The sequence below is a fragment of the Oryx dammah genome, unplaced genomic scaffold, assembly GCF_014754425.2.
Source record: "Oryx dammah isolate SB20612 unplaced genomic scaffold, SCBI_Odam_1.1 HiC_scaffold_28, whole genome shotgun sequence".
Taxonomy (NCBI): Eukaryota; Metazoa; Chordata; class Mammalia; order Artiodactyla; family Bovidae; genus Oryx; species Oryx dammah.
This window is the reverse complement of record NW_024070212.1, coordinates 55,255,613-55,399,791: the sequence shown is the minus strand read 5'-3', so window position 1 is coordinate 55,399,791 and position 144,179 is coordinate 55,255,613. Positions and strand designations below refer to the sequence as shown.

The following is a 144,179-nucleotide window of genomic DNA, read 5'->3' as shown; positions in this document are numbered from 1 at the left end:
TTGGGCTTAAGCCTCCTGCCTCTGGTTTACAGTCTTATTCTTACAGTAGTTTACCATCCATACAGCACCAATGATAAAACATCTAGGTCAATGGTAAAAAGATTCTCCACAGTGAGGGTCATCCAGAGAGGTTTACAGAGTTACGTGGAGAAGAAAAGAGGGAGGAAGGAGATAGAGGTGGAGGAGAAAAGAGGAAATCAAAAGGAGAGAGACAGATCTAGACAGTAATAAGTTCCCTAAGTGTTCTCCACAGCCTGCAACACACACAGAGATTCACAGAGTTGGGTAGAGAAGAGAAGGGGAGGGAGGAGATAGAGGTGACCTGGGGGAGAAAAAGGAGAGTCAAAAGGGGGAGAGAGTAATCAAGACAGTAATCACACTCCTAAGTAAAAATGGGTACTGAAGATTGGATTCTTAAAGGTACAATATTGATAACAAATACCAAAAAGCAAAGATTAAAAATCTAGAGTACAGGTTAGATTCTCAAAACTACAATATTAAAAAAACAAAACAAAATCACAAAAAGTATAAAAAATATATGTGAAGTTTGCTTTTAAAATAGGGTCTTTTCTTGGCAAGGTAATAGTAAGTTATAAAAATGAAAATTAAAGGAATAATTCAGTTCAGTTCAGGCGCTCAGTAGTGTCTGACTCTTTGCGACCCCATGAATCGCAGCACACCAGGCCTCCCTGTCCATCACCAACTCCCAGAGTCCTCCCAAACCTATGTCCATTGAGTCGGTGATGCCATCCAACCATCTTATCCTCTGTCATCCCTTTCTCCTCCTGCCCTCAATCTTTCCCAGCATCAGAGTCTTTTTAAATGAGTCAGCTCTTCGCATCAGGTGGCCAAAGTACTGGAGTTTCAGCGTCAACATCAGTCCTTCCAATGAACACCCAGGACTGATCTCCTTTAGGATGGACTGGTTGGATCTCCTTGCAGTCCAAGGGACTCTCAAGAGTCTTCTCCAACACCACAGTTCAAAAGCATCAATTCTTCTGTGCTCAGCTTTCTTTATAGTCCAACTCCCACATCCATACTAAACCACTGGAAAAACCATAGCCTTGACTAGATGGACCTTTATTGACAAAGTGATGTCTTTGCTTTTTAATATGCTGTCTAAGAAAGGGGCATCTGGTCCCATCACTTCATGGGAAATAGATGGGGAAACGGTGGAAACAGTGTCAGAATTTATTTTTCTGGGCTCCAAAATCACTGCAGATGGTGATTGCAGCCATGAAATTAAAAGAGGCTTTCTCCTTGGAAGAGAAGTTATGACCAACCTAGACAGCATATTAAAACGCACAGATATTACTTGGCCAACAAGGTCTGTCTAGTCAAAGCTATGATTTTTCCAGTAGTCATGTATGGATGTGAGAGTTGGACTGTGAAGAAAGCTGAGCACTGAAGAATTGATGGTTTTGAACTGTGGTGTTGGAGAAGACTCTTGAGAGTCCCTTGGACTGTAACGAGATCCAACCAATCTATCCTAAAGGAAATCAGTCCTGAATATTCATTGGAAGGACTGATGCTGAAGCTGAAACTCCAATACTTTGGCCACCTAATGCAAAGGACTGACTCATTTGAAAAGACCCTGATGCTGGGAAAGGTTGAAGGCAGGAGGAGAAGGGGACGACAGAGAATGAGATGGCTGGATGGCATCACTGACTAGATGGACATGAGTCTTAGTAAACTCCGTGAGTTGGTGATGGACAGGGAGGCCTGGCATGCTGCAGTCCGTGGGGTCACAAAGAGTTGGACATAACTGAGTAACTGGATTGAACTGAATTGAACTGACCAATATTTTAAAATTCTGCTCTGAATCTGAGATTGATTCTTGAGACTGGTGGCTCAAAGAGTAAAGAGTCTGCCTGCAATGCTATTAAAATTAGTCTTTTAATGTCTAGCTTTATTTACAGAAAAACATTGAATACAGAGGCAGGATTCAATTTAATAAAATAAGGAATAAGGTTCAAAAATCAATTATTCTTGTATTTTTCATTTAAAAAGTAAGTAAAATTAGTTTCAGCAAGATACATATAAAAATGAACCTTTATTACTTAAAGTTCTTATGAAGAATTTTCTTGGATTATTATTTTAAAATTATGTCAGAGATAACTTATATGTGATACAAGCTATAAGTGGAAACTGAGGTCAATTTTAGAAGAGATTTTCAAATACAAATTTTGATTTTTCAAAAAAAATGATCTTGAAGTTATTTTTGTTTACTATAAGTGCTACTGGCAAAGCTGCTTTTCATAGGAGTTTTAGGGACTATTTAAACATCCATGAATCAATACATTAATTAACAAGAACTAATGATCCATAATTCATTCAGTGAAGATTTACTTATGTGTATTCAATTTGGATATGTACCTGAACATTAGCATCATTTTTACAAATCACATGCCAGTTTTTTCCTTTTTATGTAAATTTGTAAGGTATGGAGAAAAACATCCCAGGGTATTTTGAAGATCTAAATACAGATAATATATGTAAATTGTCTAGCATAGAACCTAGCAAATAATAGCTAATCAACCCTATAAGCTGTCCTTCCCAGTTTTCTTAACTGTAAAATTATGATATTAATTTATATCTCTCAAAGTAGTCATGGGAAATAAAAATGAAGTATGTATAGCAATGTATAAGCACCTAGCAAAATGCCTGGCACATGGGAGCAGCTCAGTCATTCTTCCATTAGCTCCTGATTTCCTATCATTTCATTTTCACATCAACATATTTGCTAAGTATCTACTTATGTGCAGTGGATCCTGAGCAACGAAGGTAAACAAGACAAATGTGATCCATGCCCTCACAGAATTTATAATCTTGTGCTGGAGGAAAGACAAATTAGTCATTTAATTACAATTAGATGGTAACAAAGCCTTCATAACCAAAAATATGTGTTAGTCCCTCAGTCATGTCTGACTCTGTAATCCCATGGGCTGTGGCCCACCAGGCTCCTCTGTCTGTGAAATTCCCCAGGAAAGAATACTGGAGTGGGTAGCTATTCCCTTCTCCAGGGGATCTTCTCAATCCAGGAACAGAACCCAGGTCTCCCACACTGCAACAGTTTCTTTACCATCTGAACCACCAGGAAAACTCACAACCAGCTTTTAAGTCTGTCAACTCAGCACTAGGCACTGGGAATACAAAGGTTATATGTGCTTGCATTCATTTGCTTTGAGAAATTATTTAGGGAAGCCTGTCTACAGCATGATCACAGGTATGTCAATGAGGTCCTGACTATCCCTCAGTCGCATCTGTCATTTGGGTTCTATTGTTTCTCTGTAGTTTTTATCCTTCTTGACTCAGCAAGTGATTAATATCTGTCAATGACTGTTTTGTTGTCACAACATTCACATTCCTAAAATGTGAGTGGTAAATGGTTGTTTACTATAGTTCAAGTAGAGGGTAGCATCAGCATTGCTGACAACAGAATGTGACCCAGGGAAGAGGAAAGGCTAATAAACTCTTCACCTTGTTACTGTCATAGAAAATCTCTTGCAGGTTCATGCAGGTGTAAAGCAGCTATTTACTTGAAATGATTTTTAGATCACTGTGTTCAAGCTTACCGCCTGTGCAAAGTTTTCCTATGGCTTACCTTGGAGTGCCTCTTCCCTTCCTACATTATCTACTTGCCATCAGTAAATTCATTTCTTCAGGTTCAATTAAATATGACAAATATTTATTGAGTGCCTCTTGTGTGCATATCCTCAGGAATCTAACATTTCAAATATTCCTTGTGTGGGAGCAAAGTTCTTAGCCCTCCAAGAAGTAGGGGAAACCTATTATAGATACTGAAGGAGAGACCATGAGCAGAGGTTCAGCAGTGTCAGTACACTAAACCAAGGAAGGTGCATTAAGCTGACAAGATAAACCTGGCATGGATGGACATGACTGAGTGTTGAGCAGTATCCTTCTTTTGCACTTATTCTAGTTCCTATCCTCAAAACAAGAAGTATTAAAACATCACAAAAGAACCTCTTGAGAACTGTATAAGACACCAACCAAGGAAATGCCTGACCTCCCAGTGATTTAACACTTGGCCATGTTGTTATCGCTCAATTTTCCTTATGGAACACCATGGCCCCCCTCACTTCATTCACTACTCTAATATGTAGCCTAAACATATCACTTAGGAGCATTCCTCCCTTGGCATGGTGTATACCTAACACTGGATATGCCAGTCACAAAGACCTGACCCTGGCCACGCAGATTGGTTCAGAGGGTGAGCACATAGCCTGAACCAATATAATCAGAGCCCCTTGTCTTGCTTGTTTAAGCTGAGGTACGCGACAAGAAGCTCTTTTTTCTCAGGTGGTGATGTTGAAAAGATATGAGTCTGAACTGTCAGCAGCCAAAATTCCTGGCTTGTAGAGAAAGTCCGTCTGAAAGATGGATACTAACATGATAAGAGAAACAAATGCAAGAAACAAAGCGTGATTCCTGCTCATCCTGGTGTCCCCTACACCTAAACTTATTCCAGTTTCTAATACAGTAATAAACTTGGCTTGTTCAAGGAACTGAAATCAAGTGAACGAGGAGACAGTGAAAGCAGATGAGTTGAAGATCTCAACAACAATGAAATTTTGGTGTCTGTTAATATAACTCCATGCTGCTGCTAAGTCGCTTCAGTCGTGTCCAACTCTGCGACTCCGTAGATGGCAGCCCACCAGGTTCCTCCATCCATGGGATTTTCCAGGCAAGAGTACTGGAGTGGGGTGCCATTGCCTTCTCCGAATATAACTCCATAGTTAAATATTAAAATCATCCAGAAGGTTTATAGAAACACTATGGGTTTACACTTATAGTAATGTTGATTTGGCAATTCAAGTCAAACTTCCCTCTTGTAATCAATGTTCCTCTGGAGATTCTAGCAGTGTAATAACACGAGAAAACAAATAAAAGTCATCAAGATTAGAATATAAGTAAAACTCTCCTTGTTTGCAAATGATATGATCATCTATGAGGAAAATCCAACCTCTTCTGCAAAAGCTATAAAACTAATATGTGATTTTATCAAGGTTGCATTATACAACAATTTATTTTAAAAAATCCATTACTTCTGTGTGTGTTCAGTTGCCAAGTCATAGCCAACTCTTTGAGACACCATGGACTGGCACGCCAGGTTTCCCTGTCCCTCCCAGAGTTTACCCAAATTCCTGTCCATTAAGGCAGTGATGCTATCTAACCATCTCATCCTCTGCCACCCCCTTCTCCTTTTGCCTTCAGTCTTTCCCAGCATCAGGGTCTTTTCCAACAAGTTGGCTCTTTGTATCAGGTGGTCAAAGTATTGGACCTTCAGTTTCAGCACCAGTCCTTCCTATGAGTATTCAGGCCTGCTTTCCTTTAGGATTGACTGGCTTGATCTTCTTGCTGTCCAGGAGACTCTCAAGAGTCTTCTCTAGCACCACAGTTCGAAAGCATCAATTCTTCAGCATTCTGCCTTCTTTGTGGTCCAACTCTCACTTTCATACAGGACTACTGTATGAAACTACTATGTAGGACTACTACTGTAAAGACAATAGCCTTGACTATATGGCCCTTTGTTGGCAAAGTGATGTCTTTGCTTTTTAATACACTGTCTAGGTTTGTCATAGTTTTTCTGCCAAGAGCAATCATCTTCTAATTCCATGGCTGCAATCACCATCTGCAGTGATTTTAGAGCCTAAGAAGAAGAAATCTGTCACTACTTGAAGAAATCTGTCACTACTTTCACCTTTTCCCCTTCTATTTGCCATGAAGTAATGGGACCAGATGTCATGATCTTAGTTTTGTTAATACTGAGTTTTAAGCCAGCTTTTTCACTCTCTTCTTTCAGCCTCATCAAGAGTCTCTTCAGTTCCCCTTGGCTTTCTGCCATTAGCGTGGTATCATCTGCATATCTGAGGTTGTTGATATTTCTCCCAGATCTTGATTCTAACTTGTAATTCATCCAGCCTGGCATTTCACATGATGTGCTCTGCATATAAGTTAAATAAACAGGGTGACAATAAACAGCCTTGTCATACCCCTTTCTCAATTTTGAACCAGTCAGTAGTTCCACATAAGGTTCTAACTGATGCTGTTTGACCCACACACAGGTTTCTCAAGAGACAGGTAAGATGGTCTGGTGTTCCCATCTTTTTAAGAGTTTTCCACAGTTTGTTGTGATCCACACTCTCAGAGGCTTTAGCATAGTCAATGAAGCAGAAGTAGATGTTTTTTTCTGGAATGCCCTTGCTTTCTCTATGATCCAGTGAATGCTGGCAATTTGATCTTTGGTTCCTCTGCATTTTCTAAAACCAACTTGAACATCTGGAAGCTCTTGGTTCATGTATTGCTGAAGCCTAGCTTGGAGAATTTTGAGTATAACCTTACTAGCATGGGAGATGAATGCAATTGTCTGAACATTTTTTAGTACTGCCCTTCTTGAGAACTGGGATGAAGATTGACCTTTTCCAATCCTGCGACCACTCTGGGTTTTCCATATTTGCTGACATACTGAATGCAGCAGTTTAATAGCATCATCTTTTAGGATTTTAAATAGCTCTGCTGGAATTCCATCCTCTCCACTAGCTTTATTGGCAGCAGTGCTTCCTAAGGCCCACTTGACTTCACACTCCAGAATGTCTGGCTCTAAGTGAGTGATCATACCATCATGGTAATCTGGGTCATTAAGATCTCTTTTGTACAGTTCTTCTGTGTGTTCTTTCCATCTCTTCTTGATCTCTGCTGCTTCTATTAAGTCTTTACCATTTCTGTCCTTTACTGTGCACATCTTTGCCTGAAATATTCCTTTGATAACTCTAATTTTCTTGAAGAGATCTCGTGTTTCCCTTTCTGTTGGTTTCTTCTATTTCTTTGCATTGTTCATTGAAGAAGGCCTTCTTGTCTCTCCTTGTTTACTTCTATACACTAGCAAAACATCTGAAAAAATTTTAAGTGCCATTTATAATAATACTCTGGAGGAAGAAAATGGTAACCCACTCCAGTATTCTTGACTGGAGAATCCCATGGACAGAGGAACCTCGCCAGCTATAGTCCAAGGGTCACAAAGTATTGGACATGACTGAGTGATTAAGCACATGCACTCTATAGAGATAATATGACAATAATTGTAAAAAAAAAAAAAAACTTGTACACTGAAAACTACAAGATATACTGAGAGAAGTTAGATGACCTAAATAAAATTGAGCAATAAATAATATTTATGTACCAGAAGACTCAATATTGTTAAGATGATAATTTTCTCAAAACTTATCTATAAGTTTAACAAGATCTCACTAGGTTTTTTGGTAGAAAGTGAGAAGAAAATTCTAAAACTTGGAAATTGAAAGAAACTAGAATAAAAAAAAATTTTTCTCTGAAAAGGAAGAACAAAGTTGGGGACTCACATTGTCTGATTTCAAGACTTACTATAAAACAGCAGTAGACTGAAAGCTGTAAGACATTGATGAAATTGAAGAAGACACAAATAAATGGAAAAATATTCCATACTCATGGATTGGAAGAAATAATTTAAATTTTCATACTCAAAGCAACACAACTAAGCCTGTGTGCCACAGCTACAGAGCCTGAGCTCTAGAGCCCATGAGCAGCAACTACCAAAGCTCACATGCCCTAGACCCTGTGCTCCACAACAAGAGAAGCCACCACAATGAGAAGTCTGAGGATGGCAACTAGAGAGTAGTCCGTGCTCCCTGCACAGCAATAAAGACAGCCTAAATAAATAAATTTAAACTAACTAAATAAATAAATATGTGGAATTAAGATATATGAGAAGGATAATATAAATGAGAAAGAACTAAGGTCCTGTTTAATCTGAAAAGAAAAGATCATTTGATTAACTTTGAACTTTGTTAAGACAAATATTCATATTAAAAATTTTAGGGGAAACAGTAAACAAATAGCATATAACTTCCAAACTATCAGAGGAGAAAAATGGCAAGAGAACTACCTCGTGATCATGAGACCAGCCAGTTAGTTCAGCTAGTTAAAGCCCACCACAAGAAAGACTTCTCCTGCAGATTTTATCTCTATACAGAACAATTAGTATTACACAAAGAACATTTTGTTTTATGGTTGGAGACTTTGGACCTTAGCTTTAGGTAAAAGATCTGTTTAGTGTGTGTATTACTGGAGTAGATAACACAAAATGTGTTACTTCCAGCATGAATGTTTCAGTAATATTTCAAAAATAACTCAAGTCATATGACTTCCCAGTGGTGAGTTCTCTTCATAGACCAAGGTCCACACCTGACTTCTTAGCTTTATTGCACAGGATAGACTTGTGGTACTGAACACCCTATTTAATATTCTAAATAATAACGCTTTCTATTTGAATAGTATTTTGTATATACGGGCTTCCCTTGTGGCTCAGCTGGTAAAGAATCTGCCTAAATGCAGGAGACCTGGGTTCGATCCCTGGGTTGGGAAGATCCCCTGGAAAAGGGAAAGGCTACCCAGTCCAATATTCGGGCCTGGAGAATTCCATGGACTGTATAGCCCATGGGGTCACAAAGAGTTGGACACGACTGAGCAATTTTCACTTTCACTTTCTTTTGTATATACAAACAGTACTTACATTCTCATTTAATTACCTTTGGAATTCTTAAAGATAGATATAAATTTATGTTATAAATGAGGAGCTAGAGGTTATACAGTTAGTACAAAGTAAATTAGTAGCATATACAAACCTCAAACTCTGGTCTCCTGGCTGTCTATAGACTACTTCAAAAAACACTCCCAAGTTGCTACTTTACTAAATTTCTTTCTCCAAAAGAAGTTTAATCATAATAAATTACAAAATGTTTAATTTTCAAAATGTTTATTTTGCTATACTATAAATTGTGTTCCTAACCCATTATGCCAATAATGTTTTAGTGTCTATATCTATGTGTGTATGTGAACATATATCAAACTACCAAAATAGAGTTATTTCAGAGAAGTAGCAAATATTGATTCCTCATAGATAACTAAGAAGAGTTAATCTAATACTGTATCCCTCCCTTGGTTTACCTCTTCTTTCAAATTTTTTAAACTATTTCTCACATTACCCATAAGTTTGTTTAGCAAACATAACATCAATAAAAAATTCTTTCCTGGGTATTAAGGGATGAATGATTAAAATGCAAGCCAATTATAGCTTCTAAGAAATAGTTTACTGTTTACTCACAGGGTTTCTTGAGTATTTTAATGAAAAGATACTACTAAAATCAAATATTTGTTAATTGGTATTTAAATTAAGTGATATTGATTTTATTGAAATTTTAGAAATAGTTTTCAAACATCTACTGATTTAGAAAACATCACAAATCAAGTAAATTGATATTCTGTTAAATAGTTCTTTATGAATATTATATTTTGAATGGATATTTACACTTGTGTAATTTTTTAATATCATGCACTGATGATTTGGAAAATACTGATTCACTGAGTTATACAAATCTTCTAAATGTTGACACATTTCATTACACAATAGCAAAAACTCACATCAATGATACCACCTACTACCAACCTTATGAGAAAAGTCTTTATCAAGTTTACAATATTTCCAAATTCTAATTTTTAAAAGCTCAAATTTTATCACTGTCAACAAATAGTTGTCTTCACTTACATGACATTTTTGAGAAAATATTTGCCAAATATCTATGTCTAAATAACCATATTTTGTCAATAATTCTTTCAAGTAAAACATGGCACTTATGACAAATGTGGCTAGTTCAGCTTATACTTTTTGTCCAAGTGGTTTTCCTTATTTGTGCTAAGGTCTTAGCAGTATTATCTTCTGCAACTTTTGCATCATCATCATCAAATGTCAACAAATTTAAATTTAAAAAAACACAAATACTGTAACTTCTTAGTATAATCATCAAAATAGTTATTGGCCTTTTAGATCTTCTGAAAGAGTCTTGGAGACCTTTAGAGGTCTGCAAACCACACTTTGAAGACCATGGCTCAGATAAACCTAGAATTATCCTTGAACTTGAGATAGGGATGGCCTTCATTCAAGTCACATTAAAGTTGAAAACACCTGGAAAAAATTGAAATTCTATCAGCAAGGGGGAGAGGGTAAGTGGACACTGAAGAAACTTACAGAGTATTCTACAGCAATGTAGTAGTTAACACTTGGCTGAGATAGTGTTAAGTTCAAAAATCACAGTCATAAATTTCATAATGATCAGAGTCTCTAAATTGAAATAATATTCAACAATGTAGGAAGAACAAGAGAAAATCAATCAAGATAATTACTAGTGTCCAGGATGCCAAGTAGATTGGAAGCACCTTGAAGAAGATAATGATTATAGCTTAATACACTAGCAGAGTGCCTGATACATGGCAAGTGTCCATTAAGTTTGTTGAATAAATGAACAGATTTGTAAAATAAAATAATGAAGAGAATAGTCATGAACGCAGAGCATGAATGTTAGTAGCAAATAAAATAACATTCCAGAAGTGATGGTGTAAAACAAGCAAAGAAAAAGGAAGGGCCAATAAAAATTTAAGGCAGCATCTACAAGGATACTAAGCTAACAATTCACTGTATTCATCAGTTTAAAGTTTATGTAACAGTTGGTAAAATCTAGTATAATCTCTACAGGAATTAACTGTGACATCTAAGAATGATCGGACAGTAGCATGAGTGGGTGCGGTTCATAACACCTCTGAATCAGTGCAACATACCCATAGGAGAACTCTTAACATTTCCTTCTTCATATATCATACTACAAAGAATAGCATTTGCTTTTAATTCATTTTAGGTAACTCTTTGAAAGGTAGTATATATAAAAAATAATTTGCTATTATCTCAACATTTCTGTGAGGCATCCAGACAAATATCTTTCAGGAGAAGAGGCAACAGGGAAAGAAAAAAGAAATAAGTTTTAATAAAGATCATCAAAAGAAACTTAGAGATTAAGTTTTTGGAATTTTTATGACAATATGATTTTTTACCTCTGTTGACCATTTCAATTTCAAACACAGTTTAAGAATTGCTTATTGAAAGGTTTTCTGTCCTTAAAATAATCAAAAAGTGAATAAATTCTGAAAGACTTACACTTAATTCTAAGTTTTCATGGCAAAAGTCTTTTGAAAATTCTATTATTCAACCTAAAATTGAAAAAAAGATAAAAGTACTATTGATTTATAGCAACTAATCACAGCAGTCCCCATTCTTTTTACTCTTATACTGTCAAGTACTAGTCTGCAATAGACACAAAAAGAAACTGCTTTCAAAATAATTTTCTAGGCTGATACTCACTGATTCATCCTTTGAGAAGTTATGTAGGTTACATATACTTTAAAAACATAGATTCTGAAAGTGGATGACCTGACTTCAAATCTTGAATTTGCAAGTTCTTTAAAGGCAGTGCCTGTGTTTTACTCATTTCTGTATTCTTTAAAGAGCAGGAAGAACACTGATTAGCCACTATGGAAAACAGTGTAGAGATTCCTCAAAAGTTAAAAAAAAAAAAAAAATAGAAACTACCACATGGTCTAACAATTCCAGTCCTGGGTATTTATTCAAAGAAAGGAAAATCATGAAATAGGAAAGATATATGCATCCCTATGTTCATTATTGCATCATTTACAATAGCCAAGATACAGGAGCAATTTAAGAGCCCATGAACAGATGAACAGATAAAGATGTGGTATATATATAATGGGCTATTACTCAGCCATTTAAAAAAAAAGAAATCTTGTCATTTGTGATAGCACAGACAGACCAACAGGGTGTTATGCTAAGTGAAATAAGCCAGACAGAGAAAGACAAATGCTGTATGGTTTCATTTATAAGTAAAACATAAAGAATACAACAAACTAGTAAATACAACAAAAAAGAAACAGACTCACAGATATACAAAACTAGTGGTCACTGGTGGAAACTAGGAAGAAGGGCCAGGCAAGATAATGGTAGGGGACTAACAGTTACAAACTACAAAATGTATAAAATAAGCTACAAGGGTATATTGTACAACACGGAATATAGCCAATATTTTATAAGTATAATATAATCTTTAAAAACTGTGAATCATTTTGTTGTACACCTGAAACTTATATTTTACATCAGCAAGTGAGCAAGTAAGTGAAAGTGGCTTAGTCGTGTCCGACTCTTTGCGACCCCATGGACTATACAGTCCATGGAATTCTCCAGGCCCAAGTACTGGAGTGGGTAGCCTTTCCCTTCTCCAGGGGATCTTCCCAACCCAGGGATCAAACCCAGGTCTCCTGCATCAAACCCAGGTCTCCTGCATTGCGGGCAGATTCGTTACTAGCTGAGCTACAAGGAAAGCCCAAATACTTTACACCAACTACACCTCATTTTTTAAAACTGTTTATTTAATTGGCTGCATCAGGCCTCAGTTGTGGCATGCAGGATCTTTTGTTGCTGCACACAGACTCTCCAGCTGTGGCACAGGCTGCAGAGCACACGAGTTTAGTTGTTCTGTGGCATGTGGGATCTTAGTTACCTGACAAGGGATCTAACTTGTGTCCCTGCATTGAAGGTGGATCTTAACCACTGGACCACCAGGGAAGTTCCTTTACCTCACTTTTTAAAAAGAATCACATGACTGTTAAATGACCAAGGCAAGGGTCAGGTTTAGATTCATCTGACTCTAAAGCCAGCTCACAATGCTATGTATACAACTATTTCAAGCTAACAGAATATTGGCGGATTTGTGTTCAATCCAAAAAAGAAATATAATTGAAGCATATTAACTGTCCAAGTTATACAAGGATGTAAAGCATTCAGTGCTATTTGAAAACTGAAATACCCAAGTAGTCATCACAGAAAGTAGGGGGTAAAACCCACTTCCCTCTTGACACATAGCTGTTTCCAACCACTGTGCTTATATGACTTCTATCATCATCAAATAGATATTTTACAGTCCTGGGTTCTGTTTACAGAAAAGTGCTCTGTGAAAGCATGAGGAACTGAAACACAAAGCACCAGGAAATAACAGATGAAAGTCTTGTTTAGAAACCAAAACAAAAATGAATAAAAGGATTAGAGTAGGAGTGGCAATGAATTAGGATTTTGATAATTCACTGCCACACCTGCTCTAGTTCCTTTATTCATCTTTGCTTTGTTTTTTAAACGTGGCTTTTTCATCTGTTATTTCCTGGTGCTTTGCGTTTCAGTTCCTCAGCTTTTCACAGACCACTTTTCTGTAAACAGATCGTAGGACTGTAAAATATCTAAAACTATTTGATGATGATGACAATGAAGACAATGAATGACCATCATGATGAGGATGATGACTAACTACATAATCTAAAAGAATTCCTCAATTCAATGGGTATTTAACACCTTAGCTGTCTTAGAAGGTGCAATAAATGTCCAGTATAATCCCCGTTACTACTTAACAATTAAAGAATTCTTTAGAATAAGGAAGTTCATCAAGATATTTTGTAATATTTGTATGCAAATTTGGGGCTACAGTCAAATCTCTGACTTATACAGATACATAAATACTCTCCTTACATTTCCAATAGGTTTATTGTAACATGAGCAAAAATGGTGCTCTGTCTGACTGTCATTCTGTTCCTAACTTTGCATCTCCTGCCTGGAATGAAAAGTTCAATGGTAAATTTGATTAACAATGGATATGAAGGCATTGTCATTGCAATTAACCCTAGTGTGCCAGAAGATGAAAAACTCATTCAAAACATAAAGGTAAGAGAAAAGCTTATTATCCACTTATTTTTATTTTGTTAAGTATTTCAACTCATGTTGCCTAGGCAGATACGCACATTCACATAGAGTTATAACTTTCCAAAATTCCTTTGATAATATTCATCATTTATTTAGCGTGTATCTAAACTGTCAAGGTTAATATCTGCTTAGTTTAAGTATTATGTATCATATATTAATAGCTTTAGTCACTCCTTTAATGAATTATTAAAAGGCTAAACTACTAATATTTTCAACTCATTAAGCTAAAAGAAAGATCTTCAAGCTTCTAGAGAATAATTTTGAAACTTTACGAAGTTACTTTCATAATGTTTAAAAAACTAACCTTATTTAAAGCCCTTGAGGTTCATTATCTTATACATTTTTTTCAATTTTTTCAGTCTTCACATTTGTTTAGCTCTGAAAATTTTGAAATTCTTAGGTAACTGATCATAAAGAAAATATTATATTTTTGAAGTTGACTTATTTCCTAATTTTCTTTGGGTTAATCAGTACAATATTCTATATATAGTACTCTTAATATATACTATTTTCTTTGTATCTCAATATCGCTATAAGGGGGTCAACAATGCATGCACGCATGCTCACTCATTTCAGTCGTATCTGACCTTTTGTGACCCCGTGGACTGTAGCCCACCAGGCTCTTCTGTCCACAGGATTCTCCAGGCAAGAACACTGGAGTGGGTTGCCATGACCTCCTCCAGGGGATCTTCTCAACCCAGGGATCAAACCCACGTCCCTTATGTCTCCTGCACTGGCTCACAGGTTATCACCAGCACTACCTGGAAAGCCCACACAATATAGATTATTAATTACCCTCGCTGTATAAATTGAGAGAAGTTAAGTGATTTGCACAGTCATACATTAAGTAGCAAAACTAGAACTTGAAGCCAATGACTTACGTACTCTTAGAAAATTATTGCCTGGTAAAACTTTGCTTTTTATGAACACATTCCATATGAGAAGATAACTCAAAATAAATACAGCAAATGGTTTTTTCAATTAACAACAGCATAAAATCAACCAAACTTTAAACCCCTAACCAGTTTTAAGCACCTCTGTCCAATTCAAGAAGCAACTTGCTAACAGACTCCCAGTCTTAATCACCTTTATATCTCACCTAGCATCCTCATTCCCTGCTCCAACTCATGTTGAATGCAGACCTGGACAGGTAAAAATTAAAGAACTGATTTCTAGATATATAAAAATGAGAGTTTACGGACTAGATAGACATGGTAAAATGTAACCTACTTTTCAGTTAGTCTGCCAAAATATTTGAGGAGATGGGCTTAGATCAGCTTCTTCTTGCTTGTTTGTACGCTTTCACATTCATTTCATTGTGAAACTGCTACTACAAGGTACTTTTAATTTTGTCAGGAAATGGTAACTGAAGCTTCTACTTACCTGTTTCATGCCACCAAACGAAGAGTTTATTTCAGGAATGTAAGCATTTTAATTCCAATGACGTGGAAGTCAAAATCTGAGTACTTAATGCCAAAACAAGAATCATATGACCAGGTAGGGTATTTTATCTAGCTCCTAAATTGTTTATTCTTGCTGTGATTTTTAGAAATTAATGCTCATAATTTTGAGTAATTACTAATGACTACTTTAGTATTTAATTTAGTAATATTAATGTTCTAAATTTAGATGAAAATTTCCTTGTTTCTATTGCTCATGAGATCTGTTTTGGTTTGTTTATTCTGCCTTTTAGGCAGATGTCATAGTTGCTAATCCTTACCTAAAATATGGAGATGATCCCTATACACTTCAATATGGAAGATGTGGAGAAAAAGGACAATATATACATTTTACTCCAAACTTCTTGCTGACTAATAATTTGCCTATCTATGGGTCCCGAGGTAAGGATATCTATTTCATACTTCTGTTTTTATTTCCACTGGAAACAAACATAACACTGTGATTGATGGTATTTTTTAAATTTTTAAAGGAAAAAATAAGTATTAATTAATATTTTTGTTTGGAAAGTAACTAGTTATGTTCAACCTAACTACATTTCTTTTGGTATGTGTGTTTAATAATAAAGTTAGCCATTTACTGATGCTAACTGATTTAACTTCTTTGGTCTAATGAAAGTTGTCAATTTCTAGATTTCCTTGACTCAGATTGATGATGTGGGAAGGGAGACTTAAAATATAAGAAAACTGTATTTATATACAAGTTTCCCTCATTATTCAAAAGAAGTGTTCCTATGAAACTTTTCATAAGTCAGAACGATATACAAGAAACAGTTACCTTAGGACACATCTTGTTAACAGATACACAAAATATGTTGAGATAAATCACAGATGCTCACAGACACATTTCAAATCTCTGAGGCTTGATACCAAGCACAGTTGCTAGGGAAGGAGCTTGGTGGTGCCACTTTTCCTGCTCTGGGTGTGTGCTGTCAGTAAAACAGTTGGCTGCAAAACAAATGCCTAACGCTATCTTTGCTTTTTGCCTTTTTTCATAAAAGCAAAATCCTATTCAAATTTCTTTCTGTTAGTGAAAACAGGTTCTAAGGTGGGTCTTTCATAAAAATGAAGTGGTGCATAATGAATTTTCAAAAACCAGGGATACTTCTGTTGTAAATATAAATTTTAAAGCTGCAATATTCTCTCATAGGCAGAGTATTTGTCCATGAGTGGGCCCACCTCCGATGGGGAATATTTGATGAGTATAACAGGGACCAGCCATTCTATATCTCCAAAAGGAACACTATTGAAGCAACAAGGTATCATTCTATTGAATAAATATGTTTTCAAATGTTTTCACTTATGAATTTTTAATTTTCTATAATAGGCAAACAAAGACTATCTCTGTGGTCGAGTGCTCACACAGTTAATTGCAATATTCAACCTGCCCCATTATATATCTAACAATTTCTGAGTATTACATTTTGGAAGCACGATCAATCAAAATTTGGGAATAATTTCAATATTCATGGGGTTGTATTAAAAATATGTTGTCAGAGGAAAGAAGAAGAAAAAAGTTGTAATCTAAACTTTAAGATATCTGAGAATTAGAGCTCAAGTTCCTACCCAATCTTTTATTCCATGTGGTTCAAAGCTTTTTAAGGTGAATCTGTTTCACTGAAATCAATTAAACTGTTAGAGTCTCATGTTAAGTATATTTTATTTTTCATTTAATCTTGAGCTTAAAGAAAAGAAGTATTTTTCATAAAAATAAGTGAAAATTTTGATTTTTTAAAGAATAGGTAGAATGAGACAGGTCTTATTTATGAATAGATGAGATATTTAAATTAAAACTATCAAATACATGGAGTAGTTAATGAGTATTAAAGAACAACAGAAATCAGTGTAATTATAACTGCTTTAGAATAAAAAAACATATAGAGAAAAGAGGTGTGGTAGAAAAATGCCTTTTCATTGTTCGCTTTGTCTACTAAGCTGCTAGAATCTTTCAGAGACTTGGGTTTCAACCCAGGAAACACTCTCTCCTCTTCTCATGCAGCAATCCCTCCCAGCACCACCTCCCGTATTCAGATAATGCTTGTCAATCCTTCAAGTCTCAGTTTAAATGCTTCCCCCTAAGTGTCTTTCCTCTCCCTCCATTTGGGGTTAGATATCCTTGAGGCTGTTCCCAAAGCAACATGCACGGGCTGCTCTCACCTGCGCGCGCGTGCGTGCGTGCGTGTGTGTGCGCGCACGTGTGTCTATGTGCGCTCAGGCACTCATTTGAGTCTCTTTGTGACCCCATGGACTGCAGTCCACCAGGCTCCTCGGTCCATGGAATTTTCTAGGCAAGAATACTGGAGTGGGTTGCCATTTAATTCTTGAGGGTGCTTCTCTCACAGTGGGCAATAATTTTCTGTGTCATTTTATTTTCTCCACTAGACTTTAAGATCCTTGAGGACTGATTTTTTTTTAATCTCCTAGCCTTGTTCATGGCATAAAGTAAAAACTAAACAAAGAATCTATCAAACAACTACTTTTTAAAAGTTAATGAAAACAAATCAGTTTCCTTATCAGTCATAAAGATATATACAAAAACAAGTATCGAAAATAACACTGAGTTCCCACTGTGAGCCAGGCACTTTGTCGGAGTGAGTGTAAGTTTAATTTTCACACTTACTCTAAAGCTAACCTTCTGGGAAAATATGACTAATCATTTCTTTTAATCTTTGAAATACAAAAAAATTTATTTAAATGGATTAATGGAATGAAGTTTAATATTAACACAGAATGGAATAAATCCTTCAGATAAATAAGAACTCTTTAGAATCTTTTACCCATACCCTACTCCACCTCAATCTCTGCCAGGTATTTGATAATTCTCTTACTTATAAAGACCAAAAGGTGTGAACACACAAGCATTTCTATACAGGGTTTATTTTCATTTCTTATTTCAGTCTAGCTCAATAAAATGTAAAATGTAAACACAAAAACCACACATGGTTTGTTATGTATGATATATACATCTATGTATATATGTATATATCTATATAGCACTATGGGCTTCTCTGGTAGCTCAGCTGGTAAAGTATCTGCCTGCGATGCATGAGACTCTGGTTCAATTCCTGGATCAGAAAGACCCCCTGGAGAAGGGGGTCTTCTGATAGGCTACCCACTCCAGTATTCCTGGGTTTACCTGGTGGCTCAGATGGTAAAGAATCCACCTGCAATGAGGGAGACTGGGATCAGTTCCTGGGTCGGGAAGACCCCTTGGGGGAGGGCATGGCAACCCAGTCCAGTAGTCTTGCCTGGTGAATCTCATGGACAGAAGAGCCTGGTGGGCTACAGGCAACAGGGCGCAAAGAGTCAGACACGACTGAACGACTAAGCACAGCACAGCACATACAGCAATATCAGTTCAGATCAGTTGTGTCCGACTCTTCGCAACCCCATGGACTGCAGCACGCCAGGCTTCCCTGTCCATCAAGTCAGTGATGCCATCCAACCATCTCATCCTCTGTCGCCCCCTTCTCCTCCCACCTTCAATCTTGCCCAGCATCTGGGTCTTTTCAAATGAGTCAGTTCTTCACATCAGGTAGCCAAAGTATAGGAGTTTCAGCTTCAGCATCAGTCCTTCCAATGAATATTCAGGATTAATTTCCTTTAGTATTGACTGGTTTGATCTCCTTGAAGTCCAAGGGACTCTCAGGAGTCTTCTCCAAAACCACAGTTCAAAAAGCATCAACTCTTCAGCGCTCAGCTTTCTTTGTAGTCCAATTCTCATATCCATACATGACTACTGGAAAAACCATAGTTTTGATTAGATGGACCTTTGTCAGCAAAGTAATATCTCTGCTTTTTAATATGCTCTCTAGGTTGGTCATAGCTTTTCTTCCAAGGAATAAGTGTCTTTTAATTTCATGGCTGCAGTCACCATCTGCAGTGATTCTGGAGCCCAAAGAAATAAAGTCTCTCACTATTTCCATTGTTTCTCCATCTACTTGCCCATGAAGTGATGGGACTGGATGCCATGATCTTCGTTTTCTGAATGTTGAGCTTTAAGCCAACTTTTTCACTCTCTTCTTTCACTTTCATCAAGAGGCTCTTTATATGTATATACATACACACACACACGTGTGCAAGTATATATGTATATGTGTACCATGAGTAGGAAATCTAAGAGGGTTTTAAACATAATGTTGACTCTCCCCTCCCCACTGGGAAGCCACTCCTCTGTATCTTTTAACTCAATTAATGTTCACAACATGCCTATGAGGAATTATCATCTTTAGCTCAAAGTTACAAGGAGCTAATAGATATGTTGATCACTTTAATGAACAGTGAATATTAATACATATGAATTAACATCATTGTTCTTGTTGAAGCTGATGGTGAATAGGGGTAGGACACTATGCCTACTTTTGTCAAAATGGAATTTGGTACATGGTCCACAGCAATTATCACTGAGGGAATGATTTTAGGATGTTAATATCTATTCATAGTTTCTCTAGCCTTCATATATAAATGTAGTCTAATTCTTTCACCATAGATGTTCAACTCATATTACTGGTACTAATGTGGTTTTCAAGAAATGCCAGGGAGGCAGCTGTATAACAAGGCCATGCAGACGTGACTCACAGACAGGTCTGTACGAAGCAAAATGTACATTCATCCCAGAAAAATCCCAGACTGCAAAGGAGTCCATCATGTTTATGCAAAGTCTCCATTCTGTAAGTACCTTTTTCTAGTCTCACAAAGGAAGCCTTTGGAAAAAATTAATTAAAGAAAATTAATTTTCTACTGTGAAGTTATATATACCAATAGAAGTAGGGAAAATTACTAAGACAGTTAACTAACAGTCATTTTATCCAGTCCTGGGTCACCAGTCCTGTCAGAATATATCTGGAAATTATCCCATACTCAGCCCATGGGGTCACAAAGAATCGGACACGACTGAGTGACTTCACTTTCACTTTATTACTAAACTGTATTTTTTTCTTCAGAGGTAAAACTGTACCCTCCTCATTGGTATCACAGAATTTCTTATAGCATCCCTTCCCTCCTTTGACTTCTGTAGTGTCTAGAACTACAACCTTACTTTAATTATTTCTTCTAAGTGTTATTCATACTACTTTTTCAAAGCAAATCATTCTGTAGCTTCGGAAAGTACTGACAGTCTCTGCTTTCCATTACCTTCACACTAAAGCACACTATGCTTGGCAAAATTATATTGTAAAAACATAAATGGCTCTGTCTCTACAGAACAACAAAAAACTGCTTAATCTGAAATTTAATTCTCTAGTTTTTTAAATGGGAATTAAAAAATACTTTACAGTATTACCGTTGTTAGTTTTATAAGAGCTAATATAAATAAAGTATGACCACAGTGCTTAGCACAAGGTGAGTACAAAATAAACTTAAAATTTTTAATTTTTTAAAATTATAAAATATTTGGATAATAGGAAATTGCCTCTTTCCCTGGATAAATTCAGCTTAATTAATGTAAGCATATTATAGTTACTCAATGAAAGTTTCCAAACATTAAAAATAGACTTTGAAATATGAAATATTTCAAAGTTTTTAAAAACATCAAATCAAAATAAAGAATACTATCTCTAGATAGTAAACTAACAATTAATAGAAGCAAATTTTCATATACCAAATTACTAGTAACACAGAATTTATGGGTAGAGGTTTGTAAAAGCCTATTATTTCCAATAAGCTCTAAAATTGCTTTGAAGTCTAGGGCATTAATAATGAAAGACTTGAGTAAAAATATAGACTTGATAATTTCTTCTAAAACTCCTAAATGAATCCAGTGAGATTTTTAAGTAAAAATTGTTTTCCAGCCTAATAAAGCTCCCTCCTGGGAATATTTGAAGCATGAGTCTAGAAATTCTCACTTTAACCTGCTGCAAGTAGATCCACAAAGGTAGCCAAAGAATTCAGCATCCAAATAGATATTAGATCATGTGACACAAGGTAATTGGAACATATACTGTCTGTACCAAACTATAAATTCTGGAAGCATTTGCCTATTAAGAGATAACTGATGCTGCCTATCAGAAAATAAATAATAGTGAAGAAGGAAAATCATGTAGCTGAAATATGGAGGGCAACTTATATAAGATATGGCTCAGAGATAAATACTGTACTTTAACTATAATATCTTGTGCATAACACTACCTTCTAATTATTATAACATAGACTAAATACGTACCTTCTAATTATTATCACATACACCAAATACATTGTATGACTGTACCCCAAGGCATAAGCTCAGACCCAGGAGAAATAAATATGCTCTGAAATAATGAATATTCAAGTCCATAATTTTCTTCCTTTAAACTTAATTACTCCCACTTCATGTCCAGCACTGTATTAGGAGCAGAAAAAATATACAAATAATTAAAAAGAATTGTTTTTGAGGAACTCATTTTAGTGAGGCTGGTAGATATAAGAAAAATAAATAAGAATACAAAGTAGGAAGAAATAGAAACCAAGTATTGTGGGAGTATAGAAAATGTCTCCAACCAGAGGTCAGAAAATGGATTCTAAAAGAAATGAGCTTTGAGTTGGGATATGGGGAAAAAAATTAGAATGAACTTGCTAAAGCAGGAAGAGGAAGTGTATTCTAGGAAAAGAAACAGGTTTACAAAAACAAAGATGGAAAAATACACGGATGCCACACATGACTGTACAAGTTGAGCACTGCCCAAACAATTTTCAACTTATTGTTGTTGTTCAGTCACTAAGATGTGCCCAACTCTTTGCAACCCCATGAACTGCAGCACACCAGGCTTCCCTGTCCTTCACCACATCCCAGGTTTTGCTCAAACTCATGTTCATTGACTCAGTGATGCCATCCAACCTTCTCATCTGCTGTTGCCCCCTTCTACTCTTGCCTTCAATCTTTCCCAACATCAGAGTCTTTTTCAGTGAGTCAGTCCTTCATATCAGGTGGCCAAATTACTGGAGCTTCAGCATCAGCATCAGTCCTTCCAATGAATATTCAGGGTTGGTTTCCTTTAGGATTGACCATTTTTATCTCCTTGCTGTCCAAGTGACTCTCAAGAGTGTTCAACACCACAGTTCAAAAGCATCAATTCTTTGGCACTCAGCCTTCTTTATGGTCCAACTCTCACATCCAGACATGACTACTGGATAGAAATAAAAAGAACTTGAGAAAGGGGCACCTTTTTATAATTTGCACAAATTTCCTGTTTCCTTTTTCCATTTGGATTAGCAAGAACCTTATAAAAGTTTCTGGCATACTCTAAAGAACAGGAGAAAGTTCAGTGTTCTATAAGCAAAATATACACGATAAGGAAGAATCATGGAATGAGACTGAAACACAAAATTGGAACCTACAAACCTAAGGTGTTTTGATTGTTATGTTTTCAACCTCAGGCTTGTAATGTAACCAGCTAATTCCTTCAGGACAATTCTACTGGCTGTGAAAAACAAAAGGGAGTGAGATAGTGGAGGTAGGCAGACCAGTTGGAAGGACATGAAAACAGGCAGACAAGAGACCTTAAGGTCATGAATAAAGGCAGTGACAGTAGTAAAAGGAGTCATGTTTCACATGCATTTCATAACATCAAGATGATTATAAATTACTGCTTTGACTGAAAACTATACTTTTCTTCCATCCAATATATCCCCTTCTGAGAAATATAGGTCAGAAACATAAGAGAAGGAAAAGAAACTCTTACAACTTGAATAAAAGTTATGCAGGTTTAATAATTTAGTTCTAAACCTGAACTTATAGCCAGAGATTTATATAAGGAGGGCATTTAAAAAAAAACAAAATGACACTTACAAAGCTGAGGCTTTACTGTAAGATGAATTCTCTCCTAATGCTATACTAGTTTATCCAGTGTTTCTCCAACTTGCTAAATTTTCAGAACTTGGAGGCTTTTAATAGGTTCTATAGTAATGGAACATCAGTTGGCAGAATTACTGGACATGACTCACCAGTTCAGTTCAGTTCAGTGGCTCAGTTGTGTCCGACTCTTTGCGACCCAATGCACTGCAGCATGCCAGGCTTCCATGTCCATCACCAACTCCCGGAGCTTACTCAAACTCATGTCCATCGAGTCAGTGATGCCATCCAACCATCTCATCCTCTGTCATCCCCTTCTCCTCCCGCCTTCAATCTTTCCCAGCAACAGGGTCTTTTCAAATGGGTCAGTTCTTTGTATCAGGCAGCCAAAGTATTGAAGTTTCTGCTTCACCGTAAGTCCTTCCAATGAATATTCAGGACTGATTTCCTTTAGGATGGATAGGTTGGATCTCCTTGCAGTCCAAGAGACTCTGAAGAGTCTTCTGCAACACCACAGTTCAAAAGCATCAATTCTTCAGTGCTCAGCTTTCTGATAGTCCAACTATCACATCCATACATAACTACTGGAAAAACCATAGCTTTGACTAGACAGACTTTTGTCAGCAAAGTAATGTCTCTGCTTTTTAAGATGCTGTCTAGGTTGGTCCAAGGAGTTAGCATCTTTTAATTTCATGGCTGCAATCACCATCTGCAGTGATTTTGGAGCCCCCAAAAATAAAGTCAGCCATTGTTTCCACTGTTTCCCCATCTATTTGCCATGAAGTGATGGGACCAGATGCCATGATCTTAGTTTTTTCAATGTTGAGTTTTAAGCCAGCTTTTTCACTCTCCTTTTTCATTTTCATCAAGAGGCTCTTTAGTTCTTCCTCACTTTCTGCCATAAGGGTGGTGTCATCTGCATATCTCAGGTTATTGATATTTCTCCCGGCAATCTTGATTCCAGCTTGTGCTTCTTCCAGTCCAGCGTTTCTCATATAAGTTAAATAAGCAGGGTGACAATATACAGCTTTGACATACTCCTTTCCCAAATTTGAACCAGTCCATTGCCAGGAGCCAGTGTGAGGAATCCCACCTGTGACAAGGTCATGCGGCAGAGGTCTGATGGGTAAGGCGAGTCAGACCTCAGGGTTTCCCCCTGGTGTTTCCTGAGCATGTACCCCCAAAAAAGTAAAAATCTGCCTGCCTTTGTACTCTGCTTTTCCACTCTTCTGACACACTCTGGAAAAAGTTAATTCAGGGCTTCAGTCTCCTGCAAAAGAATGTCTTGGCTTAAAACCCCCTCTGATAGCTCTCTAACTTGCCTAACAGGCTCCCCTGGACTCTTAAAGCTTGTGAATTGCTTACAGCCCCCCAACCATGAGAGGCACAAAGCTTAAAAGCATCTTAAAGATACAGAGCTTTTTCTAGAGAGTTAAAAATTATATTGGTAGAGGGTTTTCACTATTGACTCAATGAATGCTGCCAGGCCTCCATATTCTTTATCTTTTAGGCACCTGGGAGGATATTAATCAATGTAATCAGGATATGGAAAAAGATATATAATAGTTTTGATGTTAGCAACACTAGACTTTTGAGTTAATTACTTTTCTTTTGTTATAAATCACTATACTCCTTTTACTTGTTATAAATTGCTGTATCTTTGCTATGTAAGAATGTAACTTTATTTAGTGCTTTCTGAGAGTAGCACCAGACTTTGAGAAGAACACCACAAATAAGTCTTCTAGTTGACAAACCCGTATCAGAAAAAAACGGCTGTAAAATATTAATTGGCCCTCTGGCCGGAAGATGATGTAAATCACCTAAGACTTGTGTATACAATTAGGTATGCAGGGAAAAAGCCTGGTTTTGATAAGAGTCTGGGCTGCTAACGCTGCAAAATTTTGTATTACCCATTGATCTCTATGTACAATCAAAAAGGTATAAAAGGCCTTTCTAGACAATAGAGGCCAGGCAAGTCACCGGAAGGACTGGTTTCCCCCATGTCTCCTCTTTACTCTAATTTCAGGCTGAATTCCCATCTGGGGCGTGGAGGCTCGCCATGTCTACTTACTTGTCCCGGCTTCTAAGATCCATGAGAGAGGGAGCCTAAGGCAGGGCACTCTCCGATATTTAAACGGACGCTGGTGGCCTAAAGTAGATGGTGCAAGTTCCTTGTCTGGAACTTTATTGGCTTTCCACGTAAACCAAGTTATTCAGCCTCTTTTCTCCACTAAATTTTCCTACAACACTATTTCTTCGTAATCTAATCTTATATTAATAAATAAATAAATTTTCCTCGCCTACACCATCCACGCTTCGAATTTCCCTGGATCCACCGGGGCTGGACCCCGGCAGTCCATTGTTCCATGTCCGGTTCTGACTATTGCTTCTTGACCTACATACGAATTTCTCAGGAAGCAGGTCAGGTGGTCTGGTATTCCCATCTCTTTCAGAATTTTCCACAGTTTAATGTGATCCACACAGTCAAAGGCTTTGACATAGTCAATAGAGCAGAAATAGATGGTTTTCTGGAACTCTCTTGCTTTTTCGATGATCCAGCAGATGTTGGCAATTTGATCTCTGGTTCCTCTGCCTTTTCTAAAATCAGCTTGAACATCTGGAAGTTCACAGTTCACATATTGCTGAAAACTGGCTTGGAGAATTTTGAGCATTCCTTTACTAGCATGTGAGATGAGTGCAACTGTGCGGCAGTTTGAGCATTCTTGGGCATTGTCTTTCTTTGGGATTGGAATGAAAACTGACCTTTTCCAGTCCTGTGGCCACTGTTGAGTTTTCCAAATTTGCTGGCATATTGCATGCAGCACTTTCACAGCATCATCTTTTAGGATTTGAAATAGCTCAACTACAATTCTATCACCCACTAGCTTTGTTCATAGTGATGCTTCCTAAGGAGGCATCACATTTCTTTTCTTCCCACATTGTCATTACTTTTTCAGGAGTATTATTTTAATTATGTCTGAGTTCACAGAGCCAATAACATTCAGAATAACAATGTAACGTTGTTACTTATTTGTTTTCAAGTTTCCCAATAAATTATAAAGAGATAGCAAATACTTAGGCAATTAAGGCTGTTTTCTTTAGCCTACTTTTAGGGGTCAGCTAGAAGTTACTACAAATCCTACCCCTTTTTCCATTAAATTTATTTCAAAGCTTGAATTCCCCAAGACTCTAGAAGGGAAAGTAAGAAGTTAAGCAGTTAAGATGATGTCAGCCACCATCATCCCCCAAGGACTTCCCTGGTAAGTCAGATGGTGAAGAATCTGCCTGCAGTGCAGAAGACCTGGGTTCAATCTCTGAGTCAGAAAGATTCCCTGGAGAAGGGAATGGCTACCCACTCCAGTATTCTTGCCTGGAGAATTCCATGGACAGAGGACTCTAGCAGGCTACAGTCCATGGGGTCACAAAGAGTCAGACACCCACACCTAAAAAAATTACCAAATAATTTTCCAGTGCATATGATTTTACTTTGCTTTTTCTCCACTAAAGTATGCAAAACAGATGTGAGAATGTTAGATTATGAAATAATTGTTAATTATCAGGAGATAAAATCTGTGAAGGATGTATAACACAGCCAGCTGTATATTTGGAAAGGGAGGTAATGCATCAGTTACTGTATAATTGTCTTTCAATTGATTTTTTTCCAGGTGACTGAATTTTGTACAGAAAAAACACACAATATGGAAGCTCCAAACCTACAAAACAAAATGTGCAATGGCAAAAGCACATGGGATGTAATCATGAACTCTACTGACTTTCAGAATACGTCTCCCATGACAGAAATGAATCCACCGACTCGTCCTACATTTTCATTGCTCAAGTCCAAACAGCGAGTAGTTTGTTTGGTACTTGATAAATCTGGAAGCATGTCTTCAGTAAGATTTTTATTTTTAGCTCTTTTAAATTAGATATTTAAGCTAATAGAAGTATAATTTAATCTTAGGTTTAATTTTACTAAGCTAACTAAAATTTATTATTCTAATAAATTTAATCAATGACTTTGTATGGACAAGCACTAGAATATACTAAAATAAAAGTAATTGTTATATTAAGGTTATTGGATTATGGATGACATTTATTCTTTTAACTTTTAGTTCTAACAAACAAGAAATAATATAACTGAACAAAAAGAAAAAATGAAAATCACTTATGATTCCACCACTGAGCATAATTCTTTTTTTCTGTTTATGCATTTGTATTTCCTCCTCAAAAATGTGATTATCTTACATAATATTTCATAATATGATTTTTTACTTCCTATACCTTAAACACTCCCCAGGGGAAAAAATGATTCCATGAAACATATTTTAATGATTGTATCATATGCACAAACGATAATTTAGTCAGATAACCCCCGATTAATGGACATTTTGATGATTTTCAACTTCTCAAAAATTACACTGCAACATTTTTGTGTGCATTTTAAATTATTTACTTATTGTTAAAGAAGATAGTATACATTTTCAGGGCTTTCTCAAGTATGACATGATTGACTTTTTAAGTTTTTCTTTAATATTTCTTTTTAATATAATGAAGTTAAATGCTAAAATACAGTAATCAATTATTACCATTCTCTCTGGCCATGAACTTTCTTTTCACCAGTCTGTCAAGATTGGAGGAAACTCGGGGATTGTTCAGACATGCCACAATAATTGATTCAGTGATTACTGGAATTATTTAATCCCTTTAGTTTAAATTATAATAATTTCTTAGGGATATTAAAACAAATAGGGGCTTCGCTGGTGGCTCAGAGGTTAAAGCATCTGCCCACAACGCGGGAGACCCAGGTTCGATCCCTGGGTCGAGAAGATCCCCTGCAGAAGGAAATGGTAATCCACTCCAGTATTCTTGCCTGGAGAAGCCCATGGAGGGAACAGCCTGGTAGGCTACAGTCCACGGGGGTCGCAAAGAGTCAGACACGACTGAGCGACTTCACTTTCACTTTCTTTTCTTACAGGAAGATCGTCTCTTTCGAATGAATCAAGCAGCAGAATTATTCTTGATTCAAATTATTGAAAAGGGATCCTTGGTTGGGATGGTTACATTTGACAGTGTTGCTAAAATCCAAAATCATCTAACAAAAATAACTGATGATAATGTTTACAAAAATATCACTGCAAATCTGCCTCAAGCAGCTGATGGTGGAACTTCAATTTGTAGGGGGCTCAAAGCAGGATTTCAGGTAAAATAAAAATACTTTTATAAGTATCATTTGCATTTATTATTACTTTTAATATTGTCCAGCTCTCTAACGAGGGTTGTGAGCATTTAAATAATTTTTTTCAATAATAAAACATGTTTATCTGTTTTCACAATCAATAGCTAGACAAAAAATAAAAGATAATTACAAATGCAGGCTGTAATTAACCTAACAATGTAAAATAATTACATACAGTTTGGGGGGTCAAGCAGAGTGATGTGGTAAGTGGAAGTACCTACATGCACATGCTTTTATCTGCCCAGCCAGTCTATATCTTTTAGTTGGTGCATTTAATCTATTTACATTTAAGGTAATTATGGATATGTATGGGCTTCCCTGGTGGCTCAGAGGTTAAAGTGTCTGCCTGGAATGCAGGAGACCCGGGTTCGATCCCTGGGTGGGGAAGATCCCCTGGAGAAGGAAATGGCAACCCACTCCAATACTCTTGCCTGAGAATCCCATGGAGGGAGAAGCCTGGTAGGCTACAGTCCATGGGGTCACAAAGAGTCGGACACGACCGAGCGACTTCACTATGGTCCTAAAGAAGAGAAGTGAAAAGCAAAGGAGAAAAGGAAAGATATAAGCATCTGAATGCAGAGTTCCAAAGAACAGCAAGAAGAGATAAGAAAGCCTTCTTCAGCGATCAATGCAAAGAAATAGAGGAAAACAACAGAATGGGAAAGACTAGAGATCTCTTCAAGAAAATTAGAGATACCAAGGGAACATTTCATGCAAAGATGGGCTCGATAAAGGACAGAAATGGTATGGACCTAACAGAAGCAGAAGATATTAAGAAGAGGTGGCAAGAATACACAGAAGAACTGTACAAAAAAGATCTTCATGTCCTGGATAATCACGATGGTGTGATCACTCATCTAGAGCCAGACATCCTGGAATGTGAATCAAGTGGGCCTTAGAAAGCATCACTATGAACAAAGCTAGTGGAGGTGATGGAATTCCAGTAGAGCCATTTCAAATCCTGAAAGATGATGCTGTGAAAGTGCTGCACGCAATATGCCAGCAAATTTGGAAAACTCAGCAGTGGCCACAGGACTGGAAAAGGTCAGTTTTCATTCCAATCCCAAAGAAAGGCAATGCCGAAGAATGGTCAAACTACCGCACAATTGCACTCATCTCACATGCTAGTAAAGTAATGCTCAAAATTCTCCAAGCCAGGCTTCAGCAATACATGAACCATGAACTTCCTGATGTTCAAACTGGTTTTAGAAAAGGCAGAGGAACCAGAGATCAAATTGCCAACATCCACTGGATCATGGAAAAAGCAAGCGAGGTCCAGAAAAACATCTATTTCTGCTTTATTGACTATGCCAAAGTCTTTGACTGTGTGGATCACAATAAATTGTGGAAATTTCTGAAAGAGATGGGAATACCAGACCACCTGACCTGCCTCTTGAGAAATCTGTATGCAGGTCAGGAAGCAACAGTTAGACCTGGACATGGAACAACAGACTGGTTCCAAATAGGAAAAGGAGGACATCAAGGCTGTATATTGTCACCCTGTTTATTTAACTTATAGACAGAGTACATCATGAGAAACGCTGGACTGGAAGAAACACAAGCTGGAATCAAGATTGCTGGGAGAAACATCAATAACCTCAGATATGCAGAAGACACCACCCTTTTGGCAGAAAGTGAAGAGGAACTAAAAAGCCTCTTGATGAAAGTGAAAGAGGAGAGTGAAAAAGTTGGCTTAAAGCTCAACATTCAGAAAACGAAGATCATGGCATCCGGTCCCATCACTTCATGGGAAATAAATGGGGAAACAGTAAAAACAGTGTCAGACTTTATTTTGGGGGGCTCCAAAATCACTGCAGATGATGACTGCAGCCATGAAATTAAAAGATGCTTACTCCTTGGAAGAAAAGTTATGACCAACCTAGATAGCGTATTTAAAAGCAGAGATGTTACATTGCCGACTAAGGACCGTCTAGTCAAGGCTATGGTTTTTCCAGTAGTCATGTATGGATGTGAGAGTTGGACTGTGAAGAAGGCTGAGCACCGAAGAATTGATGCTTTTGAACTGTGGTGTTGGAGAAGACTCTTGAGAGTCCCTTGGACTGCAAGGAGATCCATCTGGTCCATCCTAAAGGAGATCAGTCCTGGGTGTTCATTGGAAGGACTGATGTTGAAGCTGAAACTCCAATATTCTGGCCACCTGATGTGAAGAGCTGACTCATTGGAAAAGATCCTAATGCTGGGAAAGATTGAGGGCAGGAGGAGAAGGGGACAACGGGGGATGAGATGGTTGGATGGCATCACCGACTCAGTGGACATGGGTTTGGGTGAACTCCGGGAGTTGGTGATGGACAGCGAGGCCTGGCGTGCTGCAATTCATGGGGTCGCAGAGAGTCGGACACGACTGAGCGACTGAACTGAACTGAACTGATGGTCCTATTACCATTTTCTTAATTGTTTTGGGTTTATTTTTTGTAGGTCTTTTCCTTATCTTGTTTCCTGCCTACAAGTTCCTTTAGCATTCGTTGTAAAGCTGGTTTGGTGGCACTAAATATTCTCAACTTTTGCTTATCTGGAAAGCTTTTGATTCTCCATCAAATCTGAATGAGAGTCTTGTTATGTAGGATATTCTTCGATGTAGATTCTTCCCTTTCATCACTTTAAATATATCATGTCATTCCCTTCTGGTTTATAGAGTTACTGTTGAGAAATCAGCTGATAACCTGATGGGAGTTCTCTTATGTTACTGGTCATTTTTACTTGTTGTTTTAAATATTCTACTTTGTCTTTAATTTTTGTCAGTTTGATTACTATGTGTCTCAGTGTGTTCCTCCTTGGGTTTATCCTGCCTGGGACTCTCTGTGCTTTCTGGACTTGGTTGACTATTTCCATTCCCATGTTAGGGAAGTTTCAGTTATTATCTCTTCAAATATTTTCTCAGGTCCTTCCTCTCTCTCTTCTACTTCTGGGACCCCAAAATGTGAATGTTGGTGTGTTTAATGCTGTCCCAGGGGTCTCTTAGGCTATCTTCATTTTTTTTTTCATTCTTTTTTCATTATTCTGTTCTATGGGAGTGATTTCCACCATTCTGTCCTCCAGGTCATTTATCCATTCTTCTGCCTCAGTTATTCTATTACTGACTCCTTCTAATGTATTATTCATCTCTGTTTGTTCTTTAGTTCTTATAGGTTTTTGGTAAACATTTTTTGCATCTGCACCATTTTTCCCGAGATCCTGGATCATCTTCACTATCATTATTCTGAATTATTTTTCTGGAAATTTGCCTATCTCCACAACATTTAGTGTTTTTCTGGGTTTTTTTCTTGTCCCCTCCTCTGGAATATAACCTTCTGCTTTGTCATCCTCATTAACTTTCTGTAATGTGGCTTTTGTTCTAGCTGTGGGATTGTGGTTCTTCTTGCTTCTTCTGTCTTGCTTTCTGATGGAGGAGGCTAAGAGGCTTGTGTAAGCTTCCTGATGGGAGGGACTGGCAGTAGGGAAAACTAGGTCTTGCACTGGTGGGGAGGACCTTGCTCAATAAATTTCAACCCAATTATCTGCTGATGGGTAGGGTTGTGCTCCCTCTCTGTTAGTTGTTTGGCCTGAGGTGACCCAGACTTGGGGTCTACAGGCTCTAGGGTTAATGGTGACCTCCAAGCGGGCTTATGCCAAGGGGGGATGTTGGGTATCTTTTTTTGGTGCATTCCAGCATCTTCCTGTTGATGGCTGTTCAACAACTAGTTGAGATTTTGGTGTTCTCACAGGAGGAGATGAGCACACATCCTTCTGCTCTGCCATCTTGAACTCTCATTTAAATAATTTTTAAAGACATTCTATCACCTATTGTTCATACTCCTGAGGTACTGCATTGCACTGAGGAGTGGTTAAAGGGAAGAAAAATTCTGTGCAAACATAATCATCATGATTTTATTGAGAAAGTCCTCATTTCTTTATCACTCCATAGTCCAAATTTCTATGAGGATAAAATAATACTGTTAAAGGGATTTTAGGAGAGGGAGATTACTAATATTTTTATATTATGGATAAAGAAAACCCCAGTTCATCCAATTAAATTGACATTTAAAATCACAAAAATAGAGGTAGTTGCTTAAGTATAGTATGAAACTCAAAACACATAGGTAGAAGTTTATTGAAATAAAAATTGTGAAATGAAAAGTTGTGAGCAACTTTTGAGCACTATATTAAACTGCCTCCAGTACTCATCTGAATCTCTTCCAACCTAAGATAGCCTCTGTTTAAGCCTATTTATATTCCTTCAGTCAAAAAAAAAAAAACAGAAAACTGTTTCCCTTCCCTGATCCTCTCACTGCCTCAGCTAAAAAATGGAGATTATTACTCTCATCTGGGCCACTAGTTAATGCAAACTCCTAGCTTTCCTCATGATGTTTATTTTCCGTAAAGCATACAGGTTTAAGAAAATACACAAGTTCCAGACCCAGACAAACCTGGGACTGTGATTCTGTTATTCCCTAGCTAAATGACCTTGGGTGAGTTACTCAACTCAAAAAAATCTCAGTTTCCTCAATTAATGGAATATGAGAAGTAATACTTGTTGTTTTTGTTCAGTCGCTAAGTTGTATCCAGTTCTTTGTGACCACATGGACTGCAGCACACCAGGCTCCTCTGTCCTCTATTATCTCCCAAAGTTTGCTCAAATTCATGTCCATGAGTCAGTGATGCTATCTAACCATCTCATCCTCTGCCACCCCCTTCTCCTTTTGCCTTCAATTTTTCCCAGCATCAAAGTCTTTTCCAATGAGTTGGCTCTTCACACTAGGTGGCCAAAGTACTGGAGCTTCAGCTTCAGCATCAGTCCTTACAATGAATATTCAGAGTTGATTCCCTTAAGAATTGACTAATTTTATCTCCTTGCAGTCCAAGGGACACTCAGGAGTCTTCTCCAGCACCACAATTCAGAAACATCAATTCTTCAGCATTTAGCTTTTTTTGTGGTCCAGCTCTCACAACTGTACATGACTACTGGAAAAACTATAACTTTGATTAGACTGACTTTTGTCAGCAAAGTGATGTCTTTGCTTTTAAATATGCTGTTTAGGTTTTCCATAGCTTTCAAGAAGCAAGCATCTTTTTATTAATTAATTCATTTATTTAAATGGGAGGATAATTACTTTACAATATTGTGGTGGGTTTTGCCTACGTCGATATGAATCAGCCACAGGTGCACATGTTCCCCCCATCCTGAACTCTCCTCCCACCTCCCTCCCCATCCCATCCCTCTGGGTTGTCCCAGAGCACTGGCTTTGAGTGCCCTGCTTCATGAATTGAACTTCCACTGGTCATTTGTTTTACATATGGCAATATACATGTTTCAATGGTATTCTCTCAAAACATCCCACCCTTGTCTTCTCCCACATAGTCCAAAAGTTTGTTCTTTACATCTGTGTCTCTTTTGCTAAGGAGCAAGCATTTTTTTTTTTTAATTTCAAGGCTGCAGTCACTGTCTGCAGTGGTTTTGGAGCCCAAGAAAATAAAATCTGTCACTGTTTCCACTTTTTCCCCTTCTATTTGCCATGAAGTGATGGGGTCAGATGCCACGACCTTAGTTTTTCGAATGCTGAGTTTTGAGCCAGTTTTTTCACTCTCTTCTTCCACCCTCATCAAGAGGCTCTTTAGTTCCTCTTCATTTTCTGCCATTTGAGTGGTATCATCTGCTTATCAGAAGTTGTTGATATTTCTCCCAGCAATCTTGATTCCAGCTTGTGATTAATTCAGCCCGGCATTTAGCATAATGTACTCTGTATATAAGTTAAATAAGCAGCCTTGTCACACTCCTTTCCCAATTTGAAACCAGTCAGTTGTTCCATGTAAGGTTCTAACTGTTGCTTCTTGACCTACATACAGGTTTCTGAGGAGGCAGGTAAGGTGGTCTAGTATTCCCATCTCTTTCAGAATTTTCCACAGTTGTTGTGATCCACACAGTCAATCATTGACTATGCTTTAGCAGATTTTTAAAAAATTTTTTGTTTTTTTCATGATCCACTGGATGTTGGCAATTTGACTTCTGATTCCTCTGCCTTTTCTAAATTCAGTTTGTACATCTGAAAGTTCTCAGTTCACATACTACTGAGGCCAGCTTGAAGGATTTTGGCATAACTTTACTAGTATGTGAAATGAGCACAATTACTCAGTAGTTTAAACATACTTCGGCATTGCCTTTCTTTGGGATTGGAATGAAAACTGACCTTTTCCAGTCCTGTGGCTACGGCTGAGTTTTCCAAATTTGCTGAAGTATTGAGTGCAACATTTTAACAGCATCATCTTTTAGGATTTGAAATAGTTCAGTTGTACTTCTATCACCTCCACTAGCTTTGTTCATAGTAATGCTTCCTAAGCCCACTTGACTTCACACTCCAGGATGTCCATCTCTAGGTGAGTTACCACACTATCAGGGTTATCAATGCCATTAATATCCTTTTTGTATAGTTCCTCTGTGTATTCTAGCCACCTCTTCTTAATCTCTTATGCTTTGGTTAGGGCCTTAGCACTCTGTTCTCTACTGTACCCATCCTTGCATGAAATGTTCCCTTGATATCTCCATTTTCTGGAAGATATCTCTAGTCTTTTCCATTCTATTGTTTTCCTCTATTTCTTTACATTGTTAATTTAAGAAGGCCTTCTTGGCTCTCCTTGCTATTCTCTGGAACTCTGCATTCAGTTGTGTGTATCTTTTCCTTTCTCCTTTGCTTTTCACTTCTCTTCTTTCCTCAGCTCTTTGTAAAGCCTCTTCAGACAACTACTTTGCCTTCTTGCACTTCTTTTCCTTTGAAGGAAAAAAAGCAATAGTACTTATCTCATTTAATTGAGAAATATGTCAGATAAATAAGTGCTCCCCTAATGTTCATAGCAGCATCATTTACAATAGCCTAGATAGAGCAGCAAACCAAGTGTCCATCAAGAGAGGAATGAATAAAGATTTAGTGTGTATGTATGTTTATACATATATACAGTGGACTATTACTCAGCAATAAAAAAAAATGAGATTCTGCCATTTGCAACAATGTGGATGGACCTAGAGGGTACGATGCTTAATAAAATAAGTCAGGCAGAGAAAGACAAAAATTCTATTATCAGTTATATGCAGAACCTAAAAAATTATACAAACATTATGTATATAGCAAAACAGGCTCACAGATATAGAGAACAATCTAGTGGTAACCAATGGGGAGAGAATAGGGGAAGGTGCAAGATAAGGGTGTGGTATTAAGAAATATAAATTACTACATATAAAATAAATACACAACAGGATATGTTGTACAGCACAGAGAAATATAGCCATTATTTTGTAATGACTTTACAGTATAATTCATAGAATAGCAAATTACTATGTTGTACACTTGAAACTAACATTGTAAATCAACTATAATTCAATAAAAATGATAAGCAAGTGTTCAAGGAAGGATTGCTATTAAAAATGATAATTCTTATATATGTTTATTCAATTCTAAAATATGACTGCATTATATCTTGGGAATGTGTTATAATGTTTGCACATATTATTTCATAAGTTTTTCTTAATGTTTTAATATGTGTCATGACATTTTGACCACAGACTATTGCTGAAGAGATTATATCAAATTACAGTCAAACAAATAAAAATCTCTTAATTACTTATGTAATGAAATCATACAAGCTTTTACTTAGAGAATCATAACAATAATATCTGAAATTTATTGAGCATATACTACATTAGTGCCTATGTTAAATGCTTTTCATTCATAATCTTACTTTATTGCTACCATTAATTTTTAATCAAGCACTATTATTATGCCTATTTTGCACATAAAGAAACTGAGGTACAGAGTAATTAAATATCTTTCTCAAGGTCATATAATCAGTAATTGGCAAAACCATGATCAAAACCTGGTCTTTCTTACTCCAAAGTTCAAAAAAGTAATCATTACACCGAACTTCTTATAGAACTTTATTATAAATATTAATTATACTCATATATAATATATTTTATATATACACATACTACAGGGACTAAACACTAGCTATTCAATTCATCAAATGGAAGAGCTAGAATTTACTCTCAATTTCTCTGAGTAAATTGTGTTAGCCACTACTCTTGGTAAAAAATCAGGAAAATACCACGCTCCCAAAATTACAGTATTTGATAAATTCATGAGCTCCTTCTTCATGACAGGTCAATGTTTTTTCCAGGAAATCCTAAGATTCTTTAATTATCAACCAAAATGCGTAAAAAGACACAAGTCACATCATGTAACTTTGAACACCTCCCTTCAGTCATGGCTTTACAAATGTTGTCTAGTCTGCAAATTACCAAAACTGCCTGGGTCATCGGGCTCCACCCCAAGTATCTTCTGAGATAATAATAATAGTTAGCATTCACTGAATATTTATTGTGTTAGTGTTCTAAGCGTTATATTCTTTCTGTCTTGGATAGCTTGAGTATATGTGACAGCACTGTTAACATTCTGCCTTTGGAAACCTATAAGACCATTGTACATTACACTCATTTCCAAGCTAGCTCAACCTGGAATGACAACATGAAGTTTCCTTTTGCCTACTCTGATGTATAGGCCTAAAGAGTTTTCCAAGATTAAAGAAAAGGTTTATTCTTAGTTTATATGTATTTAGATAAGATATTCTCTAATTATTAACAATAGTCTGGTTTTTCAACATTAGGCAATTATTCAGAGTAACCAGAGCACTTCTGGTTCTGAAATCATACTACTAACTGATGGGGAAGATAATGAAATACACTTATGCATTGAGGAGGTAAAACAAAGTGGTGTGATCATTCACACCATTGCTCTGGGACCTTCTGCTGCCAAAGAACTGGAGACACTGTCAGATATTACAGGTAAACCTTTGGAATAGAGTTTGAATAGAAAATACCTTTTCAGTTTCTCTCATTCCAGGGACTCTTTCCCCTTAAACTATAAACTGCTCAAAATTTTCCTGTCCTAAAAGATTCATCTTTGTCCTTTCTTTTTATTCATCCTTCAAATTAATATCTTTCCTCACCCCATTTCACTTCTCTCTGTTTCTACCTATACTAGCTTCTTCTAACATTAGTCCATATGTGTTGTCTTCATTCATTTCTCATCACATTTACCACCAAGATGAACCTTTGCTCTCATGGTTACTGGACTTACTCAACTGGAGTTCCAAAATTCTTACTCAGTATCTTACCTGATCAATATTACAGTAGAGATTCAGCTAGCACTATTTTATTGAGGAATAAATGTAAAATCTAGAGAATACAAATTATTTGCCCAAGGCAATATAGTAAGACAGGGCTTCCCTGGTAGCTCAGCTGGTAAAGTGAATGAAGTTGCTCAGTCGTGTCCAACTCTTTGCGACGCCATGGACACCAGGCTCCTCTGTCCATGGGATTTTCTAGGCAAGAGTACTGTAGTGGGTTGCCATTTCCTTCTCCAGGGAATCTTCCAGACCTAGGAATCGAACCCATGTCTTCCGCACTGTAGACAAACGCTTTACCGTCTGAGCCATAAGGAAGTCTTATTCTTTACCAGCTGGTAAAGAATCCACAATCTGCCTGCAATGCAGGAGACTTGGGTTTGATTCCTGGGTCAGGAAGATCCCTTGGAGAAGGGATAGGCTACCCACTCCACTATTCTTGGGCTTCCCTGGTGATTCAGATGGTTAAGAATCCACTTACAATGCAGGAGACCCAATTCAATCCCTGGGTTGGGAAGATCCAGGGAGGAGGAGCTGGCAACCCACTCTAGTACTCTTGCCTGGAGAATCCCCAGGGACAGACAGTCTGGTAAGCTATAGTCCGTGGGTCTCAAAGAGTTGTACACAACTAGAGAGTCGGACACAACTAGCAACTAAGCACAACACAGCATAGTTAGAGAACTGAATACCAGATCTTGTTCTCTGCAATCCACTCTTTTCCAGCTCCTGACACCGAAGTCATCTCCCTCTTCATTAACTCTTGCATCATTTAGTATCTGCACTTAATCAATTTTAGGGCTTCCCTGGTGGCTCAGAGGTTAAAGTGTCTGCCTGCAATGCGGGAGACCTGGGTTTGATCCCTGGGTCAGGAAGATCCTGTGGAGAAGGAAATGGCAACCCACTCCTGTATTCTTGCCTGGAGAATCCCATGGACGGAGGAGCCTGGTGGGCTACAGTCCACAGGGTCACAGAGTTGGACACAACTGAGCAACTTCACTTTCACTTTACTTTCACTTTCTTTAATCAATTTTACTTTATTCTACACTGTCATTCTCTAATTGTTTTGGTATATCTTAATATAACTAGAAAATAAGCAGCTAGTTTTAAATTGTCTTTAATTTATATTATTAATAATATGTCATATTATTATTTGGTGATTAGATAAGCTTTACTAATGTGGCAAGCACTTAAATCTAATGATTGATTTTAAAATAATATTATTTGGCCAGTTTTTTTCTTTATTCTAAGATATTTTGAGCAAGGTTTAGTTATTGCAGGATTACATCTAGGATACTGATATACTAAAAGTTCCTAAGGTATGGAAAATTCATCTTTTGTAAGTTTAAAAAGAAATTTTTAAATGTATTTGATAGTATATTGATAAGAGTATAATATCAAATATGATTTTCCCACTTAAAATTAGAATCATATGGAATATGACTCAGCCATAAAAGAGAACTGCTGCTGCTGCTGCTAAGTCGCTTCAGTCGTGTCCGACTCTGTGCGACCCCATAGACGGCAGCCCACCAGGCTCCCCCGTCCCTGGGATTCTCCAGGCAAGAACACTGGAGTGAGTTGCCATTTCCTTCTCCAGTGCGTGAAAGTGAAAAGTGAAAGTGAAGTCGCTCAGTCGTGTCCGACCTTTAGCGACCCCATGGACTGCAGCCTTCCAGGCTCCTCTGTCCATGGGATTTTCCAGGCAAGAGTACTGGAGTGGGGTGCCATTGCCTTCTCCATAAAAGAGAACTAAATACTGCCATTTGCAGCAACACGGATGGACCTAGAGATTGTCAAACTGAGTGAAGTAAGTCAGAGAAAGATAAATCTATGATATCACTTATATGTGGAATCTTTAAAAAAAAATGGTACAAATGAACTTATTTACAAAACAGAAACAGAGTCACGGACGCAGAAAACAAATTTATAGTTACCAGGGGCAAAAGGAGCTGGGAGAGATAAACTGGGAGATTAGGATTGACATTTAAACACTACTGTATATAAAATAGATAATAAAGACCTACTGTATAGCATAGAGAACTATACTCAATATTCTGTAATGTCCTATATGGAAAAAGAATCTAAAAAAAGAATGGATAAATGTATTTGTATAACTGATTCACTTTGCTACATACCTGAAACTAACATTTTGTTAATCAAATATATTTCAGTAAAATTTTTTCAAATAAACTAAAATTAGTATTATAAAAGAAATAAAATTCCATTTTAGGAGGACATCGGTTTTATGCCAATAAAGACATAAATGGCCTTACTAATGCGTTCAGTAGAATTTCATCTAGAAGTGGCAGTATCACTCAGCAGACTGTTCAGGTCAGTATCTTAAAAAATTCTTTGCCTTTTCACACTTATAACAAATTTTTATTACCCTAAATAGTAACTTCTTTCTCTAATAAATAACCCATCTGTCTGAAAACATTTCAGGTTCCAGAAGAAAAACATCCTACTGAATTTGCTTTTTGTAATACTTATAGCCACTTTTTTCTTGTGATTCTTCTATGTTTAATCAATATAAACATTCAACATAACTTTTGGTTATGTTAATTAAAATCTTAATAGTATATTTAGAATTTCTCTGAACTGACTAAACTTTGAAACCTTATTAACTGTAATAACAAATCAGTCTCATGTGTTTGTTGTTTATATTTACATTAACAGTTGGAAAGCAAAGCCTTGGAAATTACAGGAAAGAAATGGGTAAATGGTACAGTGCCTGTGGATAGTACAATTGGAAATGACACTTTCTTTGTTGTCACATGGACAATAAAAAAGCCAGAAATTCTTCTCCAGGATCCAAAAGGAAAGAAATATAAAACCTCAGATTTCAAAGAAGATAAGCTAAATACTCGTTCTGCTCGTCTGCGAATACCTGGTATTGCAGAGGTAAGAATATTTTTTATTTTCTCCATGCTTTATCAACCAATTTTAAGGAAAAAAATGAAGACAACATCTCATATAGGAGTAGGAAGATATTACAAAAGCTCTAAAATAGATGTTTTTTTTTTAATTTTTAGACAGGTATTTGGACTTACAGCCTTCTAAATAATCATGCCAGTTCTCAAATACTAACAGTGACAGTGACTACTCGAGCAAGAAGTCCTACTACACCCCCAGTAACTGCAACAGCTCACATGAGTCAAAATACAGCCCATTACCCTAGCCCAGTGATTGTTTATGCACAAGTCAGTCAAGGGTTTTTGCCTGTACTGGGAATCAGTGTAATAGCCATTATAGAAACCGAAGATGGACATCAAGTAACATTGGAGCTCTGGGACAATGGTGCAGGTAATAAGAATCTGTATCAACTTTCACTAAACTTAAAATTCCACTACAGTCACATGTCTTAGAAGTCAGGATTTCCTATATATTCAAAGAAACATACTTTAAGTGAATTAAATTTAATTGTAATGCTTTAAAAAATTTTTAACCTTTCACTTAGTTATCTTGTCTAGGCATGAACATAAGCATATTTATCTTCTTTAAATTTTATGAATAATTTTACTTTTCCCATATAACAGAGTACAATTTTTCTCTATTTTCATTAGTATCAGTGTTTTACATTTGCTTTCTCCAGTTTAGTTACATTTTCCTTATTTTGATAGGATTCTCTTATGAAAAAATAATAACTAATATTAATTGAAAGTTTTGCTATGAATTAGACTTTTTCAAAGTCAAAGGTTGGCAAGTGGCCAAACCAGACTTTGAACCCAAGTGGCCTGATTACTGGATTCATGTACTTAAAAAATTGTGCTATACTATCCCCCAAAATAGCTTCCATCACTAGGGCTCATAAACAGTTGATGTCATTTTTACTTTGTGGTATATCTAATATTATACTTCAATATCAAGGTGCTGATACTGTCAAGAATGATGGCATCTATTCAAGATATTTTACAGATTACCATGGAAATGGTAGATACAGTTTAAAAGTACTTGCCCAGGCAAGAAACAACACGGCTAGGCTAAGTTTAAGACAACCACACAACAAAGCCCTGTATGTACCAGGCTATATTGAAAATGGTAAGTGGCATTAAAATAGAAATATGTCATTTATCTAGGTAAATTATATGTGACAAGCATTCAAATTGAAAGGTACCATGGAGGTGGCACCAGTGGTAAAGAGCCTGCCTGCCAGTGCAGGAGAGGTAAGGGACATGAGTTCGATCCCTGGGTTGGAAAGATCTCCCAGAGGAGGAAATGGCAACCCACTCCAGTACTCTTGCCTGCAGAATCACCCTGGACAGAGAAGCCTGGCTGGCTACAGTCCATGAGGTTGCAAAGAGTTGGGCATGACTGAAGCAACTTAGCATGGAAAACCTAAGTATAGAGTTATATAATCAACTTTATGTTTCAAAACCATATTTATGATGAGGGACCTAGTTTACATCTCCCTCAGTTCATTTCAATTACACTGAAAAAAAATTTTACTGTGGCAAGCTTTTGCTATATACTAGAGCTACAGAGATAAATAAGGGGCCATCCTTGTCCTCAAAGAATTTAGAGTCAAGAATAAAGATGGGTTAAACAATAGTACTAATATTTCATAATGTCTCCTTATCAATTTTAAAATAACACCAATAAAACAAGCTTTTTTTCACTAAAAGTTATTACTTTTTTAATAGCTGCTACTATCACTCAATATTAACCTCTCTATAGCTGCAAATGAGATTACAAGAATAGATATAGCAATATGAAAAGTTACAAGATTGCTTTTTTGGTAGGTAAAATTATACTGAACCCACCCAGACCTGAAGTCAAAGATGACCTGGCAAAAGCTGACATAGAAGACTTTAGCAGACTAACCTCTGGAGGGTCATTTACTGTATCAGGAGCTCCTCCTCCTGGTAATCACCCTTCTGTGCTCCCACCCAATAAAATTATAGACCTTGAAGCAAAATTTAAAGAAGATCATATTCAACTCTCATGGACAGCCCCTGGCAATGTCCTAGATAAAGGAAAAGGTAAGTGTGATATTATATTTTAAAATATTATTTACTAAAAGAAATCCCACAGGCTTTCATTTCCTCAAAATTCTCTAATGTCCTATTTGTAAATAACATGTATAGATTGTCTACTATTGGTTACCTGTTTTCATATGTGAAAACTTAAGCCCCAAGAGATAATGGATTGGCCCAAATTACTTCTGTATTTAATAAATTAGAAGTCTAACTCACTCTCATCAGACTCTGTTATACCAAACTGCCTCTCACAACATGAACTATCTTAGAAATTCTTTGAGAAGACTGATTTCCTAACAGAGAAAATTTTTTCTATGTATTTCTGTACTTACACAATTTCATTCATTCATTGACCTTTTACTGAATTTCAAACACTATTAGGTTCTTAAGAAATAAACCCTACTCTCAACAGTTAAGTAGAGAAGATAGTTCCTGGAAATAAAAGATAATTTTATAGAATATAATGAGATACACCATCGGATGGCCACTTCTATTAATAGTTGAAGGTTAAGATCTCAAGGTATATTAAAGAACTTTTCAGGGAAGACTATTCCTGACCTAAGTCTTGAAGAATGAAAGAAGTTAACGAATTTAAGTGAAGATGTCCCAGAAAGAGGATCATGAGCAGAGATTTAGCTATGGAGTTTGAATTAAATTTCAAGGCCAAAATATCTCATTCATTCAAAGTTCCTCATAAACTGCCCTCATTCCAAAAAGCTTAAATCACTTTTAGCTTTGCTTTAAATTTAACTAAATTAAATACTGAATGACTATCATATTCCAGAATTGTGCTAGACTAGAAGATTCTCATGGGGTAGAGCCAGTCTTGTTATTTTTCCTTTAAGGTGGTAAAATGAAAGTAATATGCATATCAATAGACACAATTAATTCAGAGCTTGCCATTGCTTAAAAGTGACTTTCAATGCTCCTTCACTTGGATTATAATACACCCTTCACTATATGCTCTCAAAAGAAATGATGCTTCTTAATTTTCATTTCCCATATACTTATATTTCTTTTAGTTATTATTACACAATGAAAAAAAATCATTCTGAAGCCAAAGGAAACATAAAATACCTACAAAGAGCTCTTTGTACTTCAGTACTGAGACTCTTACCATGACAGCTTCTGAAATACATTATGACCCTTAAAACTATGGTGAAAATATATACATACTTTCACTGAAAAAGCCATAAATGAAATTATCTGACTATATGTTTAGTTCTAACTTGAATTCAGTTAAGATTAAGCCTTTAGATTAAGACTGGATTCATAATAAATGTCCCTTATGCTGCTTGCTGCTACTGCTGCTGCTACTGCTAAGTCGCTTCAGTAGTCTCCGACTCTGTGCGACCCCAAAGACAGCAGCTTACCAAGCTCCTCTGTCCCTGGGATTCTCCAGGCAAGAACACTGGAGTGGGTTGAACACTGGAGTGGGTTGCCATTTGCTTACAGGAACTAAAAGAAGGAAGAAAGTATTTCATACACACATTGAAAAAGAAAGAACTTCAGTGTGTTTAACCTCAAACGCCTATAATAGGTGGGATCTGATCTCCCTCTTGTTAACTAACAGGAAGATATCGTAGTTCTATCAAATCCCTTAGGCATTACAAAAGGAGGAAGTAGCAGTATCTCAAAAAATAAATGAATAGCCTATATAATTTTGAATGGAAAACTTAAATTTACTGGGACCCAATTTCTATATCTGTCATATATGCAAATCAGACTAGACAACCTAGAATTACTAAAACAAGTAGATATAATTCTAATATTTTATGATCCTCTAATTTTGTCATTTGGGGCATCAACTGGATAAACGTTTTTTGGTCAAAAATTAATATTTCTATTAAAGTACAATTGATCTACAACACTATTTTAGTTCTGAATACATAACACAGTGATTTGATGTATCTATACAGTACAAAATGATCACCACTTTAACTCTAGTTACCATCCATCACCATACAAAGTTACCATAGTATTACTGACTACATTCTCCATCTTGTACATTTCATCACCATGACTCATTTATTTTGTAACTGGAAGTTTGTACCTCTTAATCTCCCTTACAGACTTCACTCACTCCCCCACCATTTGGCAAAATAATTGTTTGTCCTCTGTATTGATGAGTCTATTTCTATTTTGTTATACTGTTCATTTGTTTTGTTTTTTAGATTCCACATATAAATGAAATCACATGGTATCTGTCTTTTCTGTCTGACTTAATTCACTTAGCATAATACCCTCTAGGTCCATCCATGTTGTCACGTAATACAAGCTCTCATTCTTTTTATGGCTGATTAATATTCCATTGTGTGTATGTATATACAAGGCTTCTGTAGTAGCTCAGCTGGTAGAGAATTCACCTGCAATGCAGGAGACCCCAGTTCAATTCCTTGATTGGGAAGATCCCCTGGAGAAGGCATAGGCCACCCACTCCAGTATGTTATTTATATATATATATATACATATATATATCCATTCACCTATCAATGGACACTTAGGCTGCTCCGTATCTTGCCTATTGCAAATAATGCTACAATGAACATATAAGTGCATATATCTTTTTGAATTAATGTTTTTGTTTTCTTGAGAAAAATACCCAGAAGCAGAATTGCTGGATCATATGATCATTCTACTTTTAATGTTTTTAGTAACTTCTGTACTGTTTTCCATAGTGGTGCAGCAATTAACATTCCCACCAACAGTGCAAAAGGGTTCCCTTTTCTCTAAATTTTGGCCAACGCTTATTTTTTGTTGTTTTTTTAATAATACATATTCTGACAGGTGCAAGGTAGTTTTGATTTGCATTCCTGATGATTGGTAATGTTGAGCATTTTTCATGTGTCTTTGGGGGCCCAGAAGTAATTCACATTGAAAAGATAAACTGAACCTACATAAAACTGGAAAGCTCCTTCCCATGCAGTAAGAGTTCATGGAAGAGAGTCATCAAGTGATGAAACACATGATCAAGACTTCAAGGAGAAACTGGACCTCCCGTTGGGCCTTGAAGAATAAGTACAATTTGCATAGATAGGGAGAGGGAGGCACATTCCAGGGATTCATGTCAGGGAGAAAAAGAACCAAATAATATGCTCAAAGTCAAGAAAACACAATTTCACAATGAAATATTTGAATTAAAGTAAGGGATGGATGGATAGTTAGATAGACCCACCAAAATTAAATGCAGAGAGGATGTGAAGAGTAGCGGAATAGATCAGATAGATAAGATGTATTTATTAAAAGACTCAGATGTTAATGCACAGGTCCTGAATTTTAAAAAAAATCCTAAATTTAAGTTATTCACCACATACTTAAAACATCTTCAACATTTCATGAAATAAAGTCTTCACTTCAAAAGAAGACATTCGATGTTTTATTGTTCACAACATTTCATAATGTTAAAATATATTTCTTTATCTATGGCTCTGATGGATTTCTAAAAGCATTTTGAAATGAAATATTTGTATTATCTTTCTTTCCTTTCTTGATTAAGTAACAATAATAATAACTAATATTTCAAACACTTATGAAGTCCCAGGCATTGTGCTAAACACTTTTCATACATTCTCACATATAATTTTCATCACTAGCACTCCATATATATTTGCTAGATGAAATGAATGATTGATTCTCTTTTGATAGTTAAGAAAACTAAGAAATATTAAATAAATTTTTCTTTCTTATAGCTAGAAAGTAGTAGAACTAAGGTACTAGTCAAAGTCTGCCTGGCTCTTAAACATGTTTAATTAGTACACATTCCAGACTCTTTGCCTCCGTTTGCTCTTTGTCCATATCCCTGGTTCCTACTCTATTTATCTGCTCTCTTACTCATCCATCTTATAACTCCTTCTCTCAGCTTAACGGAAAATAGCACAGACATAAGGTCTTTACTATTCTTAAACATTATTGTGTTCTTTATTCTAAATCAAAAGTAGACTCAGTTCTTCATATTTCTATTTCTTAAAAAATTTAGTACATTTTTAGTACTATGCAATTTTAAATTAAATTCCTTGTGATTAGATAACTAGATAAAAAACTGTTCACATATTTGCTCTTAAAATAAAGAAGATGGAATAACCAGACAAAAAACCCAGTGTACATTTCTGATGGACCCTTAAATGTAAAACAGTGTGGTAGCAATAACGCATGTAGTGATTCTAACGTACATGAAATATCTATGTGTTTTCCAGCCAACAGATACATTATAAGAATAAGTAAGAGTTTCCTGGATCTCCAAGAAGATTTTGACAATGCGATTTCAGTGAATACTTCTAGTTTAAAACCTAAGGAGGCTGGCTCAGTAGAAAATTTTGAATTTAAACCAAAACCTTTTAGAATAGAAAATGGCACCAACTTCTATATTGCAGTCCAAGCCATCAATGAAGCCAATCTCGCCTCAGAGGTTTCTAACATTGCACAAGCAATCAAGTTTATTCCTATGCCAGAAGACAGTGTCCCTGCTCTCGGTACCAAGATTTCTGCAATCAGTTTGGCAATTTTTGGATTAGCTATGATCTTATCTATATTTTAAACTAGGGACTGCATCAGAACTGAGATTCAATGTTATACATAGTTGGCAAACATTTATTTAGGATTTAATTTGCTATATACATTGTCTATTATAAAGCTCTTTGAAATATATGTGAATGTATGAAAGTTGTAAATTTCCTAAATACTTGAGTTTATTAGTTCTAATTAGTTTTACTTTAAAGCAAAATGAATATACCATTTCCTATCTTAGAAAAACCCATTTATTAACTAACCATAAAATAAAATGCATATTTTTACTTGCTCTTTTTTTTCTTTTTTTGGCCATGCCATACATCTTGCAGGATCTCACTTCCCCAAATAGGAACTGAACCCAGGTAACACCAGAGAGAGTGCCAAATCCTAACTTCTAGGCTACTAGGGAACACCTTACTTATTGGCTTTTTAAGAAACACTTTCAAAGTGTGCTATAAATTCCCTTGGTATATTAACAAAATCAAAGTTTTTCTAAGCCACTTGAAAAATATTTATGAATCCACAATAGAAATAATTTTATGATAGAATTATTTAGGTTTCATTTTTATTATGAAAGAATACTTCATATTAACAAAAACTATAATAAAAAAAAACTATAAGATAATTTTTCAATGAGCTATGATCCAAAGCAGTAAGGAGGTAAAATTTGTTTCTTATCATTGATTAAAAGTGGTTTATCAAAGCTTTGATCCTAGACATGAAACGACCATTAGACAAGAATAATTTACTTTTGTATGTATTGTGGAACATCACTAAAGACCCATTCATATTCTGAGACCATTATTAAATCCTAAGGATATCACCAAGATGTTCTGTCAAGGCAGGGATTTGTTTTGACTGCTGTATCCTCAGAATCTAGAATAGTATTTGACACATAATATACATTTAATAAATATTTGTGAAACAAATTAATGAAAGCCTGACTGGTACCATCTTGTTAATTTCCCCACAACATTTCAGGAAATTAACTGTATCCTGTCAATAGAATTTATAAACTACTTAATAAGATGTAAATTAAACTATTATTATAGTTTATTATAGTGCTAGTTTATTATTATAGTTTTAGTAAATAGTAAATTAAACTATTTATTATAGTTTATTATAGCACTAGTATGATATTTTTCCTGAGGGAAAAAGAGACAAAGAGAATAACAGTTTTATTAAAGGAAAATCCTTTGTTTATAGACAAGAATATTTCAAAAACTTTGAATATCTGAAAGGAGGAAGCTACTTGATACACTGGAAAAGTCAGGAAAAAATTACACTGACAAACCAAATCCACATTAATATGTAAAAAAAATAACATATATGACCAAGTTGAATTAATCCTAAGAATCCAAAGATGGTTTAATATTAGAAAATCTATGTAATTTATCACATTGATAGATTTAAAAGGAAAACTATATTATTTCAACACACATATAAAAGCATAATTCAACTACCATTCTTTTTTTTAATTAATTTAATTTGAGGCTAATTACTTTACAATATTGTAGTTTTTGCCATACATTGACATGAATCAACCATAGGTGTATATTTGTTCCCCATCCTGAAGCCCCCTCCCACCTCCTTCCCCATTCCATCCCTCAGGGTCATCCCAGTGCACCAGCCCTGAGCACCCTGTCTCATGCATCAAACTTGGACTAGCAATCCATTTCACATCTGATAATATACATTCAGCCACCATTCTTCATTAAAATTAAAACTTTTGAAAACTTTATTAACCTGATTCTATGAATGGTAATGTCCAACCTGATCATTAAAAAATTTTTTTATAAGGGGCCATTAAATCTCCAGGCTTCACAGGTGGCACAGTGGTAAAAAATCCACCTACCAATGCAGGAGACACCATAGACGCAGGTGTGGTCCTCATTCAGGAAGATCCCCTGCAGCAGGAAACGGCAACCTGATCTAGTATTCTTGCCTGGAAAATTCCAGGGACAGACGATACAGGGCATGGGGCTGCAAAGAGTCAGACAGAAATGAGTGACTGAGCACATGTACACACACGTTGAATCTTCAAATACGGATGAGAAATTAGACACAAAAGAGGGAGAACTCTAAACTCTAAGGAAAACACATCACTGGAGAGTCTATAAATTATAAAAAAATTTTCGTTGATTGTGAAGATCTAAATGGTCAAATAAGAATTTATTCTATCTACTTGGCCACTGTACTGAGAAATTATTTACAGACCTTTAACAGTCACTGAGGAAAGCAAGATTCCTATGATGATGCAGCTGAAAAAAAAAAAACAGAAGACGCAATTGTGAAGAAAGATATAAAATGTAATTACTTTCAGGTGACACAGAAAATTCAATATAGAATTAACAAATAATTAAAACTAATAAGAGATTCTGTTAAGTTACCAGACACAAGATCAATTACAAAAATCAAGAGCAGCAGTCTACTACCATCCTCCCAAGAAAAAAGCTGAATAACTAAATCAACAATTGCTCTTAGGTCCATCAAAGAATTAATCACTATCTGCTATTCCATTAATTGAAAAGACACATATACACAATGGAATATTATTCAGCTATAAAAGGACTGGATTTGACTCAGTTTTAATAAGGTGAATAAACCTAGAGCCTATGATACAAAATGAAGTCAGAAAGACAAATATTGCATGTATATGGAATCCAGAAAGACGGTACTGATGAAACTATCTGCAGGGTAGCAATACAGACACAGACATAGAGAACAGACTTGTGGAGGCAGTGGAGGAAGAGGGTAGAACAAATTGAGACAGTAGCATTGAAACATACACATTCAGTTCAGTTCAGTTCAGTTGCTCAGTCATGTCTGACTCTTTGTGACCCCATGAATCGCAGCACGCCAGGCCTCCCTGTCCATCACCAACTCCCGGAGTTCACTCAGACTCACGTCCATCAAGCCAGTGATGCCATCCAGCCATCTCATCCTCTGTTGTCCCCTTCTCCTCCTGCCCCCAATCCCTCCCAGCATCACAGTCTTTTCCAGTGAATCAACTCTTCGCATGAGGTGGTCAAAGTACTGGAGTTTCAGCTTTAGTATCATTCCTTCCAAAGAAATCCCAGGGCTGATCTCCTTCAGAAAGGACTGGTTGGATCTCCTTGCAGTCCAAGGGACTCTCAAGAGTCTTCTCCAACACCACAGTTCAAAAGCATCAATTCTTCGGTGCTCAGCCTTCTTCACAGTCCAAATCTCACATCCATACATGACCACTGGAAAAACCACAGCCTTGACTAGACGGACCTTAGTCGGCAAAGTAATGTCTCTGCTTTTGAATGTGCTATCTAGGTTGGTCAAAACTTTTCTTCCAAGGAGTAAGCGTCTTTTAATTTCACGGCTACAGTCACCATCTGCAGTGATTTTGGAGCCCCCAAAAATGAAGTCTGACACTGTTTCCACTGTTTCCCCATCTATTTCCCATGAAGTGATGGGGTCAGATGCCATGATCTTTGTTTTCTGAATGCTGAGCTTTAAGCCAACTTTTTTGCTCTCCTGTTTCACTTTCATCAAGAGGCTTTTTAGTTCCTCTTCACTTTCTGCCATAAGGGTGGTGTCATCTGCATATCTGAGGTTATTGATATTTCTCCCGGCAATCTTGATTCCAGCTTGTGCTTCTTCCAGCCCAGCGTTTCTCATGATGTACTCTGCATAGAAGTTAAATACGCAGGGTGACAATATATGGCCTTGACGCACTCCTTTTCCTATTTGGAACCAGTCTGTTGTTCCATGTCCAGGTCTAACTGTTGCTTCCTGACCTGCATACAGATTTCTCAAGAGGCAGGTCAGGTGGTCTGGTATTCCCATCTCTTTCAGAATTTTCCACAGTTTATTGTGACCCACATAGTCAAAGGCTTTGGCATAGTCAATAAAGCAGAAATAGATGTTTTTCTGGAACTCTCTTGCTTTTTACATGATCCAGTGGATGTTGGCAATTTGATCTCTGGTTCCTCTGCCTTTTCTAAAACCAGCTTGAACATCAGGGAGTTCACGGTTCACGTATTGCTGAAGCCTGGCTTGGAGAATTTTGAGCATTACTTTACTAGCATGTGAGATGAATACAACTGTTCGGTAGTTTGAGCATTCCTTGGCATTGCCTTTCTTTGGAATTGGAATGAAAACTGACTTTTTCCAGTCCTGTGGCCACTGCTGAGTGGTCCACATTTGCTGGCATATTGCATGCAGCACTTTCACAGCATCATCTTTCAGGATTTGAAATAGCTCTACTGGAATTCCATCACCTCCACTAGCTTTGTTCATAGTGATGCTTTCTAAGGCCCTCTTGACTTCACATTCCAGGATGTCTGGCTCTAGATGAGTGATCACACCATCATGATTATCTTGGTCGTGAAGATCTTTTTTGTAAAGTTCTGTGTATTCTTGCCACCTCTTCTTATTATCTTCTGTTTCTGTTAGGTCCATACCATTTCTGTCCTTTATCGAGCCCATCTTTGCATGAAATGTTCCCTTAGTATCTCTAATTTTCTTGAAGAGATCTCTAGTCTTTCCCATTCTGTTGTTTTCCTCTATTTCTTTGCATTGATCGCTGAAGAAGGCTTTCTTATCTCTTCTTGCTATTTTTTGGAACTCTGCATTCAGATGCTTATATCTTTCCTTTTCTCCTTTGCTTTTCGCCTCTCTTCTTTTCACAGCTATTTGTAAGGCCTCCCCAGACAGCCATTTTGCTTTTTGGCATTTCTTTTCCATGGGGATGGTACTGATCCCTGTCTCCTGTACAATGTCACAAACCTCATTCCATAGTTCATCAGGCACTCTATCTATCAGATCTAGGCCCTTAAATCTATTTCTCACTTCCACTGTATAATCATAAGGGATTTGATTTAGGTCATACCTGAATGGTCTAGCGGTTTTCCCTACTCTCTTCAATTTAAGTCTGAATTTGGCAATAAGGAGTTCATGATCTGAGCCAGTCAGCTCCCAGTCTTGTTTTTGCTGACTGTATAGAGCTTCTCCATCTTTGGCTGCAAAAAATGTAATCAATCTGATTTCAGTGTTGACCATCTGGTGATGTCCATGTGTAGAGTCTTCTCTCGTGTTGTTGGAAGACGGTGTTTGCTATGACCAGTGCATTTTCTTGGCAAAACTCTATTAGTCTTTGCCCTGCTTCATTCCGCATTCCAAGGCTAAATTTGCCTGTTACTCCAGGTATTTCTTGACTTCCTACTTTTGCATTCCAGTCCCCTATAATAAAAAGGACATCTTTTTTGGGTGTTAGTTCTACAAGGTCTTGTAGGTCTTCATAGAACCGTTCAACTTCAGCTTCTTCAGCATTACTGGTTGGGGCATAGACTTGGATTACTGTGATATTGAATGGTTTGCCTTGGAAACGAACAGAGATCATTCTGTCGTTTTTGAGACTGCATCTAAGTACTGCATTTTGGACTCTTTTGCTGACCATGATGGCTACTCCATTTCTTCTGAGGGATTCCTGCCCACAGTAGTAGATATAATGATCATCTGAGTTAAATTCACCCATTCCAGTCCATTTTAGTTCGCTCATTCCTAGAATTTCGACGTTCACTCTTGCCATCTCTTGTTTGACCACTTCCAATTTGCCTTGATTCATGGATCTGACATTCCAGGTTCCTATGCAATATTGCTCTTTACAGCATCGGACTTTGTTTCTCTCACCAGTCACATCCACAGCTGGGTATTGTTTTTGCTTTGGCTCCATCCCTTCTTTCTTTCTGGAGTTATTTCTCCACTGATCTCCAGTAGCATATTAGGCACCTACTGACCTGGGGAGTTCCTCATTCAGTATCCTATTATTTTGCCTTTTTATACTGTTCATGGGGTTCTCAAGGCAAGAATACTGAAGTGGTTTGCCATTCCCTTCTCCAGTGGACCACATGTGTAAAATTAGATATCCAGTGGAAATTTGCTGTATAACACAGGGAGCTCAAATCTTGTGCTCTGAGAACCCAGAGGAGTGGGATGGGGTGGGAGGTGGGAGAGAGATTCAAGAGTGAAGGGATACACATAAACCTATGACTGATTTATGTTGATACACGGCAGAAACCAATACAATATTGTAAAGCAATTATCTTTCAATTAAAAATAAATAAATTTTTAAAACTGGAAAGACAGACAAATACAGAGAATCATAGTTAAAACAGAAACCCAGGAGTTGAACCTTGACACTTCCCTGGTGGCTCAGACAGTAAAGAGTCTGCCTGCAATGTGGGAGATCCAGGTTTGATCCCTGGGTCAGGAAGATCCCCTGAAGAAGGAAATGGCAACACACTCCAGTACTCTTGCCTGGGAAATCCCATGGATGGAGGAGCCTGGCAGACTACAGTCCATGGGATCGCAAAGAGTCGGATACAACTGAGTGACTTCACTTTCTTTTTTTCACTGAAGCCAGTACCAGTAAAAATACAAACTATAAATGATGATCTGACAGAGGCCCAGTGTGGCTAAGTTTAAGAGTTAAAAACTCTAAGGGGCCTTTGAGGAACCTCTACACTTTGCTGAATTTTTGCTCCAGGAGCCCCACCATGTTCTCAAACTGAGAATTGGATAAAAATTCCTTCAGACTTTTTACAAGGAGAGAAGGAAACGGAATCATTTTGAAATTGCCCAGAGCATTTCTGTTTTCCTGAACAAAAAGCTGTCCTCAAGGGAAACAATGTTACCTAACTATCCAGCTTAGGTTTTACAGGATCGTAAGCAATTTTCAAGGAGAAGGAAATGGCACCCCACTCCAGTACTCTTGCCTGGAGAATCCCATGGACAGAGGAGCCTGGTAGGCTGCAGTCCATGGAGTCGTTAAGAGTCAGACACGACTGAGCGACTTCACTTTCACTTTTTACTTTCATGCATTGGAGAAGGAAATGGCAACCCATTCCAGTGTTTTTGCCTGGAGAATCCCAGGGATGGAGGAGCCTGGTGGGCTGCCGTCTATGGGGTTGCACAGAGTCGGACATGACTGAAGCGACAGCGGCAGCAGCAAGCAACTTTCAGGAAGAGAAATATTTAACACCAATCTCCCATATACCACCATGCAGGGAGAAGAAAATACCCAAATCCAACCCCAACTAGCCTTCCACATGGAGGAAGAGAAGTACCAAACTCCAGAGCCATTTCGTTGTTTCTGTTTTATCAAAGGAAGAAAATCTATAAAACATGTGTGAAGGTCACAGCTCAGAGAATAAGCACACTACAAGAATGAAACCTAATTATAAGACTATAAGGTGTTTTCCCTTCCCTACACCTTACCATCACATTAATAAGGCTGCAGTATAATAACAGAAGGTTAGAGATAAAAGAACTGGAAATCTCAAAACCAATAAAGAAAGAGTTACTGCTGCTGCTGCTGCTAAGTCGCTTCAGTCGTGTCTGACTCTGTGCGACCCCATAGACGGCAGCCCACCAGGCTCCCTTGTCCCCGGGATTCTCCAGGCAAGAACACTGGAGTGGGTTGCCATTTCCTTCTCCAATGCATGAAAGCGAAAAGTGAAAATGAAGTCGCTCAGTCATGTCTGACTCCCAGTGACCCCATGGACTGCGGCCCACCAGGCTCCTCCGTCCATGGGACTTCCCAAGCAACAGTGCTGGAGTGGGATGCCATCTACTCACAAACATAACAGCTATGGAAAGTCACTAATTAAAAACTAGGTAAAGAGCTGCTGGAAGGCCAAAACATTCAAGAAGAGAAAACTAGGCACTAGAGGAAATTTTTGTCTCTGACACCTAAAGCTACACCCTTAGTAAGCACACCCTTCTAGTCAGATAGCACAAAACCTTTAGATGAAAGGCCTATTTACCTCAGTTCCTTCCACCCAACACATAATCTGTGACTTTCAACCAAAAATTACAAGCCATGATAAACGCAAAAAGCACAGTCTAAAATCAACAAAAATCAACAAACAAACAAAACATTAGACCCAGATTTAAATATAGTAGAAACTTTAGAATCATCAGATCAATAATTTAAAGTAACTATGATTAATATCCTAGGGCTCTAATACAAAAAGTATACAACACACAAGAAAGATGTAAGCAGAGACATGTAAACCCTAAAAAAGAATCAAAATTAAATGCTAAAATCAAAAACCCCATAACAGAAATAAAGAATGCCTTTGATGGACTCATCAGTAGACTGGACATGGCCAATAAAAGAATCAGTAAGTTTGAAGATGTGTCAATAGAAAGTACCCAAATTGAAAAGCAAAGAGGACAAATGGAATAGAATATCCAATAACTATGCAACAAATATAAAAAGTGCAACATATGTTCAATGGGAGGAACAAGAGAAAGAGAAAAGAAGAAAAGAAATGATGAATAATGGCTGACAATTTTAATAATTTTGACAATCCAAAATTAATGACAAATATCAACCACAGATTAAGGAAACTCAGTGAACACCAAGAGTGACAAATTCCAAAAAATCTACACCTAGGCATATCATTATGCCTCATTAGATTCACCAGAAAAGACCCTGATGCTGGGAAAGATTGAAGGCAGGAGAAGGCAGCAAGAGAGAATGAGATAGTTGGATGGCATCACCAACTGAATGGACATGAGTTTGAGCTCCAGGAGATGGTGAAGGACAGGGAAGCCTGGCATGCTGCAGTCCATGGGGTCACAAAGAGTCAGACATGACTGAGAGACTGAACAACAACAGGCATATCATATTCAAACTGAAGAAAATAAAGACAAAAAAATCTTGAAACAAGCTGGAAATAAACAACATCTTACCTATAAAGTAATAGGATAAGAATTGTCTTCAGAAGCCCTGCAAGCAATAAGAGAGTAGAGTGATACATTTAAAAGTGTTGAAAGACAAACCACCAACCCAGAATTCCCTGTCCAGCAAAATTATCTTTCAAAAACAAAGGATATTGTTTTGTATATATGTGTTAGAGATGTTCTAATGTTCTTCTTGTACAAGTAGCTGTCCAAAAATAAACTCAAAATGGGTTAAAGATCTAAATGTAAAATTGGATAGTATAAAACTCCTAGATGAAAGCATAGGCAGAACACTCGTAGACATAAATTGAAGCAATATTTTTTGGATCCATCTCCTAAAGCAAAAGAAAACAAAAGCAAAAATAGACAAATGGGACCTAATTAAATTCAAAAGCTTTTGCACAGCAAAGGAAACCATGGACAAAACAACAAAAACGACAACAACAAAAATATACTGAATGGAAGAAGATATTTGCAAATGATATGACTGATAAGGGGTTAATATTCAACAGATTTAAAGAGCTCACACAAGTCAATACAAAAAAAACAAACAATTCAATTAAAAAATAGGCAGAAGAACTGAATAGACATTTTTCCAAGGAGAAAATGCAGATGGCCAATAAACACATGGAAAGACACTCAACATTGCTAATCATCACAAAAATGCAAATCAAAACCACAATAAGACATCACCCCAAACTCATCAGCATGACTATGATCAAAAACAAAACAAAACAAAACAAAAAAACAAATAAATGCTGACAAGGATGTGGAGAAAGGAGAACACTCACACACTGTTGGTGGGAAAATAAATTGGAGCAGACACTGTGGAAAGAAACGTGGAGGTTTCCCATAAAACTAAAAATAGAGCCATCGTATGACACAGCAATTCTACTCCTGGGTATATATTAAAAAAAAAACAAAAACACTTATTTTAAAAGATATATGCATCCCGATGTTCACATCAGTGTTATTTACACTTGCCAAAGTATGAAAGCAACCTAAGTGTTCATCAACGGGTGAATGAAGAAAAAGGTGGTGCATACATACATACATTCCATGGAATAATACAAAGCCATAAAAGAGAATGAAATTTTGCCATTTGCAGCAGCATGGATGGGCTTAGAGGGTATTATGTTAACATGAAATAAGTCAGACAAACAAAAACAAATACTGTATGATATTCATATGTGGAATCTTAAAAATACAACAAACTACTGAATAAAACAAAAAAGAAGCAAACTCACAGACACAGAGAACAAATCAGTGGTTATTAGTGGGAGCGGGAAGGGGGTGAGGCAATATAGGAGTAGAGAGCTGAAAAGGGATTATTAAGACATTAAATAAAATCATATATGTAAAACTTTTGAAAATTGTAACGCATTACAGAATTTAAAGGCTCTTTCATTCCAAACAAAAAAATAAAAGTGAATAAGTACTTTCTCAAATGAAAACAGAAGGAATTAGTCTCCAACAGACCTGTCTTACAATAAATGTTAAGTGAAATTTTGTGGTAGTCATCTTTAAGCTGAAGCAGGAAATGGCAACCCACTCCAGTACTCTTGCCTGGAGAATCCCATGGACGGAGGAGCCTGGTAGGCTGCAGTACATGGGGTCTTGAAGAGTCAGACACGACTGAACGACTTCACTTTCACTTTTCACTTTCATGCACTGGAGAAGGAAATGGCAACTCACTGAGTGTTCTTGCCTGGAGAATCCCAGGGATGGAGGAACCTGGTGGGCTGCCGTCTATGGGGTTGCACACAGTCAGACACGACTGAAGTGACTTAGCAGCAGCAACAGCAGCATCTTTTAAGACTGATCTTCAATAATTCTTGTCTCCCTCTCTTAAGTCCACAAATCTTCAAATCAAAAGAAACTGTACTCAAAATACTGTACTTAAGAAATATACCCAAGAAGCCTCATAACCTCTGGACCTAATTTAGATGAGATTCTGTACTTCAAGTTGATTCTGTAGTGGGATGAGGTTAGGAGAGTCTTGTGAGAAGGGTGAGTCTATTTTGCATGCTGTTGTTCTATCGCTAAATCCTCTCTGACTCTTTGCGACCCCATGGACTGCAGTATGCCAGGCTCCTCTGTCCTCTGCTGTTTCCCAGAGTTTGCTCAAATTCATGTCCATTGATTCAGTGATGCTGTCTAACCATCTCATCCTCTGCCACCTCCTTCTCCTTTTGCCTTTCATCTTTCCCAGCATCTAGGTCTTTTCCAATGAGTCGGCTCCTCGCATTAGGGGCCGAAGTATTGGAGCTTCAGTTTCAGCATCAGTCCTTCCAATGAATATCCAGGGTTGATTTCCTTTAGGATTGACTGGTTTGATCTCCTTGCAGTCCAAGGGACTCTCAAGCATCTTTTCCAACATCATAACTCAAATGCATCAATTCTTCAGTGCTCGGCCTTCTTTATGGTCCAACTCACAACTGCACATGACTACTAGAAAAACCATAGCTTTGACTGGACTGACCTTTGTCAGCAAAGTGATATCTCTGCTCTTTAATACGCTGTCTAGGTTTATCACAGCTTTCCTTCCAAGGAGTATGCATCTTTTAATTTCATGACTGTAGTCACAATCCACAGTGATTTTGGAGCCCAAGAAAATAAAGTCTGTCATTGTTTCCAATTATTCCCCCTTCTATTTGCCATGAAGTGATGGGACCAGATGCCATGATCTTAGTTTTTTGGATGTTGAGTTTCAAGCCAGATTTTTTTACTGTCCTCTTTTACCATCATCAAGAGGCTCTTTAGTTCCTCTTCACTTTCTGATATTAGAGGGGTATCATTTGCATATCTGAGGTTGTTATTTCTCCTGGCAATCTTGATTCCAGCTTGTGCTTCATCCAGCTCAGTGTTTCTCATGATGTACTCTACATATAAGTTAAATAAGCAGGGTGACAACATACAGCCTTGTCATACTCATTTTCCAATTTGGAACCAGTCATTTGTTTCATGTTCGGTTCTAATTGTTGCTTTTTGACTCACATACAGGCTTCACAGGACACAAGTAAAGTGGTCTGGTATTCCTATCTCTTTAAGAATTTTCCACAGTTCATTGTGACCCACACACTCAAAGGCTTTGGGGTAATCATTGAAGCAGAAGTAGATGTTTTCCTGGAATTCCCTTGCTTTCTCTATGATCCAACAAATGCTGGCAATTCAACTTCTGGTCCTCTACCTCTTAGAAAATCAGCTTGTATATCTGGACTTTCTCAGTTCACATACTGCTGAGGCCAAGCTTGCAGGATTTTGAGCATAACCTTGCTAGCATGTGAAATGAGTGTAACTGTATGGTTGTTTGAACATTCTTTGGCATTGCCCCTCTTTGGGACTGGAATGAAAACTGATCTTCTCCAGTCCTGTAGACACTGCTAAGTTTTTGAAATTTGCTGACATGTGTGGGGATATTAATAACTGGCAGCCAGAGGGTGGACTGAGGTACACAGCCTCCAGTATGACCTTCCTGATGTAGTCCCCTCCCACACCGAGGAGAGCTGTCTTGTGCAATCAATAGGATATTGTAGGAATGTTGTTATTTGACTTCTGAGACTAGGATACAAATAACATTGCAACTTCTACCTTGCTATCTCCTGGATTACTTGCTCTAGCATACATCAGCATCCATGTTGTAACCATACTCAAGAAAGTCTATCACAAGCCTGATGTGACAAGAAGCTGATGCTGCCAACTTGTAAGCATCAACTTAACAGCTATGTGAGTGAACCTACTTGGAGAGGAATCTCCCAGCCCCAAACGTTTAGATGACTGTGGCCCCTGTTGACATCTTGGTTGCAATCTTATGACAGACCTCAAGCCAGAATCATTCAACTAAGCTGCTTTTGCATTCCTGATCCACAGAGCTAAGGGATTTATTTATTTAAAACTATTTATTGTTGTTTTATCCACTAAGTTATGGAGTAATTCATTTTATGGGAATACATAACTAAATGAGATTTCAATAAAAATTCTAGATTTAACAAGCACATCATCCAAATTAGATGAAACAAAAGTTCATGAAAAACTAATGTAATTTTGAAAAAGTAAAATGGAAGAATTTCTGTCCTAGATATTAAAACAATTCACAAAGTTATAGTAATAAATGTAGCATTGAAATTGCACAGAAACAAATAAACAGGGACTTTCCTGGTGGTCCAGGGGTTAAGAATTCTCCTGTCCACACAGGGGACACAGGTTTGATTCCTTATCTGGAAAAATTCCACATTCTGCAGGGCAACTAAGCCCATTTTCCACAACTACTGAACCTGTGCTCCAGAGCCCGTGTGCCACAGTTACTGAAGCCCGCGTGCTATAGAGCCCGTGGAATCCAACAAGGAAAGCCGCCACAGTGAGAAGCCCACACCTGCAACTAGAGTAGCCCCCGCTCACTGCAGCTGAGAACGCCTGCATGCAGTGCTGAAGATCCAGAGCAGCCAAAAACAAATAAATATTTTTAAATTAAAAAAATACATAATATAACAAAATGGAAAGTTCAGAACTGGAAATTGAGATCTGATAAAGGTAGTGCCATAAATCAATAGAGAAAAAATTGAGTACATTCCAGATAGTGTTAGGAAAAATAGCTCAATACACTCAGAAGAATAAAGAAAAAATTCCCTGATTTATGCCATACATATGGAGCATGCAGTATGCACAGAGGAATCAAATCTGGAATAAAGTCTCAAATGTAAAAGGCAAATTTTTAAAGCTAATAGAAGAAAATAAAAGGCAATATCTGAATAATTTATAAAGTTAAAAAGACATTTTAAGCAAGACCTAAAAGCACCAAACTGTTTTTTTAATGGGATTATATACATAAAAACAGAGAACTTCTGCTCACAAAAGATGTCATAAGCAAAACTGACAGCTGACAGATCAAAAAAGACATTTTCAATGTTTAAAACATGCTAAGGAATTAATATATGATATTTATAAGCTGCAAATGATAAGAAAAAAAACAGGAAACCTCAACAGAAAAACAGGCAATGTATATAAGCAGGCAATGGCAAAACCAATACAATATTGTAAAGTAAAAAATAATAATAATAATAAAATTAAATTAAAAGGAAGCCCAGTGGCAAATAAGTATATAAATTTGAGAAACATACTAGAATCAGAGAAATGCCAGTTGGAACACTGATATACACCTTAATAATCATCAAATTAATAAAAATCAGACAACAGCAATTGTAGGTAAGAAACTAGAGAAACAAGATTTCTCATTTTCTACTAGCAGGAGTATAACTGAAGCAGTATTATGGGGGGAAAATCAGATGGAATTTAATAAATTCAATACATAAATTATCTCATGTCCCAACAATCACATACCCTGTATAACCATTAAAGAAACCAGCATACAAACCAAAAAGCAACCTAAGATATTTATCATAGTGCTATTTTATAGTTGCAGAAAGTTGAGAAAGTTACTTTAAGTGCTTATCTCTGAGGGAATGGATAAGTAAATGCAAATGGTTTACTGGGAAATCTATATATTACCAATATACTATATTACACTTAAAAACAATACAGAAGATGTATATATACAGCAACAAAATAGATCTTATACAGTGTTGAGTGAAAAAAAGTTGAAACAAAGCAATAGCTACCTATTATATAAACCATATCATTTATATAAATTAATACATAGATACACATATAAAATAATACTTTATTATACCAAGACATATAACAAATATATTAAGTAAAAAGAGGGGCAGGAGAAATGGAACAGAGTTGTAGATAATAAAAATAAAAATAAATAAAATGATACAGTAAGGGACTCATAGATAAATGATAAAGTATCATCAACTGAGAAGAATTATTAATTAAACTGTATATCTGTTTCAAATGAAATGAACAAACTAGTCATAATAAAAAGCTAAAATAATAAAGTAAAACTAATAATAATAAAAAATAAACACGTATCAAGTCAATTCATCATATTAACAAATTAAAGGAGAAAAATACTAAGTATCTCAATAAATGCCGAAAACATATTTGATATATTCAACTATCAATACTTATTCATAATTTTTAAAAGCAAAAATTTGGAGAACTAGGATGTAAAAGAAACTTTAACAAGTATCTAGGCAATTCTATACCAAGCATCATAATTTATAGAAAACATTGGAAGCATTCAGGTTAAAGTCAGGAATGCAACAAGATACCTGCTAGCATCACTCCTAGTCCATATTATACTGGAGGCCCTAACCAACACAAAAAGACAAGATAATGAATAAGTGTATTTTTTAAAGTGACAAAAGTGTCATTATTTGAAAATAATATTTTCATAGGAAGATACAACCAAAACTATAGGAACATGAGCATTCAAAGTATAAAATTCAATAATTACACTTTGCCAACAAAGACCCATCTAGTCAAAGCTATGGTTTTTCCAGTAGTCATGTATGGATGTGAGAGTTGGACCATAAAGAAGGCTGAGCACTGAAGAACTGATGCTTTAGAACAGCGGTGTTGGAGAAGACTCTTGAGAGTCCCGTGGACAGCAAGGAGATCAAACCAGTCAATCCTAAAGGAAATTAATCCTGAACATTCATTGGAAGGACTGATGATGAAGCTGAAGCTCCAATACTTTGGCCACCTGATGCGAAGAGCCAACTCATTTGAAAAGACCCTGACGCTGGGAAAGATTGAAGGCAGGAGGAGAAGGGGATGACAGAGGATGTGATGGTTGGATGGCATCACCAATTCAATGGACTTGAGTTCAAGCATACTCCAGGAGATGGTGAAGGATAGGGAAGCCTGGCGTGCTGCATTCCACATAGTCACAAAGAGTCAGATATGACATTAGAAACTTAACAACAACAAATTACTAATAATTATTAAAAAGCTGAATAAATGAAGAAATACATCACGATCATATATTAAAATACTCAATGCTAAGATTTCAATTATTTGAATTTTAATTACAAAAAAATTAAGATAGTAAAAAAAACAATTTAAAGACACTGAAGGTTTATGACAAATTAAGAGGCAAGCAGGTATTTTCAGATTCAATTAAAAAGGGGAAAAAAAAGAAAGAAAAAAATCAACGCTTCAACAATTGCATCAGAATGGGCAAAGGATATGAACTGTCAATATATGGAGAAGAAAAATTAAAAGGCCAGTCACCTTAGGAAAAGAATCTCAATCTCAAAGTCAACAAAAGAAATGTAGATTTTAAAAATAAAAAGATACTATTTCCACCCAATAATGTCCATCAAGTTTTCATGGAAAAAAAATGCAGACATTTATAGATAGATCTCTTAAAGAAACTAACATTTGCGTTCTAGAATACACAAAGACATTCACAACAGCATAATTTTTAAGAGTGAAAGTGGAAGCAATCTAACTGTCCCCCTGTAGCAGACTGCTGCTGCTGCTAAGTCGCCTCAGTCGCGTCTGACTCTGTGCGACCCCACAGATGGCAGCCCACCGGGCTCCCCCGTCCCTGGGATTCTCCAGGCAAGAACACTGGAGTGGGTTGCCATTTCCTTCTCCAGTGCATGAAAGTGAAAAGTCAAAGTGAAGTCGCTCAGTCGTGTCCAACTCTCAGCAACCCCATGGACTGTAGCCCACTAGGCTCCTCCGTCCATGGGATTTTCCAGGCAAGACACAAAATATGATGTATTTGTGAGACAGGCCTATCTCATGACAGGGAAAATAAAGTTCTTGGTTCACATACTGTTGAAGCCTAGCTTGGAGGATTTTGAGCATTACCTTGCTGGCATTTGAAATGAGCACAATTGTATGGTAGTTTGAACATTCATTTATTTAGTTGTCATACAGACAAAATCCTGAATTCTAAGCGGCAACAAATGTTAAGTGAAAGTGAAGTCGCTCATTCGTGTCTGACTCTTTGCAACCTCATGGACTGTAGCCTACCAGGCTCCACCATCCATGGAATTTTCCAGGCAAGAGTACTGGAGTGGGTTGCCATTTCCTTCTCCAGGGGATCTTCCCGACCCAGGATTTGAACCCGGGTCTCCCACATTGCAGGCAGACGCTTTACTATCTGAGCCACCAGGGAAGCTTAAGTCCCCCATTGTTAAAATATCTTTGTTTTTTATAAGTATTTATTTTTACAAATAATTATGATATGTTATTCTATGTCTTTTGGAGTTCTTAAGAATGTTACTCAACCTCTTTAAACTCCATTTTTTAAAAGGGGTTAGTAATACTATTTATTCTGTAAGATTTTGTAATCAATTAAGATTACTTTGCCAACAAAGGTCCTTCTAGTCAAGGCGATGGTTTTTCCAGTAGTCATCTATGGATGTGAGAGTTGGACTGTAAAGAAAGCTGAACGCCGATGAATTGATGCTTTTGAACTGTGCTGTTGGAGAATACTCTTGAGAGTCCCTTCGACTGCAAGGAGATACAACCAGTCCATCCTAAAGGAGATCAGTCCTGGGTATTCATTGGAAGGACTGATGCTGAAGCTGAAACTCCAATACTTTGGCCACCTGATGCGAAGAGCTGACTCATTTGAAAAGACCCTGATGCTGGGAAAGATTGAGGGCAAGAGAAGAAGGGGATGACAGAGGATAAGATGGTTGGATGGCATCACCGACTCAATGGACATGAGTTTGGGTAAACTCCAGGAGTTGGTGATGGACAGAGAGGCCTGGCGTGCTGCAATTCATGGGGTCACAAAGAGTCGGACACGACTAAGCAATTGAACTGAACTGAACTGGCATGTAGTTGGTGCTAAAAAATATCAGGAGTTGTTATTACCTTATTATTATATTTCATAAGTATTTTATTATTGGTAGAGTTCTTTGGTAAAGAATCCAAAATCTCTTTAACCCTCTACAACACAAGAGAATTATATCCTCAGTACTTAATATACAAGCATGGAGCATCCACAATCTCAAATTCAAAAGTATTCACAAAATATTATCCTTCATTAAATTTAAAATATGGGAATCTAACAGCTCATTTGAACACTGGAATCATGCTCAATACTTGATGCTCCTAGCAATTAATATTCTAGGTTAGGCTGACATCTAGTGGACATCTGTGCACTCATGCATGCTAAGTCACTTAAATTATGTCTGACTTTGCAACCCTATGGACTGCAGCCTGCCAGGCTCCTCTGTCCATGGGATTCTCTAGGCAAGAATATTGGAGTGAGTTGTCATGCACTCCTCCAAGGGATCTTCCCAACCCAAGGATTGAACTTGTGTCTCCTGTACCGCAGGTGAATTCTTGACCACTGAGTCACCGGGAAAGCCCTGTGGACATAAAAGATTTAAAACACAAAGTTTTTAAAAAATCTAACAGCATTCCATTAAACAAATCTAACGTGAGTGAGTCACTCAGCTGTGTCAACTCTTTGCGACACCATGATTATAGCCTGCCAAGCTCCTCTGTTCATGGAATTTTCCAGGCAAGAATACTGGAGTGGATTGTCATTTCCTTCTCCTGGGGATCTTCCTGACAATGTAAATGTTTAAAATGAAAAAGGAAAATCAACTTAGATACTGTCTGTCAAGAAATGATCTAAATGCTTCCCCAAATGTCTCACTCATTCATTTGTTCAAAATGAGTGTTTATTACCTGCAATTAATATGTGCTAAACACTTATTATAAAGAATTTTTTATACCAATAGCTTATTTTATTCTACTTTTTAAAAACTTTTTATTTTGTATTGGTGGATAGCCAATTAACAATGTTGTTAACAATATTGTTAAGATAATAGATGTGAAACAACATTTTAGGTTTCTAGCTTCAATTCTATGGTTTTTCCAGTAGTCATGTATGGATGTGAGTTGGACTATAAAGAAAAGCTTTGCACCATAGAATTGATGCTTTTGAACTGTGCTGTTGGAGAAGACTCTTGAGAGTCCCTTGGACTGCAAGGCGACCAAACCAGTCAATCCTAAAAGAAAGCAGTCCTGAACATTCATTGGAAGGGCTGATGATGAAGCTGAAGCTCCAATACTTTGGCCACCTGATGCGAAGAACTGACTCATTAGAAAAAACCCTGATGTTGGAAAGATTGAAGGCAGGAGGGGAAAGGGACAACAGAGGATGAGATAGTTGGATGGCCTCACCGTCTGATTTTGAGCACGCTCTGGGAGTTTGTGATGGACAGGGAAGCCTGGCATGCTGCAGTCCATGGCGTCCCAAAGAGTTGGACACAACCGAGCAACTGAACTGAACTGAGCTTCAATTCTATTGATCTGACTGACTAGATAAACCAGGAAAAATCATGCAGTATCTGCAGGACGGGTTACAGATTTTGTTCTTTATTCTAAGAATACTGAGAAACCACTAAAGGCTTGCAATCAAGTGAGTAACTTTTTAAAAATTATTTATTTTTTTTTTTAATTTTTGGCTGTCCTGGGTCTTTGCTGCTGCACATTGGTTTTCTCCAGCTTCAGCAAGCGGGGGGCTACTGTGGTGCACGGGCTTCTCATTGCAGCGGCTTCCCTTGTTGCACAGTGCAGACTCTAGGCACATGGCCTTCAGAAGCTGCAGCACACAGGCTCAGTAGCTGCGGGACGTGGGCTCTAGGGTATGCAGTCTTCAGGAGCTGCGGCACATGGGCCCAGTTGCTCTGCAGCATATGGAATCTTCCCAAACGAGGGGTTGAACCTGTGTCCCCTGCACTGGCACGTGAATTCTTAATCACCATACCACCGAGGAGGTCCAAGTGAGTAACATCATTAGAATCTGAATTTTATGATATTTATGAGACAACTGGGAAGTTGCCAACTGAGCAGGCATTTGCCAATATTAAGGAATTATTATTAATTGTCTTTTAGACATGATAATGGTATTGTGGTTACATTTAACAAAAAAAAAAGAGTTCTTATCTTTTTGAAGAACTACATGCTTAAAAACTACTGGAAGAAATGAAAATAAAACTGAAAGTCATCTGTGTATATATAGATGTATATCAGTGGAAGCAATCACTATGGCATTAAGTGAGAATAGAAGAATAAAGATGATGTCTTGAGGAACTTCATCTCTATTAAAGATAAAGAGATGAGGATGAGTAAGGAAACCAAAGAGTATCTACTTGAGAAGGAAAATCAGAGGAGTGTTATATCATGGAAACCAAATGAAGAGGGAAGTTTCAAGAAGGCAACAATGTACATAAAGGACTTTGTGTCCAACTCTGTGTGACCCTATGCACCATAGCCCACCAGGCTCCTCCGTTCACAGGATTCTCAAGGCAAGAATACTGGAGTCGGTTGCCATTTCTTTCTCCAGGGGATCAAACCTACATCTCTTAAGTCTCCTACATTGGCAGGCAGCTTCTTTACCACTAGCGCCACCTGAGGAGCCCTAACAACACCTGGCATATGGTAAATGTTCAAGAAATACTACATTTATTATAATGATGAATAAGAAGGAAGTAGTGTGAAATAATAATTGTAAAAGGTCAAGACAGAAATCACTGGTGACCTTGAGAAAAATTTTTGTGGAATGGAAGGAGAGGAGCTACATTAGAGTAGTTTCAGAGGTAAATAGGAGGTACAGACTTTGAGACACTACTTGGAGATAATTCTTTGAAGATGTTTGACTGAAGAAGGTAATTCAGTTCAGTTCAGTTGCTCAATCGTGTCCGACTCTTTGGGACCCCATGGACTGCAGCATGCCAGGCTTTCCTGTCCATCACCAACTCCCAGAGCTTGCTCAAATTCAGTCAGTGATGCCATCCAAGTATCTCATCCACTGTTGTCCCCTTCCCCTCCTGCCTTCAATCTTTCCAGCATCAGGGTCTTTTCTAATGAGTCAGTTCTTTGCGTCCGGTGGCCAACATATTGGAGCGTTAGCTTCATCATCAGTCATTCCAATGAATATTTAGGACCAATTTCTTTTACAATTGACTGGTTTGATTTCCTTGCAGTCCAAGGGACTCTCAAGAGTCTTCTTCAACATCACAGTTCAAAAGCATCAAGAGAAATAGGATTGTGAGAGTTGAAAAGAGGCAGTATTTGCTTTTGAAGCAATTAGGTGGAATGGGAGTTTAAAAAAGGAGAGATTTAAGCATGTTTAAATATTGGAAAGGAACTTGCAGAAAAGGAGAAAATGAAAATACAGGACAGACAGGGGTAAATATATGGGCTCTAAAAAGATGGGAGAGGTAAGATCCAGAATATATAGGGAAAAGACTGAACTTGGCAGAGGAACATCTCTCACTGTAACAGGAGGGGAGAAATGACAGGAATAGATGTAAGCAGGCTGGAAAAGATGTTTTCATTCTCCTTTCTCTTAAACAATTCTCTGAAGCATATTCAAGGGGCTTTAAGTATCCAGCTCTGTGGAATTTCCTGTTCTCATTTTCTCATGCAATATTTTATATTGTAGATCATTCATTTCTTAAAACTCCATCCTCTCTTTTAAAACATATTTCAAGTAAGCCAAAAAATGTCTAAAAAATGTAATAAATGCCCATATACACTAGCTTAACAAATACAAATGAAACTCCAATTCCATTCTCTTCCCTTCTCTCACAGGAAAACACTAGTTTGAATTAGGTATTTTCATTCCCATGCTGGCTTTTATAATTTTATCACTTACATGTACTGCATATGATACATGTATAATATATGTGATATGTCTTTAAACAATGTACAGTTAATGTGGATATTTTAGTCTTTCAGTGACAAACCTTGAGAAGCAAATTTTCTCAATCTTTGTCTGAAAGGTTACATTATTTGGAACTATTGATAGTTTAGTTACATATTAAATTCTAACTTTATTGGTTTTTCCTTAGCTCCTTGAAGACACTGTTTAATTAACTTCTGGCTTCCACACTGTTCTTGAGAAATCTGTTGTTGTTCTACTGCTGATTCAATAATTATTTGCAAGTAATTTATCTTTTATATCAGATTCCTTTCTAGATTTTATCTTTGTTTTTGCAGTATTCCAATTTATCACAGTGTGCCTAGAGTACACTTCTTTTTATTTTGCTTAAGACTTGTGATTATTAGCTTTGAGACATTATTTCATCAATTCTTTGAAAGTTTTGAAATTATCAACCATTATCTCATCAAATTTGTCTCTCACTTTCTTATCTCGCTTGCTGGAAATCTTACTGAATAACATACTGAACTCTCATCCTAACTTAATTTTCCTTTTATTATTTTTTTTAGTTATTTTTGACCGCACTGGGTCTTCATTGCTGCATCAGGCTTTCTCTAGTTGTGATGAGTCGGGGCTGCTCTCTAGCTATGGTGTGCTGGCTTTTCATTGCAGTGGCTTCTCTTGTGGCAGACGACAGACTCTAGGGCACACGGGTTTCAGGAGCTGCGATGCGCAGGCTAAGTTGTGCTATACAAGCTTAGTTGCTCCCCAGCACATGGGATCCTCCCAGACCAGAGATTGAATCGCATCTCCTGCATTGCAAGGCGGACTCTCAACCACTGGACCACAAAGGAAGTCCTTCTCATTTTTCTTAATTCATACTTTCCATTCCCTACTTCTTCATACTTTCCTTCTGTATAATTTTCTCAAAGATATCTTCATTTACTAGAGCTTCCCATCTGCCTGCAATGCAGGAGCCACATTCGATCCGTGGGTTGGGAAGATGCTCTGGAAAAGAAAATGGCAACCCACTCCAGTATTCTTACCTGAAAAATCCCATGGAACGTGATGAACGTGATGGGCTACAGTCCATGGTGTCACGAAAGAATCAGACATCACTTAGTGCCTAAAAAACAACAATCTTCATTTACTAATATATCTTCATAAGCTATTAATCAGTCCATAAGATTTTTAATGACTGCATTTTGAATTTCCAAATGTTCTATTATTTTTAAAAAATCTGTCCTTATTTCCACAGTGTCTTATTCTTTTCAAGTTTTAACCGTCCTTTCCTTCTTACTATATATCCCTTAGTGGAAATCTTATCTATCACATCTATGCAAATACTCCAACAAATGTACCTTTAAACTAGTGTGCTTACCCAAGCTTCAATTACATATTTCCAGCTGCCTTCTAAGCATTATTAGATATCTCCTGTCTCGTGCTGTGAGGTTTACCTGACTACTCCATGTGTAGTAGAGTAATAATGTATCCTTTCTGTGACTTTCTATAACACTCACCTGTTCCATCAATTAATAGTTGGCATCACACAGCCTCACAGTGTAAATTTCCTTTGCATGTGAACAAAACTAGACTATATGCCCTCAGAGGACAAGGATCACATTCCCTGCCTCTGAACAAGACTTCTGGATATCCTTAATTCTAGCACAACCACTTAAATGCATTCAAAACTAGACTTTCTTAGATTTGACTTTCCATAGGGAGGCCTGGCATGCTGCAGTTCATGGAGTCGCAAAGAGTCAGACATGACTTAGTGACTGAATACCAACAATATCTTATATGTGCCTGTCCTTTGATAGAAGGTGAAAGTGAAAGTGAAGTCACTCAATTATCTCTGACTCCATGGACTGTAGCCTGCCAGGCTCCTTCCTTCCAGGATTTTCCAGGCAAGAATACTGGAGTGGGTTGCTGTTTCCTTCTGCAGAGGATCTTCCCGACCCAGGGATCAAACCTAGGTCTCCTGCACATTAGGCAGACTCTACAGTCTGAGCCACCAGGGAAGCCCTGTCCTTTGATAGAAAGCACAGTTTTGTATTGGCTGGTGTCCTCTACTGAATTTACCAAGGGATTGCTTATAATAGGTGTTCGTTAATTGATCTGATTGGTAAGCAACAGGTTAGTTGCCATTTAGTCACTAAGTCATGTCTGACTCTTGCAACCCCATCGACTATAGCCTGCCAGGTTCCTCTGTCCATGGAATTCTCCAGGTAAGAATACTGGAGTGGGTTGCCATTTCCTTCTCCAGGGGATCTTCCCAACCCAGGAATTGAACCCGGGTCTCCTGCATTGCAGGCAGATTCTTTTTGACCGAGCTGAGGGAAGTGTAGGAAAGGAAGCAACAGATAAGTAGATCATTTTGAAATTTTCCTTGAGAGTTTAAGAGTTAAAACTTACACCTTTGTTCTTGGTGATATTGTCTCCTTATTCCCATATCTCAAAGCATCAGTGAATAACTGATATGTACCTTTCAGTATACAAAGCTTATTGCAAGAATGAGACATATTAACCTAAATTACCACATGGGCCAACCTGTTATTTCACTCTTTCTTTTAGTCTTTATCTCAAGTCACGAAATATTATCATTAACTAAAGTATAAAATAAAACTATAATCAAGCTTTTATTTTATAGTGGAATGAGTAGTTTTCCCAGTGAAAACATAGGCCTAAAGACCAATATATTTCTAGAAACTCTTTGAAAGACAGTAACATTGCTATTAGCCTAGGACTTTCACTCAGGAACAACAACTGTGGTGAATTAAATTATTCCAAGATCCTAAGCATGATAGGAAAGAAATGTTATTTTGAACCGAGGGAGTTTTGACTTTTTGGCTAACTTCCATGGCAAGTTATGTGGATTGTGTCAAAAGATACTTTGTTGTTTTTTCACTTGAAATATAATGCAGATTTACTCATCATATTAATCCTTAAATATGAAATACTAGATAAAATTAATTAGGTAGCTTACTCTCACATATTAAATATTTGAGAAGAAATGAGTCATTTTTTTTCTTTTTTTCCTCCCTTTTATACAATGTATACACTTCTGTTGTAAAACACTAAGGCAGTTTAAGTAAATACAATATAGTTTAATGTTAAAGTTCCTCTTTATCTTCCCAGTCCCTTCCTCTGTCTCTGTCTCTGTGTACCAGTCTGTACCAATATAGGTGCATAAATTTTTATGTATATGCATATTACCTTATAATAAATAAATGGAATCATGGTAAGTATAATATATGACTTGCTTTTTTCTCTTGAGACGTTTTTCCATTTTAGTACATATTTATCATCATTCTTTTAGCAAGTGCATAATATTCCAAATTATGAATGTATTATAAGTCGTAAAACTATTTTTCCTTCAGTTCAGTTCAATTCAGTTACTCAGTCGTGTCTGACTCTTTGCAATCCCATGAGCCACAGCCTGCCAGGCCTCCCTGTCCATCAGCAACTCCCGGAGTTCACCCAAACCCATATCCATTGAGTTGGTGATGCCATCCAACTATCTCATCTTCTGTCATCCCCTTCTTCTCCTGCCCTCAATCTTTCCCAGCATCAGGGTCTTTTCAAATGAATCAGCTGTTCGCATCAGGTGGCCAAAGTACTGGAGTTTCAGCTTTAGCATCAGTCGTTCCAATAAACACCCAGAACTGATCTCCTATAGGATGGACTGGTTGGACCTCTTTGCAGTCCAAGGGACTCTCAAGAGTCTTCTCCAACACCACAGTTCAAAAGCATCAATTCTTCTGTGCTCAGCTTTCTTTATAGTCCAACTCTCACATCCATACATGACTACTGGAAAAACCATAGCCTTGACTAGATGGACCTTTGTTGGCAAAGTAATGTCTCTGACTTTTAATATGCTATCTAGGTTTGTCATAACTTTCCTTTCAAGGAGTAAGCGTCTTTTAATTTCACGGCTGCAATCACCATCTGCAGTGATTTTGGAGCCCCCCAAAATAAAGTCAGCTACTCTTTCCACCGTTCCCATCTATTTGCCATGAAGTGATGGGACCAGATGCCATGATCTTAGTTTTCTGACTGTTGAGCTTTAAGCCAAATTTTTCACTCTCCTCTTTCACTTTCATCAAGAGGCTCTTTAGTTCTTCTTCACTTTCTGCCATAAGGGTCGTGTCATCTGCATATTTTCCCTTACTGATTAATATTTAAATTGTTTCCAACATTTTAGTATTAAAAATAGTATTACAAAAAAAATCTTTGTATACCTATCTCTGTACAAACATGTCTTTGGATAGATCCCTACAGGTAGAATTGCTGAGTCAAAGAGTTTACATATTTTAAATTTTGATAAACATGCAAATAATCATTTCAATGTCTTCATCAATGTATACTTCCTTCAACAGTATGTAAGAGGGCTTGTTTTTCTACATACTACAGTGACACTGAACTGTCCATTAGTGCTGACTTTCCATTTAACCCTCTACTGAAAAGTAGAAATAATAAAAGCAGTATAAATTTGAGGGAGACAAAGGAAAAGAAAAAAGAGTTCTCATTGTCTCCTCATTTACATAATTAAGGTAATAGACAATGTCTAAGATTGAAACAGGTGGTCAAAGGAGGGGGGAAAAAAACTCATACAAAATGACCCCAGTGACTCCAAGAGGGGTCTTTTAGTATCTAATACCTGTTGTGGAAAAAAAATAATGAAGTTTAGCTATTCATTTTTCATTACAGTTTTTTGTTTCCATTAAATTCAAGTAAATTTAATTTATTACCTTTTATAACTCTTTCTCTTTTTTTATCTTTCCTTCAGGGTCTCTCTCAACTCATTCTTCATCTATATTTATATAGAAAGAGATTTTCTCCAAATGTTGACACTGGCTATTTCTGGGTAGTTATTTTGGGTTGGTGGTTGCTTTCTTCTCTCCATTTGAATATCTTAATAAGTATGCATCACATTTATTAAATCAATAAAATTGCTACTCTAAAATCAAAAAATTAAAATATAAACAAAATGTTATATATGTGTCTGCATACACACATACACACATGCTGAAAATCCAAGCAGTAAAGAAAGACACAAAATGAAAAGTGAAAACCATCAACCCTTCCCACTCCTTACTATACTGTACCTTTTCCCCAAAGATAACCACTGTGAAAAGTTTCTTAAAATTCTTATTATTTAAAAACTGTGCATATACAATGTACTTATATATACATAACAAACACATTCTTTTTTTTTATACAGACTCACACACTGCTCCACACCTTGTTCTTTTTAGTATTATATCTTAGAAATCTCTCCGTATCAGCACTTTGAGATATATGTGTTCACTGCTGGTCCTTGCAGCCATATTCACATAGTGTTGACAACACTCCATGAATAAAGAATTCTGGCAGACCAATGGAAGCTTCCAACCGCTGACACTGAAAATGATGAGAGAAGGAAAGAGCAACCTACAGTTCCTCTTCCTTTCAGTCCTTCCTTATTCATCATTAACCCATTGGTAGAATGCATATAAATCGAGAAATGAATTTTTTAAATTGAGTTAGATTTGTGCAGCATTTCCATGATTTCAGTAAGAATGAAATAGAAATGGACACACTTAGAAGTACAAATTGTGTAATTTCAATGATTATATGCACGTTAAATGTTCTTATATTTGCATTTTAAAACTGCCATTGTACAATATGAGGATACAAGATAAAATTCATGCTAACAATCTAAAATTTTATTTATTCTTTGCTTAGAATGACATTAAGTAACAAATTAAAAACACTATGAAAGTTGAGAAATCACAGAAAGAAAAACTTAATTTTACTTTAGTACCTTGGGCACTTTTCTCCTATTTCTTGAACAAGGGTTATGTTGCTGGCCCTGTTTAATAGTCTAAAAACAGAGAAAGTTGCAGTGTAGCAGAAAGAAAATGGGAAACTTTTAGTTCTTGCCCCACAGAAGCATGGCAGATATTGACAGTTGCTTGTCCTATAAATATTCTTTTTTCTTGGTTAACAGTACCCCCATCTTGTTCAGCATGACAATGTGCCTTGTATTTTTTTAAATGGGTATCTTTCAACAGCACACACTGCATTTACCAAATTCTACTGCTTTTACAAGGAATCGAATGATCCATGTCTAGTCAAAGAGATATAAATAAAGTTTACTAGATGGGGCTTATGAAAAAGAAGTTTTCTTGATTTAAAAATAGAGAGACAGAGAGAGAAAGTAGACTCCATTGGCAAGTACCTTTTGACTTCACCTTTCTTCTTTTTTCAGCCATTAGTATGATGCCTAGATATATAGGAACCATCCTGAGACATGGGGCGGAAAGCCACATGCTAAGAATAGCAAAATAGAAACACAAAAAGCTGCCAATCTCTGAATTTCTTATTAGGTGAAAAAATATATTCCTATTTTTTATATCCAGGTTTCTGTAACTTGAGCTGAACAGTCAACCCTTAACTAATACAGGCAGACTAGATAACATGAAAGTTCTCCGTCCATGGGATTTTCCAGGTAAGAGTACTGGAGTGGGTTGCCATTTCCTTCTCCAGGGGATCTTCCTAACCCAGGGATCGAACCCAGGTTTCCCACATTGCAGGCAGATGCTTTACCCTCTGAGTCACCAGGGAACCCCAGAAGGGAGTGTTTAGACAGTCTGTGACCCTAATACTGCCCAGGAGATGCCCCTTGATTGCAGGCTCTGGAGGACAGGGGAGTCTGTGTTCCTGGCCTGATGGGACTATAACAATTAGAGAGACAGTTGTAGGAAGGCTACCACCCCAGTGTACTGTTCAGACAGCAGATACTCCCAGTCTGTGAAAGAAGACTATTTGCTAGTCCAGAATCTTTATCCTGAGGGGCAGGCTTCTGGCTTGACACATATCTAGTGACCTAAGAAAGTGTTCTCATGGATTACAAACTGCTGGGTAGAATCTTCGCATAATCCCTCTTGCCTTACTCCAAATAACCACTATCTCCCAGAATGGACTATCTACTTTTGTCAGGCACCCCAATTTTTGCAGCTTCTACACAGGACATCTCTACGTGGCCTGGCTCTGGTGGCCAGTGAGGCATATGCTTGCAAGTCCCACAAGTACTGTAATCAACAAAAAAAGAGTTCTGAAACAGATACCACCGCCCAGAGCACAGGAAGAGACAACAGACACAGGCGCCTAATCTCTCTGTGAAAGAGGCCTACTAGTGAAGCATCACAATGAAGCCTTGGAAGCAGGCTTCCTCTAGGCCTTAGAAGCAGGCTTCCTCTAGTTAAACACGCATGACTGCAATCCCCTCCACAGACCTCAAAGGGCAAATGCTATCTTTGCACTCTCCCTCTGCTGTATGCCAGACTGCTAGCACCTCCTGAAGGGGAACTCTCACACATATCTGCTCCCCTAGTTTTTATGTCTAGTATCGTAGTTTTTAAGGTTGCTGTCCAGGTGACATCCCTTGACTCCTTGCCTCTTGCGGTCAGCAGGCTTGTATTCCTAGGTCCCATAGGACTGTGACAATCAGAGACACCGTTCCTGATAGGCTACCACCCTCAAGGCACTACACAGACAACAGGCTGAAAGACATCCCCAGTCTTTGTGAAAGAGTTCTATTTTCTTATCATAGAGCTTTGGCCATGGAGATGGGCAAGCCTCAGGTCTGGCACACACCTCGGGGCCTATGGAGCTACTCTCAGAGAACACAGGCCAGAGGATGTCATCTTTATGTCCTGCCTCCGACTCACTGTGTCTCACCAGTATCTCTTTAAAAAGAGCTTATGCACTTGTCTAGGGCCCTGATTTTTATGGCTGCCATTCAGGGGAAACCTCCAGATTGCCTAGTTCTAGTGACCAGTGGGGCTTATGCTCGTGGTCCCACAGGATTGGATATATTTGCATACTTTAAAAGCTGCTGTCTATGAGAGTCTGGCTTCCAATCAGCCTGAATCTACATGCTGACCACAATCCTCCCCTTTGGGACATTGATAAGTACTGGCATACCCTCTTCTACTGAGAACTATTAAAAATAGGCTCCTTGGATAATTACAAAGGTTTGAGAGAAAACCAAGACCTACAGCAGAGTTGAATGACCAAGTTCATCTCCTACAAGAAGCCACTATTTCTAGAATGGGAGAGGTGGTTGTTCCAGCTAATGCATAGAAGCCAATAAAGAGATTTAATAAAGAAACAGAGGAATGTGTCCCACACCACACAACAAAACAAAACCTCAGAAGAAAATTGTAATGAAACAGAGATAAGTAACTTACCTGATAAAGCATTCAAACGATGGTCATAAAGATGCTCACCAAATTTTAGAGAAGAATGGATGAACACAGTGAGAACTTCAAAAAAAGATTAGAAAGTTGACAGCAGAATTGACAGCACCGAAGAATACAATAACTGAACTGAAAAATAAACTGGAATAGTTAAGCAGAAGACTAGATGAAGCAGAAGGAAAGATAAACTTGTGTCAACATGAACACAAGTCACTCAGTCAGAAGAATTCACCCCATCAGACCATGAAAAAGAAAAAAGAATGAACAAAAAAGGTGAAGAAAACGTAAGAGACTTACGGGACAATATCAAGCAGATTAACACTCACACTATAAGGGTCCCAAAGGAAGGAGAGAGAGAAAAGGGCAGAAAAATTATTTGAAGAAATAATGACTAAAAACTTCCCTAACCTGGAGAAGGAACCAGATATCCAGACCTAGGAAACTCAGAGAGTTCCAAATATGATGAACCCAAAGAGACCCACACCAAGGGACATTATTATTGAAACGTCAAAAGTTAAAAGACAAGGAGAGAATCTTAAAAGCAGAAAGAAAAAAATAAGTTGTTATACACAAGGGAACCCCCATAAGACTTTGAGCTGATTTTTCAGTACTAAATTTGCAGGCCAAAGGAAGTGGCACAGTATATTCAAAGCATGAAAAGAAAAAAACTAACAACCGAGAATACTCTATTCAGAAAATGTATTATTCAGAATTAAAGGAGAGATAAAGAATTTTTCAGACAAGTAAAAGCTAAAGAAGTTCTTCATCAATAAATCAAATTCACATGAAATGTTAAAGGGACATTCTTAAGCTGGGGAAAAAAGGGTACTAACTAGTAACATGAAAACATGAAAGAATAAATCTCAGTAGAAGAATAAATACATAGTAAAGGTACTGTATTAACAACGTATAAAGCCATTATAAAGGTTTAAAGACAGAAGTAGTAAAAATAACTATAACTAAAATAATTAGTTATGGGAGACACAAGATAAAAAGATGGCAATTTCACATTAAAAACATAAAATGGGGAGAGAGAAGGGTAAAAATGCAGAACATTAGAATGCAATCAAGTTTAAATTACTTAAGAAAGATTAAAAAAAAAAGAAAGATGGCTATTGATATAAGTTGTTATATGTAAGCCTCCTGATAACTGCAAAACAAAATCATATAATAGATATACAAAAGAGATGGAGAACTAAATATTACTAAAGAAACTCATCAAACCACAAAAGAAGAGAGCAAGAGAAGAATAAAGGCACAGAGAGGAACTACAAAATAGCTAGAAAACAATTAACTAAATGCAATAAGAACATCCCTATCAATTTCCTTAAATGTAAATTACTTAATTCTCCAATCAAAAGACATAGAGTGGATAAATGGGTTAAAAAAAAATAAAGATCCATCTTATGCTGCTTGCAAGAGACTCACTTCAGATGTTAGGACACACAGACTGAAAGTGAAAACATGAAAAAGATACTCCATGAAAATGAAAACCAAATCAAACCTTCAGTAGTATACTCATAACAAACAAAACAGACTTTAAAACAAAGACTATAGTAAGAGGCAAGGTAGGACATTACATAATGGTAAAGAAATCAATCCAAAAAGAAGATATAATATTTGTAAATATTTATGCATTCAACATAGGAGCACCTAAATGTAAATTAATAGCCCTAAAGGGCTTCCCTGATAGCTCAGTTGGTAAAGAATCTGCCTGCAATGCAGGAGACCTCGTTCGATTCCTGGGTCGGGAAGATCCACTAGAGAAGGGATAGGGCTACCCACCCCAGTATTCTTAGGCTTCCCTTTTGGCTCAGCTGGTAAAGAATCCGCCTGCAATGCAGGAGACCTGGGTTGGATCCCTGGGTTGGGAAGATCCTTTGGAAAAGGAAAAGGCTACCCACTCCAGTATTCTGGCCTGAAGAATTCCATGGACTATATAGTCCATGGAGTCACAAAGAGCTGGACACAACTGAGTGACTTTCACTTGAAAAGGAGAAACAGACAGCAATACAATGGTAGAGAACTTTAATATAATACTCCATTTACATCATTGGACAGATCATCCACACAGAAAAAAATAAAATAAAAAATCAGCCCTTCAGTTCAGTTCAGTCCTCAGTTGTGTCCGACTCTTTGCAACCCCATGAATTGCAGCACACCAGGCCTCCCTGTCCATCACCAACTTCCGGAGTTCACCCAAACTCATGTCCATCGAGTCGGTGATGCCATCCAGCCATCTCATCCTCTGTCATCCCCTTCTCCTCCTGCCCCCAATCCCTCCCAGCATCAGAGTCTTTTCCAACGAGTCAACTCTTCACATCAGGTGCCCAAAGTATTGGAGTTTCAGCTTCAGCATCAGTCCTTCCAAAGAACACCCAGGGCTGATCTCCTTTGGAATGGACTGGTTGGATCTCCTTGCAGTCCAAGGGACTCTCAAGAGTCTTCTCCAGCACCACAGTTCAAAAGCATCAATTCTTCGGCGCTCAGCTTTCTTCACAGTCCAACTCTCACATCCATACATGACCACAGGGAAAACCATAGCCTTGACTAGACAGACTTTTTTGGCAAAGTAATGTGTCTGCTTTTGAATATGCTATCTAGGTTGGTCATAACTTTCCTTCCAAGGAGTAAGCGTCTTTTAATTTCATGGCTGCAGTCACCATCTGCAGTGATTTTGGAGCCCCCAAAATAAAGTCTGACACTGTTTCCACTGTTTCCCATCTATTTGCCATGAAGTGATGGGACCGGATGTCATGATCTTCGTTTTCTAAATGTTGAGCTTTAAGCCAACTTTTTTGCTCTCCTCTTTTACTTTCATCAAGAGGCTTTTTAGTTCCTCTTCACTTTCTGCCATAAGGGTGGTATCATCTGCATATCTGAGGTTATTGATATTTCTCCCAGCAATCTTGATTCCAGCTTGTGTTTCTTCCAGCCCAGCATTTCTCATGATGTACTCTGCATATAAATTAAATGAGCAGGGTGACAATATACAGCCTTGACATACTCCTTTTCCTATTTGGAACCAGTCTGTTGTTCCATGTCCAGTTCTAACTGTTGCTTCCTGACCTGCATACAGATTTCTCAAGAGGCAGGTCAGGTGGTCTGGTATTCCCATCTCTTTCAGAATTTTCCACAGTTTATTGTGATCCACACAGTCAAAGGCTTTGGCATAGTCAATAAAGCAGAAATAGACGTTTTTCTGGAACTCTCTTGCTTTTTCCATGATCCAGCGGATGTTGGCAATTTGATCTCTGGTTGCTCTGCCTTTTCTAAAACCAGCTTGAACATCCGGAAGTTCACGGTTCACGTATTGCTGAAGCCTGACTTGGAGAATTTTGAGCATTATTTTACTAGCGTGTGAGATGAGTGCAATTGTACAGTAGTTTCAGTATTCTTCGGGATTGCCTTTCTTTGGGATTGGAATGAAAACTGACCTTTTCCAGTCCTGTGGCCACTGCTGAGTTGTCCACATTTGCTGGCATATTGAGTGCAGCACTTTCACAGCATCGTCTTCCAGGATTTGAAATAGCTCAACTCAAATTCCATCACCTCCACTAGCTTTGTTCGTAGTGATGCTTCCTAAGGCCCACTTGACTTCACATTCCAGGATGTCTGGCTCTAGATGAGTGATCACACCATCATGATTATCTGGGTCATGAAGATCTTTTTTGTACAGTTCTTCTGTGTACACCTCTTCTTAATATCTTCTTTGCCACCTCTTCTTAATATCTTCTGCTTCTGTTAGGTCCACACAATTTCTGTCCTTTATCAAGCCCATCTTTGCATGAAATGTTCCCTTGGTATCTCCAATTTTCTTGAAAAGATCTCTAGTCTTTCCCATTCTGTTGTTTTCCTCTATTTCTTTGCATTGATCGCTGAAGAAGGCTTTCTTATCTCTTCTTGCTATTCTTTGGAACTCTGCATTCAGATGCTTGTATCTTTCCTTTTCTCCTTTGCTTTTCACTTCTCTTCTTTTCACAGCTATTTGTAAGGTCTCCTTAGACAGCCATTTTGCTTTTTTGCATTTCTTTTCCGTGGGGATGGTCTTGATCCCTGTCTCCTGTACAATGTCACGAATCTCCATCCATAGTTCATCAGGCACTCTATCTATCAGATCTAGTCCCTTAAATCTATTTCTCACTTCCACTGTATAGTCATAAGGAATTTGATTTGGGTCATACCTGAATGGTCTAGTGGTGAAAGACACTACCTAATGCAATTTATCCAAGGATGCAAGTATAGTTCAACATCCACAAATCAATCAATGTGATACACCACATTAACAAAATAAAATTAAAATATGATCATCTCATTAGATGCACAGAAAGCATTTGACAATATCCAATACCCATTTATGACTTAAAATACAAACTGGGTTAAAGAGAATATACCTTAACACAACAAAGGTCATATATAAGAAGCCCATAGCTAACTTCATACTCAATAATGAACAGCTGGAAGCATTTCCTCTAAGATCAGGGAAAAAAATAAGAATGCCCACTCTTTCCACTTTATTCAACATAGTATTAGAGGTTCTGGCCAGAGAAATTTGGCAACAAATAGAAATAAAAGTTATGCAAGTTAGAAAGGAGGAAGGAAATTATCACTATTTGCACATCACATGATATAATATGATGTGATATGAGACATAAAAAAGCCTAAAGACTCCACCAAAAAAACTGTTAGAACTAAAAAAAAAAGTAAAATCAGAAAAGTTGCAGAGTACAAAATCACTATACAATAATCTGTTAAGTTTTTATGCAGTAATAACAAACTAGCAGAAAGAGAAATGAAGAAAGCATTGAAAAATAATAAAATTCCTAGGAACAAATTTAATCAGGGAGGTGGAAGATATGTATAGTTAAAAATACAAGACATTAGTGAAATAAACTGAAGGTACAAATAAGTAAAAAGATATATCATGCTCAAGAATTGGATGAATCAATATTATTAAAATATCCATACTACCCAAAACAAGCTACAGATTTAACATAATCCCTATCAAAATTCCAATCACTAGAGAAGTTCCTTCAGCATTTGTTAAATAGCTGCTTTGGTGGTGCTGAATTCTCTTAATCTTTGCATATCTGTAAAACTTTTGATTTCCTGAAAAATCTGAATGAGATCCTTGCTAGGACGAGTAATCTTGGTTTTTGGTTTTTCACTTTCTTCACTTTAAGTCTATCCTGCCATTCCCTTCCAGCCTGCAGAGTTTCTGCCGAAAGATCAGCTGTTAACCTTAGGGGGGTTCCCTTGTACGTTATTTATTGTTTTCCCCTTGCTGCTTTTAGTAATTTTTCTTTGTGTTTAATTTTTATTAGTTTGACTACTATGTCTCATGGTGTATTCTTTAATGTATGGTATTGGCAGACACATAAATCAGTAAAACAGAACACAGCACCCAGAAATAAATAGATATATATGTCAAATAATTCATGACAAAGGAAGCAAAAATATACTTATTATTTACTTTTAATAAATGGTGTTTAGAAAACTGGACAGCAACATGCAAAAGAACGAAATTGGACCATTATCTTAAACTACATACAAAACTTTACTCAAATGGATTAAAGACTTGAACCTAAGACCTGAAATCATAAAACTCCTGCAAGAAAATATACATGGTAAGTTCCTTGACATAGGTCTTAGAGATTTTTTTGAATCTGTAGCCAAAAGCAAAAGCAACTAAAGCAAAAATAAACAAATGGGACTACACAAAATAATCTTTGCACAGCAAAGGAAATCACCAAAGAAATGCGAATCAACCTACTGGACAAATATTTGCAAATGATATATCTGATAAGGAGGAAATATTTGCAAGTGATATATCTGGTAAGTAGTTAATATCTAAAATATATAAAGAATTCAAACTATGAATAGAAAAAAAAAACAAATAATCCAATTTTTTAAATGAGCTGAAGATATGAATAGACATTTTTTCCCTGAAAAGATGCTCAACATCACTAAACAGCAAGGAAATTCAAATCAAAATCACCGTGAAATATTACCTCATACCTTCAAAATGGCTATTACTAAAAAAGACAACAAATAGCAGGTATTGGTGAGAATGTGGAGAAAAGGAAACCCTCATGCACTGTTAGTGGGAATGTAAACTGATACAGCACTATGGAAAACAGTAAGGAGATTCTTCAAAACAAATTAAAAATAGAATTACCATATGACCTAACAATTTCAGCTCTCAGTATTTATCCAAAGACAACAAAAACTCTAACTCAAAAAGATATCTGCACCCCATGTTCATTAGAGCACTATTTACCATAGCCAAGATACAGAAACAACCTAAGTGTCCATCAGTGGATGAATGGAATAAAGAAAACATGGTGTGTGTGTGTGATGGAATATTATATGGTCATAAAAAGAATGAAAGTGAAGTCGCTCAGTCGTGTCCGACTCTTTGAAACCCCATGGACTGTAGCCCACCAGGCTCCTCCATCCATGAGATTCTCCAGGCAAGAGTACTGGAGTGGGTTGCCATTTCCTTCTTCAGGGGATCTTCCCAACCCAGGGATTGAACCTGGGTCTCCCATGTTGTAAGCAGATGCTTTACCTACTCAGCCACCGGGGAAGTCATAGGGTCATAGCAAACACCCTCTTCCAACAACACAAGAGAAGACTCTACACATGGACATCACCAGATGGTCAACACCGAAATCAGATTGATTATATTCTTTGCAGCCAAAAATGGAGAAGCTCTATACAGTCAACAAAAACAAGACCAGGAGCTGACAGTGGCTCAAATCATGAACTCCTTATTACCAAATTCAGACTCAAACTGAAGAAAGTAGGGAAAACTGCTAGACCATTCAGGTATGACCCAAATCAAATCCCTTATGATTATACAGTGGAAGTGAGAAATAGATTTAAGGGCCTAGATCTGATAGATAGAGTGCCTGATGAACTATGGAATGAGGTTCGTGACATTGTACAGGAGACAGGGATCAAGACCATCCCCACGGGAAAGAAATGCAAAAAAGCAAAATGGCTGTCCGGGGAAGCCTTACAAATAGCTGTGAAAAGAAGAGAGGCGAAAAGCAAAGGAGAAAAGGAAAGATATAAGCATCTGAATGCAGAGTTCCAAAGAATAGCAAGAAGAGATAAGAAAGCCTTCTTCAGCGATCAATGCAAAGAAATAGAGGAAAACAACAGAATGGGAAAGACTAGAGATCTCTTCAAGAAAATTAGAGATACCAAGGGAACATTTCATGCAAAGATGGGCTCGATAAAGGACAGAAATGGTATGGACCTAACAGAAGCAGAAGATATTAAGAAGAGGTGGCAAAGAAGATATTAAGAAGAGGTGTACACAGAAGAACTGTACAAAAAAGATCTTCATGACCCAGATAATCATGATGGTGTGATCACTCATCTAGAGCCAGACATCTTGGAATGTGAAGTCAAGAGGGCCTTAGAAAGCATCACTACGAACAAAGCTAGTGGAGGTGATGGCATTACAGTTGAGCTGTTTCAAATCCTGAAAGATGATGCTGTGAAAGTGCTGCACTCAATATGCCAGCAAATGTAGACAACTCAGCAGTGGCCACAGGACTGGAAAAGGTCAGTTTTCATTCCAATTCCAAAGAAAGGCAATGCAAAGAATGCTCAAACTACCGCACAATTGCACTCATCTCACACGCTAGTAAAGTAATGCTCAAAATTCTCCAAGCCAGCTTCAGCAATACGTGAACCGTGAACTCCCTGATGTTCAAGCTGGTTTTAGAAAAGGGAGAGGAACCAGAGATCAAATTGCCAACATCCACTGGATCATGGAAAAAGCAAGAGAGTTCCAGAAAAACATCCATTTCTGCTTTATTGACTATGCCAAAGCCTTTGACTGTGTGGATCACAATAAACTGTGGAAAATTCTGAAAGAGATGGGAATACCAGACCATCTAACCTGCCTCTTGAGAAATCTGTATGCAGGTCAGGAAGTAACAGTTAGAACTGGACATGGAACAACAGACTGGTTCCAAATAGGAAAAGGAGTATGTCAAGGCTGTATATTGTCACCCTGCTCATTTAACTTATATGCAGAGTACATCATGAGAAACGCTGGGCTGGAAGAAACACAAGCTGGAATCAAGATTGCTGGGAGAAATATCAATAACCTCAGATACAGATGATACCACCCTTATGGCAGAAAGTGAAGAGGAACTAAACAGCCTCTTGATGAAAGTAAAAGAGGAGAGCGAAAAACTTGGCTTAAAGCTCAACATTCAGAAAACGAAGATCATGGCATCCGGTCCCATCACTTCATGGCAAATAGATGGGGAAACAGTGTCAGACTTTATTTTGGGGGGCTCCAAAATCACTGCAGATGGTGACTGCAGCCATGAAATTAAAAGACGCTTACTCCTTGGAAGAAAAGTTATGACCAACCTAGATAGCATATTCAAAAGCAGAGACATTGCTTTGCAGACTAAGGTCCGTCTAGTCAAGGCTATGGTTTTCCCAGTAGTCATGTATGGATGTGAGAGTTGGACTGTGAAGAAGGCTGAGTGCCGAAGAATTGATGCTTTTGAACTGTGGTGTTGGAGAAGACTCTTGAGAGTCCCTTGGACTGCAAGGAGATCCAACCAGTCCATTCTGAAGGAGATCAACCCTGGGATTTCTTTGGAAGGAATGATGCTAAAGCGGAAACTCCAGTACTTTGGCCACCTCATGAGAAGAGTTGACTCATTGGAAAAGACTCTGATGCTGGGAGGGATTGGGGGCAGGAGGAGAAGGGGACGACCGAGGATGAGATGGCTGGATGGCATCACTGACTCGATGGACATGAGTCTGAGGGAACTCCGGGAGATGGTGATGGACAGGGAGGCCTGGTGTGCTGCGATTCATGGGGTCACAAAGAGTCGGACACGACTGAGTGACTGAACTGAACAGGAATGAAATCTTACCATTTGTGACAACATGGATAGAATTGAGGATATTATGCTAAAGGAAGTGAGACAGAGAAAGACAAATGTTAGCATATGATCTCACTTATGTGTGGAATCTAAACATAAACAAACAAACAAACTACCTCACAGATACTGAGAACTTATTGGTGGTTATCAGAGAGGGAAGGAAGCGAGAAGAAATAGGAGATGGGAGTCAGAATATATAAGCTTTCTGTTATAAATTAAACACAACCTGGGAATGTAATTACAGCTTGCTGACTACAGTTACTTAATGATACTATATTCAATATTTGAAAGTTGCTAAGACAATAGATCTTTAAAGCTCTCATCCCAAGAAAAAAAATATATTTTTAACTACATAAGGTGACGATATTAAGTAGAATAATTATGGTGACCATTTCACAATGTACACAAATAGTAACTCTTTACATTGTACACTTGAAATTAATATTTGCTGCTGTTGTTTAGTGTGCTTGTGCTTGTGCTCAGGCATGACCAACTCTTTGCGGCCCCATGGACTATAGCCCTCTATCCTCTGCCCATGGAATTTTCTAGTCAAGAATACTAGAGTAGGGTGCATTTCCTACTCCAGAGGATCTCCCTGACACAGAGATCTAACACTAGTCCCGTGAGTCTCCTGCATTGGCAGATGGATTCTTTACCACTAGCACCACCTGGGAAGTCCAAAATAATGTTAAATGTCACTTATACCTGAATTTTAAAAGAGAGGATAAAGACAAGAAATAGTTCAGAGGGAAAATACTGCCAGCACTCAATCAATCAGATGTGGGAAATAAGAGGAAATAAATGGGTTCAGATTTCTACCTTAGGTAACTCAGTGCATATAATTCAACTAAAGTTATAGGAAACTCAAGAAGAAAAGTAACTTTAAAAAAAGTAAACTGCAACAGGCTCAGTACTGGAAAAACTGAATCTGTAGTTGGAAATTTAGATTGGGGAGAGGAGGACTTCAAAATAACAGAGTACAGAGCGAGTATGGCAATAGATACCTAATCAGTCTTGTTACTTGTCTTAGCCTCCTCTCCAACCCTCTATCTACACTGCCTGAAACCTGGTATTTCTAAGTTGAAAGTCCGATCATCTCTCCCCACCCTCATGCCTCAATCACCAGATGAACTCAATCAAAAGCCAGTTTAAGAAGTCTTATCACCTCTCCTATCCTGATCAGTTAATACTACCCACTTCCTCTACACTTTCTCCCTTTGCTCAATCTTAAACAAGTTTTTATAGTTTTCCTTCATACACTGTTTTTATTTATAAGTCTTGTTCCCCCACTAGATTCTGAGTTCCATGAAAGCTCCAATCAAGTGTTATCATCTTTTAAGCCAAATTTCAACAATCTTACTGATAAATTCAACAAGTAGAGGTATAGATTCTGGCATTTCTTGTTTGCTTATGCTTGTATCAACACTTTTAATGATGATGTATTTGAGGAAACTTTTTAGGCTACTTGTCCACTACTGTGAAGTTTTATTTAAATAGATAATCTGCAAAGACATGGAACCAGTCACATTTATTATGTGACCATATTAGTAAACAAACTACTAATTACAACTCCTTCAAGTTGTGGAATTCCCACTCTTCCCATAAGATATTTCATTTACAGTTTGTGACATGTGTCTATCTGATAAATGCAAGGTGGGAACACCAGTGTCAACCCATATTTTTTTCAAAGTAATGAAACAAAATTTTCTGTTTATTAGATTAAAATATATGCAAACCAAACTTCTAATGTATATTTTTGCACACCAGTGGATCATCTTGCATAACCCATGAAGTTTGGATATCATTGGTCTAAACATAAGGTAATGAACTATCTGCCAGCCACTACAAAAAAAAATTAAAATACATATCATACTACCTAAAATGTCATTTTTATAAATTTTTTTTCATTTTTAAGCTGAAAATTTTGAGGAGAATTTCAGATATTCAGTACTTTGTATTAACTTTCAAAGATTGCTTTCTTAATACCTTGAACTATTGGAGTAAGAAGTTACTATGCTGCTGCTGCTGCTGCTGCTAAGCCGCTTCAGTCGTGTCCGACTCTGTGCGACCCCATAGACGGCAGCCCACCAGGCTCCCCCGTCCCTGGGATTCTCCAGGCAAGAACACTGGAGTGGGTTGCCATTTCCTTCTCCAATGCGTGAAAGTGAAAAGTGAAAGGGAAGTCGAGCCGTCGTGTCCGACTCTTAGGGACCCCATGGACTGCAGCCTACCAGGCTCCTCCGCCCATGGGATTTTCCAGGCAAGAGTACTGGAGTGGGATGCCTACTATGGGGGATAGAAAAAGAAAGTGTTAAAAGGTGATCTAAAACCCTTACAGAAAAACCAAGCCTCCAAATTAAAATTCAGGTTACTAGGTACAGCTGGAAGAGAACATTTAAAAGCACTCTGGACTCCCCTTGGCATTCCAACATACTTATAACTACTTATTCAATTTCTGTCTCATGGGATTAGTTATAAGCTCCCATGAGAGCAAGGGCTACCTGCCTTGTTGCCTGCTGTATTCCTAGTCATACGAACAATGCCATGTGCACACAGTAGACATTCAAAAAATATTTACTAAATGAATGAATGAAATGGTACATCTGAAGTTTCCATTAACAAACTAATCCATGAGAACAATAACCAAAAAATAAGTGCTAAACCTTGAGCTTTCAGGTATTCATTCTTACAGCAAATCCATCAGAAGTGTCAGCAAAACAGAATGAGAAAGTCCAGGAGATAGCAGAGAAACCATGAAACAATAAGGTCCTGGAAAGGGGTGTGTTTGTTATTGGGAAGGGGCTGGGTACAGTCACTTTGGAAGTTTGAGAAAAGGCTGTTTGATTTATCAGGAAGATAACTGGCAACTTCAGGAATTCTGTTAAGAAATAGTTACAGAAGTGGAAACCAACTACATGGAATTAGGTAGGAAATTCTAAGATGGTAAGGAAATAGAAACAACACACTAGTCTTATAAATTCACCAGTGAAACTAGAGAAACAGTATTATAGAGGGCTCAACAGGAACAAATGATTTTTTTTTTCAAGTCAGCATATCTACAAGTTTGAGGAAGAGAATTCAGAGTCTTTTCCTCTCAGGGTGAAGGCGGGCAGTGTTGAGATCACTTTGTAGAAATAGAGAATATGACAAAACATACTTACTGGGAAGACAGACATCTGTAAAGAGATACAGTGTTTTCCATGTAGAAGTCTAAATTGGACAATAAATAGCAAAATTCCTGATTATATACTTCCTTTCCCATATTTCTGGCAAGGTAAGTTGAGAAGAAAGAGAGATGGAGTAGATTCATTCTTTTGTAGTTACCTTAGTAAGAAGTGTCTGTTTCTGTTATCACCACAAAGAATACAACTATTTGTATGTTATCTACTCTTCCTTGTAATACTTGGGAACGAATCTGTGCCTTTAACACAGCCACTACTGCTCTGACTGCTGTTTCACTAAAACACTAAGCATGAATGTGAACTCACTTCATTGCCTGCTGGGCCTGCAATTTTCCAGCTCTAATGTAACAAGAACACCGCGACACACAGAAAAACAGCCTTTTCTTCGAAATATTGACGTCTCTGCCTCCGTTCTTGCACCTGTTTCAATCAGTTCAAGCATAGGCTGTATCCTTAAAGCTGCTTTAGAAGACACTTGGAATTGCAGGGTTTTGAACAGATTTCACATCATATTCCCATTAGTTATTAAAATTCACATCATATTCTCATTAGTTATTAACATTCTCCTCACTAAATCGTTAAGCAGTATTCTATCTCACTCACCGGTCTTTATACTTCTTTGCGTCCTCCATCCCGCACTTGGTGTCTTGGGCGCCGTATTCTGCACCAAGTAGGCACCCAGTGTTGATTTTGTAGTCCAGCGTGTCCACGGTCACTCAGTCACAAAGCTCTTGTGGAAGCACACAGAAACAGAACTGGCCCCGGGGATGGGAGTTGTCCCTGAAAGTTGTCGAGTAACCGAACTGAGAGCTTTCTGAGGGCAGGGACAATCTTGTTCAGCACGGTGTCTGCAGCACAGGATTCAGTTCTGGTACAAGATGGATAGTCGACAATGCTGAATAAATGAAAAACGGGTTCGGTGGGAACATTTAACTTCAACTCTATTCTGCACACGTTAGCCGCGTGCCATCCAGGCGTCAGGGAACCAGTACGGCGCGGGTGCTTCAAGATGACAGGGAACTGTTGGTTCTAATTTCACATACTGTAATTCTATGCTACAATTTCCATATTTTCACTTAAAACAAAACGGGGATCTCGGGTTCTCTCTGCTCGCGGTTCCCAGGGGCTTAAGTAGAAACACCGAGCGCCACAGCGCCCGGAGGCGCGCCCCTAGCAACGAACGCGACCCTACCCCCCAGCGGAACTGGCGGCGCTCCGGGCGCGTTCAGCCGCGGCGCTCCTGAAGGGGTCGCTGTTCCCGCGATAACCTCTACAAAGGCCCCGCCCCGCGGCCCGCTCTCGCTTCCTCTGTTGAGGACCCGGCCCTGAAGGCCCGGACGCCGCTGTGTCTTGCGAGCCCACCGCGAAGCCCGCCGACGTTAGCGGCATCTCTCCAGGCGGCACAGGCCCTGGGTCTCGGCCGCTACCGCCTGGACGCGCGGCCGGCTTCGAGGCGGTTGTTCTCTCCCCTCGCCCCACCCTCTCTCTCCCCCTTCACGGAAACGACAGCTGCGGCGGCGGGGCTGGCGCCGCCTCCCTCCACCTACCACGTCTGCCCCCGCCACTCTCGCCCGGCGCCCCAGCCCGGCCGCGGCGCCTCCATCTCCCCGCTAGGTCAGCCGGCTGCTCCGCCCGGCTGACGCCCAGGATGAACATCATGGACTTCAACGTGAAGAAGCTGGCGGCCGACGCGGGCACCTTTCTCAGTCGTGCAGTGCAGGTACCGCGGCGGGAAGAAGGGGTGGCGACGCCCGGGAGGGACAGGGAGGGGTCGCCCGAGACAGCCGCGCCCTCTGCACCCGGCTTCGCCGACCGCCCGACTGGCCTGCCGAGGCCGGAGGCCCGGGCGATGGGCGCGGCCTTGTGCCCCTCTGGCCTGGCGGCCGTTTTCCAACCCCTTCTTGCCCAACCGCCGCTGCCGGGGAAGCGAGGCGGAGTGGGGACAGGGCCCGGAGCTTCTTCCCTTCTCTGGAGGCCACCTTGAGTTCGGCCTCGGGCCGAGGCACGGCACCGCCGGCCTTTCTGACCCCACGGCGCCGCTGCTCGTGTGCCCTCCCTCCCCGGGCGGGCGGAGGCTCTGCGAGTCCGCGGGGTGGTGGAGACCATCCTTGCACCACCCCCACCTTTTCATTTCGTCTCCCTCTCTCCTCGCCAAGTCCAAGAAGGAAGTTTCCTTTTCCTGCCCATCAACCCAGGGAGCTGCCAACGCAGTTCCCTGCCGTCCTCTCAGTCTGAGAGGAAGGTTCCCGGTCTTGGCTGTCCGTGGCAGAAATGGAGATCGCCAGTTGGCGTCCAGACTTTGCCAGAGCCACAGAGCTTGGGGGCTTTCCCACTCACTTTCGAAATGGGAAGCTCTGACCGTAGGGCAGTGAGCGAGAAGATTCATGTTGTGCTTATAGTCACAGGGACATTTTTCAAGTAACACTTTAAAGGGGAAAGTTGACTGTCTCATCGTATTCAAAAATAAAGGAAGTGTCGGTACTAGGGAACTTGGACAGTTTTCTAGTCATCACCCACATTATGCCAACTAAGTTAAATCTACGAACAGATGTAAATTTCACCACAACACGGGGTATAAACAGTCTGGTGTTTTAAGTTAATGACAGTCACGGTAGCAACAAGATTCTCTTTTGTAAAGAAAAAAATAGTTTTCTTACGTAACATGCCAAGTTGAAATGTAAATCATGTGTATTGCATTATTACTTTCTTTGTCCCCTTTACTCCAGTTTTATTGACATAGTTGATCTTACATTGCAACGTTTTTAGCAAAAAATGGTAGAACTAGAGCAAGGTAATGGCTGCCTATATTGTGAGCTATTGGTGTTGTTTTAGTGCTGATTCCCTGTGATTCTAGGTGCTGAATGCAGATTTGGCACTACCTAATGCCACTCTTTTCAATACAGCTAGAGGGACTTCCCTGGCAGTCCAGTAGCTAAGACTACATGCTTCCATTGCAGGGGGCACAGGTTAGATTCGGGGTCAGGGAACTAAGATCCCATACGCCCCAGCAGTCACACATACATACATACATATTTCTAGATATGTTTTCAGGTACATAATCCGAACTTCTTAAATAGGACATATATATTACAAATGATTTAAATAATTGATAGACTTGATTTTAAAAATCTGGCAAAGCTCTCAAGATGTACTTTCCAAATAACGAGTTTCCGTTACTTGTTTCAAATTTTCTAGGAAGAAGTTTTAAAATTCTGATCTGTTAGTTATCAAATAATTTTCAGTCTTAAATGCTTACGTGCTTACTGCATGCCTGTGTGTCACTACTATTTTGGACACTAGTGTTTCATAATCAACATAATGTCTGTGCTCCTGGAGCTTACTGTCTTAACAGGAAAAAACAAACTAGTAAATACATCAGGCGGTGATGTAGAAAAAGGCCAACAGGTATAGGTTAAGGGTAGGGGTAGTGGTTGTTGCCGTGATGGTAAGGACAAGCCTTTCTATTTCTAATAGGTTCAGATGCAAAAAGACCTCAAGAAAGTGACAGATCCCAATTTTTTTTGGAGTAAAAACATTTCAGGCAGAGGTAGCAAGTGTAGAATCTGAGGTTGCAGGGACATTAGGGAGACTAGTTAAGGAGCTGTGGCCATAGGACAGGCAAAAGGTGATAGAACTTAAATAAGAATGATAGCAGGGGAGGTTCAAAACCTAACCAGTATTGCATATTATATTGACTCTGAAGTATGAGAGAAAGATAGTCAAGGATGACTCTGAGGTTTTGGCTTGAGCCATTTACTAAGGGAAAAATTTCAGGAGGAGCAGGCTCCTTTGATACGTCTTTTTAAGTCTGTGTCTGTTAGAGGTATATTTTTAAATATTTGTAAACTATCATGTCTGAGAATTGCTTTAAAATGTTTCAGAAGAAGGAAGGGTGGGTAGTTGAAACAACAATGGCAAACGGTTCATACTGGATTATCATAAGATGTTATTATACTATTATACTTCCATGTTTGACGTTTTCTGCAGTTTTTTAAAATATGTAGGAAATAAAGATGGTTCCAAATTGTAATGTGCAATTTGGAGTGCTGTGTGTAGTTTTCAACAAAACATGCTTTCTCATTTTGGTATTTAGTCAATAACTGAGTTCCTACTCTAAATTGAGTTGACATCAGTGTAGTGTCAAAGTGCCAGATTTAATGCTAAGAATAGTGTGAGAGCTAGGCCAGCTACTCAGTATAAGCAATGAGAGCAGTCGGGATGGAATTTAACTTTGATATTTCTAAATAATTCTGTTTAAATCAAATTACACCTTAAGGAATAGGCCATTCTCTGGTTAGACAACTGCCATATTCTTTCATTTTACGTACAAATTCTAACTTAAAAATTAAACATGTTCCCTATTTTAAAACATAAAATCAGACTATTTAAGTATATAAATGAGTCCCATCATTCAACTCTCACTCTTTTAAAATATGTTTATATACATCAGTACTTTAAAAAAGTAAGGTAAATGTATAAATGAATAGGGGTATATCATTCCCTAACAGTCCATTTGGGTGTTTTTGTTGTTCATAATGCCTTCAGTAGAATACAAAAGGATCAGGTAATTTATCTGTGATAAATTGGTAAAGTGTCTTGAAAGCCATTAAAATCCTATCTTTTCAGTCCAGATTCCTTAACTGAGAATTAAATACTTCCTTCCAGCCTTGCCTTTTCTCTTCTCATGTAAAACACTGTATTTCCATCAAATTATTTTTTAATTTCAAAAATATCTTGTACTTTTTTAACTCTAGATTTTTGTTCATACAGTTAAATTCATCTTGAATGCCCTCCACTCCCTTTCTGTAACCTTTCCTTCCCTCAGAATACAACTTCAAGTCCATCTCAGACCACAAGAACTTGATGTGAATACCTGTGGCAATTCTTATGTCATTCTTAAATTTTGTATGATCGTGTGGCATTTTTCTTCTAATGAATTATTATGTAGGGTCTCTAAGATGTCTAAAAGTTTGTTACTCTGTGGCTTTCATGTCATTAATAAGATCCTATGACCTGAGGAATCAACTCTCCTTCTTATTCCCCTCTCACAGTATTCAGCATGATTTTTTTTGTTTTAATTTTTATGTCATTTTAGCCAAGCAAATAGTACCTATATGCAAAGTTTACTCTTTGAATCATTTAACATGTTAAATAATTGTTTTCATTAGTATTTTTCTAACATTACATATGCTGAGCTTGGGGTTGATTTAATGATAATCTAAAATATTAAATTCATTAATTGAACCTATATTTATTGAGTACAGCAGTCCACCAGGCTCCCCCGTCCCTGGGATTCTCCAGGCAAGAACACTGGAGTGGGTTGCCATTTCCTTCTCCAGTGCATGAACGTGAAAAACGAAAGTGAAGATGCTCAGGCGTGTCCGGCTCTTAGCAACCCCATGGACTGCAGCCTACCAGGCTCCTCCATCCATGGGATTTTCCAGGCAAGAGTACTGGAGTAAGGTGCCATTGCCTTCCCCAGAGTACCTTCTTAGTACTTGATATTGAAGAATACAAAGATGAATGACACCCCCCTGTTACTGCCCTCAAGGACTTCATAATCTACTCTCAATTTGTCATAGTTATTCTTTGTAGTAAATTTCCATTTTGTAAATTATTGTTCTTCATTTGATAAATCTTTCAAATGGATACATTTTTAATTCAGAATTGATACTGAAGCAAAAAATTTTGCTCACCATTCTTAAATGATATATATTCTTTATATCTGTATAATATTTTCATACTAAATTACTAAAGGAAGAGAGTTCATTTTCTAACTTTTTTTTTAACTGCTAAAGTTACACTATAAAATTCATAAACACCAACTGTTTTCTGATGAGGAAAAAGCCTCTAAACTTTAGTTGTAACTCTAACCTTTATCTTCCATCTAATTTAGCAAGCACAATAGTGTATCTAAGCTGGAGATATGAAGATAAATTCTGATGCTGGTCTCCACCAACTCCTTTCAAATCCTATGTGGAAGGAATTCCACCCTCTCTCATTCCATTTCTTTTTTTAAATTAATTCTGAAATTCCATTTCTTTTTATTTATTTATTTATTTATTTTAATTGGAGGCTAATTACTTTACAATATTGTAGTGGTTTTTGCCATACATTGACATGAATCAGCCATGGGTGTACATGTGTTCCCCATCCTGAACCCCCCTCCCACCTCCCTCCCCATCCCATCCTTCTAGATCATCCCAGTACACTGGCCCTGAGCACCCCATCTCATGCATAGAACCTGGACTGGCGATCTGTTTCACATATGATAATATACATGTTTCAATGCTATTCTCTCAAATCATCCCACCCTTGCCTTCTCCCACAGAGTCCAAAAGTCTGTTCTTTACATCTGTGTCTCTTTTGCTGTCTTGCATATATGGTCATCATTACCATCTTTCTGAATTCCATATATATGCATTACATTTCATTTATAGAATTTAAATTACAGTAACTTTACCATGTCTCTGAAATTCTAATAAATACACTGCATTCAAAGGCCATACATTTTCTCATTCTGTAAAAACTGCGTGTTTAGTGTTACCCAAAACTGTGTTCACATTCTTTGGTGCTATTTTCACTAATTTAGTAAACAACTAGATAGAAGATGGTTTGTTAACCTGATATTAAAATAATTATGTATGAGCTTAAAACAGTAGTTCTCAGTCTCAGCTACACTTAAAATTACCTGAGGAATCTTTAAAGGCTGCTCCTCAGTCCAGTTAAATTAGAATCCTTGGGACTCGATTTGACATCAGTGTTTTTGAGAGCTCTCTTGATTCCAAAGAGCAGCCAAAATTAAGAACCAATTGAGAAGTATCTAGTGTAAAGTTCACCACTACGTTCGAGTTTGTATTATACATTTGCCTCCAAGAACTTTAGATTTCTTTTAAACAATTACTTTACCCAGAGAATTGATGGTTAGTGTTTATGTTAGTAGATGTCTTTGATCACACAGCGTTTTTATTTGTCCTTTTTTCTCTAAATCGGAGCATAGAATCCAGACTCCTTATTTCATACTATAGGCTATTTGTCTGTGCTAGTAAAGGAAGGATTACAGTACCTGGCATAATGTGGCTGACTCAAAGACAATCCTTTTCTTAAAGCAGTGTTTAGAGAAAATATATAAAAAGAAGGTTGAACTTTCTCGAGTCATTTTACTGTGTTACTAATTAAATATTATGAAAGAATACTACATCATATTACATTTTAGAAAACATGATGTTTGAATTTCTATGATTTTTTTGCTTTCTGACTTTCACTGTAGCTTGTTTTTCACAGAAGTTTTTGATTATTAAATGGTACTGCTATACACTCATTGAAATATTAATACGTGCTTAAAATCAAATGTGGTTTGCAATGAACAACTATCATCACTGACTGCAAAGTCAGTAATGATTTTGGACTTAGGGATTTTGAAAACTGAAATTTTTAGGGTAAAATTTAAAATGTTTGATAATTAGGAAAGGGATCTTTCTTTAAAAAAAAAATGTCTTGTCCTTCTGATAACGATACCATCATAATTTGAATGCTGAAGCTCTAATAATTCAGCCACCTGATGAGAAGAGCCGACTCATTGGAAAAGACCCTGATGCTGGGAAAGATTGAAGGCAAGAGAGGGCAACGGGGTGAGATGGTTAAATAGCATCACTAATTCAATGGACATGAATCTGACCAAACTCTGGGAGATAGTGAAGGATAGGGAAGCCCAGCGTGCTATAGCATGGGGTTGCAGAGAGTCCAACACGACTTAGCAACTGAACAACAGCAACAACAAAATCATAAAATTCTTCAGGGCAAGAACCATGTTATATGCTAAATATATATTTCACATACAGTAGAAGAAAAAAATATGTATCCTCCATAAATATCTTGGATTAATAATTCTCCTTAATTTAGTTGCTGTAACTCATCATTTTCTATAGTTAATGTATTCTTTAAAATGTTTTAGAGGAAATTTTATGTACTAAATATTGTACTGTTTTGTTATTGTAATGTCATACCTTGTGATTAACAATGGAAAAAAAAATCCTTAAGTCCCCACAATGATAAAAATTAAGGGAAATATGTCTTTTACAGTTGTGTTTAAATAATATTTAAATTTTTGTAATTTCAACTTAAATATGTGATGGCATTAGCAATGCTCTTATGTCCCTTTTCCTCCCCCTTATTTTATTTATTTTAGCTAGAGTTAAACTAATCCTTAATTTGATTATGATTGAATATTATATAGGAAGGAGAGGTAAGCTATAGGATACAGCTCACCAGAGTGCTGTGAACAAAGAAACAAACAAGGAAGCACAGAATATGTTTAGGTAATTTTACTGAGAAGGTAGCTCATAGTATAATAAGACTATGATTCAAACAGATATGAGATTAAATCCCAGCTCTGACAGTTTAGGGCAAAATTATAAACCATTCTCAATTTCTTCACTTAATTTATGATTCTTCCCTATGTAACAAGATTTTTTTTTTTTTTTTTTTGAGTACTTGATTCAAAATGCAGAGCAACTGTTTTTCACTCTCAGAAAAAAGCAAGTAAACATCAGAATTTATTACTGGTAGTTAAATACAAGGTCCTTCCCATAGAACTACTGTTTTCTAAACAGGCTTCCTATAATCAAACTGTCTCACTCATACTTAAGGGTTCCATAAATTCACTCAGTCACTGGATCAAGAAACAATAGGACCACCTGTGTTGGTCCTCTGTCTACCATCTTTTTATCTTAGTATCCTTATTGTCAAATTATGTATGTACTTGCTAGTTGTCTTTCTTCTCTGTTAATACTTAAGTTTCTTTAGAGACAAAGCTTGTCTGTTTTCTAGCTGTTGAAACCCATGTGCTTAGAATAATGCCTAGCATATACCTGGGTGTTTAATAAATATTTGTTGAAAGAATGAAAGGAATGAACAAATACAATATTAGATATACCTACTTACTAAGGAGCTAAGTGGAGAATTTTTTTCTACTGATAGATCATCGTTTATAAATGATGTTCACTTGGGCGTATTCCTTTCCCTCCTATTGGTTGCTTCATCTGTGAAATAATCTATTTAACCATGGGAGGTAGATTTCTAATATGTAAAATTTTAATGTATACCTTTGGCAGGTCTGTTGCTTGGAATCTTCCGGGATCTATAAAAAACACCAGCATCTCTCTTAAGAATTAGATTGCGTCGTTACCTAGCTGACCTTGGGGTCAGGGTTTTGATTTTTTCCCAGTGCCTCTCCTATCCTCTGTTACAGTGCCCTGCAACTGTACGAGCCTAGGCAATTGCTTTGGAATTACGGTCTGCCCTGCTATTCTCAGTTCCACCCAGGGGTTGGCTACAGGCCAGTCTTTAAAAGACCTAAAGTTTTACAAAAGCTATTGCAGCTATTTCTAGGCCGTGAATAAGACCTTTAGTGAGGGTGTAACAGAAGTCTAAGAATAACATTCTGAAGGACCTTTGAGCTAAAAAGGCTGACTGATAATCAGTTGAAATCAGTATTAGACCAAGAAGGATGCTGAAAGAAACAGATAATAAAATTCAGAAAAATGGAACTACAGAAGATATTTTAAGAAGTGAGAGGCGGGAAAAGTGAACATTAAATTTTATTGTACAGAAATGTGTGCTGTGTGCTTAGTCGCTCAGTCATGTCCAGCTCTGCAACCCCATAGACTGCAGCCCACCAGGCTTCTCTGTCCATGGGGATTCTCCAGGCAAGAATACTGGAGTGGGTTGCCATGCCCTCCTCCAGGGGACCTTCCCAACCCAGGGATCCAGCCCAGACCTCCCGCCTTGCAGGCACAGTCTTTACTGTCTGAGCCACCAGAGAAGAGTCACGACTAATGAGTATAGAGTTAGTGATAGTGATATACCTGTGTTTTGATGGAAAACCACAGATTCTAGAGAAAAACTATTCATGATAAACAGCCTGAGTCATTGCTTCTAGTATTTAATTAAACGTGTCCAGAAGAATCCATAAAATCTACACAGAAATACTTTTTACCTCTTTGTTATTGTATGGGCAGTGCTGCCTTTGCTCAGAAACAAATATACTCAAGATAATAAAAATTGATATGTTGAGTCTATTTAACTATATTTTATGATCTTTAAAAAGATGCCTCTGTAGTATGAATTGGGCTTCCCTGATAGCTCAGTTGGTAAAGAATCCACCTGCAATGTAGGATGTTCCAAGCGTTAGTCCATAAATCAATCGCTGGAACATATCTTAAGGAAACAAGTTAAATGATAGTTTCCCAGAACATCCCATAGAAGCCTGTCTAACTAGATGTGGTTAAAATGCCAATGATACAAAGCCACATTAAACATAATAGCCCCTTTTAAATTCAAAATAATAATTACCAGGCACTGAAAAACGTGATGTACATATATAGCCTTACTTAAATTCTTAAAGCACTTTAAGATATGTATTGTGTCTCTTTTACAATGAAACATACCTGAGGAAAAAAATTTTCAAAAGCTTGCTTAGGTAACATAGTTAGCAGTATAGTCAGGATTTGAATTCAGATCCAGCTAGCTCAAAAATGTTTACTCATTACGACTGGTTATTCTACCTTTATATGTAAGAAATATTTATATACTTTATTTATATACGAAATAATATGGCAAATTTTCTATCACACCATACATTTTAGCAGAACTGAGGATATGTATTAACTATGAGATATGATTATCCTAAGTGCCTTAGGGTATCCTAAGAGGTATGGATATATTACCAGAGGGGCAAAAAACAGACTTCATATGCAACAGTTTAAGAACATTTGTATGTCCAGTATTGTTTGGATTTGAGTTTTCTTTTTAATTACTGATATAGTTTCCTAAAATGTATTTGGGGTATATTTAATTTTTTTTATTATACAATCAATAACAGTTCACAGAAGAAAAGCTTGGCCAGGCAGAGAAGACAGAATTGGATGCTCACTTAGAGAACCTCCTTAGCAAAGCTGAATGTACCAAAATATGGACAGAAAAAATAATGAAACAAACTGAAGTGTTATTGCAGCCAAATCCAAGTAAGAAACTTACCTTTTGTCTACATTATTGACTAATCCTATTAAAAGATACTGTTAATGGGTTTTTTAATGTGTTTTTTAAAAAAGTTTTAAGGGCTATTGGAAAACATTTTCCGGTTATGACTTTGAGGTCTATGTTATTTTGTATGTGTGTTTTTGGTGAAGAGGGTGATAAACACTTGTATCCTCTAAGAAATTGACAGATTATGTTTTTAAGGCCTTTGGAGAATCCTCTTGAAATTTCAGGCAGCAGCTTTGAATTTTAAGAGTTATGAAAGCCTGTGAAGATAATCTTCCTTCCTCATCCAGGGGAGAACTGCCCCTATATAATTAAGAAGAAAATGCCCCTATATAATTAAGGGAAAATTACATAGAAACTTAAGCAGTTACCAACTATTTATGTTTAAGTTTTACGTTTTAACACGAATTACTCCATTTGATTTTCAGACAACTCCTAAGACTTCTCAGATCACCTAACTCAATAACCTGGCAAATAAAATGCACAATGATTGTTTTAATTGAAAGTCACAAGGTAGCATTTTGTTCAGTGTAGCATAACTAATTAAAAGTAGAACTTGAACTAGAACCAGGTGTATTGACAGGGAGCTTTACAGATCAAAACTAAAGGACGAAATCAACAACAACAGTTCCTGCCTTCCTTTTCCCTTTCCCCAGTGTTATCGTGACCATGTTGTGAAATGCCATAAACTTTCTTTCAGATACTACCTCCAAGCTTTAAACTTTGTTGCTGTTATATAAAACTCAAGCACTATATTGCTCAGACTCTTTGCGACCCCATGGACTGCCCACTAGGCTCCTCTATCCATGGAATTTCCCTGCAAGTATACTAGAGTGGATTGCCATCTCCCTCCTGGGGCATCTTCCAGACCCAGGGAATGAACCCACATCTCCTGCATTGCGGGTGGATTCTGTAATGCTGAGCCACTGGGGAAGCCCAAGCACTTTACTAAATACTAACAATACTGTGCCATTTTAATTAAATTGGTGGTGACTTTAATCGTTTTACTCTTTGAGGCCTATTGTCTTTAGACACTGTGTGTTGTATCTTCCTCACTTAAGGCTACTTTAATAATATACCATGGCACCTAAAAAAAAACAAAAAAGCAGTAGACATTTTTCCTCTTGTTTTTCGCTCTAGCCATAGTTCCTCCAATATATAGTCTCTCCTACAGTATGTTTTTGTGGTTGGCAAATAATGTCACCAACAATGTTGGAAAGGATGTCCGTAGAAAGAATTACCGTAGCTCACATAATTTATTTCAGGGTTTAGTAACAGTTGTTTTTGTGTTTTATTTTGTGCTGTCATTATAAAGTTACACAGATTTTAAGTGGTTAGACCGAATCTTTTTTCTGTAAGCCCTGTTTTTTTTTAGTGTATGATTTTCCAGAACCTAGGATTGTTCAGAAGTGTACATTGCATTATAGTGGAATTGCCTGTTTCTTGTTAAGATTTTATTAGGACTTTTTGATACCCTAAATGAAATATTTATTTAAAATACATCAATTTTTTTTAAAACTGAATGAAATCAACATGGGATTCAGCTTTAAATTTTTGACCAAGTGGGTAAACAAGTGGCAAAGATATGAATCACTCTCACAGTCAGAAAATGAAATTCTGAGATTTAGTTAACATTTTCTAAGGGGTTTTGTTTTCAACTGACTCATTTTGGTTTTAACTAATTTAAAGGTTTTTAAACTCTTACTTAAAAACTCTTCTGATGCTGCACCAGAGTCTACCACAAATCCAAGTATTGTTCCAACAGCATATTTTATGTACTAAAATGAATTCTGAAGTGTTTCTGTTACTGGTTCAACTTATTTTTGAAATTTTCAGTACACTGTGTGAAACTTGTGGAGGAATTATGTGAGGTGCTTAGAAGGAACCTATTTAACTTCTTTGGGGATCATAATTTTAATTTTTTTTAAAATTTTATTTTTACTTTATTTTACTTTACAATACTGTATTGGTTTTGCCATACATTGACATGAATCCATCACGGGTGTATATGAGCTCCCAATCCTGAATTTATATTTAACCATTTTTTCTGGAAACTTTCGCTTTTTTCTTATTTTTCTCTGAAACATCTCACTGTTGGTAGCAATGTAAATGTGAATTTCTTAAATATGATAACCACCTGTTTACTCAGATTTTAATGATTTTTTTTCCTTTTCATTTATGCTAACTCCTGTTACTGCTCTTAATCTTTTGTGTTTTAAACTTATTTTTAATGATAAAATCTTTTGAATGAATACATCTCAGATATTTATATACTTTAAACATAATTAAATAAAATTAAGCCAAAAAATCGTATTGCTGATCTCTGTAGACTAGTCCAAGTGTGGGCTATTCTACTCCTTAAACTCCCAATATTTAACCTCTAAGAGGGAGATTGAGCATATAAGCAAACTAAAGCACAGTAACGGTGGCAGAAGTATACAACTCTTCAATTTCTCTAGGTACCTTATATCCATATTTTTATAGCTGGAAATCCCTGATTTTAAAATTGTAAACACATATTCAAAAATTAAAAGTTAGACACTATATGAATGGGTCTAAGGCAGCTTCACTAGATATTAAGTGAATACCAACCCTTTCTGAAACTTAAAATCCCATAAAATATTTATAATAGCCTTGAAAAATGAAAGTGTTAGTCACTCAGTCATGTTTGACTCTGCAACCCCGTGGATTATAGCCCGCCAAGCTCCTCTGTCCATGGGATTGTCCAGGCAAGAATACTGGAGTGAGTTGCCATTTCCTTCTCCAGGGGATCTTCCTGACCTAAGAATTGAACCCAGGTTTACTGCATTGTAAGCAGATTCTTTACTGTCTGAGCTACCAAGGAAACGTACTTCATTTTAAAATGTTTTTGTGCCAAAATATTTTATCATATTTTTAAAATGTAAGTTTCTTAGAGTTATATAATACTCTAACATGCAAATGAAAAATTATATATTAAGATAGGTACTTGAAAGCATACTAATTTCTTGTTTATTTTACAAAGTGATAAATGGCTAGTAGGGGAACAACAGTCTTTCAAATAGCTTTTTGAAATCGTTGGTAATTTAAACTTTTTTTCTAGATGCCAGGATAGAAGAATTTGTTTATGAGAAACTGGATAGAAAAGCGCCAAGTCGTATAAACAACCCAGAACTTTTGGGACAATATATGATAGATGCAGGGACTGAGTTTGGGCCTGGAACAGCATATGGTAAGTGAAAGGCAAATGTTTGCTAAGAGATATCTTTTCTTTTAGATCTTTACTTACTTAGAGACATCATTAACATTTACCTAGTATTAGTAGAATCAGTTTTAACTTCAAATATTTTGTGTTAGAATTTTAGATGAAGTGATAAACATAACCACCAAATATATACAGTATGACTTAATATATTTAAGCATATATTCTGAGAATTCACATTATCTTTTTAGGTCTGAATAGGTATTCCCATTGAATCTTACAACTCCTTTATTATACTTCTTGTGATATATTGCAGTTTCTGTTTGTCTCTCCTCGAGTTGATTTTTCTTTTTAAAGCTTTCCTGAGGACTTATTTCTATAATGTGCATAGCACAAACTAAGTGTTTGAACTAGTGTTTTTATTACACAAGTAATGTCAATACCACAAAAATGTTGACAGTGCTTATCTCTGAATGCTTGTTAAGACTTCTGTGAGAAATTGGTCTTTGTTTGGATGGTGAAATGATAGGTAAATTAAGTGATTTTCTACATACATAGTTCTGATTTATGCATGCATGTGTGCCAAGTCACTTCAGTCATGTCTGACTCTGTGCGACCCTATAGACTGTAGCCCACTAGACTCCTCTGTCCATAGAATTTTCCAGATGAGAATACCCCAGTGGGCCGCCAAACTGCCCTCCAGGGCGTCCTCCTGACTCAGGAATCAAACCTGTCTCTTACGCCTCCTGCACTGGCAGGCAGGTTCTTCACCGCTAGCACCTCCTGAGAAAGCCACCTGATTTATAATAGCACGTAAATTCCGAGACTAAATGAACTTAGTTTTAGCAGTCCTTATGTCAGAAGGACCTGAGTACTGAGTAATGAATGCTGGTAATCCAGTAACCAGCTTGCAGATGTACAACTTTGAAACTTTTTACACTATGTTCTTCAAAATACAGTTCTTTCAGAAGTCTGAAAATGCTTTAGATTTCTATAGTTTTACTTCTAAATTTTAACTGTAAATTTCAGGAAAACTTTATATATATATATAGATAGATAGATAGATAGATAGATAGATAGATAGATAGATAGATAGATCAAATTTGTTAATTGCCTTCTTATGCCAAACTCAGTTAGGTGCAGGGGTCATAAAGGTACATGAAGGACCCAGCTGTTTCCTTCACCAAGCTGAAGGTCTAGTAGAGCAAAAACATTCAAAAGCCTTCTAAATTTTTTTTCCTTTTTAACCTGCTTAACCTGTTTTTACCTCTAATAATTCCATTGAATGTACCCTGATTATTGGAATTGGACTTTTTGAATCTATTTATTAGTAATTAATAATAGCTAGCAATTGAATACTCTAGGAATTGGGCTAAGCACTGTATAAATATTATTTTAGTAAATCCTCACTTAAATCCTACTTGTAAATTCTATTATCTCTGTGAGAGGTTACATAATTCATCTATGATCACACAGAGCTAGTAATTCAAATGTAGATCTGTATCCAGAAATTGAGCTCTTAACTATATGTTATATTATTACCTTCCTTACAAATTAGATCTAATGTCATCCAAACATAAAGGAATTAAGATCCACAGAACTAAAGCTTATTAGAGGTAGATTAGTCCTACTTCCAGTTAGAAGCTACCTCCAGTTCTAACCTTCCAGTTAGAATCTTGGGGTTCTCTTTTTCTCTATTTTCCACTGAATTTGTCCTATTTAAATACTAGGCGGTGTGTGCTGCTGAAAAGATTTTTTTTTTAATTTAAGATACAAATGTATACTATTATTTATAGACACTTGAAATAAGTACATAAATATAGGAACAGAAGAATTTTTACCTGGTCTACTTATTAACATATTTTAAGAATTATACTTTTATAAGCATATCTGTACTGTTTGAGCTGTGACCATAGATATTTTTAAGTGTATCTGTCCTCTTTTGTCCCATTGGTAGAGTTAGTACAATTAACTGTGATATGATAAAAAATTTATCTTTGTCATTTTCACTTACATATTTATAATCTTAAATTTACTTTGAAAATAAAACTACCTTTTATGTGTGTGTGTGTTCAGTCGCTCAGTCATGTCTGACTCTTTGTGACCCCATGAACTGTAACCCACCAGACTCCTGTCCATGGAATTTTCCAGGCAGGAATCATGGAGCAGGTTGCCATTTCCTCCTCCGGTGGACCTTCCTGAGCCACAGTCTGAACATGCATCTCTTACCTCTCCTGTACTGGCAGGTGGATGCTTTCCCACTGCATCACCTGGGACGTCCAGAACTATCTTACCTACAGTTGCTTTTATTTGATTTTTACTTAAGTAAACAAGTAACAACTACCTTTAAGGCAGATCAAATAGCTGATGTATCTTAACATGATTTTCTGACATTACCACACAGTATTTAAAAAAAAACAAAACAAAACTTTTTTTCCATTGCAGGTAACGCCCTTATTAAATGTGGAGAAACACAAAAACGAATTGGAACAGCAGACAGAGAGCTGATTCAAACTTCAGCCTTAAATTTTCTCACTCCATTAAGAAACTTTATAGAAGGCGATTACAAAACAATTGCTGTGAGTTGGAAGATGTTCATTTTTTTAGTAAAACAATTTTGGTATATACTTACAGGTAAAAACTTGCAGTTTTTAGTGAGCAATTGCACTCTTAATGACTTTGTAGATAATAGCAGATTAGAAGAATTAAATAATCAGAAGAACTAAGTAATCTAGCAAGATGTATAGTCCAACAGAATACAAAACTAACCAAAATAGAGGATTATTAATGATACAGACTCCACTTCTTTGTCCCTTAGTGTTATTGAGATGTCTTTACATCCATTCTTGTTCATTACCAGCACTGAAATCTATATAGAAGTTCCTGGAATGATTATTAAAATGTGGCACAAATTATTGTCATAGTATAGCCATACATTTAAACTGGGAGCCAGAATCATAATGACTAGAAGCTATATTTCTGGCTATTAGACTTCCTGTCTTTTTGTATCCCTAGAAATCTATTATCTTCTTTTAACGCAGGTGTGTTTTATTTCTGACATATTAAAAAAAAAAATCACTTCCCAAACCTAATCTATTAGTCTAATATTTTTTTAGTTTAAGTTGTGTTTTAAATGATGGAGAGTAGTGTCCTAGGTGGATATTTTTTTCCTAAGATTTTTATTGTAAATACTACTTCAAACTTAATTTTCATATTTCTTATTATAGAAACTCAGTATGTTTACAGTGAATCTGTATATATAAAGTGTTTGGCCTGAGACAAAGGAAAAATCACAGAGATGAAATATGATTTGAAAGATATTATATTGTCAACAGGATGAAATTTGATATGTGGAATCTAAGAATTAACAAAGCAAACAGTAAATTCTTATAAACTAGTATATTATGAAGAAGCTTGACATTCCCCTGAGGAATTCTGAGATACCAGACTAACGTTTGTTCATGACTCATTCTAAATAAATGTGAAATTCTGTTTTCGGAGTAGCAGAGTTGCTTTTGGTGCTACAGCACAGAGTTGCAAGGAGCCTTGCCCTAGGGCCTCTATCTTCTTCATCTTAGGCACTTCCTAGATTATCTGTAACAGGCTGAAACAGTTTCTCAAGCTGAGCACTACTAACATTTTAGTTCGAATAATTCTTTGTTGTAAGAACTGTACTACATTGTAAGATATGTAGCTGCATCTCTGGCTTCTACCCAGTGGATGCCAGTAACATCCGTCCCCAAATTATGACAACCAAGAAGACATTGCAAACATTCCTCAACAAAGAGCAAAATCACAGAATATTAAAACTAATATTCCTTTGTTTCTACCATCACCTGCCATCTTTCCCAGATATCTAGAATGTCTCTGTCGTTTTTCGATTGCAGATGGTGAGAAAATGGAGTCTGACACCTAAAAGGTCACTTAATGGCCAATTTTGTAATCATAGATCTTTGTTCATCAGATGATTGTTTAATGGGAGAATAGTACTTTAAATGTGTGTGCTCTTGGTGGATTTCTAACATCATTAGGCTTTATTTTCTTTCCTATATTTATAGAAAGAGAGGAAACTATTACAAAATAAGCGACTGGATTTGGATGCTGCAAAAACAAGACTAAAAAAAGCAAAAGCTGCCGAAACTAGAGCATCAGTAAGTACTGTTTTGTTTTGTTTTTAATAACTTTTAAGTCTTGTAAAAGATTTCACTTATATATTATGCAAGCTATAGTCTATCATTAAGACTAGAATAGGACTTTAGGATATTATTTTTCTATTTTTTAAACTTTTCAAGACTTAATACATTAAATCAGTGACAATAATCATATCAAGAGATGTCAGTATTCTTACTTTAGCAATCCACTTGTTGCTAAAAAAAAAAAAAAAAATTATAAGAGCTCCTAAAAAGCTGTGTCATATTTTGCAAATAACCTCAGTGGTAATGGAAAATAAGTCTTTTGGAGATAGATTTATTATATTTGAAAGAGAAAAATAGATAGTAATTAAGATGAGAATGTGTCAAGTTTGAGAATGCTTATGTGTACCTTAAAAATTAGATATGACTGCCTTTCTACATGTGATTCAAACTGACTGAAGGAATTGTCACCAAGAATAGTTCCAAAAACATTCAGACAATGGCAGCATGGACTCCCAGGTGGCTGTTTTGAAGGAGAGGACTCCCATTTAGATAAATAAGTTCTGGTATATTTTTCATAAAATCAACTTCAGAGTGGTCTTTTGGGACTGAATGGATATATGTTAAATAAAGTAGTTCAGTGATTTTATATATATATGTGAAGATATATAAGTAGATATATATGTAAAACTTTCTTTGAAGATTTTATTTATAAAGTCTCTAATTTAATATTGTTTATGTCTCTTCCAAAGTTTGGAGAGATTAATCAGACTTAAATTAGAGCACCTTTAGGATAGTACAGTATAAACAAGTTTGAATTTATTAGATGAAGCTAACAGGCTCATTCTTAACGAGCAAAGGGATATGTTTGGTTAAGAGATGTGACATTCCCAGCGCCTTCTGTTCCCAACTCACTACCACTACTGTCATCAAGAGTCACTGCCTTAGGAGCATATTACCAAGGTGCTGGTGGAAGTCTGTTGTGGCCCTCTTGTTTTGGAAAAGACTTGGTTTAGAGCGAAATTTGAAACTAGTGACTTGGTGTTGGAGAGTGATGTCTTACGAGATTTACCCGAGCAGTTTGTATGAGCAGAATAAATTATTCTCTTCTAGACAGTTGCCCTTTAAAGATTCTTAATTAGCTACTGCTGGAGAACTATCTTTGACAAGACATTAATTTCAAAATCACTGGCTAGTTCACCTCAGAATTTACATGACCTCATCATAAAGAATAGCCTAACTTCACTGAACAAGCTTTTTGCAGAATCAGAACTTTAAATACCAGAGATGGCAAGAGACTCTAAAATAGGATATTAATCTCTAAAGTTGCTGATAATAAACTTAGTAAAATATGAATTGGTTTTTAAGATACTAATTTCATAATCAGAAAAAATGTTAAATAAGGATTATTTGGAATTAAATGTTTGAACAGAATATCTTTATTTGAAATACCTTTATGTGCTTAGTGATAATGGAATAACTATTGTCAAATGTCAGCACAAAACTTTCTTTAACAAGCACCACTACAAGATAACAGTAGTCTACTTTTTACTTGGAAAAGTTCCAGAAAGTTCATTGTTTCAACAGTACACAAGGTCCTATGATTATTCTAAATTATTTTATCACTGTTATTAAACTGTATATTTCCTTTTGATATATCCAGAAAAGATGTTGATAATATCTCTCTGCATTGTATTCCTGAGAACAAAATTTTTTCAGAGAATTTACATTTAAAAATAAGATTATACAAATGACTTTTTCAACAATTTCATTTGTACACAGCTTTTCTAGAATTTATATAATGCATGAAACAAAATTTAACTGTAGCTAAATATTTAAAATATTAGTCTAGACAAAAATTCCCATTTCCTGATTTTAGTTGTATCCTTTCCCTCTAGATAACTAACTTGCTTTTCTTCAAACTTTATTAGCAGTAAGTCTGAAATACTTTGGAAAGGAAAAGTCCTCTTAGTTTGTTATCACATAAAGCCTTAAGGCATACCTGTATTTTGTGATTTTTTTTTTCCTTTCCCTGTATTTCTCTTCCCTTTACTTGAAGAATAGAGAAAAAATGAAACCACTAGGAGTTTGTTTTGCTTTCCTTATTCTTTTCCTTTGACACATTTCATGCTTCCTAGTTGATGGCTGGGGAGATTACTCTAACCTCAGACTTTCTTTGATTTTACTTCCTTGTATAAATTTGCTCAGATTGTTTTGTGACCAGTTTCTCTGTAAGTAAGGTTTGAGACCTGTGCATATCAGCACTTTTAAAAAAATTTGTTTCCTAGTTTCTTGTGACCTGTTTTTAAATTCTAGATTTACTTAATGCTAATTTTGTGCAAGTTGCTTTGCTGAGAAGGAGTTAGTATATAAATAGTGCAAAATCTCTACTACCCTCAGTTTATAATCTAGCATAGTAGATTGAATTTTTTGGTCATTTAGCCTTATCAGTAAATATTTATGCCTGTATTCAATATTGTGACCTTACTAACCTGTTTTATTAGTTAATATGTTGAAGAATGGTAAAGTAATATCAAAGACATTTCTCAAAAATACACCAATGAGCAGAAAAGAAAAAACCTCCCTGAATATTTTACAGTGAACAAAAGTACAGCTTTGAAAATAGTATAAAGAGGAGCAAAAACAAATAACTTCTGCATCTAAGTGATAAGGCACTGACATTATTAATCTAATCTTAGTCTGTATAAGCTTTTAAAAAAATCATTTTAGAGTGTTGTTAGTGGAAAGAAAAAAATCATCTGGTTTCAAAGCTCTCTGATACTGAGAGGTTTAGACATCTGTCTGCTACTTTCGGGTATCCAAACATGATGGAAAATACATTATCACTAACATAATATAGCAAATATGTCCCTCTGTCCATATAACCATTTCCACAGCAGTCCAGTTCACTTCATTCGCTTAGTCGTGTCCAGCTCTTTGTGACCCCATGGACTGCAGCACACCAGGCTTTCCTGTCCATCACCAACTCCTGGAGCTTGTTCAAACTCATGACCATCAAGTCGGTGATGCCATCCAACCACCTCATCCTTTGTCGTCACCTTCTCCTCCCGCCTTCAATCTTTCCCAGCATCAGGGTCTTTTCAAATGAGTCAGTTCTTCACATCAGGTGACCAAAGTAGTGGAGCTTCAGCTTCAGCATCAGTCCTTCCCATGAACATTCAGGGCTAATTTCCTTTAGGATTGACTGGTTTGATCTCCTTGAAGTCTAAGAACTCTAAAGAATCTTCTCCAACACCACAATTGAAAAGCATCAATTCCACAATTTCTACAGCAGTCTGTGCCTTTACTCTAAAAACCAAGTGAATTTATAGAACCATCATATAATCTTAACTTTAATGTACACATATTAGAATTTAAAGTTTATTAAAAATACAAGGATTGACTTGCCTTTCATATTTCTTCAGGGTATGCCAAGACCTGGCTGAGGCTGATTGAAGGAGAATGTGGTTGAAGGCATCATACACTAATAAAATAGGAATGATCTTTGAATAGGGAAATTGTGGGTAGGCAGAAGGACTTTAATAGGTGAAAATTCAATAAAACTTTAGGTGATTGTGGCGGCTTTTAAAGTAATTCATCTTCCCTAAATAATTCCAATTTAAACTCAAGCATCAACCATGTTTTTTTATCTTTGAAAACTTGAATCTTTTGAAAAAATTGAATAGGTATCATAATATGAAAGTATGTGTTCTAATTGCCAAATCCAGCTACACCAAATTCATATTTTAGAGTCTGAATTTATACATAAATATATAGTACCTTTTATTACACAATAAAAGATGTTAATTTTATGTTAATTGACATAGATATTAAAAGATACTAATTGACAAAGAAAACAAAATTTACTTAGTTGGATTTTTTTTTTAAGTAGAAGACCATTTTATCAGCTTTTAATACTTGTTTGTATGTTGTGCAGAAGTAACTTGTTTCACTTTGTTCATTGGTATAATGTGTTCTTTGTCTCTTACCTATGCACTTAAGCAACTAAACTCAGCACGCCTTGAAGGAGATAACGTTATGGTAAATTTCTCTTACATGCTCAACCTCCTGCATGTAAAATGGCTGAAGGTTTGTTGGCCTACTGTGTTTTCTACATCTTGAATAAAGTGCCTTCTCTTGCTATTATCTACATGTAAAAGTCTAAAGTAGTTGAAGCGATGCATTTATGAGTCTAACAAAAATTACAGAGAATGCTAGCTGAAATAATACTGGAACTTGAAGAACAGAAATTATGCATTCTAGTTGACAAATTTAGCTACACAAAACTCAGATTCTGGAGTCTGAATTTATACATAAATATATTGCCTTTTATACACAATAAAAGATGTTAATTTTTTATGTTGACTGACTTAGATATTCAAAGATATTAATTGACAAAATTAACAAAATTTACTTAACTTAGAGAAAAGTATAAGGTATACAAATTTACTTTGCTTCACAGTACCTTCAATGTTTACTTTAATTTTCCCTCAAACTCAACATAGAATTAATTTCTTCTTTGTAATTCCAGGCCAAAACAACCACTAGTAGTTGAGGTATTTCTGTAGTGTTGAGGACTGTGCAGGCAGGCTCAGTCACTTCCATCGTGTCTAGCTCTCTGTGACACCACAGACTGTAGCCTGCTGTCCTTGGGATTCTCCAGGCAGGAGCACTGGAGGGGTGGGTTGCCACTTCCTCCTCCAGGGGATCTTTCTGACCCAGGGAACAAACACGTGTCCTGCAGCTCCTGCGTTGCAGGAAGATTTGTAACCGCTGAGCCATGTGTCAGTTCACTTAGGAGAGTTGCTGAACAGTGATAGCTTTGAATTAGTAATGAGAATTATTCTATAGTATCCTGTATATTTTATTGAGCTTGATTTGAGGAAATTTTGGGGATGTTAAGCATATTTAATTTTTTAGCAAGATAGAAATTAGTAAAATCTAAACATTGTCCCAAAACTCATAAATGTTAGCCAGTAAAGATTTATAGGTACAGTGTTTGTCATAATACTCCTGGGTGTATTACTGCCATAGAAGTAGATGTAATCCACTGTTAAGTAGTAAATAATTGGCAGTTTTTATTTGTTAAATCAGTTGACTACTTTTATTTCATTAGCACTGTACTAAAAGGAGGGGGGGAAATATGTAATAGAAAAGATTATTATACAGAATATGTAAAATGCATTTGTTTTTTAAACTACTGCAGTTATTGAAGCCCCAGCTAAATTAGGGCTTTCCTTAGATAGCAAGAGAATGCATTCATTTATTTCCATTGTCCTATTTATATGTAGGTAAATGAGAAGTATGAGACTGTTTCACTCAAAGTCATTTTAAACATTTTAAATCATGCTAAACAGTTATCAAGACTGTTTCATTTATTAGGCATTTGTTTTACTACTTGTGTCATCTACTTATATGTTTAACTCTGGTAACTTTAAGTTCATCATATCCCAAGTTTATTTTGTCTCCCCTCATGGCTCTATCAACATTTTGTGTCCATTTATCCTTGCTTTATTTTAACTTCCTAAAATTGCAGAATTTTGAACCTAAATGAGAAATTAGAAATCATATACTCTAAATGTCTCATTTTACTGATGAGAATACTAGAACTGAGAGGCATTAAATATTCCCAGTTTTGGAAACCTGTTATTAATTTAGAATTAGTATAAGACTCAAACACCAATACTATTAATACATACGAAGGCATACTTTCACAGTATACTAAGCTTTATTGATTTAACTATTACTGTTTAATCTGTTAATGTGACTCTGGAAAAAATATGCCATGTGAATTAAAATATTCACATTTTTCTATACTAAGCTGTAGAAAATGTTAAATTCCAACTTTCTTTCATGCTCTATATTTTTCTCTAATTTTTAATGCTGGCTAGATTTGGGCAGAGGAAGTGACAAAAGTAAGTAAATTATTAAACTACAAAATTATGAAATAAGAGTTTAAATGTCATTCTTTCAGTAAATCTATATTGGGCAACAACTATGGGGCCAATCACAGTCTTTGTTAGTATGTCTTATAAAATCTGAAAATTATTATGGAAAGCTCAGATCTATTTGGCTAGTAGTAGTTCCACAGAGTAGTATAACAGTGCTTCAGAGATGTTGTTTGTACACACTCTGATAAATATCAGGTATCTGTTATATTAAGTGTAATCCTTACAGTGCCTTGCCAGAAGACAGTTCTTAAATACTTGGTTTATTCATATGATAATTTTGTGAATTATAGTTTACACTATGTCTGTATCTTCAGAGAAGTGAATATATCATGTCACACAAATGAATTTTCAAGGTAACTGAAGCTTGTTTTCTTCAGCTCCAAAGATAATTTTTCTGTCATTCTAGTTGAAAATATTCATAAAAAATTAAATACAGGATAACATATATTTAACTGCTTACAGTTAGGCTTATTATGAACATGCTGTATGTACTGTGCAACAATTGGATTCTTTGTTTTTGAAGTATGTTGTTTCCTCCCTCATTGTCAGACTGTCACTTTTAGACACTGTCCATATTACCATTATTGCCCGTCTCTCTACTTCTACCATTTCTAGTCTTCTCTTGGTTAGGAAAGCAAATAAGCTAGTTTAAGGAATAAAATTATGACTCGTGCAGATTTATTTCAAGTGCTATTTGAGGTCTTCAGAAGCATTTTTCATTTCTCATGTTTAGAATGAGGACAGTCCTGGGGATAGAGCCCAGGTGTTAATTGGGCCCCTGGCTGTTAAATAGTTTTATAAACTTAAACTTATTTTCTTACTTTATAGGATTGCTGACTATGCAGTCTTGTTTCAGGCATAGGTTATGGAGCATGACTTGGAAATCCAATGTGAAATTCTTGACTAACACCCATGCCCTCACTCCCTTTCATGGAATCCATTCGTCAGCTTAGTTATGGTTACACCCTGGCCTCTCATCTCTTCCTGAACCTCTAGCATGAAAAGAGGACAGAATAACATGGAAGAGAAAGTAGTTTGGTCAAGAAAGGGTCTCTTCCACTTTGGTTAGCATACAGGTACATCAAAAAATTTTTGCGGATTTGATCTTGCAGTCTACAAATTTGGGAAATGGTTGATATATAGTATCAAGAAACTGATGAAAAAAATATTTACATTATTTTGCTTGTATATGTTTAAAAAGTTTAAAATAACATCAAAATGAATTTCCAAAAATATTATTATTCTCACTTCTATCATTTTTATAATTTAAAAATATGTAATTTTAAAACTTAATGTTCCTGGAATATATTAAGGTTTAAGCCCCTAGAAAAAGTAGATAACACTGACCAAGATATCATAGCAAATGCCTTAGAAGCTTGACCAGAATTTCTGGCTTAAAATAATTAACCCAGTCCTGATATAACTAACCAACACATTCTTGCCCTATTTCCAATTTATATCCTAAAAGAACTCTCCTTGCTTCTCTCACCCAAGCTATGCTTTAGATCAGAAAGTCCAGTAACAGTAATTCTAAGCAGTAGAAGATCTTTTCCCTAGAACTCTATCCTACTTATAAAATTAAGTTGGAGAATGAGATCCTCTGGAGGACAGAATAAAAACTCTCAACTCATTGTCTCTCTCTAAACCCTTTTTTGGTCTCTTTGTAATATGGATTACTTTCTTCCTAAGTAAATTATTTGTGCTGAACCTAATTTCAGTTACCTCAACCTCTCTAATTTAATTAATTATTATAATCAATTACATTTGTCAGAAGTAGAGATGGTTTGGGACGTTGGACTGTGTGCAGCTACCCCAAACATGTACTGCAACTTGTTCAAGAAACACGATTTGTTTCCTTCCTGTCATTTACCTTTTCTAAAATATAAAAGTGTAGATTGTACAGAAGAATGACTTCCTAGCCTTAATAATATGGTGCTTTATTCACAAATAATTAAATTTTGTTAAAACATAGGAGACTGATTCTTTGTCCTTACTAAGATCATTTTATATTTTTTATTCAGTGTTTTTAGCTTTAAAACATTATTTCCATTTCAGACTCAAGCTTCCTAGTCACTTTTAATCTGCTACCTAGCTTACTTACTTACACCTTGTATAGAAACATTACCATTTAGTAGACTTTCCTGCCATTTCCACTAAAGGCTGTCAGATTGTACTTTCATAGTCAAACCTATGTGGAATAAGCCTCATTTATTTCTGAAGTGCATTTATTTTTTGTTTGCTTTGGTTCTATCTGTCAAAACCTCTCGACCAAGTAGAAAAGTAAATGTGCAAATGTAACACTGAAGTAATTGGTTTTCCTTAACACTTCTTTTAGGAAGAACATTGACTTTTTTATTCTCCTGTGACATTTTTCTGCTACATACTGGAAGCTTATTACTTTAGCCCTGTTATCAAAGTACCATGTAGTCTTGGTCAAGTAAATTTAATTTTATCTCAACTCACTGAATAATTCAAGCTTATCTCCATAAGTCTCCTCTAGTGGTCAAGTCTTAGTCCTCTCCGCCATGTCTTTTAGCAATGGGGTAAGAATGATGGCAGCAACTGATACCTCTTTTACAGCTACTTCCTTGTTGACTGCTTCACTGGGTTAACTGTTGTCACCAAAGAGAGTAAAGGAGAGGGTGTGAAAGGGAAAGAGTTTGCACCTTGTTTTTATCCTTACTACAGTCTTGGAAAATACTGTAATTATTTGGTTGGGGGAGTAAGCAATTTATCCTGGAGAGGTAGTAGAAAATATTATAATGATATTATCACCAGTGCTAATTCCCCATGGGGAATAAGCTAACTATTTTGAATGATCTATAAGATTTTTTTTTTCCTCTTCACTCTCACTACCAACCAACTCTGACTAAAGATTTGTGAGGATTTTTTTTTACCAGTACGTACTATTTTTAGATTTTATTTTTTTAAGTGACTTGTTTTGTCCCAGCACTAAACCTATATTGGATAGTTAAAGCTGGTAATGGTGTGCTGTTGTACACATCTCTTTCTAGCTCTGAGGTCACTGACTTCATCTTGGTAGCTTGATATCAGCTGTGGTGGAAGTATTGATACCATTGAAACTCAGCACATTAGAGAATCTGCCCTCCCTTCCCCTCGCTTCCCCCACCCCCGCCTCCCCAGTAAAGAGCCAGTTACTAGCACACCATTGATGAAAGGTCACTCATAACTTGCAAAAAAATCCTAGCATATCTTATAGATAGTATTTCTGCTTAAAACATATTTTATGCAAAGTTTGGAAAGAAAGCCGTAAAAGACATTTATGTAGGACAAAGAATCCTTTGAAGGAACCTTAGAACTATGTCCCTAGAATCAAGTATATGCTTGATAACTAAACAAAAGAAGTTAAAATCCTCGCTTCATTGTGAAGTTTTTTCATTTGAGAATGAAACCTATATTTAACTTCAAAGTGAAGTAACTATAGTAATAACTGAGAATTTTTTGAAACATTTTATACATGTAAACTGGTAATCTTAAGGTTTCATGAAACATTAAAATTTACCAGAGTATATACTAGAAAATGATGAAAATATATTGACTGTCCCATAGTTTTCCTAGGCTTATGTGTTTATGTCATTAACCTTTGACATTGATTCTTTTGAGTTAAGTACCAGTAAGGAATCAGTTCTATCTAGATTAAGTAATATAGAAGAAATAAGGTCTAGACACCAAGGGACCAGTTTAGGTACAAAGTAGAATCAGGGAATTGCTAGACTTTGGGGTTTGTTTGGGGAATTTTTAACTGTCTAAATGAATGTGCATAGCATGGACTGAGCCCTCTAATGAGATTCTAAAACTGTGTTACAATTTAAGTCTGAACAGGAATTAAGAATAACTCAAAGTGAATTTGATCGTCAGGCAGAGATTACCAGACTTCTGCTGGAGGGAATCAGCAGTACACACGTGAGTGTTCATTCCTTGGAAATTCATTTGGAACAGAAGGCTTTGATAGTCTTAGGGAAATTCTTGGAGTAGAAACTGAACTTCCTTTTCAGTCACTTATCAATACTTAAATTGTAGCATTTTTCAAGATACATGAAGAAATATTTTAAGTTTTTTTTACACCTCATCACCTAGTTTTCTCACCATCATCAAATCCATTTGTTTTTTGGTTGTTTGTTTTATTTTTTTGGCTAAATAGTTTACTATATACTGTAGCAAAATGCTAGATACTGATGATTCACCCTGAGTACAGTGTTGTACTGTCTCCCCTTAGTATTTGCCACTTGTAGATTATAGAGCTAAGAAGTGACTGTAAACTTTCCTTTACAGGCCCATCACCTTCGCTGTCTGAATGACTTTGTAGAAGCCCAGATGACTTACTACGCACAGTGTTACCAATACATGTTAGACCTTCAAAAACAACTGGGAAGGTGGTAATTTCCTTTTCATATGTGAAACTCCTGATAAGAGAGGAAATTTGGATTTTTTTTTCATTTGAACTAATACTAGAGGTGAAAATAGTATTAAAGGCTTTTATTAGCTTGCTTAATCAGATTTTTTTTTTAAGGAAAGTGATTATCACACTTCTGAAATAAAAACATTTTGAACTCTTGGCACAGAAGAATGTTAACAGGGATGAGAAGATAATTTAAAAGGAATACCTTTTTATTGCTATGTAAAGAGAGCTTAAAAGCATTTGAAGTTCACTTTTCCCTTGTATACCTTTAGAGGTAGTTGAGGAAAATAAAATTATTGACTTTTAGTTGCCCTTAGAGATAAACTAATTTATATTTCATTACTTGTTCACCGTTTAAAAAGAAAAGGTTTTAGAGTGTTCTATAAGACTTCATACCCATTGATATCATTGAGTGTGGTATTATTCTTTACAGCACACATGTAAAGCACATAGCCCAATCATTTATTAAACATTTATGGAACACCTGTCATATCCAAGCACTGTTCTGTACTTTAGGATTATATCAGCAAACAAAACAGGCAAAATTGCTTATGTTTATGGAACTCACATTATAAGGTGACACTGCAAATAAAATGGCATTCAGGACAGACATCATCTCTGCTCTCACAACAAAGTCTAGGTAGAAGTACAGGCCATAGGTGGACAGGCCATGTGATACGTAGAAAGATAGAGAAGTTCAGATTACTGTAAGGGACATCTAACTGTGACTCAAGTGAGTCTAGCAAAGATTCACAGATAAAAGTATTTTAGTAGGAATAATCTAGATGAAGAAAAGGGCAGGGAAGAATGTTCTAGGCAAAGGGGGAATATGTATATGGAAGAGCCAGAGGAAAGAGAGTGTGGCAAGCTCAGGGAAATGACAGTAGTTCATTGTGGTTGGATCACAGTGTTCAAGTTAAAAATGGGATAGGAGCTCTTCCAGGGACAGTATCAAGAGGCACTAAGAATGGTCTAGCATTTGACATACAGCATTGTAGACTGTCCTACAATACCCCTCTAACGAAACCAGGCTGTCCCAAATCCCTGGTAATAGAATTATCTTTATAGTAAGAAGGTTGGGAAAGCAGCAGAATCTACATGTGGAATATGCCCAGGCCAACTTCGAGAAATTTGCTGTGACCTAAAGTTCTTATCAGGTTGTCTAAAATAAAGAAATATATCAGCTGGGCTTATGGTGGTTCCCTGTATGCTATATGTATCCATGACAGGACCAAGCACACTGTCCTTTTTGAGCAGAAAATCATTGTGAAAGTATTGAAAGCACAGAGTCAGAAAGTTAAATTTTAAAATGAAGCTTTTTTGAGTAATAAAAAAATCAAGAAGCCTTAAAAAAAATGGGGTAGTAGATGAGGCTGACAAAACATGGTCCACTGGAGAAGGAAATGGCAAACCACTTCAGTATTGTTGCCTTGAGAACCCCATGAACAGTGTGAAAAGGCAGAAAGATAGGACACTGAAAGATGAACTCCCCAGGTCATTGAAAGTGAAGTTGCTCATTCGTGTCTGACTCTTTGTGACCCCATGGACTGTAGCCTACCAGGCTCCTCTGTCCATGGGATTTCCAGGCAAGAATACTGTAGTGATTTGGAGAACAGTGGAGAAATAACTCCAAAAAGAATGAAGAGAAGGAGCCAAACCAAAAACACCACCCAGCTGTAGATGTGACTGGTGATGGAAGTAACATCCAGTGCTGTAAAGAATAGTATCACACAGGAACCTGGAATGTTAGGTCCATGAATCAAGGTAAATTAGACGTGGTCAGATAGGAGCTGGCAAGAGTGAACACTGACGCTGACATTTTAGGAATCTGTGAACTAAAATGGACTGGAATGAGTGAATTTAACTGAGATGACCATATATCCACTATTCTGGGTAAGAAATCCTTAGAAGAAATGGAGTAGCCCTCATAGTCAACAAAAGAGTCCAAAATGCGGTACTTGGATGCAATCTGAAAAACGACAGAATGATCTCTGTTCGTTTCCAAGGCAAACCATTCAGTATCACAGTAATCCAAGTCTATGCCCCATCCAGTAATGCTGAAGAAGCTGAAGTTGAATGGTTCTGTGAAGACCTACAAGGCCTTCTAGAACTAACACGCCAAAAAGATGTCCTTTTCATTATAGGGGACTGAAATAAATGCAAAAGTAGGAAGACAGATTCCAAGAGTAACAGACAAATTTGGCCTTGGGGTACAAAATGAAGCAGGGCAAAGGCTAACGAGTTTTGCCAAGAGAATGCACTGGTCAAAGCAAATACCCTCTTCCAACAACACAAGAGATGACTCTACACATGGACATCACCAGATGGTCAATATCAAAATCAGATTGATTATATTCTTTGCGGCTGAAGATGGAGAAGCTTTTTACAGTCAGCAAAAAGAAGACTAGGAGCTGACTGTGGCTCAGATCGTGAACTCCTTCTTGCCAAATTCAGACTTAAATTGAAGAAAGTAGGAAAACCACTAGACCATTCAGGTATGACCTAAATCAAATCCCTTACAATTATACAGTGGAGGTGAGAATTGGATTCAAGGGACTAGCTCTCATAGAGTGCCTGAAGAACTATGGATGGAGGTTCGTGACATTGTATAGGAGACAGGGATCAAGACCGTCCCCAAGAAAAATATATATAAGCCATGTGGCTGCCTGAAGAGGCCTTACAAATAGCTATGAAAAGAAGAAAAGTAAAAGCAAAGGAGAAAAGGAAAGATATACCCGTTTGAATGCAGAGTTCCAGAGAAAAGCAAGGAGAGATCAGAAAGCCTTCATCCGTGATCAGTGCAAAGAAATAGAGGAAAACAATAGAATTGGAAAGACCAGAGGTCTCTTGAAGGAAATTAGGAGTACCAAGGGAACATTTCATGCAAAGATGGGCACAATAAAGGACAGAAATGGTATGGACCTAACAGAAGCAGAAGATATTAAGAACAGGTGGCAAGAATACACAGAACTATACAAAAAAGATCTTCATGAACTAGATAACCACAATGGTGTGATCACTCACTCACCTAGAGGCAGGCATCCTGAAATGTGAGGTCAAGTGGGCCTTAGGAAGCATCACTACAAGCAAAGCTCATGGAGGTGATGGAATTCCAGTTGAGCTATTTCAAATCCTAAAAGATGATACTGGTGACTGCAGCCATGAAATTAAAAGACACTTTCTCCTTTGAAGAAAAGCTATGACCAACCTAGACAGCATATTAAAAAGCAGAGACATTACTTTGGCAACAAAAATCTGTCTAGTCAAAGCTATGGTTTTTCCGGTAGTCATGTATAGATATGAAATTTGGACTATAAAGAAAGCTGAGCACCTAAGAATTGATGCTTTTGAACTGTGGTATTGGAGAAATCTCTTGAGAGTCCTTTGGACTGCAAGGAGATCCAACCAGTCAATCCTAAAGGAAATCAGTCCTGAATAGTCATTGGAAGGACTGATGTTGAAGCTGAAACTCCAATACTTTGGCCACCTGATGAGAAGAACTGACTCATTTGAAAAGACCCTGATGCTGGGAAAGATTGAAGGCAGGAGGAGAAGGGGACGACAGAGGATTAGATGGATGGAAGGCATCACCAACTTGATGGACATGAGCTTGAGTAAACTCCTGGAGTTGGTAATGGACAGGGAAGCTTGGCACGCTGCAGTCCATGGCGTCACAGCGTCAGACACAGCTGAGCGACTGAACTGAGATGAGGTTAGAATAATGAAGCAGTGTCATTTCATGAACACCCTTTAAGTAATGAGTTTGAGATTTATATAATGAGGAACCATGAAAGCAGGGGAGGGATATGTAACATTTGAAAGAGGAATATCACGAGAAGGAATAAGGAGAAAAAATGAAAAAGCCTCATCACTTTGATTTTCCTTTCTGCATATTAATCCTTCAAGACTAGGCATAGAACAAAATTAGTCCGTTCCACAAAACCAATTTTAAGCCCAAGGAGATTAGTACTTCCTGTTCATATTGTCCTGATGTCCTGGCAGTGCAGCATAGGGGTTGCTGTTAAAATCATTCATCCTTGCATTCTCCTTCAGTTCAGTTCAGTTCTGTCCAGTCTCTCAGTTGTGTCTGAGTCTTTGCGACCCCATGAATCACAGCACGCCAGGCCTCCCTGTCCATCACCACCTCCCGGAGTTCACTCAGACTCACATCCATCGAGTCAGTGATGCCATCCAGCCATCTCATCCTCTGTCGTCCCCTTCTTCTCCTGCCCCTAATCCCTCCCAGCATCAAAGTCTTTTCCAGTGAGTCAACTCTTCGCATGAGGTGGCCAAAGTAGTCATGTATGGATGTGAGAGTTGGACTGTGAGGAAGGCTGAGTGCCGAAGAATTGATGCTTTTGAACTGTGGTGTTGGAGAAGACTCTTGAGAGTCCCTTGGACTGCAAGGAGATCCAACCAGTCCATTCTGAAGGAGATCAGCCCTGGGATTTCTTTGGAAGGAATGATGCTAAAGCTGAAACTCCAGTACTTTGGCCACCTCATGCATTCTCCTTAAAGCCATTCAAATGCTTGGAACTCAGCCATTCAGACAAAATCTAGACATTGATGCTCTGAGATAGGTACTATTATTATCCACATACAGATAAGGAATCAGAAGAACTGGTTATAAGATTAGTAAATATATTTTATTTTTAATAGTGGGAAAGTTTACGTATTGAGCTACAGTGGCAGGAGGTCTAGAGTTTTTTTTGTTTTGTTTTGTTTTTTAGCAGTAAAAGTTCTTAGGAGGTGAAGATGGTCTTTCTGGGTTTTTCTGTTTGGTGTTTTGTTGTTTTTCTTTTTACGTTAATTCCCCAAAATTAACATCAGTAGAAGTCAATGGCTAAACAAAGGTTAATTATACTGGTAAGTTCGAAAGTAAAATTCCATGGTAAAACATTTTAAAAATCCTGTCTAGATATACAAACACATCTGTGTGGAGGGAGCATATCTTTTTTTTTTCCTCCAGAAATGTATATGTAGGCTGCATTCACTGAGGAACGGATGCTCGGAAATGTATTCTTAACTTCAGAGTGAAGCTTGAATTAGAAATTAGTTCTTTTTATCATTAGAACCCTTTTACCCATCAGAGAAACATTTGCTTGTAATTTTTAAAAGCACTATTCTAGACATCAAGGATAGAGTATAAACAAAATAGATCATATTCCTGCCTTCATGGAACCTACATTCTGTTTAGGGGTAGAGGGGAGTAGAAAATCAATATGTTTTATCAATTACATAGTATATTAGGAAGCGATAAGTGCCCTGGAGAAAAATACAGCAGGGAAGTAGAGATTTACATAGTCAGGGAAGACAGATTTGAAGGATGTGAGAAAATAAAGCACACGGGCATCTTAGAGATGCTCCAGGAGAGGAAGTACAAAAACTCAAGCGGGAACATAGCTGCATGTCCAAGTAACAAAATAGAGCTGAAGATTAATCAAGGAAACAGGGAACTAAGCTTTGGAAACCACTCTTTGTGGACTTTGACCTTTACTTGGAGATAAAGTCTGGAGGATTTTGAGCTGAAAAGGGACATGGTTTGATTTTAGCTTTTAACAAGATCATTCTTGCTGCCCTGTTGAGTATAGATGTTAGAGGGCAAGAGTGTGAGCTGACAGACCTGTTGGGAGCCTATTGCAATAGGATTGGTGGTAATGCAATCAGGAGATGATGGGAGCTTGAATGGGGGATTGTGATAGATAAGGTAGAAGTGCTCAAACCCTGGGTGTGTTTTTAAAGGTAAAGACAGCAAGGGTTTGCTGATATATGTTCTATACATGAGACCTAGAGGTGTCAAGAATTACTGCAGGTGTTGGCCTGAGCAACCAAAAGAATTGGAGTTTTGGTTCATTAAAATGGGGAATACCCCAGGAGGAACAGATTGGGTGTGGAGAAGGCATGTCAGGTATATCAGGAGCCCAGTTTTAGACATGTTAAGTTTGAGAAATGAAACATTCAAGTGGAGATAATCAGTTTTAGGATATGCAAGTCTGGATATTGGTGGGGGAGTGAATTAGATAAATTAGACATTTGTCATTATATGAGGGATATTTAAATCTGAGAGACTAGATGAAATTACCAAGGGAGTAAGTAGAGAGAGGGGCTTCCTTGGTAGCTCGCTGGTAAAGAATACACCTGCAGTGCAGGAGACCCCGGTTTGATTCCTGGGTCAGAAAGATCCCCTAGAGAAGGATAGACTACCTACGTCATTACTTGTGGGCTTCCCTGGTGGCTCAGATGGTAAAGAATCTGCGTGCAGTGTGGGAGATCTGGGTTCAATGCCTGGGTTGGGAAGATCCTCTGGAGGAGGGCATGGCAGTCCACTCCAATATTCTTGCCTGGAGAATCCCCATGGACAGAAGTTCCTGGCCGGCTGCAGTCCATGGGGTCACAAAGAGTCGGACACGACTGAGGACTAAGCACAGCACAGCATGAGTACAGAGAGAAAAGACCAGGGACTGAGCCGTGAGTTACTCCAACAAAGAGCCGAGGAACAAGCTAAGGAGAATGGTAAGGAATGAGCAGTGAGGTAAGATGTGAACCACATGTGTGGCCTTGGGTTAAGCTGTAAAAGGTGAGAGGAGTGTTTGACTGTGATCTCTAGATAGATCAAGTGAAAAGAGGGCTGTTAGTAGACCTTTGGGTTTAGAACATTGAAGTCATTGCTGACCTGGACGAGTAGCTTTAATGGAACAGTGTGGGCAAAAGCTTGTTTGTCAGTGGAAGGAGAGAAACTGTTGACATTAAGTTTAGATGAGTCTTTCAAGGAGTTCTACTGTAAAGAGGAATAGAGAAGTGAAGCACTAGCCAGAGGAGGAAGTAGAGTCTAGCCCATCTTTGTCTTGTTTTTTTAAGATAGGAGAAATAAAAGCACAATTATAATCTGATAAGAATGATACAGTAAATGGAGAAAATACAATATTGAAAAGAAAGGGGAGAATTGGTAGTGAGATAACCTTGAGAGGCAATTTTATACACAGGTGGAAAAATTAACCTTAAAATAATCTTAGGGGCATAGATATAGCTCATCTGTAGTAGGAGGAAAGATGACCAAAAGTGTAGAAATTTCCTGATTGTTTTTTTCTCCTCTTAGATAAAAAGGAAGCAGTTCACCAGCTGACTATAAAGGTTAAGGGAGAATTGCTGAAATTTTGCAGATGTATAAAGGGGCATGAAAAGTCATCAGGAGAATGTTAAGTGGATAGATTTTAAAGAAATGTAGTGTAGTTGCTAGGCAGTGTTGTGGACCCATTGTTCCTACTTAACTCACTGAGTGTGAGACTAGACTATGATTTTGTATTTTTTCATGTCATAGATACATGGATACTGAATAGATAATTAGGGAACTCTTTACCAAATGAGTAGTATGAAGTAAAGGACATGGGATTTGAAAGTATGTGCAAGGGGGGTGATTCTGATAATTTACCTTGGGACACAAATGGCATGCTGGTAAGGTAATAGATGGTAGATCTATGGACTGCAGCACACCAGGCCTCTCTGTCTATCACCAACTCCAGGAGTTTACCAAACTCATGTCCATCAAGTCAGTGATGCCATCCAACCATCTCCTCCTCTGTTGCCCCCTTCTCCTCCTGCCTTCAATCTTTCCCAGCATCAGGGTCTTTTCCAGTGAGTCAGCTCTTCGCATCAGGTGACCAAAGTATTGGAGTTTCAGTTTTAACATCAGTCCTTCCAGTGAATGTTCAAGACTGATCTCCTTTAGGATGGACTGGTTGGATCTCCTTGCAGTCCAAGGGACTCTCAAGAGCGTTCTCCAACACCACTGTTCAAAAGCATCAATTCGTCGGCACTCAGCTTTCTTTATAGTCCAGCTCTCACATCCAGGCATGACTACTGGAAAAACCATAGCCTTGACTAGATGGACCCTTGTTGACAAAGTAATGTCTCTGCTTTTTAACATGCTGTCTAGGTTGGTCATAACTTTCCTTCCAAGGAGTAAGCGTCTTTTAATTTCGTGGCTGCAGTCACCATCTGCAGTGATTTTGGAGCCCCCCAAAATAAAGTCAGCCACTGTTCCCACTGTGTCCCCATCTATTTGCCATGAAGTGATGGGACTGGATGTCATGATCTTAGTTTTCTGAATGTTGAGCTCTAAGCCAACTTTTTCACTTTTCTCTTTCACTTTCATCAAGAGGCTCTTTAGTTCTTCTTTACTTTCTGCCATAATGGTGGCGTCATTTGAATATCTGAGGTTATTGATATTTCTCCCAGCAATCTTGATTCTAGCTTGGAATCTAAGATAGGCTTGTTGAAATGAGAGTACTAGGGGAAAAGATGATGGTCAGAGAATGCAGTGTTGGGAAATATTATAAGGGTTATAGTTTTTGGAATTGATAAAAATCTAGATGAGGCATTGGTAATGGATAGCTGAATTAGGGTCAGGCACAGAATCACTAGGAGAGAAGAGCCCATGGATCTGATAGGCCCATGAATCTGATTGTTAATTAGCTAACAATTATTTGAACAAATAATATTGTTAATATTGTTCAAATAATTCTTAGAATCACCAAGAATTAAGATATACTGGCAGTGAGCCAGAAACTAAAATTTAGAGATAAAGGGAAAAAAAATAAGACACCTGTAGATGATTGCAACAAGAGATAGTTGATAGTTGAATAACGTGAAATTCAAAAATTTGGTAGGAGTAATCTCGGTGAGGGAGAGGATTATAGGAATGGAAATGAGCATGGAACTCCTACAGCTTCCACCTCTAGGCTCAATGATACATGGAGTGTGGGAAATAAACACAAGCATCAGGCGGTGAAAGGAAGGTTTAGAGAAGAGGTTAAGGATAAAGAAAATTTTGCTGACTGATTTCCAGATGGCACAGGAGTCATAAAGAAGAAAACTGTATTTTATGAAGAGATTAATTTCACCTACCTTTACTGATGAAGCATTTTATATTTTAACTAGTGATACCACTTTAATGGCAGAAAGTAAAGATAAGCTAAAGAGCCTCTTGATTAAAGTGAAAGAGGAGTGTGGAAAAGCTGGCTTACAACTCAACTTTCAAAAAATGACGATCATGGCACCTAGTCTTATCACTTCATGGCAAATAGACGAGGGAAAAGTGGAGAAACTGTGTCAGATTACATATTCTTGGGCTCCAAAATCAATGTGGATGGTGACTGCAGCCACGAAATTAAAAGATGCTTGCTCCTTGGAAGAAAAGCTATAACAAACCTAGACAGTGTATTAAAAAGCACAGACATCACTTTGCTGACAAAGGTCCTTATAGTCAAATCTATGCTGTTTCTAATTGTAATGTATGGATGTGAGAGTTGGACCATAAAGAAGGCTGAGCACTGAAGAACTGATACTTTTGAACTGTGGTGTTGGAAAAGACTCTTTAGAGTCCCTTGGACAGCAAGATCAAACGAGACTAATCCTGAAGGAAATCAACCCTGAATATTCATTGGAAGGACTGATGCTGAAGCTGAAGCTCCCATATTTTGGCCACGTGATGTGAAGAGCCAACTCATTTGAAAAGACCCTGATGCTGGGAAAGATTGAGGGCAAGAGGAGAAGGGGATGACAGAGGATGAGGTTGTTGGATGACATCACTGACTCAATGGACATGAGTTTGAGCAAACTCAGAGAGATAGTGATGGAGAAGAAAATGGCAACCCACTCTAGTATTCTTGCCTGGAAAATCTCGTGGAACAAGGAGTCTGGTAGGCTACAGTCCATGGGGGTCGCAAGGAGTTAGACACAACTGAGCGGCTTCACTTTCACTTTCAGGGAGATAGTGAAGAACAGGGACACCTGGCATGCTGCAGTTCATGGGGATCCCAAAGAATCGGACACAACGTAGCAACTGAACAACAATAATGAATTTTAATAGGATTGTTATCAACCTTACAAGTGGTTGGATTAGAATGATTATAGGCCAGCCATGTTTTGTTTTTTTCTATTTAGTATTATGGAGCAACAGTAAGCTTAAAATAAACTGAAAATTCTCATTATCTTTAAAGTATTTGTAAGCACATTGATAAAAAGATTTCACTAATTTCTAATAAAACTTTCATTTTTCCCCTAAAAAACAAAGAAGAATTTGTGATATCTGCCCTATTCTTCCATTGAGTCTTCATTATGTTATCAGTCATAAGATATTATTTGAATGTCTGTCCCTTCACCTGTCTACAATCCATAAAAGAATGGTATTGTTTCATGTTTATATCTCAGCTTGTTCTAGTGATGCTGGACAAGGAGATACTCAGTAAATATTTGAATGAACAGAAAAATGTGAAAATCTATTTTATGAAAAAGAGTTGTTAGTCAAATATTTCTCAAAGAATTAACTTGAAAACTTTAATCTGTGGTAGTATCTGACATTTAGGTAAGTTTTTATTTTTTTATTTAAAAATTCATAAAGGAAGGAAAAGGTTAGTAAAACATACAGTAGAAAATTGAAGTATTATGAATCATTTTTCTGGAGAAAAATAGATATTTTTTTAAAACTTTTTAAAGTTTATACTTGTAAAGATGACTTTGAAACAGACTTTCAAGGATTTTATATTTTAAAATAACCTGCATTTTCTCTAATGTAATTGACCCAAAAGGGGTAATGAGATAGCACACTTTATCATTAAAATATTAACATCTTTTAAATCTTTAGCCAGTGGAGGTTGGTAGAAGGTAAATACTGCCACCAGGTGGTGATATACAGAAACTTTGGTCCTGTATACATAATTGGCAATTTCTTTTCAACAGTTTTCCATCCAGTTATCATTCTAACAACAACCAGACTTCTGTGGCACCTGTACCATCTGCTTCATCGAATGTGATTGGTTCCTCTGCCTTGACTTCAACAAGTAGCCTAGTAATCACCTCTCCTTCCAACCTCACTGACCTGAAGGAGTGCAGTGGCAGCCGGAGGGCTAGGGTTCTGTATGATTATGACGCTGCAAACAGCACTGAATTATCACTTCTGGCAGATGAGGTGAGTAATGTGGACATAAAAAGAAAACTGCATCATAGACTGACTTAACCTTCAGTGTAACAAAATGCAAGTTCATCATTACTTATTTAGAAATAGTTTATTATGAATGTTTTCATAGATTGCAGATGATTGTATTAATATTTTATAAATTTTTAACTACTATTTTTTAGCAAAATAGAACATCACAGAACTATTTAAAGCTTTTAACTGCTAAATAATTAGATTTCTAAAACTGCCTCTGATAAAACCCTTTATCTTTCACATTGATGATAATGTTTATGATATGATAATGGTGTTTGTTTATGGAAATATTTAAATTTTCATAGTGAATAATTTATAATTTAAACAAATCTGATTAGTTTTTTGTATATTTATTAATATAGTTAATAACTGGAAATGTTTTATTTTGTAGGTAATCACTGTTTTCAGTGTCGTTGGAATGGATTCAGACTGGCTGATGGGTGAAAGGGGAAACCAGAAGGGCAGGGTGCCAATTACCTACTTAGAACTGCTCAATTAAATAGGAGGACTGTGGAAAGATACCATATTTATATACAGTTAACTCTTAATAAAGCAGGTTTAAGTATCTTTCATGTTAATGTCTTAAGAAACTGAAAAGAAAATACCAACCATCAGAAACTGGCCTTTCTGCCAATAAAACTGCATGGTAAAAATTTCATTACAAAAGTTATGTTAGAGCTTTCACTCCAGGATGTTTTGTTACAAAATTCTCTTTCTACTGAGGTTTCACTAATACATACCTTCTACTTTTGAACCCCAAGTTAAAGCAGAAGAACTGTTTTCTACTGGAGTTTTCATTAATGGCAAGCTTTTTGTTTTATGTAAAATAAATTTATTGTGAATTGATATCAGTGACTCATTTATTAGGTATAATTAATAGCCAAAGAATAAAGTTAAAATTTGTTTTTAACTTGGTTTAAAAAGAGCTCTAGGATATAAACCTCTTGTGAAAAATAGAATGTTTCTGAATGTTTTCATAAACAAAAACTTAGTTATACCATGTTTACCTTATTTTCTAGCAGTTATTGAATGATGACAATATTCTATTTCAGTGAGTTATTTTGAGGGCTTTTTATTAAATACTACTGAATGATTTCTTCTAAGAATAACTAGTCCTCAAGAAGTATTACCATATTTCTCTAGTACATTTGCAGTTAAGGTTCTAAATCATCTGGGACAAACTCAATTCACTGAACAATGTTTCTAAGGTTGTTCAGTTGGCACCATTTATTTCATAATCAGAATTGGATGTGTTAAGATATTATAGTACAGTAAAGAGAATTTGTTCTTATTCAACAACAAATCCTTATAAAAATATGGATTTGCACAGCTGTGTTTGTTATAGAGTAAATTGTATGCAAACAGTATACTTTTGGTTACTTTAAACCTACAAATAAAACTTTAAAAATTTACTAATGAACTTAGGTTATCCTAATCAGGCTCTCTAGTTCACACACTAATGAAACAATTAGTAATATACTTGGAATCAGAAAATTGCTGTGTGGGCTATTGCTATGAATCAGCAGATTGTTTCCATGTCAGGAGTTCTCCTCTCATTTTCATTCATTCATCAAACATTTGTTGGGTGCTAGGCACTGTGCTGATCAGCTTGGAATACGACGCTGACCAAGATGCACCAAATTCTTCCCCTTACAGATCTTAAAGGCTGGTAGGGGATACAGAAAAATAAGTAAGCAACGGTCATATAACAGAGTCGGTGTCATGATAGAAGGAAAATGTGATACTGTGTTTTGGAGCTTTGGGAGTCACCTAATTCAAATTTGGATAGTGGGAGATGATTTGGAGAGGAAGTGTTCTAGGCAGAGGAAAAAGTTATGCCAGGCCTGGAGCTGAGAGAATGTAGCACGTTCTCTCAGCTCAGAGTGGTTCAGTCTGGCTTACATGTTAAGTATAAAGGTGTAGTTAATTTCTTCAGGAAATGTTAATGTGTCAAAATGATATGTTTTGGTACTTTGAAAAATGAATATTCAGCACAAAAGATGTTTTAAAATGGTATTTAAGAGTTCTTAATGAGAACTTGGTGAACATGTTGATAATTCAGTTTGCAGTCCAAATTTTAACAGTAGTTGTTACATTTCTATTCTATGAGACAAATTTCTCTGCAGTTTTATAGTTGTAAAAGGTGATTTGATTCACCCTGTGAATTTCCATACTGTTAATCCCCAGAGCTGCTCACGCTGGTTAGTTAGCCATAAAACCGCTTGAGTGAAGCTTTCTCCCCCAAAAAGGAAGCTCGAAGGCCAGCCCAGGGCACCATCTATTATGTAAATCCAGATTTAGGCTTTAGAAGATCATACAAAAAGATCAAGTCAGCTTTAATAGCAACTGTAAATTAGGCTTATGGGAAGTAGAGTAGTAAAAGGGAAAGAATATGAGCAGTGAAGGGAAATTGTCCTGGGTTCATATCCAGTCTTCTTCACATACTATGCACTTTGAGCTTCAGCTCAGATGTCATGTAAACTGCCATTTCCTTGGTAGTAATGTGGGGATAATAATTATGCCACCTTAAGGTTATTGTGAGGATTTTATAGCAAAAAAAAAAAAGTTTAAAAAATAGTAATATTTATAAAATCTATACCTATAGATTTTATAACTATCTTGTATGTTAGATAATTTGGGGGGAAAAGCTTGGCACACTGTAGAAATGTGCTGTAAAGATTTTTCCCCTTGTTAGCTTCTGTAGCTTCCTGACTGTTGGCCTTGTTTACAAATGTGAATCAGAGATTCATCTTCTATGTCCATGCTCTGTTCTGTTCCTTATTGATTGTATCTGGCACCCTGTTTAAATCAGATCAAGATCTAGGTTTAACCTTGCCACAGTCAGTGTACATTTTTATCAGAACCTTCTGCTTTCTATCAAATGAATGTTGCTTATCGTAACCCAATAATGTACAGTAGCCTTCAGTAATGTTAGAATTCAAAGGTTTTTTTGTGCCTTTGTCCACCACAAATCCAGCACAATATGTAAATTTGTTTTTATGTTTATTGTTTTTTATTTTAATGGAATTTTGTTTGGTTCTTTGGAGTCTTTTGGATTTGTTTTATTTTGGTTTTGGCTTTTTTTGTAAGGTCATAGGTTTAATATTTACTCAGGTAAAGGTCTGTAGGTTCTTAGGCATGGAAGAAAACCTTGGGAAGCCTATTAATTCATGGTGCAATTGAGAATTACTTAATCTCTGTGGCCCTGAGCTTAATCTAAAGATACAGTAATCTGACGGATGCATGTATGAATGAAATAGTAAACTTGGAAATAATCGTAGGCTCTTTTTACAAACAGAAGTAACTGATTATCTCTTTTATTTGTCCTGAAGGTAATTAACCTAAAAGGTCATTGCATTAAATTGTTTTTGTGGTGCTGATCTGAAGAATTCATATTGCAGGAGGCTAGGTCCTAGAAATGGGAATGTGCCTCACTCTGAATAATGTGAGAAATAAGAAACCTGAGGCCAGAGTCACTAGTGGGTTAGAGTTCAGCCTCATAGTCTGCTGTTCTCCACCAGAACAGAGGAGCAGGGTGTAAATAGAGGGGCTGGTCTTAGGAGGACATGCAGAAGATGAAGGAGCTCAGGGCAAGAAGGAACAGCTTCGTTTACCCAGGAAGGCCCAGCTTACCTCCATGCTTTTTTGAAATGATTCCTTAAAAATATCTTCCCTAGCCCCGGAACACCTGAAAGTTTGAAATCTGTTGCCATAGTATGTAGCACTCTTTGCAATATGACCTACAGCCAGCTTTACCTCAGGGGCTTCCCAGGTGGCGCTAGTGGTAAAGAACCTGCCTGCCCATGCAGGAGACATCAGAGGCAAGGGTTCGATCCCAGGGTTGGGACGATCCCTTAGAGGAGTGCACGGTAACCCACTCCGGTACTTTTGCCTGGAGAATCGCATGGACAGAAGAGCCTGGCAAGCTACATTCCATATGGTTGCAAAGAGTCGGACACAACTGTAGTGACTTAGCACAGCACAACTTTGCCTCAACCCCTTCTCCAGATGATTAAGTGGCTCTTCCCTCATGGTGAGACTCAAATGGGGGTGTGGTGTTTGTCCACAGCACACCTGCCCTTTCTCCCACGTTATCCTAATGAGAAACTGTTCAGTAGGGAAGTGGTTCTCAGTGTGAGACCCCCCAGGACAGGCAATATCAGCATCACCAAGGAATTTGCTAAAAATGTTAATTCGTATGTCCAAGTACCTTTTTTGGTACTTGTTGTCTTCAAGGGGCTATAAAACTAGTCTTAGTTCTCCCATGTAACATTTTTAAAATATATTTCAAGACAAAAACAATTCTGATCTTTCCTGTGTTCTAGTACTAATGTAATTAGTTACTTTCAATTATTTGTTTAGTATATATGTATCTGTCACTCTGGAATGTAGGCTCCTGAGACTGAGACTGTTAATCCTTTTGATCACAGTTAAATTCCCAACTCTCAGCATGAGACCTGGCACATAGTATATACTCAATATTTGTCAAAGAAAGAAAAAAATGCAACTCTTAAGCCTTATCCAAGTTCCACTGAAACCGACTCTAGGAGTAGGACCCAGCATTCTATCTTTACAAGTCATTTAGGTGATTGTTACCCTCCTAAGTTTGAGACCCACTAGAGTAGAATAAAGATAATGTGCCTTTTACCTTCAGGCCTGCTAACTGACATCACTTGAAAATTCTCCCTGCCTTTTGCATACCAACAACATTTATCTCAAGTGTAGAGGAGCCTTGCTCTGGGCTGTATTACAAGTGGGTGTGAAGGTATAAGGTATGCTTCATATAAGAAAGAACAATACCACTTAGAATGCCTGTACTTGATTGATGGTGAAGGGTTTCTAGGGATGGATGTGTTTGTCTAAAGGGTAAGCATTACCACCACTCACATTTCCACGCTGCACAGTCACAGTTTGACATCAAAGCATTAAAGTCATATCAGACTAACATGTACATCCTGGTGCTCGGGCTGCTAAGCTCTGCTCTCCCTATTTTAAAGGAGACCTTCTAAGAATCGTAAGTGCTTTTTTAAAAAAATACAAGTCATAAATGATTGGTAAAAAAGGAGGAAAAAGGTATATAAAGATAAAAATCACTTACAATTCCACCACCCAGGGAGAGCTACTGTTATCTAGGTGTATAGACTTAGAGATTCTTCTGTGCTTTTGTAGATTTTTTTAAATGGGATCAAGTTGTACATACTATTTTGTAACTTTTTTTCCACTTGACAGTGCCATGACTATCTTGCCATGTCAAAATATGTTTCTATATCTTTTTTAATGGCTGCATGGTATTTCATCTGCTGTGCCACATTTTATTAAACTACTGTTTTTAGGTTGTTTCCAATTTTTCAACTAATAAACTGCTTTAAAGGACATTGTGTTGTTAAATCTTTTATGTGTTCTTAATATTTCCTTAAGGAGAATACTTGAAGGTGGAAATGCTGTTGTAGAGTATGCCAGTTTATAAAAGCTTTTGTCTCTGCCGCTTTGGCCCCTAGAAAACTTACCAGGTTATACTTTTATCAGCAGTATAAGAAAGAATGCTATTTCTTTTTGGAGGGCTTCCAGCTGAATGTTTTTAGAAGCTTCAGTTTAAAGGGTGAGAGGAAGATAAAAATACCCTGCAAAATTAAAACCAAGATCGCTCTTGAATTATTCTGACAGGACATCATTTACTGTTCTACCTTCTGTTGTGTGTTTTGGGACACTTGGAGTGTCTGTGGTACTGGCTTTCCCCTTGCTTTTACTCGGTCTCCTGGAAACGCTTCCACCTTTCTGGCTTTTGCTGACAGCGGTAGACCAATCCTAAACAGACTAGAATGCTGTGATAACTTTGATGCAGGCCTATTGTTGCTTTTAGGGAACGTGGACATAATAGGGAAAAGTGAAAACTTTGGAAAGTAGGCAGAACATTGGCTTTTCCATTCAGTTGCCTGGCTTTGTGTCAGTCAACCTCTGAGCCTTTGCTCATCAGTAGAAATAAGGATAATAAAATCTACCTTGTAGGCTTAAAAGAATTAGCCACATTATGGACAAATGCCTAGGACCTAGTAGATAATAACTTGGTAGAATTTCCACCCGAGTTTTTTAGCGCCATTGCTGTTATCTACCTCAGTGGAGTAGTACTGCCATTGCCAAATAAAACTTTTTGTGAAAGATGTCTCAATAAATGGACATTGCCTTGTACATCTGACTTTTCCTACAAAATTTACTTCTTAAAGGATGTCTCATTTTTTCCACACATTTAACCTAATCATATAAAACTCTCGACAGGTGGCTAATAGAACATTTCGATGACTGTGCTTTTCTGGCAGTATATCAAAATGGTAATCATAATATTCTAAAATAGTGAACTGGACATGTCAGGCATGCCAGACTTCCCCTTCTGACTGAAACCCCACCTTTGGCCTACAGCTGATCTTTTTGCTTTGGCTGGCTTGTCTTCTACCTATGACACAGGGGGCTCAGCGCAGTAAAGATAATGATAATCAGTTAAGCCTCAATAACATCTGCAGAGTAAGAACACAAAAGTGATTCATTCATAATAACATTTATTTAGAGAAGTATCTGAATTACAGAATTTTCTCAGCAGTATTTCCAAAAGAGAGATGTCCCAGAGGTAACATCTCCAGTGATTATGGCAGATAAATCCCCATAGCAAACCAACCCATTTTCAAATCTGGATGAACCAGATACATTGAAATTAGCATCTAGCTTGTTGATTATAACTTAGAACTACTCAGTCAACATAAAGTGAGTAGTAATGAGATGGTTGGATGGCATCACCGACTCAATGGACGTGAGTTTGAGTGAACTCCGGGAGTTGGTAATGGACAGGGAGACCTGGTGTGCTGCAATGCATGGGGTCGCAAAGAGTCAGACATGACTGAGCAGACCGGTTCCAAATAGGGAAAGGAGTACATCAAGGCTGTATATTGTCACCCTGCTTATTTAATTTATATGCAGAGTACATCATGAGAAACGCTGGGCTGGAAGGAACACAAGCTGGAATCAAGATTGCCGGGAGAAATATCAATAACCTCAGATATGCAGATGACACCACCCTTATGGCAGAAAGTGAAGAGGAACTAAAAAGTCTCTTGATGAAAGTGAAAGAGGAGAGTGAAAAAGTTGGCTTAAAACTCAACATTCAGAAAACTAACATCATGGCATCTGGTCCCATCACTTCATGGCAAATAGATGGGGAAACAGTGGAAACAGTGTCAGACTTTATTTTGGGGGGTTCCAAAATCACTGCAGGTGGTGACTGCAGCCATGAAATTAAAAGACGCTTACTCCTTGGAAGAAATAGGTAGCATATTGAAAAGCAGAGACATTCCTTTGCCGACTAAGGTCTGTCTAGTCAAGGCTATGGTTTTCCCTGTGGTCATGTATGGATGTGAGAGTTGGACTGTGAAGAAGGCTGAGCGCTGAAGAATTGATGCTTTTGAACTGTGGTGTTGGAGAAGACTCTTGAGAGTCCCTTGGACTGCAAGGAGATCCATTCTGAAGGAGATCAACCCTGGGATTTCTTTGGAAGGAATGATGCTAAAGCTGAAACTCCAGTACTTTGACTACCTCATGTGAAGAGTTGACTCATTGGAAAAGACTTTGATGCTGGGAGGGATTGGGGGCAGGAGGAAAAGGGGACGACAGAGGATGAGATGGCTGGATGGCATCACGGACTCAATGGACATGAGTCTGAGTGAACTCCAGGAGTTGGTGATGGACAGGGAGGCCTGGCGTGCTGCGATTCATGGGGTCGCAAAGAGTCGGACACGACTGAGCGACTGAACTGAACTGAAGAGAACTTAAGAGGGGGTATAAGGGAGGAAGCCTCCAAAGGAAGCTTCAGGTTCGTGAGAGAACAAATTAAGTGACTATGAGGTGAAAGAAGAAAGGCTACAACTATCAGCAACTTTTCTGAAAGCCTGATGCCCTAGGATTCTGGGTACATGTTCCTGCCTAATTCCATGTTCTAGTGAAGTATGAAACGCTGTAAGGTTGTCCCAACAACCATATGCTTTGATGCCTCTTTGCCTTTTGTATATAGCTTCCTCTATTCAGCTCTACCTGAAGACCTTCACATTAAGAGTAATTTAAAGGCTCCCTCTGCTATGAAGATATGCTGGATTCCCTCAGGGAGAATTAATTATTCACATATATGAATGTAACTCACCAATAACCTAGCTATGCTCAAGGGCAGGGACTTTGTGTCTCCTAACTCAGCACACCTAAAGCTGACTTTCAGCAACCTGAAGGTAGCTGCTAACAGCATTCTAATTTCAACAAATGATCTGGTAATGACTCATACTTGGTGCTGTTACATGTTTTGCCCTAAGAAACATTGCCCTCTTTGGACAGCAGTATCATAGAAAATGCACATCTACTTTTCTCTGAAAGCAAAACGATCAATCATTATTTCCCATTGATTCAGTTTGGTTCATTTTATACATTGCTCATCACTGCTGTATATTTAGCAAAACAACAGTTTATTACCTGTATCTGTTAGTTGCTCAGTCATGTCCAACTCTCTGCAATCCCATGGACTGTAGCCTGCCAGGCTCCTCTGTCCATGGAATTCTCCAGGGATCTTCCTGACCCAGGGATTGAACCCAGGTCTGCATTCTCTGGTGGCTCAGATGGTAAAGCTATATCATCTATATCATGTTAAATTGGGATAAGTCACCTCACATTAGGAATGGATTATTTGTTAATACATCATTAAGCTTTTCTATGTAAACATCTACTGTAAAATAGGTTAATGTTCCTTTCTTTCTCCTCTCTACCTCTTTTCTACCCTCCCTTTTTTCCATTTCTGTACATGTTCCCTCTTCTTTCAAAATGGTTATATGGATAGGAAAATGTACACCAAATAACAGAAGACAGGTATATAAATATACAAAGGAAAAATGGTAACATGCTCAATAAGGTATAATAAAAAAATCTTGCTCAATTGCTATTCACGAGTGGCAAATCTGACTCAGACTCCAGCAACCAAAGAAGGATGAATCAAACTTCAAATTGTCCATTCACATATGTTGGGTTGGCCAAAAATTTCATTTTGGTTTTTCTGTAAGCTGTTAAATAAAAACCTGAACAAAGTTCTGGTCAGCACTATGGAATCACGCTGGCCACTCATAAATGGGGTACTGAAGACAACATTAAGCACCAAAGCAGAATTAACTTCAGAGGCCAGAACTCTTGCCTCGTTTCAGGGATTAAACATTACATGACTGCTGTATTGCAGTCTCCATCAACCTGAAAGTGAAATAAACAATAAATGATTCACTTTACACCCTGAAAGAGAGTGATTCTAAGATTTCACTTTTCAAATTATCGGAAAGTGGAGGGTTCCTCTTCTCTACATATTTCTAGCAATCTCTGGGGATATTTATGTCCATAAATCAATCCTCTTCTATCTGCTGGTGGAGAGGGAACTCAGGGGCCACCTCCCAGCCTCATTCCAGGACAGTTTGACCCTCCACCCCATCTCATACTCCTATCCCAGTTGTCTTGAAAGTTTTCTGTGCCCACTGCAGTGAAGCTGAGTTTTAGTGGGATGATTGTAATGTGGTAGAATTGGAAGGTCACTAATGGCCTCTGAGGTAGCCTTCTACAGAAGTGGGTTTGGAATGCTGTTTTAGTTAATTCCGTTTCATAGTTAGGTGGGCTTACCCCGTAGCTCAACTGGGAAAGAGACCCTAGTTTGGTTCCTGGGTCAGGAAGAGTTTCTGGAGAAGGGATGGGCTACCCACTCCAGTATTCTTAGGCTTCCCTGGTGGCTCAGTTGGTAAAGAATCCGCCTGCAATGCTGGAGACCTGGGCTTGATCCCGGGGTTGGGAAGATCCCTTGGAGAAAGGAACGGCTACCCACTCTAGTATTCTGGCCTGGAGAACCCATGGACAGTATTGTCCATGGGGTCATAAAGAGTCTGACATGACTAAGCGACTTTCACTTTCATGGTAGGCAGTAAAGTTGACCTTCATGACTCAAAGACTTCACCAGAGCTCTTTTCCTCACCTGTACAATCGCATGCTGACAAGAATCTTCCCCAGACACCTGTGCTTCTCACCAACCCCTAACCATCCCTTTCGTCAATACTGTCTACAGTCCCTAGTGCCTGATCACTGCTTCCTCAGATGGAAATGGAAGTCTGAGTACTATGACATAATGAGATGCCATTTCTCTACGTTCGGTAGAGGGTGTCTCAAAGCATAAGTCCCTAAGCACGAGATCACTCTCAGATTATACACAGAATCCAATTCTGTCAGAACAGCCCCAGTAAGGAAGACTAATGAAGGCAAATTCCATGACTGGACACATTGTTCAGCCCGACCCAAGATTCCCCTTTGTCCCATAGCCTACAACATAAAGGATATGTTCACCAGTCTAGTTATTTCTGTCTTCCTGATAAATTTCCTCTAGGGGTCATGTGATTCTGCCCAACAGTCTGGTTTTAATGAGAACCATCTCACAGCTTCCACACTTTTTAATGTATTTGAACCTCAATATTGGGAGAAATCAAGTTCTATCCTACTATTCTGCCCAGAAAGAAAGTCTTACTGCAAAACCACCTAGCACAGAAATTAAGATTACAGACTTTGAAATCAAAGAGGCAAATTCTCAAATCCCAACTCTGCCAATTATTAGCTATGTGTTAATCAAATTACATAACCTCAATTCCTGTTTCTTCATCTATCAAATACAAATTGAAACACCTACCTGCTATGTTTATGGCAAACAGTAGTTCTTGAACACCCAAACCAATAGAATCAGCATCACCTAGGAATTTATTAGAGATGTAAATTCCCAGATCCCTACTGAATTAGAAACAACTGGTATTTTAACAAGCCTTCAGGTGATGTGTTGCATGCTGAACTTGGGGGACCACTGGTTGTGAGGATTAAATGAAACAATGCATGACTTAAACTCAGTAAGTAGCACATGAAAGTGAAAGTCGCTCAGTCGTGTCTGACTCTGTGATCCCGTGGACTATTCAGTCCATGGAATTCTCCAGGCCAGAATACTGGAGTGGAGAGCCACTCCCTTCTCCAGGGATCTTCCTAACCCAGGAATCGAAATGGGATCTCCTGCATTGCAGGCGGATTCTTTACCAGCTGAGCTACCAGGGAAGGTGCACATAGTATATTCTTAATAATTTCTATCATCATCATCATCACTATCAGTATTTCTAAAGTAATGAATGTACATAACCTTCAGGCAAAACTCCATATATATTTCTCATTATCAAGCTTTTCATAAGACATTGGCAGCTGAAGGTTAGAAGTTAAGTTCTCCTATAAGAGTACAAATCCCTTTTTAGCCAATCACATAAAAAATGAGTTGAAATTGCTTTTACCAAAAATTAACCAACTGAAAATCTGTAGAGAAAGTGACTTATGGTGCAAAAAGGAGCCCTTGGAGAAAGGGTGAAGATTTTCCTTGGAAAACAGTCCAGTGTATACTTACACCTGGAAAAAAATGAGACATTGAAGTCTTCAAAGCATCTGCTACCAATTGCATGTTATGGTTATGAAACAGTTTCAATAATGCACTTATAAAGCGGCTATTTTATTCCATGAAACTTTCTGAGGAGTGAAATTTGTTTCATAGTGTAACTCTGAGAAACTAAATGAATTTACCTTCTTGTAAGGTGTGTTCAGTTCAGTTCAGTTCAGTCACTTAGTCATGTCCGACTCTTTGCGACCCCATGAATCGCAGCATAGGGTTTGTTAGATATAAACAAATTGCATGTTACAGGAGACTAAAACAATTGTGGTTTTAGAATAGTTCATCATAAGCCATTCTTTCTGAGAGCATTTAGATAGCATCCAGTAGAAATTAAATTTGTGGTTATGTCCTCAGCAAAATTATCCACTTGACCTCAAAGGCTCACAATTTTCTCATCTGTCAACTGAAAGGATTAAACCAGCTGATCCCTAAAGTTCTCAAGCTCTTGCATCCATCCTAAAATGCTCTAAACAAGGCAAAGTTGCTCATGGATTAATAGTAACTAATGATAAACCCCAAATTAGTCATTAAGTTATATGCATACACAGTCTATTAGTAAATAGCCAATGCGTTTATTGGGTTTTTTTTTTTCTTTTAATTGTAGAGAACAAAACTCTTCAATCTGAATTTTCTAGAAAAAATGTAATGATAACTTGTGAGAGACTCCTTTGGAAATCCCTCTCTAGCCAGACTCGCAGACCTAACTGACCTAGACCTCAGAGAGAATGCATTCACTCGTGCTCAGGCTCTCCAAAGGGTGCTATGAACAAATACGAACAGTGGCACTCACAGTCTTAAGCAGGATTGAGTTTTTACATCCCTTTGAAAAAACTGCTGACATTTATTTAAGCAGTTTATGTACATTTGCTTCTTTAAACCTGGGAGGAACATAGGTATTTTATTTTTTAATTCTTATTTTTTAATTGGTAGAAAATTGTTTTACAATGTTGTATTGTTGTTTACCATACAACACATATCAGTCAATCAATATTTTATTATTATTATATATTATATCCCCTTTCTCTTAAGCCTCCCCCACCTTCCCATGCCACCCAGATAGCAAGTGGGAAGTTGCTGTATAACACAGGAAGCCCCGCCTGGCACTCTGTGATAAACATAGGTATTTTTCACCCCATTTCACAGATGAGAAAACAGTGTGGAGAGCCCCTGAGCCAGAAAGGGGCAGATCTTGGTCTCATTCCTTGTCTTCTCAACTCTGAAGCCCAAGCTCTTAATCAGTGTGTAACACAGACATCAATTTTTTTATATGTGCCCCAAAATATGGTCAATGGTCCATTATTTCCTACACTCCTTCTGAGTAACTTTTCTTGAGGTAGAAAAAAAAAAATGTTCCTAAAATAAAGTACCTATAAATTACTGATTGAGCAACTTAAGAAAAAAATCTACAAAGTTAGAGAAATCAGCCTTGGCTTAAACCAGATGTTCTCAAAGTGTGGTCGCCAGCATCTCTGGGAGTGGGACCCAGCCATCTTGTGCTTCAACAAACTCCCTAGGGGATTGTGAGGCACCTGTTTCAATAAAGCAGAGAAATTAAAACTATTTTGTTGTCTTTCACTTTAAAGCTTACTTAACTGCAGAAACAATAAATGACGGTCCTCAAAATATTACTGCAAGCTACTAAATTAAGCTGAAATGCAATACCATTTTACTGACTCTTTCCAGTTAAATAGGCCATTACTAATGAGTAATCTGATGAGAAAGTGAAACTTTTTAGAGCACCATGTTGCCAGAAATAGGGGAAAGACACTACGGATTGGAAGAGCCTGTTCCAAAATTCAGCCATAAGGGAATATGCTCTACAAATTTGACTCTTATCAAGGTAACAAATCTATAAAATGCTTTTTGTTCTTTCTAGTCAGAGTCTTCATTTCCTCCAAAAAGATTATACACCCTGTTTGGCAGGACAAGAGAGCATGCCATTAAAAAAAAAAAAAAGTGTCATTCTTTGCTGTTTACAGTAAGCCAGTCACTGTATGGAGCATTTTATACACATTCTCTAATTTCACTCTTGCAATAACACTATAAGGTGGAGCTGGTTGTCTTCACTCTGCAGATGAGAAAACCAAAGTTTAGGTAAAGATATTAAGTTGTGAACGTGCTAGGCTCCTTCCAAGGTCTCATAGTCACTAGAGACAGTAAATTCCCTAAGCTGCATCTCCTTTTTCCCCTCCTTTCTCTAGCACTAATCCTTTCTTAAGGGTTAAATAATGGAAAAATATTAGTACTAACTCAGAAACTTGGTCAACTCTTAGCAACCAGGTGTCTACCTTAGAAACCCACCTAGCGGGACTTCCCTGTTGGACCAACGGTTAAGATGTCTCCTTCCAGAGGGTGTGGGGAGAAGAGAACCATCCTGCTCTGTTGTTGGGAATATAAATTGGTACAACCACTATGGAAAACAGTATGGCGGTTCCTTAAAAACCCCAAAATAGAGCTACCATATGACGGTGCAATTCTACTCCTGGGCATATACCCAGAGAAAAGCATGATCTGAAAGGATGTATGCACCCTGATATTCATTGCAGTGCCATTTACAATAGCCAAGATATATAAGCAACCTAAATGTCCATCGACAGAGGAATGGGTAAAGATGTGGAACATATAAATAATAGAATATTACTCAGCCATTAAAAGAATGAAATAATGCCATTTGCAGCAACATGGATGGGCCTAGAGAGTATCACACTGAGTGAACTAAATCAGGCAGAGAAAGAGAAATATCATGACATACCTTATACGTGGAATTGACTTCCCTTGTAGCTCAGTCAGTAAAGAATCTGCCTGCAGTGCAGGAGACCCAGGTTCAATCCCTGGGTCGGGAAGATCCTCTGGAGAAGGAAATGGCAACCCACTCCAGTATCCTTGCCTGGAAAATCTCATGGACAGTAGAGCCTGGGGGGCTGCAGTCATGGGGTCACAAAGAGTCGGGCATGACTGGGGGGCTAACACGTACTTACTTATATGTAGAATCTAAAAAGAAATGATGCAAATGAATTTACAAAACAGAAAGAGACTCACAGACTTAGAAAATGATCTTATAGTTTTTCAGGGAGAAGGAGTAGTTAGGGACTTTGGGAAGGTCATGTACACACTGCTGTATTTGAAATGGATAATCAACAAAGATCTATGGTGTAGCACATAGAACTCTGCTCAATGTTATGTGCCAGCCTGGATGGGAGGGGTGGTTTGGTGGAGAACAGATACATGTATATGTATGGCTGAGTCCCTTCACTGTTCACCTGAAACTACAAAACCTTGTTAATCAGCCATACCCCATTACAAAATAAAAAGTTAAAAAAAAAAAAGATTTATCCTTCCAACACAGGGGGTGCAGAGGGTATGGGTTTGAGTCCTGGTCAGAGAGCTAAGATCAGGCATGCCTCCAGGTCAAAAAACAATAAAACAGCAGCAATATTGCAATAAAGTCAATAAAGACTTTAAAAACGGTCCACGTCAAAAAAAAAAAAAATCTTTAAAAAAATTAAAGAAACCCGCTTGGCTGCAGTGGAAAGACCCCTGTCCATCTGCAGCCACTTGCTTCATTCCAGTAGCTTCACGTCACTGATCACATGGACCATAGTCATGGGCAGGTGGCCGGCAGGGATATCTTTCTTGGCCTTCATCATCCCTTTCCCAGCTTCCCCTCTCCCAGAAGTCCTATCAGCAGAGACCTTGCGACTTCACCAAAAAAAAATGATATAATAATAGCTGTCATGATTTACAAACTTCCTGCATGCTAGGCACTATGCTGAAAGCAACTTACACCTGTATCTCACTTGAACAACCTGTGAGATAGGTACCACTCTTATCTCCATTTTACAAAAGGAGAAATGAAGGCTCTTCCATCACATGGCTGATAGAGTGGCAGAGCCTGGTCTTTCACCCAGGGCTCCCTAATTCCAAAAGTCTTACTCTTGACTTCCACTGAGTGTTCACTTCTCACTTCACACTGAGTGTCTGCCCAGTGAACAACGACACTGCTGAGTCTAACCAATATTTAAAATGGATAGGAATCAAGGTTTATCCTTTCGGTAACCCAGGCAGAATGCAGCTTTTCAAATGCAGCCAAACAAACTAATGAAGCACAGTTTGGTGGTTCCTACTCAGCAGATGCTTTCCCTTCCTTCCTGCTCCTTAACCTCTGGTGGTGCCACCGTTTTGACATCTCCAACAGGCTGAGAAGGCCCCGCTCCCAGGGTTTGCAGGAGCCTTGCTAGTCTCATCATTAGGTGGAAGAAAATGAGTGCCTCTCTTATTCAGTCCCCAGACTACTCAGCTCACCCCAGTCACTGGGCTTCCCAAAAAGTCTCTGAAACTCAGAACACATTATATATTATAAACAGTGATGAGAGTCCCAAATTTGTGTACCCTTTAGCCTAAATACAATGTGCCTGAAATAGTATTAATGGTTAGAGCAGCCCAGAGAAACATAAGGTTGCTGGAGACCCCCAAATTATTTGATCCAGTTTTTCAAGCCCCTTAAGTCCCG

At 37.4% G+C, this 144,179-nt stretch overlaps 2 protein-coding genes and 1 non-coding gene across 8 annotated transcripts; all 3 read left to right on the top strand.

Annotated features, from left to right (window-relative positions):
* The first annotated feature begins 13,504 nt into the window (after positions 1-13,504).
* On the top strand, positions 13,505-47,089 carry LOC120856911 (calcium-activated chloride channel regulator 1). The gene is made up of 14 exons (XM_040232400.1): positions 13,505-13,663; positions 15,059-15,199; positions 15,396-15,543; positions 16,310-16,418; positions 19,649-19,829; positions 26,590-26,817; positions 27,900-28,124; positions 36,810-36,987; positions 39,556-39,656; positions 40,002-40,226; positions 40,358-40,628; positions 41,193-41,363; positions 42,065-42,304; positions 46,495-47,089. Exons 1-14 carry the CDS (start codon positions 13,505-13,507, stop codon positions 46,833-46,835), a joined length of 2,718 nt encoding a protein of 905 aa, XP_040088334.1. The 3' UTR covers positions 46,836-47,089.
* TRNAS-GGA lies at positions 28,476-28,547 on the top strand. The gene has a single exon. It is a non-coding gene; the product is annotated as a tRNA-Ser (tRNA).
* Positions 47,090-89,724: 42,635 nt separating the features above from the next.
* SH3GLB1 (SH3 domain containing GRB2 like, endophilin B1) lies at positions 89,725-133,529 on the top strand. Of its 6 annotated transcripts, none has more exons than XM_040232397.1 (11): positions 89,725-90,159; positions 99,322-99,463; positions 102,565-102,693; positions 105,109-105,242; positions 106,722-106,814; positions 110,799-110,837; positions 112,688-112,711; positions 116,582-116,671; positions 117,041-117,141; positions 127,905-128,133; positions 128,546-133,529. In XM_040232397.1, exons 1-11 carry the CDS (start codon positions 90,088-90,090, stop codon positions 128,651-128,653), a joined length of 1,161 nt encoding a protein of 386 aa, XP_040088331.1. In that variant the 5' UTR covers positions 89,725-90,087; the 3' UTR covers positions 128,654-133,529. The 6 variants fall into 6 exon arrangements, with proteins under 6 accessions (XP_040088331.1, XP_040088330.1, XP_040088328.1 ...); XM_040232396.1 differs by having other exon boundaries at positions 117,041-117,144; XM_040232394.1 differs by having other exon boundaries at positions 110,799-110,885.
* Positions 133,530-144,179: the final 10,650 nt, after the last annotated feature.

Bases quoted from the DNA above. Each gene is read 5' to 3' on its own strand.
- LOC120856911 (XM_040232400.1), top strand. From the start codon at position 13,505: ATGGTGCTCTGTCTGACTGTCATTCTGTTCCTAACTTTGCATCTCCTG. The intron at 15,200-15,395 runs GTAGGGTATTTT...TCTGCCTTTTAG, and splicing joins AACAAGAATCATATGACCAG to GCAGATGTCATAGTTGCTAA. The intron at 41,364-42,064 runs GTAAGTGGCATT...CTTTTTTGGTAG, and splicing joins ACCAGGCTATATTGAAAATG to GTAAAATTATACTGAACCCA.
- SH3GLB1 (XM_040232393.1), top strand. From the start codon at position 90,088: ATGAACATCATGGACTTCAACGTGAAGAAGCTGGCGGCCGACGCGGGC. The intron at 99,464-102,564 runs GTAAGAAACTTA...CTTTTTTTCTAG, and splicing joins GTTATTGCAGCCAAATCCAA to ATGCCAGGATAGAAGAATTT. The intron at 117,145-127,904 runs GTAATTTCCTTT...TCTTTTCAACAG, and splicing joins CAAAAACAACTGGGAAGGTG to TTTTCCATCCAGTTATCATT.